The 140,894-nt window shown below is 50.5% G+C and overlaps 3 protein-coding genes, 2 long non-coding RNA genes and 1 pseudogene across 13 annotated transcripts in view; 2 read left to right on the top strand and 4 right to left on the bottom strand.

Moving 5' to 3' along the window:
• The first annotated feature begins 5,726 nt into the window (after positions 1-5,726).
• Positions 5,727-29,533, top strand: TKT (transketolase). The gene is made up of 14 exons (XM_055557567.1): positions 5,727-5,957; positions 15,685-15,802; positions 16,617-16,730; positions 17,388-17,485; positions 21,350-21,541; positions 23,040-23,158; positions 24,500-24,693; positions 24,961-25,125; positions 26,258-26,414; positions 26,533-26,663; positions 27,280-27,363; positions 27,472-27,565; positions 28,151-28,273; positions 29,244-29,533. Exons 1-14 carry the CDS (start codon positions 5,851-5,853, stop codon positions 29,417-29,419), a joined length of 1,872 nt encoding a protein of 623 aa, XP_055413542.1. The 5' UTR covers positions 5,727-5,850; the 3' UTR covers positions 29,420-29,533.
• Positions 29,534-31,640: 2,107 nt separating this feature from the next.
• On the bottom strand, positions 31,641-33,160 carry LOC129634736 (uncharacterized). Its single transcript, XR_008705859.1, has 3 exons — positions 33,057-33,160; positions 32,372-32,602; positions 31,641-31,747 (listed from the first exon to the last, which is right to left on the bottom strand). It is a non-coding gene; the product is annotated as an uncharacterized LOC129634736 (long non-coding RNA).
• Positions 33,161-43,057: 9,897 nt separating this feature from the next.
• Positions 43,058-43,935, bottom strand: LOC129635054 (PRELI domain containing protein 3B-like; annotated as a pseudogene).
• A 449-nt stretch (positions 43,936-44,384) lies between these two features.
• PRKCD (protein kinase C delta) lies at positions 44,385-84,955 on the bottom strand. 4 transcript variants are annotated; one of them, XM_055557904.1, is made up of 19 exons: positions 84,866-84,955; positions 75,516-75,628; positions 61,680-61,813; positions 60,355-60,554; positions 59,027-59,087; positions 58,698-58,860; positions 58,567-58,598; positions 57,339-57,424; positions 56,944-57,073; positions 56,252-56,352; positions 55,472-55,571; positions 55,194-55,291; positions 54,854-55,027; positions 54,465-54,556; positions 53,829-53,891; positions 52,929-53,067; positions 52,590-52,778; positions 51,864-51,992; positions 44,385-49,453 (listed from the first exon to the last, which is right to left on the bottom strand). In XM_055557904.1, exons 3-19 carry the CDS (start codon positions 61,792-61,794, stop codon positions 49,295-49,297), a joined length of 2,031 nt encoding a protein of 676 aa, XP_055413879.1. In that variant the 5' UTR covers positions 61,795-61,813; positions 75,516-75,628; positions 84,866-84,955; the 3' UTR covers positions 44,385-49,294. The 4 variants fall into 4 exon arrangements, with proteins under 4 accessions (XP_055413879.1, XP_055413880.1, XP_055413878.1 ...); XM_055557905.1 differs by lacking the exon at positions 84,866-84,955 and adding an exon at positions 79,107-79,247 and having other exon boundaries at positions 55,478-55,571; XM_055557903.1 differs by lacking the exon at positions 84,866-84,955 and adding an exon at positions 79,107-79,247.
• A 23,114-nt stretch (positions 84,956-108,069) lies between these two features.
• LOC129635385 (uncharacterized) lies at positions 108,070-111,527 on the bottom strand. The gene is made up of 3 exons (XR_008706262.1): positions 111,483-111,527; positions 108,803-108,965; positions 108,070-108,277 (listed from the first exon to the last, which is right to left on the bottom strand). It is a non-coding gene; the product is annotated as an uncharacterized LOC129635385 (long non-coding RNA).
• Positions 111,528-111,606: 79 nt separating this feature from the next.
• Positions 111,607-140,894, top strand: part of RFT1 (RFT1 homolog) — a 48,351-nt gene continuing 19,063 nt past the window's right edge. For 4 of the 6 annotated variants that reach the window (XR_008705918.1, XR_008705919.1, XR_008705920.1 and 1 more), the window contains exons 1-10: positions 111,607-111,740; positions 115,113-115,198; positions 116,908-117,024; positions 118,165-118,354; positions 119,363-119,464; positions 124,191-124,328; positions 131,199-131,277; positions 135,747-135,797; positions 136,684-136,814; positions 137,908-138,052. Coding sequence is in view for 3 of the 6 variants with exons in the window: in XM_055557132.1 (XP_055413107.1) it covers positions 111,678-111,740; positions 115,113-115,198; positions 116,908-117,024; positions 118,165-118,354; positions 119,363-119,464; positions 124,191-124,328; positions 131,199-131,277; positions 135,747-135,797; positions 136,684-136,814; positions 137,908-138,052 (1,102 nt within the window). In the remaining 3 variants the exon portion in view is untranslated. The remainder of the gene's footprint in view (positions 111,741-115,112; positions 115,199-116,907; positions 117,025-118,164; positions 118,355-119,362; positions 119,465-124,190; positions 124,329-131,198; positions 131,278-135,746; positions 135,798-136,683; positions 136,815-137,907; positions 138,053-140,894) is intronic. The other 2 variants (XM_055557133.1, XM_055557134.1) reach the window with 2 other exon arrangements.

The following is a 140,894-nucleotide window of genomic DNA, read 5'->3' on the forward strand; positions in this document are numbered from 1 at the left end:
ATTTCACCAAAAATGCCTCTGGAAGGAAATCTAGGGCACTAAGAGGAGAGATGGGGACTTCCCTGGTGGACCAGTGGCTAAGACTCTTGAGTTCCCAGTGCAGGGGGCCCAGGTTCAATCCCTGGTCAGGGAGCTAGATCCACATGCTACAACTAAGACCCAGAGCAGCCAAATAAATGAATAAAATTTAAAAAAAAAAAAAAGGAGAGATGGATTTATTAAAGCTCAGTTCTTCATCAACCTACACTCCTGTTAGAAAGTGTCCGAGAATGGGCCCTCTGCAGGGCGTTAGGGAACACCAGGCTGGACTCAGAAACACACACTCACACAGGAATCACCTCAGGCCCCCACAGGCCTTCAGTCCTGGATGTGAATCAAAGAAAGTGTCCTGAAGACCCGGACTGGCTTGTTGGCCCCACTGCAAGCTCAGTGCTGGCTTGGGCCCCCACTGCCAGCCCAGGCCTGCCCAGGAGCATATGCACATAGACCAGCGCTGCCAAAGTAATGCCCAGTGCTGTCACTCAGGAGCGCAGCTGCCCAGGGCCCGTTCACGCCTCACTGCTGTCCACTCAGGGGACATGCAGGAGCACATCAGGATAGCTCTGCCCTGCCTTTCATGCAGACAGCTGGGCAAGGGCAGGAGAGGCCCCCACTGGTGAGCACCCCCACCGCCTGGAGGTTTGCTCCCAACTCAGAAACATCTAGGGCAATGGCCTGGCTTATGAAACACAGAAGCAGCTTTACATAATCACAAGAAATGATGAGAAAAAGTACGTTCATAAAAGTGCATCTCCCAATCGACAGTAATTTTTTCAAGACAGAATTTGGTTTTGCTGGCTGTTTTTTTTTTGGGGGGGGGCGGTTTTTTGGGGAGGAGGATTATAAAAGTCAACAGTGTTCTCTAACACTAAGTTCCAAGCAAAGAAAAATTCATAGAAACCAAATACTCTTGTTGAAATGAAGAGAAAAATTAATCAGTGGGCTTTTCTGGCACATTTATGGCTGCAGGATAATTATCCATCTTCCACGGGTGGAAATTATAGCTTTTACCATAAGGTCCCAATTCCTCCAAAGTCCCCTGTGACTTGGAGTGCATCCTTGCAGCCTCTCCTTTGCCCAGGCACACTTATGAACATGCATGTGCATAAGAACAGATGCATGCGTGTGCATGCTTTCATTTATTTTTGACAGAAATAGGATCACACTCTACAGGCTGTTCTGTACCTTGTTTTACTCCGTTTACAACATGGCACAGACATCTCCCCACCAGAGCTGATCTTTCAGTGCTTCACTCAGCCCCATGGGGCAACCAGCAAGGCACTGGACTCAGATCTCCCTGGTGTTTTCCTTTGGAGAGTTCGCAGAACACCAAAACAGAACTGCCTGAGGGTCTTCATAGAAATGCAGAGTCCTAGGCCCTGCCCCATAGGGCTTCCCTGGTGGCTCAGTGGTGTTTCAGTCCCTGGGTTGGGAAGATCCCCTGGAGAAGGAAATGCAACCAACCCCAGTATACTGGCCTGGGAAATCCCATGGACAGAGGAACCTGGTGGGCTGGTCCATGGTGTCGTAAAGAGTCAGACTCGACTTAGTGACTAAATAACAACAGCAAGCACTCCTTCGCCAGAGATTCTGATTCTGAAGGTTAGATGTGACCAGGGATTTATATGTAGAATGACTGCTTCAGGAAGGCACAGAGCGTACAGAGGTTTCAAAGCTATGTCCTTTCTTATCAGACTGAGGGCAGAGCCACATGTCTGGTCTCTGATGTGGCATACCCTTGGGGCTGTGAAGAAGGCTGAGCGCCGAAGAATTGATGCTTTTGAACTGTGGTGTTGGAGAAGACTCTTGAGAGTCCCTTGGACTGCAAGGAGATCCAACCAGTCCATCCTAAAGGAGATCAGCCCTGGGATTTCTTTGGAAGGAATGATGCTAAAGCTGACACTCCAGTACTTTGGCCACCTCATGCGAAGAGTTGATTCATTGGAAAAGACCCTGATGCTGGGAGGGATTGGGGGCAGGAGGAGAAGGGGACAACAGAGGATGAGATGGCTGAATGGCATCACTGACTCGATGGACGTGAGTTTGAGTGAACTCTGGGAGTCGGTGATGGACAGGGAGGCCTGGCGTGCTGCGATTCATGGGGTCGCAAAGAGTCGGACACGACTGAGCGACTGATCTGATCTGATCTGATCTGATCTCACTCTGATCTAGCCTGCAGCCCTTGCCAGCTTTGGGGCCAACCTTGGGTGGGCAGGCCTCCGTGGTTTGGATCAGCAGGAGCCAAGGGCCATGGGATGCACTTGGCTTAGGGTCTGTCTAGGCATCTGGGCACCAGGCCAGCAGAGGAACAGCTGAGGAGCAACTGAGGTGGGGTGCAGGACTCACTCACACTCAGTCCATTGTTCTCATGACCCAGAGCTCTGAGTGTGGGCCATGCAAAAGACAAGAGGGCCCAGGTGAGCAAGGCCTGGCCATTGCCTCCCACAGATCTGATACAGCCTCCTCCTCGGCCACTGATTTAAAGGGATCCCTTTGTCCTCGGTAATGTAAAATGGAGCTTCTTCCTGTACAAGACATAGTAGAGTATCCACCTCCTGGGGCAAGTGAGGTGGGTGGACTCCACCGACAGAATCTGTGATAACTGTACCCTTCCTGCTCCCATTCTGGGGACCCTCATCCCCCTAGGGCTCAGGGGACCTGGTAAGAGCAGAGGTGAGTACTCCTATCCCTACACCCTGTAGGTGCTGGGACCAAACCCAATGATCTCTCTCAGACTCAGACGTGTTATCAGGTCCTAATAACTTGTGAAGGGCTTGCCTCTAGTAATTTCTCAGTTAACACTGCTGCTGCTGCTAAGTCACTTCAGTTGTATCCGACTCTGTGTGACCCAATAGACAGCAGCCCACCAGGCTCCCCCTTCCCTGGGATTCTCCAGGCAAGAACACTGGAGTGGGTTGCCATTTCCTTCTCCAGTGCATGAAAGTGAAAGGGAAGTGTCTCAGTTGTGTCCAATTCTTCATGACCCCATGGACTGCAGCCTACCAGGCTCCTCCGTCCATGGGATTTTCCAGGCAAGAGTACCGGAGTGGGGTGCCATTGCCCTCTCCATTAACACTAGCTGATATTATTATTACTAGTGCTAAGTCACTTCAGTTGTGTCCGACTCTTTGTGACCCAGTGGACAGCAACCCGCCAGGCTCCTCTGTCCATGGGATTCTCCAGGCAAGAATACTGGAGTGGATTGCCATTTCCTACTTCAGGGAATCTGCCTGACCCAGGGATCGAACCAGCGACATTTTTGTCTTCTGATTGTCAGGCGGGTACTTTCAGTTCAGTTCAGTCGCTCAGTCGTGTCCAACTCTTTGCGACCCCATGAATCGCAGCACGCCAGGCCTCCCTGTCCATCACCAACTCCTGGAGTTCACTCAAATTCATGTCCATCGAGTCAGTGATGCCATCCAGCCATCTCATCCTCTGTCGTCCCCTTCTCCTCCTGCCCCCAATCCCTCCCAGCATCAGAGTCTTTTCCAATGAGTCAACTCTTCGCATGAGGTGGCCAAAGTACTGGAGTTTCAGCTTCAGCATCATTCCCTCCAAGGAAATCCCAGGGCTGATCTCCTTCAGAATGGACTGGTTGGATCTCCTTGCAGTCCAAGGGACTCTCAAGAGTCTTCTCCAACACCACAGTTCAAAAGCATCAATTCCTCGGCTCTCAGCCTTCTTCACAGTCCAACTCTCACATCCATACATGACCACAGGAAAAACCATAGCCTTGACTAGACGGACCTTTGTTGGCAAAGTAATGTCTCTGCTTTTGAATATGCTATCTAGGTTGGTCATAACTTTCCTTCCAAGGAGTAAGCATCTTTTAATTTCATGGCTGCAGTCACCATCTGCAGTGATTTTGGAGTCCAAAAAAAGAAAGTCTGACACTGTTTCCACTGTTTCCCCATCTATTTCCCATGAAGTGATGGGACCGGATGCCATGATCTTTGTTTTCTGAATGTTGAGCTTTAAGCCAACTTTTTCACTCTCCACTTTCACTTTCATCAAGAAGCTTTGTAGTTCTTCTTCACTTTCTGCCATCAAGGTGGTGTCATCTGCATATCTGAGGTTATTGATATTTCTCCCGGCAATCTTGATTCCAGCTTGTGCTTCTTCCAGTCCAGCGTTTCTCATGATGTACTCTGCATATAAGTTAAATAAGCAGGGTGACAATATACAACCTTGACGTACTCCTTTTCCTATTTGGAACCAGTCTGTTGTTCCATGGCCAGTTCCAACTGTTGCTTCCTGACCTGCATTCAGATTTTTCAAGAGTCAGGTCAGGTGGTCTGGTATTCCCATCTCTTTCAGAACTTTCCACAGTTTCTGGTGATCCACACAGTCAAAGGCTTTGGCATAGTCAATAAAGCAGAAATAGATGTTTTTCTGGAACTCTCTTGCTTTTTCCATGATCCAGCGGATGTTGGCAATTTGATCTCTGGTTCCTCTGCCTTTTCTAAAACCAGCTTGAACATCAGGAAGTTTACGGTTCACGTATTGCTGAAGCCTGGCTTGGAGAATTTTGAGCATTACTTCACTAGCGTGTGAGATGAGTGCAATTGTGCGGTAGTTTGAGCATTCTTTGGCATTGCCTTTCTTTGGGACTGGAATGAAAACTGACCTTTTCCAGTCCTGTGGCCGCTGCTGAGTTTTCCAAATTTGCTGGCATATTGAGTGCAGCACTTTCACAGCATCATCTTTTAGGATTTGAAAGAGCTCAACTGGAATTCCATCACCTCCACTAGCTTTGTTCCTAGTGATGCTCTCTAAGGCCCACTTGACTTCACATTCCAGGATGTCTGGCTCTAGGTCAGTGATCACACCATCGTGATTATCTGGGTCGTGAAGATCTTTTTTGTACAGTTCTTCTGTGTATTCTTGCCACCTCTTCTTAATATCTTCTGCTTCTGTTAGGTCCATAACATTTCTGTCCTTTATCGAGCCCATCTTTGCATGAAATGTTTCCTTGGTATCTCTAATTTTCCTGGAGAGATCTCTAGTCTTTCCCATTCTGTTGTTTTTCTGTATTTCTTTGCATTGATCTCTGAGGAAGGCGTTCTTATCTCTTCTTGCTATTACCACTATTATGTAATCTCATTTTCATAGTCCTCATCACCCTCGAGGCTCATGCCCTGGGCTCTCTCTCTGGGGCTAGGGCTTGAGGATGAGGCACTTTTGCTAGTACTGAGCCCAGAACCCAACAGCCCTGTGACTTTAATTGACCTTGCCAGTTTCAATTTGCTCATTTTTAAAACGGGATTATCAGTGAAGCCTCCCCTGTCAGTTTCGCTCAGGGCTATTATGGGGAGGGAGGAGATCTGTCTGCAGGGAGGATTCGAATCCACAGGAGAATTCTGGACCGGGCCTAGAACCTGGAGTTTTGATCACATTATTTGTGTGTATGGTTAATCCCGGCAGGGCAGTGCCGCTTGACTCAGGAGCCTGTCAGCTCGAAGCTGCCCCGCAGATTTCGGGGGGAAGGAAAGAGGAACCGAGAGGCGAGGCGGGTGGACAGCATCGGGTCGGACTGCTAGACGCTCAGGCTCCCGGCGGCCTCAGTTTCCCTATCAGCGCTGGAGGGCTGGGGCGGAGCTGCCTGCGCAGGTCCGGGGGCGGGGCAGGGCGCTGGGGCGGGGCAACCTGGGGTGATGCCGGCGCCCCGCCCCGCGGGCGGCTCCGGGGATTCTTAACGCGCCCGCGAGCGGCCTCAGGCCTCGGCCGCTGCTTGCAGCTCAGCAACCCTGCGTCTTAGCTTTCCCGTCTGCGTCCTCTGCCTCGCCACCCGCCCGTTCGCCTGGCTGCGCCATGGAGGCCTACCATAAGCCTGATCAGCAGAAGCTGCAGGCCCTGAAGGACACGGCCAACCGCCTGCGTATCAGCTCTATCCAAGCCACCACGGCGGCCGGATCGGGGTGAGTTGGGACGCTGGGCGGCGGCGCCGGCGTGCGGGCACGTCGGCTCCGTGTGGCGCTGCACAGTGCCACCACGGAAGAGACGCCGGGGCTGGGGGTGGGGGGCGCGGTCTCATGGTGGAGTGCGCGCCTGGGAGGTTCTGACCGGAGTATCCTTCCTCCGCGCCGGTCCTCCGCCTGGCTTCCGTCCGCTGGGGACCGGCTGTCGAGCGCCTTAGGCCGGCTCGGCCCCTCCTTCCCCTCCGCTCTAAGGCGCAAGAGACGCGGCTCGGCACTGCGGAAACCTCTCGGCCGCCGTGCCCAGAGAGCCACCATTAGCGCGCTCTCGCCGAGAGCCAGGCCCTGTGCTTGGTATCTGCACACGCGGCCCCTGGACCCTTTACCCCCTGGTAATTGATAACCTTCCACCCGCACGTGAGGAAACCGAGGCTCCGAGTTTGTCAGTTGGCCGGGATCGGGCGCAGCGAGAGCTGGAATTTGAACCGGCTCTGCCCGAGAGCGCCTGTTTTAACACCTCATCTTGCTGGGAAGCCTGGGGCCCTGCCCTTGTCCCTACCTCAAACTACCCGTCCCTGTCGCCACCTCACATTCCTGTTAAGAATCAAATTCCTGCCACCTTGGGTTTGGAGCGAGAGTGCTGCGACTCCAGGGGAGTAAGGGTGAGGAGGGAGGTGGCCACGTGGATGCAGAACCGTTGCATACCTTGTGAACTGAAGATCTAAGTGAGATCTCCCCTGGGGCGGGGACAGGAGGATGGGATGGGCTGGAGGAAGGGAGGTTTCAAAGGCTTAGAGAACCAAGAACCAAGTCTCAGGGCCTTGCGGTGAACACGCAGGGCCAGCCTCCACATGCATTTTCCCCAAGACAGGCCCATCCCCCAACGCTCCTTCCCGCCAGCCCTTGTGGCTCAGAGGCGGAGAAAGGCTGCTGTCCATCTCAGGGAGCCTTCTCTGAAGGTGGCCAGTTGCAGGGACAGTAATGATAATCGGTCACTGTGTAGCTGGAGGCGTCCGCTGGGGTACTTAATAAAGTCAGCCAGTGAGTCACTTCAGAGCCTGTTTCCTCCTCCGTAAAATGGGAACAATAGTAGCTCCTACACAACTCGGTGGTTTCCAGGATTCCAGCCCTTTTGGGGCTTGGGACCAGGCTGCCCAGACAGCATTTCATGATTGGTTCATGAAATAATTTTGAAGTCTGGGTGGGGGATGGTTTCCAGGGACCTTCCCAGATTAAGTCTGTAGAACAAAGACAAGATTCTACCTTCTGGCTAATTTCATACAGGATATATATATATATATATATATATATATATTTTTTTTTTTTTTTTTTTTTTTTTTAATTGAAGGATAATTGCTTTACAAAATTTTGTTCTCTGTCAAACCTCAACATGAATCAGCCATCAGTTAAGTTGCTCAGTTGTGTCCGACTCTCTGTGACCCCATTACCACGTCACACCAGGCCTCCCTGTCCATCACCAACTCCGGGGGTTTACCCAAACCCATGTCCATTGAGTCGGTGATGCCATCCAGCCATCTCATCCTCTGTCATCCCCTTCTCCTCCTGCCCTCAATCCTTCCCAGCATCAGGGTCTTTTCAAGTGAGTCAGCTCTTTGCATCAGGTGGCCAAAGTATTGGAGTTTCAACTTTAACATCAGTCCTTCCAATGAACACCCAGGACTGATCTCCTTTAGGATGGACTGGTTGGATCTCCTTGCAGTCCAAGGGACTCTCAAGAGTCTTCTCCAACACCACAGTTCAAAAGCATCAATTCTTTGGCCCTCAGCTTTCTTTATAGTCCAACTCTCACATCCATACATGACCACAGGAAAAACCATAGCCTTGACTAGACGGACCTTTGTTGACAAAGCAATGTCTCTGCTTTTTAATATGCTGTCTAGGTTGGTCATAACTTTCCTTCCAAGGAGTAAGCGTCTTTTAATTTCATGGCTGCAGTCACCATCTGCAGTGATTTTGGAGCCCAGAAAAATAAAGTCAGCCACTGTTTCCACTGTTTCCCCATCTATTTGCATTGAAGTGATGGGACCCGATGCCATAGGTATACATATATCCCTTCCCGTTTGAACCTCCCTCCCATCTGCCTCCCCATCCCACCCCTCTAGGTTGATACAGAGCCCCTGTTTGAGTTTCCTGAGCTATACAGAAAATTCCCATTGGCTATCTATTTTACATGTGGTAATGTAAGTTTCCATGTTACTCTTTCCATACATCTCACCCTCTTCTAGGATATGTTTTTAGTGAGTAAATCCTAAGCTCCAGTGAGGGGCTCATGTTACCAGGAAGATTCTTGGACAGGTGGGAAGTACCAGGCCAGAGAATGGAGAGAAACTGGAAAGGGGGGAGACCAGGCTCAGTGATGGGCATCTTAGGCATTTGAAGCCACTTGGAGAGAAATGAAACAAATATTTACAACTTGAGGTGGGGGGCTCCCAAAGGGAGAGGGTGTCTAGTGGGACTCCTGCCTGGGTCTTTGTTAGATAGTTAAACTCTGATTTCTACAAGGAAAAGATACTGGATTTGGCAACTGAGTTACAGGCAGGTTTATATTGTAATGCCTGAAGGAGGAACTCACTGAACTCAAAGTGTCCATTTACAAAGAGAAAAAAAGTGAAAGATACAGTGATTCCTGTGAGTTGTGAGCAAGCCTAAAAGATTCAGGAAAGAAGTACTTAGAGAAACATGCCTCAAGACAAAAAAAAAAAAAAACAACAAAACCTTAGAAAACTGAATTTTCAGAAGGAAGTAACATTACTATGTAACCTCTGTCAAAAGAGATTTTGAAAGTCATGTGCCAAGAGTTGTGTGTGCAAAAAAAACCCCAAAACCCAATAAAGGAAGCCTTGAACAGGCCTCCAAGATGTTTGTTTTGAGGCAGTTCCTCATAAGTGGATGAGCTTTGCAAAGTGAAGGTGCAGCTTTGAGGCCTTGCTGCTGCTGCTGCTGCTAAGTCGCTTCAGTCGTGTCCGACTCTGTGCGACCTCATAGACAGCAGCCCACCAGGCTCCCCCATCCCTGGGCGCTGTGCAATCATGGTCAAGGTGACCATCCTGCCAGGCTGTCTCCTTCCTAGGGAAGCTTACATCCCCGGTGATGCAAACAGCACTCTGACCAAAAGTCTTTTCATGGTCACTGCACATGCTGGATTGATAGTGGGTCAGTGAGGACCATGGGGTCCTGATATCTTGGTAGCTTTCCCCTTTTTCTGCCATCACTGGGCAAGTGACAGTGAACCTCCCCAGGCCTGGTAAGTGAGGACACTGGCCTCTGTGTCGTGGAGCTGAGGGATGGCCTGCACAGAGGACTCATTGTGCAGCAGCCAAGGCTGCTCCAGGTCACCTCGCTTTCCCTCCATGTGCTGCAGGAGCTGTGGCAGCTGTGGCAAAGGTCCAACTCACCCAGTCTTTAAAAGATGGTACTCAGGGACTTCCCTGGTGGCCCAGTGGATAAGACATAGAGCTCCCAATGCAGGGAACCTGGGTTTGATCCCTCATCAGGGAACTAGATCCCACATACTGCAAAAAAGACCTGGTGCAGCGCCCCCCCACCCCCCACCAAAAAACAGATGACACTCAGTGGCCTTGTCAGAGGGGCCCTGACTGCTAAGTCTCTTGGTGGAGATTTCGTAGTTCTCACCAACCACGCTAGACTCACAGTATCCAAACAGTGCTAAGTGTTATCTGAGGACGCCATCAGAGTCAGAGCTGAATCTGAAGGCTCAGGCTGTGCTTAGAGGTCCCCAGGGCTCTGACCTACAGTGTTGGGCTGGGTACTCAGGAACAGAAGGTCTGGCCAGGCCTGGCTGGTGGGCACAGAGAGACAAGAATCTCACTGTAGCTGTGTGCTGAGTGACTGTGCCTTTGTTGAAAAGACCTTGTTCCGTCTGAGGCCTCAGTTTCCCCATCTCTAAAGAAGTTCACAGCTAGGTGGTTTTCAAACTGGGTTTCTTGAGAGCAGGGCCGGGGGACCAGAATGAGTGAGCTCTGGGGTCCTGCCACCACCTGTTGTGGGTTTCATGTCCTGAGGAGTGTCCCTGTGACCTTAAAGTGGCTGAAGGTGCATCCTTGCCACCCAGCTCTGGTGATTAGGGACTTGGAGTGCTCAGAGGGCCCCTGTGGGCCCAGCCTATCTGGGCAGAGAACTGCTGCCCAGGCCTTCTCCATTTGGTCTGTCTTCACCCCAGCTCGGCCCTGACTGAGGCAAGAACAAGCCTGTTGGGATTACCCCAGCAGCAAGCAGCATGTCCCAACTCCCTGTGAGGACACCTGGCTGTCGTGCAGCGACTCTGTTCTCTGCCGCTGAGCTCAGCAGGGCTGGTGGGAAGTGCTTCCTGCAGCTGAGAACCCGGTGCACCTAGTTAGGGTCTCCTGGCTTCCCATGAGCTGATGACACTGTGGCCCCTGGGCCACCTCTCTCTGACCCCTCCCTGGACTTGGCCTCTGTAGGTGGATCTGTTGTCTCTAGAACCCAGTCCCACAGCACCAGCAACTCCCTTATTGTGCACAGGACCCAGCTGCCTGCCCTGGATGCTGGGTCCTTCTGCCGACTCTTCTGCAGTACTTTTTCCCTGAGCAGTGAGGTCAAGTCCACTCCATGAGTTGGGCTTGCAGGAGCTGGTAGCATGTGGATCTGGCTGACGGGAGCCTGCACTGTTTGACCTCCTTGCTCAGAAGTCAGTTGCACCCATGGCCTGGCTGTAATCTCTAAGGACTGCACAATTGGGTAAGGGAGTGTGGCCTCTCCAGAACTTCCTCATCTGGGCCCTGAGCACCTTCTTCCTTTTAAACACCACCCTTTTACAGCTCTAGTGAGGTATAATTTTCATCTCATGGCATTCTTAGTGTACTGTTCAGTGGCTTCTAGTAGATTTAATGTATTGACAGTGAGTTATTAATGCAGTGAGTTTTAGTGAACTTACCACTTCCCATTTTAACTCTTCTGGATATTTCATATAAATGGGGTCCTACAGAATGAGGTCTTTGAGGGTCTGGCTTTTTTCACTTAGCACAATGTTTGGAAGGTCGTTATGTTGTAGCAGGTAGTGAATGTACTTGGTTTTTATTGCTGGATAGTCAGGTGTTTGGATAAACTACATTTTGTTTATCCATTCATTCTTACTCTTAGCATTTTGCTTTTCTCCTGGCTCTTCTGATGGTAGACTGCAACCTTGGGCAAGGCACTTCCTTTCTGTGGACCTCAGTGGTCTTATCCTCAAATGAGGAGGTTAGATTTCATATCTGATATTTTTAGAGCTAGGATTTTACTGAAAAGTTGCCATTTTTTTATGCACTGTGCCAGGCTCTTTACACACAAAAACTATCTCATTCAGATTCTGCTATATCTCCATTTTACACTGAGGAAACTGAGGCTCAGAGAGTTCACATCCCTGGGGTCTTAGAGCCTTGGCACATCATTTATTTGTGCACCATTTGTGCCAGATGCTCTTCAGGCCCGAGGCTTCTACAGTGAAAAGGCTCAATTTGAGGTGTGGAGGCAGGCTTCTCAGGCAGGAGCCACCCCTCATGGTTCCTGGAACAGGAAGAATAAGGATGGCTTCTAAGGTTTGCTTCTGCCTTGGCATCCTAGGATTCTCTCCTGGGTTTTTGGTTTTTTTTTAAAACATATGCCTAAAAAAAGTGTATAACTGATGTACATATTATAAATAATGAACCTGGTAGAATGCCTTCCACCAGGCCTAAGAACGAGGATATTACAGGGCTTTAGAACCTACTGGGTGTCTTTCCCTCCTCATAGAAAGAGGGTTCCCCCAAGAAAGAGCTATACCCTGAGTTTTGCATTTTATTATTTTCCTTTTAGTATAAGTTCATAAACAGTTAGGTCTTCCCTGGTAGAGCTCTGTCTGCAGTGATCTTTGTTCACGTGTCGTATTTGTGAGATTTTATTGAGATTGCTGCATAGTGTTCCAGAAATATGTTGTCATCAAATACCTTCTCGATAGACATGAAGGTAGCTTTCAGATCTGATCATTGCATGTTTCACTGTGGATGTGGTCTTAGAAATGGAGATGCTGGGCCTTAGGGAATGTGCATTTATAGCTGTTGATTTGGTCTTTTTAATAGTTAAAAGATTACTTAGATTTTCTCTCTCTTCCTGAGTCAGTTTTGGTAAATCATTTTTTCCTAGACATTTTCCTGTTTCCAAATGTATTTGTATCAGGTTGTTTGGAGTATTTTATCATCTGTTCTTATGCCCATCCCTCCACTTCTAACAGCACCCTTTCCTTTTTCTGGATCCTGCCTTAACAGAAGTTAGCTAAACCTTTCATCTTTTTTTTCTTTTCCGAAGAGCTGACTGTTGGCTTTGATTTTTAAAAATCGTACATTTGCTTCATATTTCATAAATTTGTTTTTATCTTTCTACTCTCTTTGAGCTCAGTGCATTTTTTAACTTTTTAGGTTGGATCTTCACTGTTGGGTTTTCAACTCACATTTCTTACTTTTTCCTTCAGGAACTTAGTTTTTTGTTCATAACAGATTATTTTTCTTCCTGTTTTGAGGCATGAGAGAGGCTGTGGCTGTGCCCACCGCCCTGGTTTGTTCATTTTTTGAGGTCTTGAGGTATGTGTAGGGCAGGGAGAAGGGCCATCACGGCACCTGGCAGTATTACCTCTTGATAATGGAGCGGAGCCCAGCCAGAGGGCTGAGGGATCTTCTCTGCATTTTTTCTGTAGGAAAACCTGTGAGCAGGCAGAGAGTGCTGAATGGAAGGGGGAAGAGAGAAGGGAACATCTAGAAGGTGTGGCCTCCCCTGGGGTGGGTGGAGAGGGCTTTGGGAGACTTACTTAGGCCCAGCTCCCTCACACCACCTTCATAGACTGAGCTAATTGGGAATAAGTAGACAGGTTTTAGAACAACCTTGTAACTCCCATGCATCACAAAGAGTTGCTTAGCAGATAAAGTTCCCTGCAGCTGCCCACCCTGTCCCTGCCCTTCCCCATCTCTGCTGCTGCTGCTAAGTTGCTTCAGTCATGTCCGACTCTGTGTAACCCCATAGACGGCAGCCCACCAGGCTCCCCTGTCCCTGGGATTCTCCAGGCAAGAACAATGGAGTGGGTTGCCATTTCCTTCTCCAATGCATGAAGGTGAAAAGAGAAAGTGAAGTCGCTCAGTCCTGTCCAACTCTGGGCGACCCCATGGACTGCAGCCTACTGGGCTCCTCCATTCATGGGGTTTTCCAAGCAAGAGTACTGGAGTGGGGTGCCATCGCCTTCTCCATCTCTAGCCGGTTTGTATTCATAGATGTGTCCTGAGCAACATGGGAGGTAGGCCCCCTCAACCACAGTTGTCCCCCCAGGGCAGGCTGGAGTTGCTGGGGAAACACAGGTCTTCGGGCCCCAGAGTCTGTACACTGGAGCTCCTCTAGTAAGTTGAGCCTAAAAGTCTCCCATGAGTTCGGCAGAGCCCCATCTCAGTCCACAGCTTTCTTCCCTCCTGCCTGCCCCGTGGTCAGCAGAGGTCTCAGTCCCAGCCTGCTGATGAGTGGGGGCGCTGTTGAAGACCAGAGCGTGGCATCTGGTCTTCCAGCAGATGCTGATGGTGACCTGGGCACTTTGAGTTCACTGTCTTAGTTCCTTGACTGTGGATGTCCTCACGTAGCATCCCATTTACAAGTGAAGAAGCTGAGCCTCATGGGGCTGAAGCACAAGCTGAAGCCACACAGCCGCAGTGGCCCATATCCCCACCGTGGGACACATCTCGGGGAATTCCCTGAAAGCTCTGGGGTGGGTGTGCAGACGCCTGGACCCTAAGCACCCCTTATTCTGTATGTTTTTATTTGGCAGATATGAAGATAGGGCCAGCAGTGTGTCCATCATGCAGGCTTTCTTCTTTGTGATCCCATGGACTTAACCTGTCAGACTCCTCTGTCCATGGAATTCTCCAGGCAAGAGTACTGGAGTGGGTTGCCATTTCCTTCTCCATTTCCTGATTTGGTGGTGACTATATAGGCACATAGATCTGAACTAAACACTTAGAATGACTGAACTAACACTTAGAATGAATGCACTTTATAGTGTGTAAACTAAACTTCAATAAAATTGATTTTAAAAAAGAAGGGATCTTCCCAACCCAGGGATTGAACCCAGGCCTCCTGCATTGCAGGCAAATTCTTTACCAACTGAGCTACTAGGGAAGCCTGGTTAAAATCAAGTACTTTTCAGTTTCTGGTTTGTCTTCATGGATGACCTCCCTCCCTCCATGTCAGCTTTGCCCAGGCGGGCATGCCTTTGCCATGCGCAGAAGGTGCTTTTGCCAGGCCTTTATCCCTGGAGCCCCTTCCTGGAAACCACTGATGGGCAGGAGAGGCTGAGCCCTGTCCTGTGCCTGCCTTCTGTCTCTTGGAGCAGTTTGGCCTGCTGTCCACCTGCATCCTTCCCCCACTGTTCTCCTCACAGGATCTTGACTTTTGAAAGAGGGTTCCTCAGGGACGAGGCTGCTCTCGGAGGGCGGAGAAGGCAGGAGGTCAGCCTGGCCGGTGTTGACTGGGGTGCCCATCTGTCCCCCCTTGCCCCGCTGAATTCTGTGCTAGGGGCAAGGGAAGCTGGGTTCCTGCCAGGCAGAGAAGAGGTTTCTCGTTCACATTTCCTCACCTCCCTCTTTCAGGTCTAGTGTCTTTCCCCATGACCCAGGAGTTCGTAGAAGTGGTTAAGTATAAGACAACTGTGTGCTGGGGATGTGGCTACTAAACCAGCATGGACACTTCCGGGTTTCTCTACTAATGTGTCTGCTCTGGGAGTGCCTCACCCCTAACCCGTGCGGGGAGCCGGCTGCAGGGCGGAGGGAGGCCCACGTGAACTCCAGATGGTGCATGTGCCCTTGGGTTTGGCAGTGGGCATGTTGCAGTGTGGAGGGGGCAGCTGGGAGACACGTGCCCTGAGGCTGACGTTGTAATCAGACTGTGGACCAGAGGGCTTCAGGAATTATAGCATGTCCTGCCAGGAACCCTGGGGGCTGGGGTTGAATCAACCAAGTGGGTCCTGAGAAACCTGAACAAGTCTCATCTCTAAGATGTACTATCGCTAGCTAAGTCCTCTGCCTGGTTGCCATTCAAGTAAGTATACGGTGAATAGAACGAGAGCCTAATAAAGGCAGCCCCCTTGACCCCACCAGGAAGGACAGGCTCTTGGCTACTGTTGGCCCCACCCCAGGTCTTGTCTCAGGCAGAGGACTTTTTATTTTTATTTTTTTAGGATTGTATACTTTGTAGAAGATAAGAGATTGCTTTTGCCTTTTCAGTTCTGTACAAAAGCATGGTTTCTGGTGCTATACCAGCCCTCAGAATGCCCATTAAAAGGCTGCTGAGTAGCCCAGTGATGCTCTTGGAGAGCCTAAAGCCCCAGTTGCCAGACTACCCACCCTATGGGTGGAGTCTTCTGGAAGTCTCAGTCCATTAACCCCTGACTATGGCCATGGGGGCCCTGGATTGGTGAGGGCCATGGAGGCCAAGTTGCCCTGACAGGTGGGCAGACTCCTGGGCAGTCCCACTGGGATTTAGCTCAATGGTCCTAGAGGGGCTACCGCAGTCTCCTGGGCCCCTCCTCCATGTCTCTGAGGGTGCAACCCCCATGCAGCCCTCCCAGGGCCCAGATCACGTGGCTCCTTGACACCTGCACCCCCAGCGCTCGGGCGTGGTGAGCCCTGAGGCCAGGGGTCTGGGCCGTAACCGTCATGTGCACGTCTCTCCTGGGCCACAGCCACCCCACGTCATGCTGCAGCGCTGCCGAGATCATGGCTGTCCTCTTCTTCCACACCATGCGCTACAAGGCCCTGGATCCCCGGAACCCTCACAACGACCGCTTTGTTCTCTCCAAGGTAGGAGGCCAGCCCCCCACCCTTCATGTGGGCCTGGGTGGGCCCTGCAACGGCGAGAAGGAGACCTGCCCCCCTGATGTAAGCCCAGCTTTTTGCCACCCTTCCTCACCCCAGGCTCCTTCTCCACCTGCCCCACCCGGCCTGGCCCCCTCTTGCTCTGTACTGACCCTGCTGGTAAAGTTTAACTAAGAAATAAATGACTGAATTAGTAAGAGAGAATGGAAATGATCTTGGGAGTTCCACTCCTCTTTGGTGTTGACTGGCAGGACTGGAGTCCAGGTCTGGGGTACAGCTTGGTGGCTTTCTGCACCCGTCTCTGCTGGGCCAATACCCAGGCCATGCTCACTCCCTCAGGAGTGGGGGTGCCCTGCAACAGAGTTTGGGATGGGGAGCCCTGATTGCCCCCCCACCCCACCCACCACCACTTGAGAGCCACAGCCGCAAGCCATGCCACAAACACCCCAAATCCACCAATACCCAGGCCTGGCTCCCTGGTCTCTGGTCTCTCGAGGCAGGCATGAGAGCTTAGAAGTCTGTCCAAGTCGGCTCACATGCCAGAACCCAGGGATTAGGGTGACCGGCTGCCTGCTGGGGTTTTGGCCTCCGCAGCCTCACAGCTGTGTTCCGCCTGCACCTGTCCTGGGCTCCGCTCGGCCTTGACTGTGGGAACTTTGGGCTAGAGAAGGATGAAGGGAGGGGAAGTGGCCTTTGCTTGCTTACTTCTCTGAAAGGGATATCCTGGCCGGCAGGCTCGGCCAGGCCCCGGCGGGAACAGCTCCTCATCTGACCTCTCCCCACGGTCCGTCCCCTGCAGGGCCACGCGGCACCCATCCTGTATGCCGTCTGGGCTGAAGCTGGCTTCCTGCCGGAGTCAGAGCTGCTGAATCTGAGGAAGATCAGCTCCGACTTGGACGGGCACCCTGTCCCGGTAAGTGCACCTCACCAGGAGCCCTGCAGGCCTCTGCCTCCATTTCCTATTTCTCAAGGCTTGTGGGAAGGGGGACTGAGGAACTGAGGATGTTAGAGGGCAGAGGAAGAAGTGGGTGCTTGGGCAACACTGTTTACCCCAAGCTTATGCTGAAGTCTGAGGCCTTTAAAGCCCCAACCTAGGGTGCTCTGGGCTGACTGCCAGGAGGGCCTTTCCCCAGCACCAAATACCAGCTTCCCCTCCCCGCTGGGCCTCCTTGGCCATGTAGACATGGCTTGGGAGATGAGGTGCACTAAGTGGGTGGCAGCTGGATACTGGTGATATCCAAGGAAGGGGCCCAGTGTGTTCCTTAGAGGGTACCATGAAAACTGTCACATCCCATCGGGGCCAGCCACTAAGGCTAAATATTCAGTTTTGTCTTGAGTTCTCCCACCCACTTCACAAGGTGGGCTCTTTTACAGGTGAGGGAACAGATTCAGTCCATGGCCTGAGGTCACACAGCTCCCTGTGGACTGAGCTGGTATTTGAACCACACCCACAATTACTGCTGCAGGGAGAGTGGGAAATCAAGCCCCCTGGGTCTGGGTGGGGCGAGGATCCTGGGAGGCACTTCCAGGAAACATTGCCTGTGGTAACGGAAGCCCTCTGTCATGACAGAAACAAGCTTTCACCGATGTGGCCACTGGCTCCCTGGGCCAGGGCCTTGGAGCTGCTTGCGGGATGGCCTACACAGGCAAATACTTTGACAAAGCCAGGTAATGCGCCCACTCCCCACCCCCACCCACAGTGGTTTGGTGGGTGGTCCTGGGGGCCCTGTTTCACTCTCCGCCCCCAAGCACCTCCTTGCCTGATGGAGACTGAGTAGAAACTATGTAATTAACTGTGCATGCATGGTGTGAGGCTGGTACCAGGGCTAGCCCCCTTTTAAGATGAAGAAATCGGCTCAGAGGAATGAAGGGATGTGCCCACAGTCCCTGGAGAGTGGCCAGCAGGACCCGCTTTGCGTCCAAGGCTGCATGCTCTTTGGCCAGAATGCTTTGACTCATGAGTTTCCTTGCTGCCCTCTTGAGCCCAGCTCCTGGACCCCGGCAGTCTTAGGAGGCCCCATCCCACAATGCCTGACTGGGTGCCAAAAACCTAGGCCTGAGCCACTCGGCCTTACCTCAGGAAAGGAGTAGATGGTGTGCTCTGGGGAATTCTGGGCCTCCCTCAGCCCCACCTGTCAGCCAGGGAAGCAGTGAAGCCTGGAGAGGTTGGTCTGTAGGGAGTGAGCAGCCTGGTCAGAGCTTTGCTGCTCCAGCACCCGGGCAGTTTGGGGGAGATGCCCCTTGAGGCAGGTTTCAGCCACAAGGCTGTCCACCATGGCCTGCAGACAAGTCTCTGCTGTGGAGGGGAGGAATGTTGGCTACAGGCTGTCAAGGTGGTTTCTGCATTCCTTTACCCTTTGGGGCTCTGTACTCTGCTCAGAGCTTTCTAGGGTTTCACCTTGATAAGCCCCATGGGCTGGGTGGTGATATGCGCACAGCTGTATCTCCACACAGATGAGGAAACAGAGGGAAGATGTTTGCCTTGTGGTGGAGGCAGCATTTTGAACCCAGGGTGTGCATCCTGAGTCCGTATTCAGGGTCCCTAAGGCTGCTCTGAGGTGCCCGAGGGAAGCACAGGAGAGTCAGGGGGCCCTGCGAGTGGGAAGCTTCCCAGAGGAGAGGCTGAGGGAGCCTGGGCTGCAGGTGGCAGGTGGCTGCAGGGAGCCTGACTGGATGCTGCACCTCAGTGAGCATCTACTTTTTCAGGGGAAGCTGCTGAGACAGTTTTCTCCAGGAGGTAGACTGGGGCTCTGAGGCCTTCCAGACTCAGGCCGGTGTCAACTGACTGCACAGCCTCCCCGGCTGGGCTCCGGGGCCAGGCTCAGCTACGCCCAGAGGTGATACACCGTGAAGTGAAGAAGGTCACAAAGAATGGGATGTGTGTTTAAGAGTATTTTATTTGGCTCAGAACCAGAGTTGTGAGTTAATTATTCTCTACAGTTGGTTGAAATAATTCCTCGTGAAGGGTCATTTCCTGACCCTTAACATAATGGGAGAAGCCAGTGTAGGGAGAAGGGGTTTAGCGTGGTTCTCGGCGGCCAGGGTTGGCTAAGGCTGAGGGGTCGAGGGAATGATCAGGCTGTGCCAGCTGCCAGGGTTCCTGATAGAGCAGATCCAGCCTCCAGTCCAGTCTGTGCAGCCAGCAGCCGGGGAGCACACATCTAGCTGGCTCTTTTCCATTTCTCCCTCTCTCTTTTTTTGGCTGCACTCTGCAGCTTGTGGGATCTTAGTTCCCCGACCAGGCATCAAACCTGGGGGCCCCGGGCAGTGAGACGGTGGAGTCCTGACTACTGGCTCACCAGGGAATTTCGCCATTTCTCTTTTAAATAATTTTTTGGGGGGATTATAAAATACGTACTAATCTGAAACACAGGAATGCATTAAAAAGAAATGAACATTTTCCTTATTCTTAACCCCTCATCCCCATTTCAACCTTAACAACAATGCATTCTATTCCCTCCATGTTACTGTGAGAAGGAACTTACAGACTCATCATCCTAGCATTTATACACTTTCACCTAATGCTTTCTGGGAAAACCTGAACATTTCCTCACGCATCATGCGCTGTCAAGAGCTAGTTTTAATGCCCATTCTGTTTCATGGGGATGCTATGACGCGTTTAGACAGGCATTTGTTGTTGGATATTTGGGGTGGTTTCCCAACTCCTGCAACAAATATTGGCCCTCTCATTAGGGTTTCTTCATGGTCGTTCAGGACTGTGGGTATTTGCAACTTCCTCCCCAAATCTAACAGCTTCAGGCAATACACAGCCTCAGGGTTAGCCCCAGCTTCTGCAGGGCACCCTTTTCTCCTCTCCAGTCCAGCGTCTCCCCAGGCTGCCCTCCTGACCTGAATCTGAGCTTGTGCTCTGACTCCACTCTTGGCCCCAGTTCAACTTCCTTGGAAGTGGGTGTGGAGTTGGGAGGGTCGCTGAGCGGCTTCCCTGGAATCCCTTTCTGGAGAAATCAAGTTCCCTGCTGGCCTCTCTGCTCAGCCCCATCAGACTGGTCATTTAGGGGAGCGGCTGTGCAGGACCCCCTGTTCCTGGTGGAGGAACCAGTGGCCTGGCCCACTGGAGGCCGCAGAAGGGAAGATACAGGCCTGACAGGGCATGGAGAGGATGAAGGAACTCTCTGTGACCTGGAGGCCTGCAGTGGTGCTGAGTCACGCTGACAGCGCCACGGCTGGCCCCGCCTCTTCTCCAGCTCCTCCTGCCTTGGCCCTGCAACAGGGAGGCATGGAGGCCCGACCCGCTCAGCAGCAGGCCGCTGTGTCCTCTCCGACCCATCCAGGCAGCAGCCTCACTTCCTGGTTTCACACAGTTGACACTGAGCAGGCGAGTGGGGGTCTCCACATCCTGGCGCTCCTTCTGCTACATGCAAATCCTAGTCAGCAAGGACTGGGCAGTCAGGCCCAGGTTTGAATCCCCACTCAGCTGCCCAGCTGATCTTTAGACAAGTCCCTCAGCCTTTGAGCCTGTTTCCTTATCTGTGTGTGTTTTTTTGGAATAACAACTGCACTTACCTTCTTGTGGGGCTTACCTTCACAAGGGGCTTCCCTTGTGGCTCAGCTGGGAAAGAATGCACCTGCAAAGCGGGAGACCTGGGTTCGATCCCTGGGTTGGGAAGACCCCCTGGAGAAGGGAAAGGCTACCCGCTCCAGTATTCTGGCCTGGAGAATTCCATGGATTGTATAGTCCACAGGGTGGCAAAGACTCGGACACAATTGAGTGACTTTCACTTTACCTTCTTGAGAGGGTTACTCAGTGCTAAGCACAGTTAGGGGGTGGGAGGTGGGGTCAAGGTCTCTGAGTTGCTCTCCCTGCCACCAGCCTCACTCTTGGCTCCACCCTCCCCAGGGAAGGTTCTATTTCTGGGTAATTTATCCCAACCTCATTGCCCTTTATACTGTGTCATACTGCCTTTGGAAAAATCATGGCTACCTGGGTTGAGGGCAGGCGATGGCCCCTGGAGGGGCAGAAAGCCTAAGCCCAGCTCTAGTCTTGGGCCCCAGAACCTTGACAGAAGCCCATCCTGGGAGGCAGCTGCCCCCAACAGTGATCTTGGCCTTTAAGCCCCTTGTGAGTGCTCATCTTCACCTGAAGCCTGCCTCTAGAGTGCTGCCTGGTGTGCATCACCAGCCCACCTCCTCTGAGCAGAAAGGTCTCCTGTCCCTCTGGCCTGCCCAGTGAGTCCCAGGGCGCCCCCAGCAGTCCTGGTTCAAGTTGGGGTAGAGAGAAATGGATGCACCCCTGTGGTGGGTGGCTCTCACCCAGCGTGAGTAGTTAGCCCCCATGAATCTCACTGTTTTCTTCATGCCCTAACAACTCCTGATCGTCTGGATCTTATTGGCCAGACAGCTGTCTGGAGCTCTTTTCTTGGCAGCCAGTACTACTTTCTGGAGCTCCTGACAGTTTCCATCGCAGCCCTTTCCTCACTGGGTGTGGGCTTGGGTTTGGCACAGCTGTTGCATGTCCCAGAGGGAGAGGCCAAGGGCACAGGGACAGCCTCTAACCCGCCCCCCCATCCGCAGCTACCGGGTCTATTGCATGCTGGGAGACGGGGAGCTGTCAGAGGGCTCCGTGTGGGAGGCCATGGCCTTCGCCAGCATCTACAAGCTGGACAACCTTGTTGCCATTCTTGACATCAACCGCCTGGGCCAGAGTGACCCTGCCCCGCTGCAGCACCAGATGGACATCTACCAGAAGCGCTGCGAGGCCTTCGGGTACGTATGGGACAGTGACCTGAGGACCCTCATAGCGAAGGAGACCTCTTATGTCAGGAGCTTTGTAGGTGCAGGGGCTGAACTGGAGGTTAAGCTGCATTTTGATGCAGCCTCCCTTCAGGGTTTGACTCACTTGGCGTTTGGGCTTAAAGGGGCCGCCTTGGCCAGTGCCACGGGTTTGTGGGCTGAGACGCAGCTCTGAGTTCCTGTATTTGCACACTGGTGTGATGGCTCTCAGAGCTTCCACGTGATGCAATTTCATACATCCTCACTTTGTTCTTCGGTGAGAAGGCAGGAGGTACACAGTGTAGACCCGGCTCACCCAGTACATCAGTCCACTGGTCACCTATGACCAGCCAGCCTGGGGAGGAGGAGCGGGCCCTTCTCCTAGGGAAATGGGAGATAGGATTTCCAGATCTCTCCCCTGGGCCTCGGATGGTTGTGAGTACAGAGTCACCTATTACAAAGCAAGGAGGTCTGTCTGGGTAGGTGGCATCCAGAGGGGCCCCCACCTTGATGTCCTTCCCCTGCCCCAGGTACCAGCTGCTCTGCAGTTGGGCTCTGAGGGCCCTGGGCCTCCAAGGCCACCCTTCAGAGATGAACTGATTGATGACCAGGGAAGGTGGAGGTGGAGTTGCAATACCCGGTCACATAGATACAGGGCTGTTACCTCTTTTGTGACCTTATAGAGGGAGAAAATGTAGAGAGGAAAGATTTCTCTGGATGAAGGAAGAAACAGCCACAAAATGCCTCAGGGACACACCTCCCCAAAACCACATGGACCTGGGGACTTAGAGAATAACCCTGGCAGTGTCCTTGGGTCTGTGTCTATAATTGTGACTATGAAACCAGATTCCTTAAGTCCTGGCTCCATCACTTAACTTGCTTTTGTGACCTTGGGCAGGTTGTTCCACCTTCAGTATCTCAGTTTACTTGTCTATAAAATGGGGACAACAGGCTTAAGTGGGTTGACAGGTGCTCGGCTCCGTGCTTTACCGAGTGGGTGCTCAGTAAGTGTGAGCTGCCACTTCTATTACTATTAATCCGCCAAAAAGAATTCCAGAAAGGACTGGCTGAAAGAGAAAGTTTCCTTCTGGATGTTTGACAACATAGCTTGTTATATACAAGTTTCTAACACTGCGTTCAGCAGCCATGGAAAGGTCAGCTTAAATAAAAATTCATCAAAAATCTAGTAGTAGATTCCAAACTCAGCGCATTGTCCCAAGAGCAGCTTTCAGTAGGAAATGAATAGCTCAGGAATGAAAGACAATAAGTACACCGGGCTTTGCGTTACTTAGGAGAGAGGAGGAAGGTCTGTCCAAAGGCAAACAAGAGGAAGTAAAACAATGTGAAAAGAGAAAATTAAACCCAAATTGGAAACAGGCAGGTTTGAGCCATCCCAGCTCCTCCAGGTCCTTTCATGCAGTGGAAGGAGGGCAGGCCTTTCCCTGGACCCTTGTCAGGGCCCTTGCCCCTCATACCCTGTCTCTGTTCCCAGTTGGAACGCTGTCATCGTAGATGGGCACAGCGTGGAGGAACTGTGCAAGGCCTTCGGGCAGGTGAAGAACCAGCCAACAGCCATCATTGCCAAGACCTTCAAGGGCCGAGGCATCACAGGTCTGTACGTGAGCCTTCCACCCCCTGCCCTGCCCGGGACTGGGCCCTGCAGCTGACTTTAGAGCTGGAGGTTTCGGGAGGTACCACTGAAGAGCCCGCCCCTTGATTGCTCCGTGGAGTGTACCCAGTCTGGGGAAGGAGGTGCAGGAGACTCGGTGGGCAGGGTGGCCGAGCTGGGATTTAGGACCCTGGCCTATGGGGGTCATGTATAGGCAGGAGGACTTTGAGAGGCCTCTGGGTAAGGAGAAAGGACACTCTGGCTGGCATTTGCAGAGCGAACTTGGCAGCTCCAGCTGTCTGCCCTGAGCTGAAGGGCTGAGGCAGGGAGCCCCAGGAGAGCTTGGGGAGACCTAGATTCTCCCCTCAGAGGTGGGCAGAGTACCCCTCATGCAATGGAAAAGGGATTCCAGAGGCTTGTGCATGTGGGTGGCCCAGGAGGGTCTGGAAGATAGTTCCTGAGCTGAGCCTGAGAGCTCTGCAGGCATTAAGTCCCTCCCTAGCACCCAACCATGGGTTCCAGACCCTTGTTTGGGGCTAGGATGGCCATTGCCGATTGTAAAGAAGGGAAGATGGGGCTAGAAGTGGCCAGGAACTTGACTACGGAGTCTGGCATTAAGAGAGCTAACTGCACACCCTGGGCTGGCTTCACCATGCATTGTGCCCTGATGGCCCCCTGCCCACCAGGGGTCACGTCCCTCTCTGCCTGCGTGGACTTGGGGCAGTTGAGGACATTTCACTGGGATCTGGGGAGAGGTGTGCAGCCCTCTGAGCCTCTGGGAGAGGCCTCTGGGATACTGTCGCAGCCTCAGTGCTGCTGACACTCACCCTTAGGTGTTACCACGACAGCTCCTGGGGGCGGCCTGAGTCCTCGGCTCTCCCTGGGCTGTGGTGACATCTGAGGTGACTCAGAGGAGAGGGGTACTAAGCCTCACTGGCCCTCCCACACAGCAAGGCACCATGGCAGGGGGTGACTTTTGGCAGTGCTGACCCTGCCCTGGTCCTCAGCTTCCCTCCCAACTTCTTCAACAGAGTGTGATTTCTGCAGCAGACCCCACTCTCTGCAAGCTTGGGGTGGAGAGGTGACGCAGAGAACGGGTTGGGCCAGCATGCCAGCAAACATTCGTCCAGCCACACATGCCCCTTCCCACTGGAAGCTCCTGGAGGCCTGGGCTGCCACTCAGGAGGGGCCTGCAGTTGAGCGCTGGTCAACACAGTCCTCTCCTTACCCTCTGTGGTGGTGGCCTGCCCTCACATGGAGGGCCGGGCCCCCCAAGCAGCTTCCTGGTCCCCTGGGAGCTGTCAGCTTACCTGTCCCTCTCTCCTCCAATGTTGTACCTGTAGGGATAGAAGATAAGGAGTCTTGGCATGGGAAGCCACTCCCCAAAAATATGGCCGATCAGATCATCCAGGAAATCTCTGGTCAGATCCAGAGCAAGAAGAAGATCCTGGCGACCCCCCCCGAGGAGGACGCCCCCTCAGTGGACATCACCAACATCCGAATGCCCACCCCGCCCAACTACAAAGTTGGGGACAAGGTACCCAGTTGAGCCTCCAATTTTCTGGACTGACTAGGCTGGAGTGGCAACAGTACTCATTTCCGGAGAGTGGGGCCAGGAGAGAGAAGAGAGATTAGTTCAGGGGGAGGAGGAACCCTGAGATGTTTCTCCTGGAGTTATTTACTTTTCTGTCCCTATATTTTATCCCTTTTCTCCCTGGTGGAAGCTGTGGCCCAGGGGCTGAGCAGGGCTCCAGGCCTCATGCCTCCTAAGGTGCTCAGCCTACCCACTCTTTCCTCCCCACAGATAGCTACCCGCAAGGCCTACGGACAGGCCCTGGCCAAGCTGGGTCATGCCAGCAACCGCATCATTGCCCTGGATGGGGACACCAAGAACTCCACCTTCTCAGAACTCTTCAAAAAGGAGCACCCGGACCGTTTCATTGAGTGTTACATTGCTGAGCAGAACATGGTAGGTAGAGCTGGGGTCTGTGGGGTGTGGGGGCAGGGCTGAAGCTATATCGGCATGCTGGTCCTTGACCCAGCATGGACCCATGACCTCAAGTGACTGGTGGGCGAGGGGTGATATGACACCCAAGGGCTGGGTGAGTGGAAATGGGATGCTGCACACCAGCCAGGCATTCTGCTGGATGGGCTTTCTCTGGGGGTAAAGGGCTCTGCGGATGGAAGGGCAGGCACAGCCAGGAGGCTGGTAGTTTTAGCAAAGGCTACTGAACTCATGCACAAGGCTCTGGCCCTTGCCACCCTGCGGGATACAGAGATGAGAGAGTTTGGTGGACCGCTACCATGTGCGTGGTTGTATTCACAAGTCCATGTCAGGAACTGTGGTTGTTAAATGAGGAACAATGTTTTGTCCAGTTTTTCAAAATATTCGCTCCTTTCTGCAGAGGAGCCCAGCAGGGCCTGCAGTCCCCTAGGAGCTGGGAGCTTCCGCCCCCTGGTGGCCACTTGGCTCTATTGCACCCAACATTCTTCCTCTTAATACCTGAACTGGAAGTTGTCTCTGGCTTCTGGCCTTGGCAGCTGGAAGATCCAGATTAAACTGGTGGAGTGTGGAGAGGGTGGAGGCTGGGGAGGCCCCAGGTGTGCTGGGAAAGGAGGGCTCATGTCAGCTGGTGGATTTCATAACTATGGAGGTGGTGCCAATTTGGAATCGATGCCTGCACTCAGTGCTTCTAGGCCAGGATTTGGGGCCTGGAGCTTCCGGAGCTTAGGGGTGCAAGGGCTTGTCTTTGCAGAGGCCTTGGGGAAACAGGGAGATGGGGGGAGGGGGCTTGCATGGGCCTGGGAGGGATGAACCATCCATGCCCCAGCTGACTAGCTTCTCTGTGAAAGGCTTTGCTTACTGCTAGAAAAGTATTCCCCAGGAGGGTGATTTTTTTTAAGAGAAATGGTTATATCAGTTCAAAGGAGTCTGGAAACAGACTGGAGTTCCTAGGTGTACCGGATCACTTGCATGAGAGGAGGAGAATTAACAGTTACTAGGATGACAAAACACTCACCTCCCAGGAGGTGGCCCTGAGAGGTCCTGGGCTTCCTGGCCACCTCTCCCTCGGCGCTGACTCCATCTGCTGTGTTCCCAGGTGAGCATCGCCGTGGGCTGTGCCACACGCGACAGGACGGTACCCTTCTGCAGCACCTTCGCAGCCTTCTTTACACGGGCCTTCGACCAAATTCGCATGGCAGCCATCTCCGAGAGCAACATCAACCTCTGCGGCTCCCACTGCGGCGTGTCCATCGGTGAGTAGAGCTGGGGTGCTTACGCCTGCGGCGTCCTCAGACTTGTGGAGCAGGGGTAGGGCCGGATTCCATTACATGCATGGGGTCTTACACTGACATGTCCTTTCCCACACCCTAGGAGAAGACGGGCCCTCCCAGATGGCCCTGGAAGATCTGGCCATGTTTCGGTCTATCCCCAAGTCAACTGTCTTTTACCCAAGTGATGGGGTGGCTACGGAAAAGGCAGTAGAATTAGCAGCCAATACAAAGGTGGGTCATGTGACTTCTTTCTTCAGCTGCAGCTAGTCCTTCCCTAGAGAGACAGGAGGGGAGGCCAGCATGCCAGCCCAGAGCTGCTCATTTGCTGCCCCAGAATGGGTATCTCCTGACTTTGCTCTGGTGGTGTAGCTTGGAGGAGTTAGACCAGGAAAAATGAAATACACACCACCCTTCCTGCTATGTGGCAGACATTGCTAATTGATCACTGCGCTCGTTGCCCATTTGGGCATCCCAGCAGCTCCTGGGATACTGTAGTCCAGCTCCCTGCCTCCATTCCGGCAGTTGAGGCTTATCTGCCCTCCATTAGTTGGATTCTCCAAAACAGAACGAACTGAGTCCTGACCAAGAGCCACCTGCTGTTGACCAGACAGCACCCACATGGTTCTCATCCTCTGTCTGAGGACAGGGACCAAGGCACAGCACTTGGGTAGGGGCAGCCCTTCCTGGAAGCTAGTCTACCTGATAGAGACTCTTCTGTCTGGGACTTGGGGCTGGCTCTCACACAAGAGGAGTATTTGGAGAGGTACATGCTTCAGAGGAAAGACTCCTGCCCTTGAGATTAGATGTCCTACATCCTGAAATCCTTCGTTATTCTGTTTCATTCCAGGGTATCTGCTTCATCCGGACCAGCCGCCCAGAAAATGCCATCATCTACAACAACAATGAAGATTTCCAAATCGGACAAGCCAAGGTCAGTTGCAGTTTATGCGCCAGTGAGACCCCATAGAGTGAACCCAAGGTCGGGACCCACCCCAGGCCACCAGTTTCTGAGCCTCACTGGCCCCCATGTTGCCCGCAGGTGGTCCTGAAGAACAAGGACGACCAGGTGACTGTGATTGGTGCTGGGGTGACCCTGCACGAGGCTTTGGCAGCTGCTGACCTGCTGAAGAGAGGTAAGGAAGGTGGGACCCGCAAAGTCTTAGACGGGGCACTGACTGCAGACCAGGTCTTGGGGGTGAGGAAGAATCTCATCTAATTAAATGATGAGAATAAATAAAAGCCAGACTTGGAGCCCTTATTGTGTGCCCAGCATGGTGACTAGATCAGAAGCCCTGGGGCCTGACCATAGGACTTAAATCTACTTAGCTGGCGTCTAAGTATGTTATTCAGCATCACTGTGCCTTACCTTACCTCAGGGCAGACCCTCTGGCTTCCTCTTTAGCTTGAAAAGCATCTTTGATGGAGTTTCCTGACACTCCAAATGCCAACATCCTGCAGCCCAGGGCAGGAGGGGAGAGGAGGGGTACTCCTCATCTTCCTGGAGACCAGTTGCTCCCAAATCAGGCCAGGCAGGCTCCCAGGTGGAGGGCTGGGTGGGCGGAGGACATGGCATCACAGGTCAACAGATGAGGGGGTGAGCTATTAGGGGTGGGTAGCTACGTGACAGGCTCCCTCCCAGGGCGCCCATCCAAGGCCCTAAAGGGCAGACCCACAGCACCCAGCTCCTTTGCCTAACCCCTCTTCTTCTCCCCTCACAGAGAAGATCAACATTCGCGTGTTGGACCCTTTCACCATCAAGCCCCTGGATAAGAAGCTCATTCTTGACAGTGCCCGTGCTACCAAGGGCAGGATCCTCACTGTGGAGGACCACTACTATGAAGGTGAGAGAACTAGGGGCACACAGCTGGACATCCAGCCCCAGGAGGGCAGCTGCAGCCCGGGAAACCAGAGCAGCTGGCACTTGGTTTCTTATTAGACCTCAGGCTGGGGTTGTGGACCAGTGAACTCAATGGCTGGAACGGCTCCTTGGATCCCTGCCCGATCCAGGAAACCTGCAAGGGTTCCAGCCTTGCTGAGAGCACATGGTAGTTATGTCCCTGAAGTTCTTGAAAGTTAAGGCTGTTGGGGAGAATCAAGCTGGGAAAGCGACACAAATATCAGACTTTTGTGTGTGGGTGTATTTGCTTAGTTGCTTCAGTTGTGTCCGACTCTGCGAAACCATGGACTGTAGCCCACCAGACTCCTCTGTTAATAGGGTTCTCCGGGCAGGAATACTGGAGTGGGTTGCCATTTCCTCCTTCAGGGGATCTTCCCATCCTGACCCAGGTATCGAACCTGGGTCTTCTGCATTGTAGGCAGATTCTTTACCACTGAGCCACCTGGAGAAGGGAATGCCAATCCACTCCAGTATTCTTGCCTGAAGAATTCAATGGACAGAGGAGCCTGGCGAGCTGCAGTCCATGGGGTTGCAAAGAGTCGGACATGACTGAGTGACTAACACACATCTGGGAAGCTTTTATCAGTTCTTCACAAGGCCATCCTCTACACGCCACTCCTCCCCTGGGGAAGAGATAGGCTTAGACCCTGAAGTCAAGCGCATACGTTCATTGGTTGATGCCCAGAGAATGGTGTTAAAAGTGATTCAGAGGCCATATTTGGGCTTATGGGGGAAAAAAAGTGCTGTGATTGGTGACGTCTGGTCTGGTTACAGGCGTGGGGCAGGGAGGAGTATATGCCCTTCCCACATCCTTAGGAAAGGGAATAAACTCAGACTGATTCGGGGCTGGGGGGCAACTAGGGGTGATCCCCCTGAGGCTGCATCCCCTTACTCACCTCCTTTCCTCTCTCCAGGTGGCATAGGTGAGGCAGTGGCCTCTGCACTTGTGGGAGAGCCTGGCGTCACTGTCACCCGCCTGGCAGTCAGCCAGGTGCCCAGAAGCGGGAAACCAGCGGAGCTGCTGAAGATGTTTGGCATTGACAGGGACGCCATCGCGCAGGCCGTGCGGGGCCTGGTGACCAGGGCCTAGGGAGGGTGTGGATATGGTGTGGCAGTGAGTTCTACACATTCCTGAGATCCTGGCAAAGGTGCTCAAAAGATGTACTGAGAAGAGTCATAAAATATATGTTTTGAGAAAAATGAATTGGCTCCTGAAATGTTTCTTCTTGGATGTGAATGCAGCCGGTGCTGGTTCAGAGGAAGAAGGCTAGAGGGAAAGGTGGGGAGCTTGGTGCACTTGGTTCTGGACCACGACCTGGGGAGGCCCCTCATCTGCCCCCCACTGTCAGCGCTGTTGCTACCTCTCAGGCACCACCTTCCAGCCCAGAGGCAGAAACCCTCACCCTTGGCTGGCTTTACAATCTAAGCCCTGTCAACCCCAGAGAAGCAGAGGGATATAGGGCAGCTCCTGGGGAAGAAGGTGCTTCTCAGGTTGGCATCAGAACTGCAAGTGGCAGAAAAAAACAAAAAGCTCTCCCCCAGCACCGCAGACCAGCTCTCCTCAATTCCAAGTGTGCAGAACTCCCTTCAACTTGTGAAAATGCCTTGCCTGTGGAGCCAGGGACTCTACTGTCCAGGAGCTTCTGTGCAGGCCTGAGCTCCCAGGACCACCGCTGATTTCTCCCTTGCTCCCTGGGCTCAGCTGGGGTAGTCCTTGTTGTGCTTAGCCACTCTGTCATGCCCAACTCTTTGCGATCTTTTTGGGCTGTAGCTCACTAGGCTACTCTGTCCATGGCGTTTTTCAGGCAAGAATACTGGAGTGGGTTGCCATTTCCTCCTCCAGGGAGTCTTCCCAACCCAGAGATTGAACCCTTGTCTCCTTGTTGCCTTTGCAGGCGGATTCTTTATCTGCTGAGCCATCAGGGAAGTCCTTGCTTATAACCAAATGTATAGAATCTTATTCTGACCTAGAACAAACTGATGCCAGGGAAAGAGGGCTGGGTACTCCTAGCCACTGGCGGGGTTTCCAGGAAATCCGTAGAGTCTTCGGGGAGATGAGACATTCGCAGGCATGTCCATTTGTCCACCTAACAATCTGGACAGTATGAACCAAGTCACCCACATTTAGCAAGCTGCTGCTCACAGGTACTCAGCCAGGTTTGGCTGGGCCAGGGGCTGTGTGCCTACCTTTGATACCAATTCCAGAGGGTGCCAGGAAGAGCAGGGGTAGAGAAGAGCCCTGGGCCAGGGCTTGTCTGCCTGCTGGCATCAACTAGAGGTGACTTAAAACACTAGAAGAAGCCAAAGTCAGGGTGAATACCAGGGAGGCTGGCACCAGGCACCATAGGAAGCCCACATGGGTAGAGGGAGGAGGGGAACAGACAAGCCCTCTCTTCTTGCCTGCGCAATGGGGTGGGGGAAGAAGATAGTTCTCAGCCAGAACTCTGGATCCTGATGTAACCATGGTGCCCCTTTTATTGAATATAAACCATAGAAGAAGAGTAAGGAAATCCATGGTAGTCTGCAAAGCCGAGCTTGGGGACACGGAGCTAGAGGGGTGGGTGCCACCTGGCGGTCATCCCTGGTATTGTGATGCTTGGAATGGCTCCCCAAGGTAGGGCTGAAAATGGGAGTGGGGCAGCGGTTGTCCCAGGACTGGGGCAGCAGCCAGTCAGGAAGGGTGAGGAGTGGGGAGTGAAGGTGATATGGCCTAACACCTGCAAGCCAGCGCTTTATGTGTACATATCTATGTGGCATTTGCAAGGGATTATCCCCATCTTTCAGAAGACAACTGAGACTTGAATGAGACAGCAGTTTCCCCAGCACAGTAAAGGGCAGAGCTGGGATTGGAAGCTACATCTCTCTGACTCCAGAAGCCCCAACATCTGTACCCTACTATCCCTCGGCCCCCTTGGAGAAGGGTCTTGGGTCCTCCTGCAGGACTATGACCATGGGGAATGCAGAGGGAGTAGCCTGAAGCTCAGATTCTGTCATCTGTCAGCAAAGCCACCTGTGGTCCTTGGGGCCTAAGGCCCATGCAGAGAAGTTTCCAGAAGCAAACGATGAGACTTTCCTGGTGGTCCAGTAGTTAAGACAGCCTGCCAATGCAAGGCACACAGGTTCAATCCCTGGCCTGAGAAGATCCCACATGCTTTGGACCCACTAAGCCCATGCACCACGACTACTGAAGCCTGTGTGCCTAGAGTCCATGCTCCGCAACAGGGAAAGACACCACAGCTAGAGAAAGCCCTCTCAGTCAAGAAGACCCACCACAGCCAAAAATAAATAAATAAATATATATTTTTTAAGCAGAAGGAGGAGAACAGAAATTCATCCAGAGGTCACTGACCACCCCCTAACACACACTCAGGCCAAGGGTGGTGGAAACCCAGAGCCCCCATTCTTTATCCAGGTCTCGCTGCAAAAAAAAAGAGCAACAGAGTTTCCAACACTGGCAAATGATTTTCCCCAGAAAACGTCTTTCTGCCTCAGTCCTCAAAATACCAAGGGTGAGTTTATTAGTACATAAGTCATACACAGCCCATTTTTATGTTGCTTTCAGATCTTAACATGCAGTTTTTTTCACATATTTTCACGGGGGTAGGAGGCAGCCAATCAGAGTTTTAACAAAAACGTCCTATCTGTATGCGGCACCTTAAATTCAAGACGTTTGCACCTCTGCTCCCCCATGCCCAAAAGACTGAGAAAACCACCACCCAGTTCAGAACTGGAGGAGTAGTTTTTTGTTGCTATTGTTTTATACCATTGCTCACTCTCTCTTTTTATAAATTTAACTTAATTTATTTATTTGGTTGCACCAGGTCTTAGTTGAGGCATGTGGGATCTAGTTCCCTGATCAGGGATTGAACTCTGGCCCCCTGCATTGGCAGCGTGGATTCTTAGCCACTGGACTGCCAGTGAAGTCCCTGGATGAGCAGGTCTATCCCCACAAGAGATATCTGGAGACAAGCCAGGGCCTCTACACCTGCATGAGCCCAGGTTCACTAGGCCAAGGATGAGGAGGGTTGAAGTTTAGACTCACCAGGAATTCCATTTTAGCTGATCCCGGGAACACAGACGTCAGCAACTAGCCTGTTTCTCCATCACCTCAGAGGTCCAAGTCACATCACTTTGTGGGAAGCAGGGGCCCATGTGGAGGAGGAGCCTGCACCCCCAGTGACAGGGTCAGGGAGGGGCTGACTCATGGGCCAAGACCCTGGGTTGCAGCAATGGTTCCCAGTAGTCACACAGCACTGAGGCTTCAAGATGCATCCTGGGACAAACAGGAAGGTTTTGGGCAATTACTCACCCCCAATCCCTCCCACCCCGCCACCCCTGCCCGTGGGCCTGGACAGAATCCTCTCCCAGTAACTCCAGGCCTCACTGACTTTCCTTACTGTGGCTCAGATGCTCAGTCATGTCCAACTCTGTGTGACCCTGTGGACTGTAGCCCACCAGGCTCCTCTGTCCATGGGATCCTCCCGGCAAGAATACTGGAGTGGGGTATCCTCTGCCAGGGGATCTTCCCGACCCAGGGATTGAACCCAGGTCTCTTATTTCTCCCACACATGCCACCTTCTGTCTTCATCCTGCTCCAGACCTCCGTCATCTCTTCTTTCACAGAGCGCAGTCAGTGAGGACGCCTTCTGACCTCAGCCCCCGCCCCCAGCTCATTCTCTACATAGCAACTCAAGGAAAACTTTCCAGAACCTGACACAAGCACTTACTGGTCAAGCACACTGCCTCCGTCATGACTCCCACTGGGTGAAGACAGCCTCTGGCTGAGCCCCCGAATGACCTCCTCCTGCCCTGCTCCAGCCTCACCTCAACCCATCTCCCCCTGGCTCTCCAGCCCCAGCCCAGCTTCTGCCACTTCCGCCATGGGCTCTGCCACTTCCTCTTGTGCCTCCCCCGCCGCGCACGCGCGCCCCCACCCCAGGCTCGTCAGTGCTGGAACACTTAGTGCTGGGGAAAACACGAGGCAGTTTGACAATAGGAAGAAAAGGGGGACCCAAGAGGAGGAAGAGAAAGCTTTGGGCCGGGGGCGGGAATCAGAAAAGAGTTCTAGGGGGAGATGGCACCTAAGCCAAGCCTTGGGGGGCAGACTGGGTTCTGACCAGAGCGTGAGTTGCGGGAGGGGCGGGGACGGGGGCGAGGGCATCTCAGGAGGATGGCGCAGCCTATTTGGGTGACAGCCCACACCTAGTGTGACTAGAGGGCACACGTTGCGGGGTGGGCATTCGGTAGGGGGTGTGGGTAGGGGAAGAATGCACCCTTGAATTCTAGCTTCACTAATTTATATCTCCACTCTGCCTAAGAAGACTTACAGTTTTACTTTCACAGGAAGAGGAATTTCTTTGTTTCCTTTTCCAACCAATATTTTATTGAATGATTTCCATGGCCCGGGTCCTGTGCAAAGAATCCAAAGCTGGACTGGCCCAAAATTGTGTCCTCCAGACCAGTGATTCCCCAAACTTGGCTAATGAACAGAATGGGAGATTGCCACACAAATCAAGTCCCAGGCCCAGAAAATCACCTCTCTGTGACTTTCCTTAGCAAAGACAAGATGGGCTGAAATTCTCATAAAAGGATCCACTAAACCAAGAGAAAGCAAAAGGGATAAGTGCATAGAGTAGTTGAAATACACTTTTTTTTTCTTTATGGCCATGCCATGTGGCTTGTGGCCTCTTAGCAGTGAAAGCATGGAGTCCTAACCACTGGACTGCCAGGGAATCATTCCCTTAGAGTATAACATTAATTAGACTTTTCCACAGATTCTGAACCTCCCAAACCAAAAAGGTCATCTTTCTGTTCACACCCCAATCCTAAAGAAAATCAACCCTGAATATGCATTGGAAGGACTGATGCTCAAGCTTCAATACTATGGCCACCTGATGTGAAGAGCTGACTCATTTAAAAAGACCCTGATGCTGGGAAAGATTGAAGGCAGGAGAAGGGGACAACAGAGGATGAGGTGGTTGGATGGCATACCGACTCAATGGACATGAATTTGAACAAACTCCAGGAGGTGGTGAAAGACAGGGAAGCCTGGTATATTGTAGTCCACAGGGTTGCAGAGACATGACTGAAGTGACTGAACAACAGCTGAGAAATCTGCTGCTGCTGCTGCTAAGTCACTTCAGTCGTGTCTGACTCTGTGTGACCCCATAGACGGCAGCCCACCAGGCTCCCCCTTCCCTGGGATTCTCCAGGCAAGAACACTGGAGTGGGTTGCCATTTCCTTCTCCAATGCATGAAAGTGAAAAGTGAAGGGAAGTCTCTCAGTCGTGTCCGACTCTTCGCGACCCCATGGACTGCAGCCTTCCAGGCTCCTCCATCCATGGGATTTTCCAGGCAAGAGTACTGGAGTGGGGTGCCATCGCAAGCAAGCCCAAACAACAGTCATAATTTCCAAGTCCACTCACCCTCTTACCCGCCACCTTTGGAGATAATCAAGATATTCTGGTGGTGAAAACTATGTTCCTCCATGTTGTTGCCTCACCATCCATTATCCGTGCATTCTCTCCCCATCTCTCTTCCTTTCCATGCCCCTCCAGTTTCAAACATACTAAAGTAACAGAAGGCTGGAGCATGAAGCAGGGGGAGAAATTTTATATTTTAAGCATTTAATATTTTAATCAGCAGTTGCCAGCAAATGACAGATAAGGTGCAGCTTTTCTTAAGTAAATATTTCTAAATTCTCATGCTTTGGAGTGTTACCTAGGAAATAGCCTTTCTTAGATCTCTGGTTGGGAGAAATCCCTCCTGGCCTTTTCTGTATTTCTTCCTTTCATAAAGCAATTATATTTATTACCTTCTCTCATGGTGATTTAATCTAGATTGTGAAATCCTTAAAACCGGGGTAATTTTCTGGCTCATCTTTTTCTCCACATAGCCAGTAGCATGCTGTGTTGTGTACAGGGCAGATGTCACATGAATGGCTGTCCACCAAAGTGGGTAAGTGAGAAATGAGTAGCTGGGACTTCCCTTGCAGTCCAGTGGTTGATACAGGAGGTCCAACATAGGAGGCGTGGGTTTGATCCGTAGTTGGGGAACTAAGGTCCCACATGCCATGGGATGTGGCTGAATTTTTTTTGTAATAAATAAATAGAAATGAATAGCAAAAGAGTACAAGTAACCTGAGAAAATTTCATTGAGGTGGTTGAGAAGGGTGCATGCAGATGCATTGCTAATTTCCTGTACTTCATTGTCTACAGAAACAGTTTTCCTGCCTTGGATCCACCCTTATAGCAACAGTGACATTTTTATAAAGCAGTGTTAAATCATGTGACCTCTGGAACTAAGATGGCCTCCATTTGCAGTTTAGAAAATAGTTCACCAAAACTTCATTACTATACCAGGTCATCCATACTATTGTGCTTGGGATTCACTGAGCTTCTTGAACCTTGTTTTCATCAAGTTTAGAAATTTTTCTGCCATTATTTCTTCCAATATTATTTCTGTACCATCATCTCCTTATATTTCAGAGATTCCTCTTAGATACACATTGGATTGCTTGAGATTGTACCACGACTTACTGGTGCTATTGATTCTACCACCACCACCCCCATCGCCCAGGTTTCATTTTGGATATTTTCTATTGCTATGTCTTCAGGTTTTTAACTGTGATGTCTAGTCTGCAGTGAATCCCAGCCAGCATATTTTAAAATCTCAGATATCACTGTGTCGTCGGGATCTTTTTAAATATCAAACATATATTCTGCTTATTTTTTTTTTGAACACAGGCTTTATTTTTTAAAGCAGTTTTAGGTTCACAGCAAACCTGAGTGGAAGGGAGAGTTCCTATATACCCTCTGCCCCCACAGGTGCATAGCCTCCTCCGCTATTGACATCCCCGATCAGAGTGGTACATCTGTCACAATTGATGAGCCTATATTGATGCATCATTATCACCCAAAGTCCATGTTTACATTAAAGTTCAGTCTTGGTGTTATATATTCAATGAGTTTGAATAAATGTATAATGAAATATATCAATATATTATTAGTTTTTTACTCATTGCTTAAAAAATCTGCTGTCCTTTGCCTTTTCATCCTCTACTTCTTGAAATATGAAAGAGTTATGATAACTGTTTTAGTGTCCTCGTCTGCAAATTCTAATATTTGTGCTGGTCCTGGGTCCATTTCAATTGACTGATATTTTTCCTGTTTATTTTCACGCCTGGTCATTTTTTATTGGATACCAGACATTGGGGGTTTTACCTGATTGGGTGTTGGATGTTTTTTACATTCCCATAAATATTCATAGGCTTTGTTCTAGGAACCTTCTGGGTACTCCACACAATGACCCTGAGTCATGAGGATTTCCAGTCTGGCTTCTGGGGAACACATACTGCTCCTGACAACAAGTGAGTTCTGAGGATTGCTCCCTCTCACCCATTCAGATGACCCTTGCCTGCCTTGGAGTGTTTCTCACACGCATGTACTGCTGAGTACTCCAGGAGAATTTTCTACAAACCTCTAGCCTTTTCTATCTCATCTCCCAAGGACTACATTGTGAATTCTAGCCACCTTGGCTTCCCTGAACACCCAGTTTCATCTTCCCAGCTTGGGGACCCCACAGGGCACTCCCTGGGTTCCCCTCCTGGAGCCTCAGCCTGAGGACTGTCTTGAGGCAGTAGAGCTGGGCAACCATGGGACTCACATCCCGTGTTTCACGTCTCTCGGGGAACACTGCCCTTTGTAGCCTCATGTCCAGAATCTTGAGAACTGTTGTTTCATTGATCTTATCTTGTTTGTGTTTTTAGGTTTTGGTTTTTTTCTCCCTGCTCAGGCAGGACAGGAAGGTAAACACAGTCCCTTTTACTCTATCTTGGAAGGATAAAAGCAGGGTTCTACATCATTTATTTGTATGAAGTGTGGTCATTGTATAAGATAGAATATCACACAACCCTGAAAGGAATGCCTTAACCAGTCACAAGAGACTACATGTTGCATGATTCCATTTATGTGATGCATCCTGAAATAGGCAAATCTATACAGTCAGCAAGTAGATTAGTGGTTGCCAAGAGCTAGGGAAGTGGGAGGCTGATGGCTAAAGGGTATGGGGTTTCTTTTTTGGGTGCTGAAAGTGTTCTAAAATCGACTGTGGTAATGATTGTATAACACTGTGCGCATACTGAAAACAATTAAATTGTACACTTTGAGTGGAGGAATTGTATGGTATATGAATTATATCTCAAAGCTCTCACAAGAAGGAAGGAAATACACTTGAGCTGTTACAAGGGCTTAATAAAGGTCAATTTTAAAAGCATGCGTGGGTGGGGGGTTAGAGGGGAAATCTGGAGGCAGAAGGATCCTCTGTGCATGGACTCTATTTATAATGACGTTTAAAAATATGCAAAACAATCGCCTAGGCGATGTTCAGGGTCGCCTATGGTACAGTATGGTACTAGTCCACACACCAAAACCAGCTGCTGGTTCCCTCTGGAAGAATGCAGAGGAAATGAGGAAGTTACCAGGGGTGACGTGTTACCCTTTTCTTTAAGAGCTTTCTTAAGAAGAAGCCTTGTCAGATAAATCAGCCCCATTTCCACTGATTGGGCCCCTCCATCTCTGGGCAGGCCCAGCACCCCACTGGGAACACCAGCCCCACAGAGCCTGGTTTCCCATCGCTGAGGCAGAAAGTACACCAGAGTTTTAAAAACAACTCTTGAGCTTGTTTCTGGCTTCCCTTGGGAAAACTCAACTAGCCTCTTGCCTCTTCTGTGTCTTCCTAAACCTTCCCAAAGCCGCAGAAAAGCCTACCGAGCTGGTGCAGGTGGCCGTCAGCAGGACCTCGGGGGCCCAGTGGGGCCGCTGCTACTCTGCGTCCAGGGTCCTCAGCCCTCTTTCTGCAGCCCGTCAAGCCGCCAAACCCTGGCCACGAGTTCTTGCATTAGCTCAGCTACTGCCTCCAGTGAGAAATGCCAGCATCATGATAAGCCCCGCCTGGGGACCTCACACCCACCGCTTCCACACCAGGAGGGGCTTAAACCACTTCATCAAGCCCATTGTCTCACTCCAGCCAGTGCCCCTGCTTGAGCCCTCACTTTCTATTCAGCCTCATGCACGAATCAGCCCGGCTGGTCCCCCAGTGCAGAGAGACAGACCACTGTGGGCCAGGGCCGGGTGCAGGGCTGTGCTCAGGGGACCCCAGTCAGCCTCAGGCCGGGGCTCCCAGGGCCCTGCCTGGCACCCAGGCCTTTGCCCTGCTAGTTTCTCTGCCTTGGATGGCTTCCCCAAACCCAGCCTGTTGCCTACTCATTCTTTTTAACTTTTAAAAAACTGTGAATTGTCACCTCTGTAAAGAAAAGCACAAATCTACAGTGTAAAAAAGTCATGCTAAAGGGACACCTGGGTAACCAGCAGTCAGGTCAAGAAACAGAACGCCTACCTGTTCTCTTAAAAAAGAAAAACTCAAAAAAAAAAAAAATTATGAAACATTTTGAGCGTGAAGCACAGAGAATAAAATAAGCATCTGCAGACCCTCCACTTAGCTCTGTGAACCTCTACTGGGATTTTTGTACATGCTTCAGATGTTTTTTAGTGAGGTAAAGCCTTACAGACAGAAAAGCCCAGCCCTTAGGTAGCCTCTGGAGTCTAGGCCTCCCCCACCTATTTCAGAGGAGCCAGCACCCTGGCCCCTGGGGGTCTGGGTCCTTTACAAAGAAGCTTGTTTTCCTGAGGTCATACAGCGCTGCACTTTTCCGTTTCATCACCCCACACGTATCCTTCCACATTTCCCCTTAACGTGGGCTTGGGGCTCTATCAGCATTGAAGTCGGCAGCTCTGTCCACTGTGAAGGAAGATGAGCCATACCCACTGCGTGAACTCACTTCCATTTCTCCATTTAGTCTTCTGTGTGGACATTCAGTTGTTTCCAACTTTGCACTTTACAATGTGCCCAGAAAAAATCTTGCCTGTGTGGCCATCAATACTGCGACCAAGACTTTCTCTAGCTAGAAGATCTTCAGCAGCCCCCAAGGGTGTCAAGTTGCCTTCTGGAGGAATGAAGCCAATTTCCTTCCTACTCCTTGCTAACAGGGACCCACAGCTTTGCATCTCTGTAATACTTTGTATTAGCAGATTTTAAAAGTGTTGCTGGTCCAACAACTGGACCGACTCTTTCTTTGGACCTCAAGATTAAACGTCTCCTTTTCCAAGAGGTCGTCCCAGTTCCTGCTGCCCTCCCAGGAAGAGTCGGCACCTCCTCTGTACACCCACAGCCCCAGCGGGCACCCTGACCCCCACCTTCCCTAGTATCGTAATTGCTTACAGACCTGCCTCCCCCAGGAAACCACAAATCTGTTCCTCATTTGCACAGTTTCCCACCATCCTGCAGAATCCCTGACATACAGTCAGTGCTTACTAAATGCCCACAGAGTGAACTGATAAGTCCAGCCTTCATTTCGGAGTCCTGACCACAAATGTACTAAAGAAGCATCCGGTGCAGGATCTGACCTTAGTGGCTGTTCAAGAAACATCAACCGAACCTGTATATGTCTGCATCTCGGATGGTATTTGGGGGCCCCCAGGAGACTCTCCAGCTCTGCCTTGGAAACATGCTGGGGAAGGTCATGAGGGTCAAGGGAAAGGTTTTCCTGTGGCCCTGAGATCAAACAAGAGGAGGCGGAGAAGGGTTGCCCTCCAGGCATCGGCCGCTCTTCCTGCCGCTGTGGCAACTTTCAATGGATTTTTGTGACAGTGGGAATTACTACCTTTCATGTCATTTGGTTTTAGTTTGTGCCAAGAACTGGGAGTATTTGACATTCTAATTTTCATAATTTAAAACCACATGAATCCTACTTGCCACTCATGTCAATTTTAGACTCTCATTTTCCTACTGTAGAGCTGGCTGATGGCCCAAAGCCCAAGGCGAGGGAGGAGGGGACGGTCCCCGTTGGAACCCACTCGTGACTCAAAATCCAGGGCTCTTCACTCCACTCCCATCCAGGAAAATTGTGTCCCCTTTCTATAAGATTCCTGAATACTAGCCTGGGCCCAGCCATGCCTTGTACTTAGAACACTGTTGTGAGGTAGACATGCTTGGAAACATGGAAGATGTTCGTGGAGTTAAGAACAATATTCTTAGATTTCCTGAGCACTCACTGGGTGCTGGGCTGCATGAAGAGTTTTCCAAGCTTTGGCCTCCTAACAACCCTATAAAGCAGGTATGATTATGCACAACGACAGGGAGGAAACTGAGGCTCAGAGAGGCCAAGTAAGGATGGATGGATGCTTGGATGGATGGATGGAGCGGAGGATGGGGCAGGCAGGCATAGAACCAGATCGGACTCCAAGTCTGCATTTCACGGTTTCTCATCAGCGCCTCCACTTCCTGTCCCACGCTAGGCTGAGTCTGAGTATGGGTCCAATATAAACAGGGGCATTTGCTATCCAGCTATTACAAACTTAAGCCAGGGTTTAAAGGCAATCTTTTTTTTTTTTTTCCTTTAAAAAAACCATACCTTGTTTCCAGAGTACTCAAGAACAATTAAGCTAACTAGACCCATCTTTAATGGAATGCAAGCATTTTGTGAAGTGAGTTATTTTTTAATTTGTCATTGATGCAAAATGCATCTAATTCGCTTCATTTTTTCTCAGCTCATGATTTAAACCCAGGAAATGGCTCAGAGAGGTTTTGCCAATACTATTGATGGCAAGTTTCTAATGGGCTGTGGCTGGCTACAGCTGTCTTGCTCTTGAGCCAGGTCCCAACCCTCAGCTGGGGCAGTGGGCCAATGCCACCTGCCAGCTGGAGGACATTGATTTCTGAGTTCCTGGGGTTTGGTCACCTGCTGCTGCTAATGCCACAAAGTAGGACTGGCAGCCACCCCTGTTTTTACCTACTCTTTAGTGTGTCCCCAGAGCAGGGCCAAGGGAACTCATATCAGTCATTCGCACCTTAGTAAGGAATAAATTGGGGGAAATGGGATTCTAATTGGGTGATGGATGCTAGGGAATGGGTTTGAGGTTTGGGGCAGTCCAGAGACCCTCTTAATGCCAGGGGAGCTGTCTAGATGTGTAATCTTCACATCTCTGACTCTCTGCAAAATGGTCCTCAGGCACCTTGTTGCTGGAATATTTCCCCAGAGAGTAATGACAGGAGGTGGGTTGTAGCACTGAAAATGTGTCTAGCACAAAATGGTCCTCCCTGGGCCTAAGAGCTTGCCTCCCACCAGGGGGCGCTATAGCCACCCCAGCCGCTGCAGGCTCCCTCCCCTGTGCCTGTTTGATCCACCAATCTTCTGCCTATGGTGGGCGCTCCCACAGGGGTACCAGGGTCCAGCAGTGGAGCCTGCCTCACACAGGGGCTGGATGATACTGGTTGGTGACTTTGCCTGCCAGGGTGTGGCCCGCTCACAGCAGCATCTCCCTGCTCCAACAGGATGACTGGGCAAAATGCAGATTGCTGAATCTCAACCAAGTGACTCTCAGTCCTGGTGCCCATTGGATTGTGGGGCGATTCAGCAATACTGATGTGGGGTCCCCTCCAGAGATCACCTAGAACTAAATCCAGGGCGGCCTGGGCATCATGTTCCAGCGCACAGTCAGGGCTGAGACCTGTTGGTTAGAATCTGGCATAAAGGACGTATCTTATCAGGATGCATTGCATGCTGACTGTGAGAGCCACTGCCATGAAGGGACTGTGGTTTGCGCAGCCCATTCATTCATCCTTCACTTTTGGGTGCCCTCATAAGCTGGCACATGGAACCACAGAGTGGAATCACTCTGAAATTATGGTTCTCTAACTTGCTTGTCTCGATCCCTTTGCCCTGCACCACTTTTCACATCAGGGAAGTATTTAACCACCACCCCACCCCGCTAGCTGTTGAGGGTCCTGCTTGCTTCCGGTTTTCCCCAATTAATCCATGAAGTGGTGGGTATCTTGGTCTGTTTCCTAGGGCCTCTGGGTGAGTCTCCTTTGGGTAACTGCTTGGGAAGGGGACTGCTGACTCATGGGGTGGGTGCATTTTAGGTTTTAACTGAAACTGCCAAGGTGTCCTCCTGCAGTCTGGTCAGAAGACCCAGGGGTTCCAATGTGCAACTGACAGGCTGCTGTCCTAAGCAACTTTCATCCCCTTGAGGGGATGGGGTCACTGAGGCTGCTATTTACTAAGCATCTACTGAGTCTAGAGCCCATGGGATGCACTTGCAGAAATCATCCTAGTCCATAAGCAGCATCATAGTTACAGGCATAACTTGGCAATACTACAAGTTTGGTTCCAGGACACCAAAATAAAGCATGAGTCACACAGAGTTTTTGGCTTCCCAGTGCATATAAAAGTTGTGTTTAGATTATACTGTAGTCTATTAAGTATGTGATAGCATTTGGTCTGAAAAAAGTGTACAGGGACTTCCTTGGTGGTCCAGTGGTTAAGACTCCACACTTCCACTACAGGGGGCATGGGTTCGATCCCTTGTTGTGGAAGTAAGATCCCGCATACTGTACTTCAAGGCCAAAAAGTAAAATAATAACAAAATAATTTAAAAATTAAAAAGTGTACATACCTCACTTATATAGTACTTTATTGCTAAAAAATGCTAGCCGTCATCTGAGCCTTCAGCAACTCATAATCTTTTTGCTGGTGGAGGGTCTTGCCTCCATGTTGATGGTCGCTGATGGCAGCTTGAAGACTGAGGAAACTGTGGTGATTTTTTTTTTAGCTGATCCCTTTTATTTAGAAACCCTGCATCTCTTTGCTTTGATCAAGTCACATAGCTTTTCTTCAACTTATTAAAAAAAAATTCTACCTAAAAGAGTTGTATTTTTTAAATAACAAATATACTGCCAGCTTGTAGAGCTGGGGAACTGGGTGCTGTGTATCAACTTCCATTATCATTTCTCCCCAAATGCTGCTGCTGCTGCCATTGGCGTCCATATGCTTCCTCTTGCCGAAGCTGTCAGTTCCTCACTTTCAGCATTTATGTATTACCCACTCCATTGCTTCTTGGCCTTTGTTAGCATTTGATGATATCATACTTGCCATTAGCCCTTCAAGGTAATGGCTCAGACTGACTCCTTTCACGGTAATTATGGCTTCGTGAGTCAAAAAGTTTTTCTGAGTCTTGAGGATGTGGTTTGTATGTAAGTCTCCCATCTATTGAAACCATATTTATAAGTGAAATATTTGTAGATTTAAATTCCATTGTTTTCTCTACAGGATCCACTACAGAATATTCTTGCACAGATGTTTTGGTTCTTGCTGCACCAATAAGAGATTTCACAATGGAAGGCAGTCCCCACTCTGTGCTGAGAAGTCTACGGCTGTGCAGCTTTCCAGAGGGATGTGTGTGTCTGTCCAGTACATCAACTCCAACCAGCCTCAGGTTCAAAGGGTTTGAACTGCAGCTGTTGTAAGTTTCCCATGGGCGGTCAAAGTCGTGCCCCCAAGTCCAGATCTTCACGGTACCGGCGGCCAGCACAGTGTCAGGGCGGCGCTAGAGGCAATTTCTTACAATAAGACAGCAATGAAGTTTGCTGTATTAAATGACTCTTCCGTTCATGAGCAATTTTTCTGTAGTACACAGTGCTGTTTGATAGCATTTTACTCACAGTAGAACTTCTTGCAAACTTGGAGTCGGTTCTCTCAAGCCCTGCCATTGCTTTATCAACTACGTTCACGTAATAGCATTCTAAATCCTTTCAACAATCTTCACAGCATCCTTCTGTTCCAAGAAACCACTTTCTTTGCTTGTCCATAAGAAGTAATTCCTTGTTCGTTAAAAGTTTTGACATGAGATTGCAGCAATTCAGTTATGTGTTCAGGCTCTACTTCTAGGGCTTCTGTGGTTTCCACATCTGCAATGACTTCCTCCAGTGGAATCCTGAACCACTCAAAGTCATCCATGAGAGTTGGAATCAAATTCTTCCAAACTCCTGTTAATGTTGATGTTCTGACTTCTTCCCATGGATCACATGGCATCTAGAATGGTAAATCTTTTCCAGCAGGTTTTCAATTTTCAGATCCATCAGAGGAATCACTATCTGTGGCAGCTATAGCCTTTATGAAAGGTATTTCTTTTTCCCTTTTAAATTTTATTTTGGTTGTGCTGGGTCCTTGTTGCTTGGCTGCAGTGCGCAGGGGCTGCTCCTTAACTGAGGTGCACAGGCTTCCCACTGCAGTCACTTCTCTTGTTGTGGAGCACCGGCTCCAGGTACACGGGCTTCAGTAGTCGGAGCACACGGACTCAGTAATCGTGGCACATGGGCTTAGTTGCCCCATGGCTTATGGAATCTTCCTGGACTAGGGATTGAACCTGTGTCCCCTGAATTGGCAGGTGGATTCTTATCCTCTGTACCACCAGAGAAGTCCCTGAAAGGTAATTTTTAATAAGATAAGACTTGAAAGTCAAAATTACTCTTTGGTTCATAGGTGGGATGTTGTTTCAGTGGGAACGAAAACAACATCAATCTCATACACATCTATCAAAAGTCTTGAGTGACTAGGTACATTGTCAATAAGCAGTAATATTTTGAAAGCAATCTTTTTTTCTGAGCAGTAGGTTTCAACAATATGCTTAAAGTGTTCAGTAAACCATGTTGTAAACAGATGTGCTATCATCCAAGCTTTATTGTTCCATTTACAAAGCACAGGCAGAGTAGATTCAGCATCATTCTTAAGGGCCCTAGGATTTTTGTAAATGTAAATGAGCACTGGCTTTGGCTTAAGCTCACCAGCTGCAATAGCCCCTAACAAGAGTCAGCTTGTCCTTTGAAGCTTTGAGGCCAGGCAATGACTTTTCTCTAGCTATGAATGTTCTAGATGGCATTTTCTTCCAAGATAAGGCTGTTTTATCTACAATGAAAATCAGTTGTTTAATCACTTTCAGTAATTATCTTGGTTAGCTCTTCTGGATAACTTGCTGCAGCTTCTACAGCAGCACTTGCTATTTCTTGCACTTCTTTGGAGAAAGGTCTTTTCTGAAACCTCGTAAACCATCCTCCGCTAGTTTCAAACTTTTCTTCTGCAGCTCGCTCACCTCTTTCAGCCTTCAGAGATCTGAAGAGAGGACCTTACTCTGGGTTTCCCTGGCGGCTCAGACGGTAAAGAATCTGCCTGCAATGCAGGAGACCCAAGAATTCCATGGGTAGAGGAGCCAGGCAGGCTACAGTCTATGGAGTCCCAAAGAATCGGATGTGAGTGAGCTACCGACTGTGAAAGTCACTGTCATGTCCGACTCTTTGCGACCCCATGGACCATACAATCCATGGCATTCTCCAGGCCAGAATACTGGAGTGGGTAGCCTTTCCCTTCTCCAGGGGATCTTCCCAACCCAGGGATCAAACCCAGGTCTCCCACATTGCAAGAGGATTCTTTACCAGCTGAGCCACAAGAGAAGCAACTAACACTTCCACTTTTTTTCAGGGCCTTTCTCTAGATTAGGCTTTGGCGTAAAGGAATGCTATGGCTAGTTTGATGTTCTTTCCAAACCACTAACACTTTCTCCACATCAGCAGTAAGGCTGTTTCACTTTATCATTCATACAGTCATGGGATTAACACTTTTAATTTCCTTCAAGAACTCCTTTACATTCCCAACTTGGCTAACTGGCCAAAAAGGCCTAACTTTCAGCCTGTCTCAGCTTTCCACACGCCTTCCTCACTGAGCTTAATCACTTCTAGCTTTGGATTTAAAGGAATGTGCGACTCTTTCCTTTCACTTGAACATTTAGAAGCCACTGAAGGGTTGTTAATCGGACTAACTTCAAAACTGTTGTGTCTTGGGACTTTCCTGGTGGTCCAGTAGTTAAGAATCTGCCTTCCGATGCAGAGGACGTGGGTTTGATCCCTGGTCACAGAACTAAGATCCCACGTGCCTTGGAGCAACTAAGCCTGCACGCTACAGCTACTGAGCCCGTGCAATGCAAAAAACTATCCTGAGTGTTGCAACTAAGACCCAACGCAGCCAAAAATAAATAATACATATTTTTTAAAAGAACACATATTTAAAAAAAAAAAAACAAAAAAACACAATACTGTTGTGTCTCAGAGAATAGGGAGGCCAAGGAAAGGAAGAGAGATGGGGGAACAGCCAGTCAGTGAAGCAGTCAGAACACACGTAGCATTTATGGGTTAAGTTCTTATATGGGTGCAGTCTGTGGTACTGCAAAGCACTTACGATAGTAACACCAGAGATCACTGATCACCATGACAGATATAATAATTATCTAAAAATGTGAAACATCCAGAAAATCACCAAAATGTGACACAGAAACACAAAGTGAGCAACTGCCATTGGAGAAACAGCACTGATCAACTTGCTCCATGCACGGTTGCCACAGGCCTTACATTTGTAAAGAGCATGCTGTCTGCAGAGCGCACGAAAGTGAAGTGCAACAGAACACGGTCTGCCTTTATCCCGTTTACAACAAAGGAAACTGGAGCTCCAGGAGGCTGTCACATACTGAGGTCACACAACTAACAACTAGGGACGTGCAGGGTTTGAAACCAGGGGCATGTGACAGCAGAGCCCTGCTCCTGCCCCTGCCCCCAGGACTCCCGCATCTGTGTTAGTCCGCTTGGCAGGAGGGTGAGGCCTGCTACACATTTGAGGTGGGACCGGGGCTTGCTGCTCTGCCGGCAAAACTACTTGGCAAGTGGAGGGCTGTCTGCCTGTTCCCAGACCCCCGATCCCAGTGAAAGTGTGACTCTGGGCCCAGCCACTACAGGCACTTTCTGGGCCACCAGGCAGGCCTACCTAACTCCGGGATCAGGTCTGGAGCTGCACGGCTTTCCAGGCAGTTTTTTAGCATCTCTGGTAGCTTGTTCTTCTGTCTCTTAGGCTTTACCCAGCACCACCGGGTACTTGGCATCAGTCTCCAAGGGGTCCCTCAGAGCCAGGAGCTCCACGAGGCAGCAGAGAGTAATGGTGCCATTTTACAGATGAGGAACTGAGGCCCACCGAAGAAACTCATGGCAGTTACAGTTTGTGGGTGGCGGACTAAACACACACTCCCATTCTTCCTGCCACCCTCCACTGCCTCTGGCTAAAAACTACTTATTCACCCAGCCCACGCTGGAGGAAATGAGGTCTGGGTGCACGGCCCCACCTTGGAGCTGCAGAAAGATGGCAAGAGGCTCTGAATTCACACACCAACTGTATTTCTGTTCTAAACCCACTCTGGACCAACCCAAGGCTTTCTGGGGCCTGGGCAGCAGAGGTGGGGAACAGGGGTCCCCAGGCTCCTTCTCTGGGCTCTCATGGCCCCAGCGTGCCCCAGCACAGCCCATGTCACCCGGTGTCTCCCCGACCTGACTGTGAGCCCAAGGGGACAAAGCCCCACTTCTGGACGCAGAGCAGGGATTCAAGTGTTTCCTGAGAAGATGGCAGGAGAGAGCGGAGAGGGGAAGAGGACACTTGGTCTCTCCAGGGAAGGTTCGACACCCTCCAGCCCCCTCCCCTGGCCAGCACCAGCCCCCCTCCACATCCGACTCCTCTCCAGCTGTGGAAACTTGCACCTCAGCTCAGAAAAATGAACTTGCTGGAAGCCACCTGCTTGGCTGCCAGGGCCAGCCAATCAGGCTCTGGGGGCACCTCACCTACCATCAGGGACGAGGGCTGGGGGGACTGGATCTGAAGGGCTGGAGGGTGGACCTTCCCCAGGGCCTGTGCCCCAAGAGAGACAGACAGGAAGAAACAGGAAGCCGAGAGCAGACCACTGAGGTGGTGGGGACAGAGACCTGCAGGCTCGGGGGGCAGTGGCCACCCCCAGTTTCCTGGCTGCACCAGGGCACACTGGGGCAAGGCTTCGACCCCGACCCAGCCACTCAGCATTTTCTCCCTTTTTCCTCCTACCTTGCTCCCCTCCCTGTCCCCAGGGCTCCTGGGGAATAGATTCTAGAACTCAGACATAGACTCCTCTGTGGCAAGGGCAGGGACAAACTTGAGGAGTTACACTGAATGACTCAGGCCCATTGTACAGATGAGGAAACAGAGATTTCGGATGATTGACATCTGAAAAGCCACATCTTTTGGCTCCTCTGCGATTTGAATCCACATCTGCCTGAAGTCTGAGCTGTATTTCCTTCCTCTCCCCTCCTCTCCTCCCCGGTCCAGGCTGGCCTCACCGCCTTTGCTCACATCTTCTGGCCAGGCCTTGCATTGTCATGCTCTGCCACGCTCACCCCTCATTCTTCTGAGATGGACTTTCTGCAGCTGTCCCATTACCCCAAAGAGACAACTGTGGCTCCCTCAGCCACCCAGAAAAGTTTTCTGCTTTTGGCCCCCAGCTCTGGAGTCAGAGGAAACCCATAAATACAAACACATTTGCATGAAAGCCCAGGGGTTCTGCATCTGCAGCTAACAGCTAGGTTTAGCATCCAAGACAGCTGCCGGAAGCGGGAGCAGCAGCCACCAGCTTCCTGGGACAAATGTGTCCCAACAGCCAGGTCGGTACCACTTGGTGTTTATTTAGACAGACAAATCAAAGCACCTGGTGGTTCAAACAGCTTGTGCTCCTTTTTCTTTTGGAGGCGGGGTAAGAGGTTAGAAGGGTGTGTGCCATATATATATAATATATATATTTTAAAAGATCAACATATCACCAGTCCCCACATTTTTTCTCTACTGAGCAATATATACAGCCTATATATATATATATGTATGTGCATATATATATATAATATATATAATATATATATATTTCAATAGATAACTACATTCAAGTCATGAAACACAGGATTTACAATTTCCCTCTGAGGGAAGAGGAAAAGCAAATTCACACACAATTCACAGAGGAAGTACCATGAAAGCCCAGCTGGACAGGAACTGAGGCCCCTCTGGGGGACATGGGGGGCAGGCAGCAGCAGCAATCACGACAACTGCACGGTTGCTTATCGTGGGGGGCAGGCAGGTGCCGATGAGGTGTGGGCCCCACCTGCGCTGCCGGGTCAGCCGGCGGTGCTGGCTGACCCAGGGTCCCAGGCTGGGATGGGCTTTTGGGGCACACGTTTGGGAACCTCAGTTTTCCAGGAGCCTCTCAAATTTGGGGTTCACGAAGGAGAAGCCAGCAAATGCTGTTTGGTCCATGGACTCGATGAGGTTCTTGTCGCTGTAGGAGAGGCGCGGCTTCTCATTCAGGAACTCCTGGTCGAAGTTGCTGAAGTCTCCGGGCGACTTCTGCAAGCAGAGGGTAGGGGTGTGGAAGCATGACTCAGAGGGAGAAGGTTCCTGAGGTTCCAGGGACCCACCCCTGGGGCCAGAATCCCTTCTGCGGTGGGCCAAGCAGAGCCATCCTTATTGAGAATAGAAAAGGGGGCCTCTCTGCTGGAAGGGGGATGCTGTTACCCAAGGGGCTGAGGGAAACCAGCAGGGGGCCTGGAGGAGGAAAGGTGGGCATTTGCCCAAGCAGGCAATACAGCCCTGGGTCAAACCCCTCCCACTACCTGTTTCTGTAGGTCCCACAAGCTCAGATTGGATTTTGCATTTTTAAATGTTTAGGGAAAAAAAACAAAAGGAGAATAAAATTTCATGACGTGAAAATTAAATGAAATTCAATGGTTCAGCATTCATAAATAAAGTTTTATGAGTACACAACCATGCCTACTAACTGACATGCTGCTATGTCTATGGCTACAGCTATGGCCACTTTGAGACTATCTGGCCTGCAAAGCCTACAATATTTCCTATCAGGCTGTTCACAGGAAGTCTGCCAACTCTGCCTCTCAGGGTCCAGTGAAAGTGTGATAGAAAGAGGTCTCAAGCTGGTGGCCCTCAGGCCAAACTGAACTGCAGGTACAACCATTTTGACTAGCCATGAGTTTTAATGGCATTTGAGCCAATTTTTTTTTGGCCTCACCACGTGGCTTGTGGGATCTTAGCTTCCTAGCCAGGGATTGAACCTGGCCCCTAGGCAGTGAAAGCTCAGAGTCCTAACCATTGGACTGCCAGGAAATTCCTGAGCCAATATTTTTAAATTAGGCAATATGACATCAAAATCAAGTTTTTGGGACTTCCTAAAACCATGGGTTCAATCTCTGGTTGGGGAAGTAAGATCCCATGAGCTGTGCGGTGCAGCCAAAAAATTTTTTTTAAATCCAGGTTCCTGGCTTCTTTGAAAAACTGACAGAGCAGAGCAGTTTGGGCCAGATTCCTGGCAGGTCTGTTAACTCTTGGTGCTGAAACCCCTTGGGGCCAGCTCATCACAGGCCCCTACCTCTTCCTTCCAAGAGGGATTGCTGCTGATTAGCACACATGCCTGGTATTGTTTAAAATCAGTCCATCCCTCTTTCTATCAAAAACATGACTCTAAACACAGGCTGTGGGATATTCCTACAGCCTGCCTTGCCTGGTAGTAATGTGCCCAGTGCAGGAGGCAGCGAGTTTTAGGTCCCTGGAGTCGGGGGAGTTCCCTGCGGTTTTAAGACACAAACAGGCTGCTAGGTGGTAACAGCGTCCTCAAGGAGTGAGGGGAGGCAAAGGAGAGAAAGAGGAAGAAGAGCTGTGATCAGAGAAAGGCCTTGGTGTCTGACTTCTGAGAAGTCCAGCCTGCCTCTGGTCTCCTGCTTGCTCCTGGCAGCTTCTCTAGATTCTAGGCTGTTGTGTACAGCAACCCTGCTTTCCCTGGAAAGCATCTGGCCTCAGCCTGGCCGAGCCTCCTCAGCCCTGCCCGCATCCCATTTCCTCTCAGACCTACTCCAAACTCTGGATCCTGGCTCCTGCCGACAGACCCTCCTCATGGCAACTGATCGTGTGTGGCCTTGTGACATCTCTTATACTGATGTCTTTTATCATAAATGATCATCGGCATGCAAGTTTCTTATCTCTTTGAGGAGCTGGGGCCCTCCAGTTCTGGGACTGGGCCTCCTACTCTGCTGTGCATGCAGCCCGGCTCAGCGCTCTGCACTCAGAAGGCACTCAGCATTTTCGATATTTATTGCAAAATGGATTGAATGGGTGGATGGATAGATGGAGGGAGGGAGGCTTTAACTCTGATTACCAAAGCATACTCCCCTGCACACAGTGGGTGTTAAAGAATGTATGGTTGGACTTCCCTGGTGGCGCAGTGGATAAAAATCCACCTGCCAAGGCAGGGGACATGGGTTCAATCCCTAGTCTGGGAAGATTCCACAATGCCTCAGAGCAACTAAGCCCGTGCACCACAGCTACGAAGTCTGTGTGCCTGGAGCCTGTGCTTCACAGCGAGAAGCCACCGCTCTGAAAAGCCCATGCACCACAACAAAGAGCAGCCCCCGGCTGCTGCAACTAGAGAAAGCCTGCATGACACGATGAAGACTCAGTGTAACCATAAATAAATAAATCAAAGAGAACGTATGGTGAGGGGTGCTGGATCCACTGTTACCAAATGTTTGTCGAATGACTGAGTGACTGAGGAGAGACCATGAGAACACAAGGGTAGAGACTGTGACTCAGCCTGCCAGAAGGGTTGGGAAAGCTCGTCAGAAGAAGGGAGAGAAGGAGAGCATGTAAATGATGCAGGAGGGAAGAAGGGCAAAGCAGGAGAAGCCCACCCGGGAAGGCAGTAGGGGGCAGTGTGGAGTCGCAGCCCCACCGGAGTCGGATTACACACCACTTTGGGCTTGAAGGGCGGCTCGACTGCACGTTTCTCCAGCAGAACCCAGTTGATGGTCTTGAAGAAGGGGTGGATTTTGATGTTCCCTGTCACTCCCAGCCTCTTGCTTACGTCCCGTTCAAGCAGCTGCAACCCAGCAAAGGAACCTGGTTAGCACCCAAGGGCTGCAGGAAATGGGTTCCTCAGAAAACCCCCAAGCAGGCCCAGGGGTACCCAGGCCAGTCTGGCCCAGCCCAGCATCGCACCCCAGAGCCTCTGGGGTGGAGGAGTCCTCTCTTGTCTCTGCTCCCAAGTCTGCATGGATGGGGGCTGCTGGGACTCTCAGCGGGTGGAATTTGTGAGTAAAAGCAGTGGTCATTTACTGGGTGTTTACCGTCTGCCTGGCACAGGCCTGAGCATACACATTTATGTTTCCCCCCACCCAGAAGTCTGAGAAAGGTTCTCTCCTAGCTTCATTTTGTAGATAAGGAGACAGACTCAGAGTTTAACCTAGGGTCTGTCTGTCTCCTGACCCCAAGCCTGTCACTGCCATGCCAGACTGACTCAGTGCAGGGAACCCAGACAGGAGGTCCTGGGATCACAGCAGAAGGGTGACACCCCCGGGTGGGTGAGAACCAGAGCATCAGCAAGCTTGTCATCCTTGAGACAGGGGGCTTCTGGCACTCCCGAGACCTGGTATCTGCCAGCCCTCACCCCGGGCCAGCCCCGCCCAGGGCCTCCCACCTTCTCCAGGATGTCTTTGGACTCCTTGGTGATCCAGCGAGGATAGTACGGTGAGTCTAAACGGATGGACTCGAAGAGTTCGTCCTCATCATCACCATGGAAGGGGGACTGACCAATGAGCATCTCGTAGAGAAGGACTCCGAAGGACCACCAGTCCACGGAGAACGAGTATTTCAGGCCCTGCAGGATCTGGAGCAGACAAAGTGTGGGAGCTGAAGGGGCCCCGGAATACAAGCCCGGCCGGACTTCCTCAGCTTCCCAGTTGCGGCTCAGACATCACAACTCACGCCCGCCCTGTGGAGGCAAGGTGTTGGCCGGGGCCAGGAGGGTGCCGCTCACCTCGGGGGCGATGTAGTCAGGGGTGCCGCAGAAGGTGCTGGCCTGTCTGTCCCCGGACATGTTCTCCTTGCACATGCCAAAGTCGGCAATCTTGATGTGGCCGCTGTGGTCCAGCAACACGTTGTCCAGCTTGAGGTCCCTGCGGGGAAAGGACAAGAGAAGGAGTCATTAGGGCCCACTCCCCTCCTCCAGGCAGCTCCCCCCCGCCATGTCCCCACTGTCAGTCTAGCACTCTCCCACAGGGAGGGGGGAGTGAGGAAGAGGAGGGCAAAGAAGTGCTAAATATATGTGCTTCCTGCAAGCTGGCTACTGCGTGTTCGACACACACCATCCTACTTCCCTAGAGTGAGTCCAGGCATGGACGGCATGTTATAACGTGCATCTCACACCACCTTTTAAAGCCTGGAGCCTAGTACTCAGTACACACTGTCCCATGGATTGGTTTCCCACTTGACAACATCCCCTGGCATCATCCAACAGCACAAAGCCCGGCCTCATCCTTTGGCATGGATACATATTAACGGCAGGATAGGACTGTCATTTGTTGGGTGAGATGAAATCAGTCCCTGTGGGTGGAAGTTCAGAGTGCTCGGATGGGGCTTTAGAGGGAGACATCGTAGGGAGAGAGACACCATACTGGTCAGTGCTGTGCTCCCTGACTGGCATTGAGTATGCTTTGGGAGTTCCCAGTCCCCGGAGCTGTGCTAGCCTCAGCTAAGGGGCCACAAGGAATTCTAGCAATGGAGTAGGTGGTTTAGGCAAATACCCAACTAAAAGACCGACTCCATGCAAAGATGGGGCCACAGCTGGACCGGGCCCCATTCAGAGCACTTCAGAGGATATGATGTGGTTGGGGCCTCCCCTCCTAAACAACACCACCCCATCTCCCGATCCCCGCACCTGTAAATGATCCCTTTCTGGTGCAGAAACTGTAGTCCACAGACTATCTCAGCCGCGTAAAACCTGGATGAGACAACACACACACACACACACATAGTGTCCTGAGATTTCTATGAGCAGACCCTGCTTCTCCCTAGGTCTTCTTCTATTCCCCCAGGGACAGGAAATGCTGTGCATAACTTCACAGACAACCTGGGCCTCATCAAGTACATCTTGTGTCGGGCAAGTAGGGGCTGGTAGCCAAGACAGGAAAGAAAATTAAGAAGGAAAAAGCTCCAAAGGAGACTATTCTCTGTCCTAAGAGTGTATGTGTTTATACAGATATGCCTATATGCACACACACAGTTTAGCGGTGCATGCAGGTTTAAGGGCCACCCACCTGGGTCCTGCATTGAACAAGATCACCCACCTGGCTGAGGCCCAAGGAGGGGACAGGATCTGGCATATGACCAGGCTGGGTTCCCAGCCACAGCTCACCCACCACTCCTGGCTTCCCACACTGGGCGGGGGATGGCCCTGGCCACCCCAAGTCTCTCCAACCCCAGCTCCAGCCCAGGCTAGCTTCTCCAGGGGGCGAGGAGAAGGAATGGAAGGCAGGCGGGCAGAGGGCTCTTCCCCACAAGGGGCCTCGCGTACGTGGCACGGGAGAGCTCGAAGCGGCCTTTGTCCTGGATGTGGTACATCAGGTCGCCCCCATTGAGGAACTCCATCACAAAGAACAGGTGGTCCTGCGGGGGCGGGAGGATGGTGAGCAGAGGGACAGAAAACGAAGGGAGGCACCCTGACAGGATCACCAGGGGCAGGCCCTAACAGGAAGCAGGGAACAACCCTGTCCTGGGGGACCTGCGGGGGGAATAGCCCTGCCCTGAGACATCTGAGGACGGGGGAACTCAGCCCTACCTTCAGGGATCTGAGGAAGAAGAAGGGGCCCTGTTTTGGCAAGTCTCAACGGGAGATACAGCCCTGACCTGAGCAACTGAGGAGGGCAGTGGGCCAGGGGCACTGACAGTGGGTGGGCCAGGCACCTTGGTCTGGAAGGTGCAGAAGAGGTGGGTGAGAAACGGATGATCCCCGGCGAGGGCCAGCACCCGCTTCTCCACCATGGTGCACTCCACGTCGTCATCGATCAAGACCACGTCTTTCTTGAGAGCCTTGATGGCGAAGAATTCCTTTTTGCCCTTCAGCTCTGCGAGCAGCACCTGACGGATGTAACAGGGGTGCTGAGCGGGAGAGGGCCAGAACCAAGCCCAGGGTGCACGGCCCCACCCAACCGGGAAGCAGACAGAGAGGGTGGGAAGCAGGTGTCCCCAGGATTCTGGGCTCAGGTGGCTCAGGCTACCTACCCCAAGGCCATGGGGCCCTCACCTTCCCGAAGCTGCCTTTGCCCAGGACCTTGATGAAGGTGAAGTTGTCAATGTTGCACTTGGTGCTGCTCTCCCAGATCTTGCCGTAGGTCCCAGTTTCTGCCGAGACATAGCTGCTTCCGACTCTGGTCTCTGCCCGGAGGCCCAGAGGGTGGTCCTGCCCTGCTGGATCCCTCCCAGCGGAGGGGCCTCCTCTATAGGTGCGTTCGACTGTGTGGGGAGACAGGGCCCCATGCTGGTGGGGGAGGGGAGGGGCTTTCTTGGAAGGCATGGGCATACCTTTACCTGCGAGATCATCTCCAGAGACTCCTGGCTTCTTCTCAAAATTCTGGTAGATCCCAACAGTGTCTTGGGTCTCTGTTTCCTTCTTTACAGATCTCTGGAGGAGGGGGTGGGGGTGGGGGGGAGCGGCCTAGAGGTCATAGCATGGTCAGAACTCCCAACTCAGAGGGAGGACGCCAGCCATCCATAACTCCACCCTCAATACCAATGGGGGACAGCGAGGGGCAGAGCCCAGGACCCCTAGGTGGTACATGTGCATGTACACATGTGTGACAGAGTACACACAAAGACACACATACACACACTTCTAGCACAGAGATGCCTTGCAGGTCTGAAAGGCACTGGTTACAAACAAAAGTTTTGGAAATTGAATCCTATGCACACAACCACTTAACAGAACCTTGTTTTTGCTGTTGTTGTTGTTTTCCTTCACTTGTGATGGATTCTACAATTTTCAAGTTTTGTGACATCCTTCAAGCTCCACCCACATACCCAAACACACACACACACAAAACACAAACATATAAAGGCTTTAGTTCCAAGAGTTCCAAACTTGCAGTCCTCCAGGTTCACCCTCAGAGCACTGCTTGAATAACTAATATCTTACGAGAACAAGCCCACCACTTTCTAAGGACCAGGCCTTGAAATGGATCTTCCAGAAGTGGGGTCCTAGGTATAAATGCCCCTCACTGCAGTTCATCCCCCAGGAGTGAGCATGAGCCTGGACTGGTCCCCAACCCCAAGACCCGGTCCAGGCTCCCCACAGTGCCTGCCCACCTGGCCAACTTGGTTCAAGGCCTCGGCCAAGAGCTTCTGGTTGATGCCACAGAGGTTGGCCACTTTCATCTGGCACTTGTGATGCACGTTCATGCCACAGTCTGTGGTGGGAAGAGAAGCAGATCATCAGGGCTCTGGCTCAGGCTGGCAGCCAGTAGGGCGGGGAGGGATGGAGGAGAAAGGAGGGCAGGGCTGGGTTTCCTGCCTTTAGAAAAAGATGTGTCTGAAATCATCACCACAAATCTTTTCTTACTTAAAAAATGAAAAACAAATGTCTGGGACAAACTAGAGAAGTCCCTTTTCCTCCAGAGGTCTCTCGCTACAGTGAAGCTGGAGGTGGCGGGGAGGGCCAGTGAGGAGCGTGTTTTAAGCTGCTGAGACAGGCCCCTCCAACTGAGGACCTTCTGCACCATTCTCCTCAGTGACTGGGGCCAACTCGACTCTAAGCCCCGTTTTATAATTGAAGACATGGAGCTTAGAGCGGTGGGGCCACCTTCTGATGGTCTCAGAGCAGTAAAGGGTAGTTGGCTGGGCCAGTGGGGAGGGGCCAGGAGGCCTCACCCACGTGCGATTCCCCAAGTGAGGGAGCAAAGGCAACCTTAGTGGGTCCTGGTTTCCATGGTCTGGGTGAGTTGGGCCCACCCCTCCCACCCCCACCCACCCCTCCTACCCCTGCCCCCACCGGCATGCACCTTCACACTTTAATCCCTGCTTCACCAGCCCCCAGAGCAGGCTGCCACAGTGGTCACAGAAGGTGGGGCTCATGTAGTTATAAACCTTGAACCGGTGCGGCATGTCGATGTTGAAACGTTCTTTCTGGAACTGGGATGCAGGATCACGGGTCAAAGGTCACATGCCAGGTCCAGCCCCTTCCTCACCCCTTAACTTTCCCCAACCCAACCCCACACACGGTAGATTTCCCAAGAGGGCCCCATGGGGAATGGGAAATCCAGGGAATCCCAGGGGTCAACCCAGGAGAAGGAAGGATGAAGGAAAATAGGGAGGAAGGGTGACCCGACAGGGAAGGGGTGGACACAGCCCAGATTCCCCCCCCACCCCCCCACTGCCGCCCTGGGCCCAGCCTCACTATGGTGTCCCGACTGTTGGCCGCAGTGCCTGTACACCGGCCGATGATCTTGTCGATGCATTTCTTGTGGATGGCAGCATTACATTCTTGAGGAGGCACAGGCCCAGGAGGGGGACGAGAAGGCCCAGGAGGGGCAGAGTGTGAGCTGGCGCCCGCCGGCCCAGTCCTGCCCTCTACACAAAGCCAGCGTTCTCCCCGACCACCCACATCCTCACTCCACAGAGGCCTCAGCCCCGGAGCTTGATTTTTCTCTCCTCCCGCCAGTCCCTGTGGGAGGCGCCTGGGAAGGATGGGGCAGGGAGGACAGGCTGATCTGGGGTGGGGAGGCCTCAGAGATTAGGGAAGGCTCAAGGAGTCTCGGTGGGCAGGGGGTGGGGCAGAAGTGAAGGATGGGGTGGGGATGGCACTGAGAGAACTGGAGGCAGAGGGGTCCTTGCTGTGGCCCAGGACAGCATCCAGCTCTGAAGCTCTCTCACCCTCTAACCGCCCCCACACACTGACACACACACACACAGATGCACCCCTACACAGGGACCCTCGGGCACACATACACAGCAGGGTAGTAAGGACAAGACTTACATAGAATGCTTACAGTGCACCACTCACACTTAGAACACAGCTTTACATATTTTACCCCATTTGGTCTTCACCAACACTCTATTATCCCCATTTCACAGATGAGGAAACTGAGACACAGAGAGGTTAAGTAACTGTGCCTAAGGTCTGACAGCAAGGAAGTGGCAGCGCCGGGGTTCAGACCCAGGCAGGCTGGCTCCAGAGCCTCTGCTCACCACCAGTGGCCCACACCACCTTGTGCACGCACCATCATGGTGTGCTGGTTATGTGTGTACCCAGATGCACACAGGTCTAAACAAGAGCACATGTGTAGCCAGGGACGCACTGGCAAAGCTCTGATAGCCTCTGCGGGGAAAGAGCCCTGATGTGCAGTGCTGGCGGGTTCTGTGTGCATACTCCACTGGGACCTTTCAGGCCAGTGTGACATCACTGAACGGGAAACGCTGGGAAGAGACACTCCAGCTCTGGCACTCACTGATGCAGTTATCGTCCACACACGCCCACCCGCCTGGAACACCACACACACAAACACACACACAGGCTTCTTGCAGACACCCCATCCCAACACAGGGACACAGACTTTGCTGTGAATGCACACAGGCACACATGTGCATACACATGCGCATACAGCCCGGGCCGTGGAGACACTTACGCCTGCACTTGTAGCCTTGCTTGTTGAGACCCCTGAAAGGCAAGTGGCCAGCCTGGGTGAGTGTGGGGAAGGCCAGGGATGGCGGCCGTCCTTCCCCGCTGCCCTATCCCGGTGGGCACAACCAGTCTCACCAAACAAACTCTCTGCACACGGAGCAGAATGTGGGCTGCCCAAAGAAGGTGGCGATGAACTCGTGGTGCCTGATGTAGTGAATTTTGGCCTGTTTGATAGCTCCACGGCGGTTCATCGTTGGGAACTTGGCCTCGTCTTCACCCCGCATAGACTGCTTGCAATCTGGGGGCCAGTGAGCAGAGAAGTCAACCCTGGCCCTTGGGTGGGGCCTCACCCTTTCAGTCCCTCCCTGGGCAGTCCCAGCCAGACCGCTGATGGAGGCTGCTTCCCTAAACCTCCATTCTGGCCTCTGAACCTCCACCCCCAGCCCAGGTAGGGAGGGGCTTACCTATGTCTTCCAGGAAATACTGCACTGACATCAGCACCTTGGCCTGGGGTTGCAAGTCCAGCTGCAGGGGTAAGGGTTGGGGGGTCAGTGAGGGCGGGCCTGGGCCAAGCCAGACTCAGAACCCGCCCCCATGGTTGGTCCCTCAAGGCCCAGGGAGTCCTGGCCTCCGGCCGGCCACCTGTCTACCCAGAGTGGGCAGGGCCCCACCCCTGAGCCCCGCCCCCACCCCTCATCCTGGGGTATTATTACATTTGGGGAAGTGAAAGGATCCAGCCCACACCCAGCTTGGCCACATGGCCCTGGGAACAGAGTGGGAAGGGAAACTCCCCACCTCAACCCTGGCCACCCCCTTCACTAGGATCTTAGAATGTAGGTACCTCTCCCTGCCCCCCAGACATACATAGGCACATGCGTACTGAAACGGGGTGCTGGTTCTCTCTCTGTGGCCAGTCTCCTCACACAGACTGGCTGGTCCTCAGGACAGGACCCTCAGCTTCCCCAGACCCGTGGCCTGGAACCCGACTGTGTCCACTGGGGTACTGGACAGACACACGAGCTGTCTCTGCCTGATTACTCAAGACTGCGTGCAGCCCCAGGTCAACCTCGGTCCTGGCCAGTTCCTTCACCCCTCACTGGAGGCTGAGCAGAGTCACAGGGTCTTTCCTGAGGTGGGGGGGGTGTGCATCTTGGTTGCAGGAGCCTGCATGTAACCCCGGGGGGTAGGGATGCTCTGCCAGCATGGGTATCCTGTGGTCACAAGGGACATATGGCCACATGTGGGTGCAAAGTCCAGGTTTGGGCAGGTGAGTAGCGGGCTATGATCCTGCTCCCCACCCCTTTGTTGTGGAAGATCGTAACTGGTATTCCCCAGTGCCTGCCTGGGCCTGGAATATCTGCGAACATTCCAAACAGAACTGGGAACAATGGGGGCCTCTGGGAAGCAGGGCCTGGGGCCTGGTGTTGGGGCCAGGAGCTGCCCTTTTGTATAGCTTGTTAAACTCCGTACATCCTGCCTTTGCAAAATTAAAAGGGAAAAAATCAGCCACTACAATAGGAGGTCTCTCTTGAGAGCTGTCTGAGGGCCAGGTGCTGCAGTAAGCCCTTCACCTTCAGCTTTTCATTCTGTGGAACAATCGACCCCAAGGTAGGTCTCTTTAGCAGCTTCTCCTTTTACAGATTCAGAAATGGACTCAGAGAAGCTAAGGATTTGATGACTCGCAGGACCAGGATTCAAACCCAGGTTGTTGGTGGCCAGAGCCTGGGGTGCCCTTGGCCATCCCCGCTCCCTTTGCCCACCCATGTTGCATGCCCATGGCTGCACCCCTCACCCAGAACTCGGCCTTGCCGTTGTTCTTCTTGCAGCGCTCGGCTAGCACCGACACACCCACCGTCACCTCGGACATTGGCTCTTCGGCGGCTCGCATCAGCACTATCTGGATAACGCGGCCCTCGTAGATGTGAGCATCGAACGTGGACTTCCACTCAGGGTACATGGTGGGCTTCTTCTGCACCAGCGTCTTCCCGCGCTCTGCAATGGGCCAGGCGGGCAAGGTCGGGCTAGGGCCCCTTTGTCCCTCCCTCCCCATGGCCTTCCATCCTGTGGAATCTGCCTGCTCTCTCCCAAGGACCCAGGTCTCCATGCCTCAGCCCTCACGACCGTGCTCTGCACGCCTCCCCATCTCACTCATGATCTGTTCCAGAACACAGAAACACCGGCCGTTCCCTGAGGGCGCCCCCACTAGGTTCCACCCTGAGCCTTTGTTCTTGCTATTTCCTTTTCCTGTGACCCTCTTCCTCCAGCCCCTCTTAGATGTCACATTCCCTTACACATTCACTCAGTGAACACTGCTGCGGGCTCCCACATGCCGGACATGATACTGGAGGCAAAGAACATGGTGCCCGTCCTAGAGCCCCAGTCCTAGGCAGAGACATGAATCAATTCACCCCTCAAGTGAATATTAAATCATAGCTGTGATGAGACTGAAGAGGGCAATATCAGTGGGTCTAGACCTATCCATGGTCAGGTGGCCTGCCCCAGCCTAAAAGTCAGGGAAGGCTTCCTAAAGGAAGGGACAGCTCAGCTGAGACCTAAAGGATGACAAGGGTTCACCAGGCAAGGACAGAAGCAAGCAGGAATGATGTGAGATGTTTGCTTCTTCCAGGAAGCCCTCCCTGACTGCAGCCTGGGATGGTACCTCGTCTGGATTTCCCTATCACAGGATTCACTGTCTGGCTCCCCCACCTGACTGTGAACCCCATGAGGGCAGAGCCTGGTCAGCCTTGGAGCATGGCAGTGTCCTCTGTTCCCAGCACAGGCTGGCACAGATGGACACATGGAGCTCCTGCAAGGAGCCCATTCTTGGGCAAAACAACAAATGGGGAGGAACCAGAAGCCCTGGGCCCCAGGGAAGGTTCCGTATAGCCAGTGCAGGAGGTCCTATAGGCAAGTGGGTAGTCTCTACTGTCCTGCACTGCCAGGTGAGCTAGGCAGGGAGATGAGGACAAGGAAGAGAAGGATCCCTCAAAAGTTCTAGGAGAACAAGACACAGTTCTTTCCACTGCCGTCGCCTCCTGGCTCTGAGTTCCCTGCCCCACTGGCAATTCCCTGTTGCCAGTGGCTGCAGCGTGGGTGGGGTCCAGCCTCCAGCCCTACCTGTGCTGAGAGCCTCCTTCATCTTCACAGCACAGAAGGGCTGGCTTGCCTCATCCGCGGCCTTCAGGGAGCCCAGCTCGTAGGAGTTGAAGGAGATGCGCAGGAACGGTGCCATGTTGGGGCCTGCAGTGGGGCTGCGGAGACAGAAGACCTGAGGCAGGCAGCAGGCACAGCCTGGAGAGGGTGGTCAGGTTCCCACTCCCCTCAGAGCTCACACATGGTGCTTAAAAGGCACTAGTCCTAGTTGCCAACATTAAAATGGAGTTTTACATAAGACGAGATTTGTGACTTCCCGATGAAACTGGAAGGTGTGACATCAGGCCCACTGGGCAATATCTGGGGGCACTGCCCCCTTGGTTGAGCACCCCTGCCAGTTCACTCTAGTTCAAAGCCCTGCTTTCACTTCTCTCCAAATCCTACCTGGGCCCTGGAGACATGTGAGCCTGTGACTTCCATCTCATTTATTTGGAGAGTCAGTCATTCAATGCCTCCTTTAACAGCCAATGGTTGGGCACCTACTATGTGCAGGTACCTAGTATATGCTGGGCTCCAGCACCTCAGTGGCAGCCAAGATGGGAAGGACAATACCCCATCCTCCTTGTCCCTTGCAGCCCTCCTTGGTTTTCATAGTTTGTTTTTTGCCCATAACTACCTAGGCAGACAGGGCTTCCCTGATGGCTCAGTGGTAAAGAATCTACCTATAATGCAGGAAACACAAGTTCAATCCCTGGGTCAGAAAAATCCCCTGGAGAAGGAAACGGCAACCCACTCCAGTATTCTTGCCTGGGAAATCCCATGGACAGAGGAGCCTGGTGAGCTACAGACCATGGAGTCGCAAAGAGTCCAACACGACTTAGCGACTGAGCACGGCACCCAAGTAGACAACCAGGGTCAAGATGATCACCCCCACTTTTCCTACAGGAAACTGAAATCCTGAGGATGAAGCAGAACCTAAAGCTGAGATTCTACTAATTAAGTCCCCATTTCGTCTGGAACCAGGATAGTAAAAAGCCCCACCCAGATCAGTATGCCTGACACTTCTGAACCCGAGCCCCTTGGTGCCTCTTGCCTACCTGGAAAGTTGCCTGCACTCTTAAGTTAACTTTTCCCCAAATATAAAACTATTTTAATATTAAACATAATGCTGAATTTGCTTCTTATACCACACACGTTGGCCCCACACACCCCCATTCCTCACAGTTCCTCAAATCAATGGTCGTGACAGGTGACCCTGAGGGTCTTTTGGCTTGTCATCGTGGAGGATTCTCAGCTGTGCAAGCCACAGGTGCACACTCATATACCTGCCCAGACACTGGCTCTGGGTCCAGGGTCCATAGGGGAGAGCTCCACCACCATGGCTGCAGGAATGCTCTCTCATGTATATCTACATATACACAGCCTTGCTCCATCCTGAACATTAGATGGCACAGAGGCAGACTAAGACACCACCTTGGCCCTGGGGTGTCTCCCCCAGCTCCTCCACATGGTCGCAGAGCAGGAGCCAGGCCTGCTGGGAGTTCCAAGCCCAGATGAGCTCACAGGAAACACTGACCTCAGCCTGCAGCCCAGCCCAATGGTCCAGCCAGTCCTCTGAAGCCAGCCACTAGAATATAGAAGAGGGACCAGGCAGCGCAGACTCCACCATGTCCCTTGCCCGGGCCTGGCTCCTACTTAGAAGGAGTGAGCGTGGGTGTGTGAGCTCACGTCTGAGAGCAGCCGCACTGACCACTCAGCAGGCAGGGAGGGAAAGCCATCTGTGGGCTGCTGCCGCCTCCTCCCTGGGCCCCAAGCAGGCATGAGTATGCAAGCTGGTGTTAGGGGAAGGCGGGGGCGTACATGCGGGTGTGACTCCATGGCCATGGAGATGTGTGTGCCTGTGAGGATATGTGAGTGCGTGGCAGGCGGTGGGTACACAGTGTTGCAGTGGACAGTGAGCTGCACAGGCCTGGCTGGGAGTGCATGTCGGAGCCCGGGTGAGGGTCTCAAATTTCTAAGCAAAAGGCTATTGAGCTCATCCTGTCACCCTGTGTGGTCTGGGGTTCCGGAAGGATCAGCATGACCCCTACATAGCACACACTTGCCTCGTGTCTGCAACCACATTCCAGGGCCTGACCCTCAGCACACATGGCTCAGCCTCAGGCTTCCCAACAGGATAAACCATCCTGGCAGAGGGGCCCAAGTCTCGGTCATCCTCATCCCCCAGATGAGGCACAGTGCCTTGCTGGAGGGCTGCTGCATTGACGAGAACTTGTATAGCCAATAGCAACCCCACAAGACTCAGGGTGGGGGCCTCTTACCACCATCACCCCTTCTTGCTAATAGCATCCCTCCTTCCTCTGTGCACCATCCTTCATAGCTTACAAAATACACTAACATCCTCACCACATCCAGGTCTCCAGGCTCCTAGTAGCCTGGAGATAACTGACCCTACCTCTCAGAGAGGAAAACTCAAGTCTCCAGGAACAGAGCTGCTTATCCTGAAGTGGCCAATGGGCTCAGCACCTGCAGGCTGGCTCCTCATACCCCGCCCCCATCCCCATCTCCCCTCAGGGCCCAGTCCATGTGGCCCATGGGCTCTGGGTCACCTAGCAGGAGCCAGCCGTCCACAGGACCACGGCAGAGACAGAGTCATCAGTCTGCCCTCCAGCTCTGCAGCACTCAGAACAGCTGGTGCTTGTAGTCAGTTAGAAGCCACCGGAGGGAAAACCACAACCACAGTGGGCCATGTCCTGGCCCCAAACCTGCACAGCCCGACCGCAGCGTCATGAAGAAGAGGACCACGGGCTGCCCTGGGGCTACCTGGCAGTAACCTAGGGTGAGGTCACCTAGTCCCAACTACCTAGGACTAAAACTAGAGCACGGGCCCCAGCCAGGTTCCCAACACCATCTCCACCCCAACTGCACCGTGTGGATCCCCAGAGGAAGAGAGACACTGTACGCGCACATCATCTTCCATCGATCTCGCCATGAGACCCTAAGAGAGGTCTTGGGCCCTGGCACACCGGGACACCCTGCACAGCGGAGCCAGAGTCACTCACTTACCTTGCAAAGCCTCTGAACACCGGTGGGAAGGCCAGGGGGTGGAGTGATGGCACAAAAACAAGGTGAGCCAACTATTTATAGCCCTCATGCAAATTGGCTCAGGTCCACAGGCCCCAAAGGAAGGCCGCTGGCTCAACCTCATCCCTGCTCTGCAGGCCCCTGTAGGCAGCAGGGGTTGGACTCCACATAGGCCTCCATGGGGACCAGCTCCTTGGAGCCAGCCGAAGCCAGCCAGGCCCTTCCTGACCACCTGTCTCTACTCTTCTGCTTCTCTAGCCCACAATAGAGGCAGCCCTATGAAGCAGAGAGCACTGGACTTGGAGTCAAAGGGCCTGGGTGTGAATCAGTGCCCTCACTTATAAAAAAAAAGATCATCCTTCTATACAGATGGCTAATAAACACATGAAAAAATGCTCAATATCACATATTATTAGAGAAACGCAAATCAAAACTACAATGAGGTATCACCCCACACTGGTCAGAACAGCCATCATCAAAAAATCTACAAACAATAAATGCTGGGCAGGGTGTGGAGAAAAGGGAACCCTCTTAAACTGTTGGTGGGAATATAAATTGATAAAATCATTATGGAAAACAATATGGAGATTTCTTTAAAAACTAGGAATAAAAGTACCATGTGACCCAACAACCCCACTACTGGGCACGTATCCTGAGAAAACCATCCTAAAAGACACACGTACCACAGTGCTCACTGCAGCACTATTTACAACAGTCAGGACGCGGAAGCAGCCTAGACGTCCATCAGCAGATGAATGGATAAAGAAGTGGTATACATATATACAATGGAATATTACTCAGCCGTAAGAACGAATGAATCGGAGTCAGATCTAGGGAGGTGGATGAACCCAGAGCCTGTTAAACAGAGTGTAATACAGAAAGAGAAAAACAAATATTGTATACTAATGCATATATACGGAATCTAGAAAAATGGTACTGATGAGCCTATTTGCACAGCAGCAATAGAGACACAGACACAGAGAACAGACTTGTGGACACAGTGGGGAAAGGAGAGAGGGACGAATTGAGAGAGTAGCGTTGAAACATACACAGTACCACGTGTAAAGTAGATAGCCAGTGGGAATTTGGTATATAACACAGGGAGCTCAACCTGGTGCTCTGTGACAACCAAGAGGGGTGGCCTGGGATGGGATGGGATGGGATGGGAGGGAGGGTTCAAGAGGGAGGGGACATATGCATGGCTGATAGATGTTGATGTATGGCAGAAACCAATACAACACTGTAAAGCAATTATCCTCCAATTAAGAATTTTTTTTAAAAAGATCTAAAAAAAAGATTAATTAGAATTAAAAAAAAAATTCATCCCTCTCTGAGGCCAACACACAACAGATTAAGCTTCTAATGGAATTAACTCACTTTATCCTTGTATAGATTCCAGAGGTGCGTAATTTACTGATGAAGAAACAGGCTCAGAGAGACTAAGTGATTTGCCCAAGATCACACTGCTAATAAGTGCTAGAAGAAGGATCTGAATCCAGGCCTATCTGATGTTGCAGCCTACGTTCTTCTTGGACTGCCATGTCAGGAAGAGGAGATGAGGGGCAAGAGGGGACAAAGGTAGAGATAGATAAATGTGCTGGGAGCAGTGTACAGAAACACATCCGTGAGGGTAGAGAAAACAAGAAGGGGGTGAGGGGACCAGAAGGTAAGTCTCCTATGCTTGACCACCCAACCCCCTCCAGGCCTTACCTTGGGGAACCCCCTACTACTGTACAAAGAAGGTGGGTACAGACTCCTGAACTGCTACTACTTCTCCCACCCCACACACTTGGGCCAGACTCCAGTTCTCAAAACCTGGGGAAGACCTAACTGGATCCCAGCCTCAGGGGATGAGGGCTTGCTGGCCCTACTCCCCACCCTGCCCTAGACTGCAGCCCACAGGTAAGGAAAGGTGGTACCAGGCCAGGCCAGAGCAGGCAGCCTGCCTCCTCCAGGGAGGTGGAAACCTGCTCCTAGCCTGTCAGGGGCAGTGGGCAAGGCCAACCTCAAGGTGACCAGAGTGACTGCGCCAGCCGAAGTTACTGGTGCACAGAGGACGATCGTGCACATTATACATTTCCTGTGTGTGTGTGTGAGGGTGAGTGTGTTCCCGTAAGTAAAGGGGGAGAATAGGAACACAGCCCGAGGGGCGTTCTCAGGAACAAGGATGAGCTTTCTTTTTCTACAACAATCACGTGTAACCATTTTGTTAGAGGTAAAAAATAAAACCCGTCAAGCCAAAATACCTCCCAAGAGCTGGGCCTTCAGAAAGTGACCTGTCCATCTCCTCTTTATACACAGGGGGAAACTGAGGACGGGGTCCTGTCATTAAGGTTTCTGGTCTCTAGATTCAGCTGGTTCCCTTCCACCCTAGTCCTTCCCCAGCATTTGGTTCTGCTTCACAGGCCACAGGGGGGTGCCTGCTGGACCGAGGGCCAAAGCAGAGCCCGAGAAGAGAGGCCTCGGGCAGACTTTTGGGGGATAGTGTGAAAATATAAAGGGAGAGTCCCTCTACAAGTCAGCCAGGGGAACAAGAGGAGGCAGGCTGAGGTCAAGCAAAGCAAGGGTGAGCAGGATCAGATGAGGCTCTGGTGAGCCTAGGCTCTGGCTCCCTTGAACGGACCCCTGAGGAGTAAGGAATACTCCCTTCCCATGCCACCCTCCCTCCCAACACACACCTGCCCAGCTCAGGGCGGCCCCTGCCACCTACCCACAAAAGGCATCGCTGCTGACAGTCAAGGCGGGTGGTGGCAGCAGCAAAGCGAAGTGGGGCAGTGTCGGCCTAGGACCTCTGGGGGTGCAAACCCTGCCTGGGGGGCGCGCAAAGTCCAGGCCACATCAGGCCCAAGGGGTGACTGGAGGGAGGAGGACCAGGAAGCCCAGGTAATGGAAGGGAAGGAACGAGAGAGACAGTGTGATGGCAGCAGGGAGCAGGGTTGGCCCCAGTAGGGTTACAACAGGGTAAGGGGGCTGGGCGTGGCAGAAGCTGCCAGGCAGGGCAGGCAGGCAGGCAGGCAGGCGGGCGGGCAGGCAGGCAGGCAGGCAGGCGGGCAGGCAGGCAGCAGTTCAGCTGGGAGGCTGGCTTCCCCAGATGGCCTTCCCAGACGGAAGCAAGTTAAAGAGGCCACAGGGGTTTCACAACCCAGGAAATGGGCTCAGCAAGAAAAGGAGGTGGGGGAGGGAAGGGCTAGCAAAGATCTTCCAAGGGCCTTCCCCTTGTGCCTGTGTCCCCAGCCCCCACATCCTGGGAGGAGGACCAGCCACGGTCCCAGGTCGTGGGCAAGGCCCAGAGCAGGAGACATGTTCCTCCCACTCCAGGTCAGGACTAGCACCTTATCCCCCAGCTGAGACTCCAATCACTGTGGACTGTCCTCCTCTTCCCCAGTGACCCTTCCTGACTGTCACCACTCCCGGTCCCTCCCTGTTCCATTCTTCTCACAGCTTGGAACCTCCTGGAGAAGGCCCGCCTCTCAGCCTGGCCCTGGCCTGCTCGCCACCTCAAATCTTACCCACTGGCTACTCTGTGAACACGTGCCTCCATCTGCAGTTCCCCTGTGCTTTTGCACACACTGTTCCCTCAGCCAGAATGTCCCCCTGAATTCCTACATATCCTTAAAGATCGCTCTGAAGTCCAGTCCTTTCTTCCCCGCTTTCCAAGAGGTCAGCAGCTCCTCTACCTCACAGGCCCTGGCAGGTTCCCCAGGCAGGTGTCTGGGATCACACTCAGCGGAGGACCTGGGCGTCTGCCTGGAGCTCAGCCTTCCCAGCTCCGGCCACACATCTGACTGTCCTGGGGACACTAAACGCCTCCACTGCAGGTCAAACTGGCCCGCGGACAAGAATCAGAGGAGAGGCTGGGGCAGCACAACTCAATTTTTTGCCATTGTCATTCCCTCAGAACCAATGAAAGACCTGGCTTTCCCCCGTAGGAACACCCGTGCCTAGGGACACAAGATTCTGCACATGATTGCACGTTGGCTCTAGGGCTCCAACACCCGGCCTGGCCCAGGTCACCCTCAGCCCTCCTCAGACCCAGCCAGTGGGCACCACAGTGACAAGACACACCAGGCCCATGGGGCAGCCTGACAGAGGACATGCAAACAAGCATGTCATTATAGAGAAGGACATGACCACCGCTCAGGCAGTGAGAGGGGCTGGGGTGGAATGGGGGCCAAAGGGGCCTGTTGGTGGGAGGACGTCAGGAAGGGCCTCAACGGGGAAGACGCCCAGTGTGACACAGGGCCACCTAGCCAGAGGGTCTGGAAGGGTTAGAGGGGCAGGTCTTGGGACACTGGCTGGTACTGGCTCATGCTCACCCCTGCCGGCATGTATGGCGCATAGGACCTGGGTGGTACAGGCCTGAGTCACTCAGCTGGCCCTAGGATTGGGGAGGCCCTGGGTTCAGCCAGAGGGAGGGCCCCAGGTACCCCTGAGGGAGGAACAAGAGCCCCTTCACAGCCAGACTGAGAACAAGGGGGCCTCTGTGAGGAGCCGGGCTGGGGGGTATGTCTGGGCCTTTCTCGGAATAACGTCACATGTGCACACATGGGCACACCCACCAAAGCAAACACAGCATTACATGTGGGGAGCCCTGCTTGCAGTGAACACACCCTCACCCTCACACGGGCACAGCTGTAACCATAGGCCCTCACACACTCCTATGACAACTGAGTAGCACAAACACTGAGAAACACACCCCTCTGCAGCGGCTCTCACGTGTTGACAGACACCAGGCCCACACAGATCACATGGGACATTCACACCCTCATTCACCAGCACAGAGAGATCTGCATACACACAAGGTACACACAGGAACGGAGGCGCTCCAGGCAGGCAGAGGTCAACTCACAAGCCGGGAAGGACCCACACGTGCCTGACGAGGGGCGGCCACCAGAAAGTCCCAACGTGGCTTTTTCTGCTGCAGCCGCTGGGGCCCAGTGGCAGGGGACAGGGGAGGGAAGGGCCTGGATGTCAGGCGGGCTGGGTTTCCCCCGCTGAGGGAGGTGGAGAAAGTCCCTCCCGCCCGGGCGAAGTCCAAAGTGCACAGAGGAAGGAGTGGGCCGGTCAGGCTCCTCCCTGGGTAGCCTTCCTCCTTCTAAGAGGGGAGGTCCTTGGAGGCTGGAAACAGGCTGGAGGTCACAGGTGCAGATACAGGCCTGGTGCACAGAAGAAGGGCCGGTGCTCCTGTGTAGGTGGAGCAGCTGTGCAGGCACCCCATTCAGGACCTCTAGACTCACTGGGAAGAAACTGACAAGGAGATAGTGGGTAATTCACCCAAAACCATGAACTCAATGGGGTGGTCCCCAGAGCGACAGAGAGGGGACTCTGTTTCCAGCCCCAGAACTGCGTGTCTGGCTTTGAGGGAGACAAGGGCCAGTGCTAGATGGAGGGAATGGCTCCTCTGCCAGCCCCCAGAGACCACTCCCCAGCCCTCTCTCAGTGCACCTCTTCCTAGAGTCCCTGTGGTTTTCCTGGTTGTCGACAGTAGCCTTTGTGTTCAGAAGGAGAGATGGCCATCTAAGGCTTTTGCCTTCATCTCTTCCCTGGTGGCTCAGATGGTAAAGAATCCGCCTGAAATGTGGGAGACCTGAGTCCCAACCCTGGGTTTGGAAGATCCCCTGGAGAAGGGCATGGCAACCCACTCCAGTATTCTTGCCTGGAGAATTCCACACATAGAGGAGCCTGGTGGGCTGCAGTCCATGGGATCCTAAAGAGTTGGACACAACTGAGCGACTAAGCACAGCAGAGCACCAGGAGGCGAGCAGGGCCCCGAGGATGCCTCCCCACTTTAGTGATGGGGAGCAAGCTGGAGCGAGGCAGGACTGTGGTGTGCCATCCCATGGCGGGCACTGAACAGAGGAAGTGGAGAGCAGAGGCTGGGTGTGGGCTGGGTTAGGCTGGGCAAGTTTAGTTCAGGTCATGTCTGCCCTGGGCGCCCTGTGACCTTGGTCCAGGCGCTCTGGCACTGTCTGTGAAGGGCATGATCGTGGCCTGCCCGGGAGGTGGTGCTGAGTGTGAGAGCTGCAGCGGCATCCTTGTCAGCCCTGTCATCCTCGCACCAGGTCCTTGCCCCACCTGCCCCACCTGCCCCACCGCCCCTTTCCAGCTGTCCTATAGTCACAGGGGCCTCCAAACTTCCTTGGATCAGTGGGGAAAGGGGTTCTCTAGAGCCACACAGCCCCGTGATCCCCTGCTCTGCTGCTCTGAGAAGAGACCAGGCTGGGCAAAGGTAGCTGAGTCCACTAGCAGACCCCAGGCTAACTACTGTCTCTCAGGACCCCAGTCTCCCTGTCTTGACAATGGACACCTCTCAGCTTTCTCCGGCTCTGACACTGAACGACCCTGCAATTCTCCTCCTGTCTCCCCGACCCCCGCATCCCAGCCCCCCTAGTGGACACGGGCCTTGGCCTGTCCTGTTCCAGCCCCGGGCCTCGGCGACTGGCTACTCCAGTGCGCCTGTTTACCCAACACAGCCACAGACATGATCCAAAGCTTCCGGGGCTGTTGTGAAAACAGCGGCTCAGCCACCACAAGCCTGCCCTCACGGGCACCTTGGCAGGGACCTTCGAGGGACAGGCATCCCAGTCCTATAACCAGGGCCTCTTGGACTTGCCCACCAAAGGCCTGCTGAACTCTCTCCTCCCCTCAGTCCCGGCTTTACGTGCTACGTCTCAAGGCTCTGCTTTCAGCCCAGACCCTCCTGAACTGTAATATCCCCAACTCCACCATGCTCTGGAGGTGCTCAAATACGTCCAAACACCTTCCCCATACAAGTGCCCTGGTCTCCTAGCAGCAAGAGCACTCAGGTCAGACACCTGGGGGTCGTTTCCACCCTCCCCTTCCTCCCCCTACAGCAAGGCTATCACTTTTGCCTCCTATCTGTCCTGAAGTCCTCTCTTCTCTCCATCACCACCCCATCCCAGCACCATCACCTTCCCCAGGCCTGCACCAGCCTGCTCACTACCCTCCAGCCTCTGCTCTAACCTCCAAGGTCCCTCTGCCCCAGTGACTAGAGAGATCGCCTAAGATAGTACAGCAGATCTTGTCACCCCTTGTTCAAGGCCCCGGTTTTTCCCAGACCCCTTTCCCTGACCTCCTGGCCATACCCCACCCTGCTCCTCAGCCCCAACCCCGGCAAACCACTTTTGGTCCCCTAAACATCCACATTCCTTTCTGCTCAGGAGCCTCCGAACTCACTGTTTCGTCTTCCTGCTCCTCTCCCAAAACACATACTGGCTCTTTCTCATCATTCAGGTCTCTGATGCACACTCCTGGATCTGCCCATTTCACAGATGGGATGACTGAGCCTTCAAGCAGCCTAGTCCCTGGCTTCAGTACACAGCCAGTAAATATCAAGCAAGGATTTGAAGTCAGATCTGTCAACGCCTGCAGAAGTCTTGCTCCTAAACCTTCAGGAGACCCTTACTTACACTCCCAGCCCAGGCCCCTGCCCCTCTCCACCCTCCAGGCTTCTGGCCTCTGCCTACTGCAATGTCATCATTACCACTCAACACCTGAGGCCCCCAGCCCCTTACCACTCGCTAGCAAAAGCGGAACCTCAGCAACCCCCTCACAGGGCTGACCTTCTGCGTGTCCCTGGGACAGGCAGGGTCCTGCCACCAGCTGCCACCTGGTGAGGATGTGTGCATGAATGTGTGTGAGGGGATCTCCAGCTCTCCCCACCCCTCCAGGCTCCATCAGCCCCCATGTTCGCCTCCTTCCCCAGCCCAAAGACCGACTTCAAGAGTCCCAAGTGGAGATAGGCTGGCAGCAGGGCTCAGAAGCAACTCCCACACCAGCAGCCTCAGCTTTTCCAAACCCCATGTCCCGCAGGGGGCCAGAGCAGGGGAGAGGTCTGGGGGAGGCCTGTGGGGGCAGCAGGCAGCTGTGCCTGCCTTTCCCTTCCCTGCATCCATTTGTCAGGAGATCTGTTTTTCTCCTTTTGAAAGGGAGTGAGGGGGAGAAGAGCAGGAGAGGGCTCGGCCGTTGAGTGGGCACAGCTGCTCCACCCTGGAGTTCTTCTCCTTGGAGGACCCAGAACAGATTGAAACAACAGAACCCTCCCCATCCTGCAGCGTTACCACTGGAGGCAGAATCGGTGGCTTCTCAGTCAGGCTCCACAGCCACTTGGCCCTGTGATACTGGGCCTGTGCCCAGGCCATCAGCCGATAATAATCCCATCATCAGTACCACTTGCTGTTCTTCAAACAGTTATCACGAACCGGGAGCTGCGTGCTTTATATAACTACAGTTTCCACTTCTTCATGGAGAAGGAAATGACAACCCACCCCAGTATTCTTGCCTGGGAAATCCCATGGACAGAGGAGCCTGGCAGGCTACCATCCGTGGGGTTGCAAAGAACCGGACACAACTTGGCGACTAAACCACTGCTACTCCTTAAACATGAACAGCGTGCCAGGCACAGTGCTGGCTACTTTGCATACATCATCTGTTGTTTCCAGCACAACCCAGTAAAGGTGGATGCTGTTGTGGTCTGAGGTGTCAGAGGGGGACACTGAGTCACTGGGAGTCAAAGCCACTTGCCCAGGTCCATTCATACAGCTGCTTAGAGCTGCCTAATCCCACAGATGCAGCCCAGAATCTCTCACACACAAGGTGCCCTTCCTGCCAGAGCCTGTGCTCTGAGCCTCGGCTTACAGCTTGGAGGAAAGGAGGAGCTGGGGTCATGGTGGCTGCGGGGGACTCCGTGGCCTCAGCACCCCCATTCCCCTCCTTGACTCTCCATCCTGGGCTGGCCAGCAGTGGCCGTGGAAAGCCTGATCGGTCGACCTAACCCACTGTCCAGACACTGTTCCCCTTGGGGGCCAGGCTGGGGCGGAGCGAGCCGCAGATGGAGAGCTGGTCAGTCCCACTTTAAAACCACTTCCTGGGCAGCCCAGAGGAAGTGGGCCTCCGGAAACACCTCAGATGGTTTCTCCTTGGGCCCGGGCCTTGGAAAGTGCACAGACTGCCCCGGGAGAAGTCCCCTGCCTGCCTCCCAGTCCCCGGGGCCCAGCAACTCTGCCTGTACCAGGCGTGGACACTGCAGGGCACGGACAAGCTGATAGAATCGCCCACCCGCCTGTGAGCACCTTGGGCCCATGACCACAGACAGCCCACTTCCTCCTCTGTGGCAGCAGCCACAAACGGCACAGCTGACATGGCTCCTCCCCCGCACTCATCCCCCCTCCCCCCGCAACATCAAGCCCGGTCAGCCTGGGGGCCTGGCCCAGGCGGCATAACTGGTAAATGTCTGGGCAAAGCTCACCTCCAAGGGTGGCGCTGTCCCCTGGAGTGCCTGTGGTCACAGTTACACCTCAAACCTCACCTTCAGTGCCAGATTCAGGCTGAGCTGTGACGCTGACCAAGGACCGCCGCCCCCACCCCTTCCTGACCCAGAATGGGCACAGTGTGGTATGTGTGGGCAGGCGTCTGAGTGCACGGATGACTGGGTGAGCGGGTGAGCGTCTGTGTGCGTGTTTGAGCGTGCCTGCCAGTGAGTGCATGTGAACACCTGTGTACGTGTGTGCGCATGTGTGGTGCGTGTGCAGGCACTCGTGGGTTTGCAGGTATGGGGGCAGAGTGCAGCTCAGCTTCTGTATCCCTGTGTGTGTTTATATGCCTATGCTGGTGAGGTAGGTGACCTCTGAGAGCAGAAAGTAGGCTGGCTTCAAGGTTAATTAATTGGACTTCTTAGGGAATGAGGCTCAGTGGTGGGCGGGAATGGCCCCCAGACCTCACACAGCCGAGTTCCCCAGCCAACCAAGGACACATCACTCCCTTCCCACCAAGTTTGAGGAAAGGTTGAATAAACAGAAGACCCAGCATAGACCCTACCCTTGTTTAGCCCCTACTCCCACTCCAGGAGCCAGGGCCCTGATGTCCTGCCCTCCCTCCAAGGGGGACCCCAGCCCCCACCGTCTTTTCACCCTCAAGATCTGTAGGTGCCAGAGCCAAGGGGGTGGGACTGAGGGGTTGATCTGGGAGGACTCTGAAGGAAAGAACATCTTTGCCACCCTCAGAAGCCCCCAGTGCCCCCAAGGATCCTGTTCACTGGACTCTGGACACCCAAAGGGTAACTTTCACTTCTGTACTGTAATGCAGGTGGAAGGGGGCAAGTGTGACCCAAAGGAGGGAACTTTGAGCTTTATAAGGCACCTGATAGAGTACAGCCTTCCCCAGCATTCCACAGAGACTTCCAGCACATCCTGAATCTGGGGGCTTCAGAGACTTCAGGTCTCTCCTCTGGCCCCAGAAAGGCCAGGGAAACAGGGTGAACTGGGGATGTGGAAGAGAGTTTGGTTGTGCCAGGAGCTGGGAGACCTTGTGTCCAACCCCTAGAAGGCCCAGGGCAAACTTCAGTTTCCCTGTGTGATGATGAGGACAGCCTGAGGCAGAGAAAGGGGCCATGGAAAAGCAGATACATCCGCTCTCACTCCGGCTCAAACAACACCTCCTCTCTGACCGACCAGCACAGTGTCACCACTCTTGGCACCCAATCACCGGTGGCCCCAGGTCTCTGAGCTTCAAGGCCAAAGCCTTCCCTGGGCCAGAAGCCACTTCCCGGCAGGGAGCTTTCGGGGCCAGAGTGAACTGCTACCCTCCCTGGGCACCCAGACCCCACACACAGACTAAGGACTCTGTGTGCGTGCCACCCCCCACTTCCACAACCCCATACCGACTCCAGGCCCAGGGCAGAAGGGGAGAAGCCCAAAGTGGAAGGCCATCCCTGTACACTGTCCATCTGTCCACCTGCCTAAAAGGACCCAGTCTTACCTGAGGCTCCCAGATCCCCGTAGCCTCTAGTCCTGGCTGCCGCGGCCACCACCGCCACACAAGCACCACCAGAAGTAGGCCTGTGCCCTCACCTGGGCCAGTCCCCGGCAGATCTGCAAGAGCAAGAGAAAACAGCTGAGCCGGCAGGCACCACCGAACAGGCTTTCCCCATCTGTCAGCCCCAGCATGGCCGACACAAGCCTGGGTCAGCCTCGTCTGGTTCTGAGACCTTGGCCTCTTTGGGCCTGGCTGTCTATTCTGTGAAGTGGGGTATTGGGGCCATCTTTTCCAGGGCACCGGCTATGTGTCTACTCCATGCTAGGGGTCGGAAGACTATGTCTTAGCCCTTGGAGCATTTCCGGGTTACAGACACAGCAAAAAAGCTGTCCCCAATCCTCTCATCTTCAAGAGCCTGCCCTGTGGGCTTGGAGGCCTACGGTTCAATCAGGGACCACTGCTTTATGGCCTGGGGCAATTCCTCTGAGCCTCAGTTTGTCTCATCTCTGAAGTGGGGCAATGTCTTAAGTGGTTGTGAGGTTCCAATGATGTGGTGTGCCAGCTGCTGTACTGAACTCACTGGAGTGCCAAACGAACAATGACACTTTTTCATTCTTTGTTTTGTACCTTCTAGTTCAGATGATCTCTCATTACTGTTGTGCCCATTATACAGCTTTAAAAACAGAGGCCCAGAGAGATCCTAGAAGGAAGTAACAGCAAAGGCAGCAGGATACCCCAGGTCTCCTGGCTGAAAGGTCTAAGCACTTTCTCTGCAGGCCAGGCCAGGTCTCCACCAAAGATTCTCTTTCCCAGATGCGAGCCCCTCCTCCCACTGAAGACCCCCATCACCACTCCCTTGGGACCGAGGCACCCTCGAGTTTTATCATTTTGTCTGCACTTCAAGTTATTTCTAATTTTAAACTCCAATTAGCTGTGCCAGCTAAACGGTGTCAGTGCCCTGCGGTCACAACTCCAAATCACCTCCACCAGCACCATTTCTGCTGCTGAGACTGGTGGAGGGTATCATGTGGGCTGGCCTCAACAGGGCTGGATGCAGGTAGGGTCTCTGTCAGCCATCTTCCCTCCAAGCGGATGGAAGGGGGCAAGAGCTACATCACAGGCAGGAAGTTGGGTTGGGGCTATCTGGGCTTTTAGCAGCTCCAGCTCCCAGGAGAATGGGGACCATACAGTTCGGAGGGGCTTCCCTGGTGGCTCAGTTTTAAAGAATCAACCTGCTAATGCAGGAGACACAGGTTCAATCCCCGGGTGGGGGGAGATTCCCCTGGAGAAGGAAATGGCAACGCACTCCAGTTTTCTTGATTGGGAAATCCCATGGACAGAGGCGACTGGAGGGCTACAGTCTATGGGGTCGCAAGAGTCGGACATGACTTAGTGACTAAACAACAATGATGATGATGACAACACTTGAGGGCAGGTAAGTGTTCACCAAACAAGATTTAGCATCTGCTGAGCTTTCACTATGGACCAAGGCTGGAGGACCTCTGGTCCTCACAACTTTGTCCACTCTGCAGATAAATAAGAAAACCGCCTTAGAGAGGCCTAGTTCCCGGCTCTTGTTCTTAAAAGGCACAGTGAGTATTTAAGCTTAAATCTTTCTTGGGTAAAGCCCAAGGTCTTGCTCACAACACTGTGACTTAGGGTGTCTGTGAACTTGAGAGAGTGGAGGAAGGTGAGAAATGGAGGGTTTTCCCCATCTTCCCAGGAGCCAGCGCTGGGCTTGAGTGTGTCACACGCACATCCACAACCTCATGACCTCCCACATGTACATACACACATGCGTGCACGCACACACACAAGGGCTCTTACCTTCCCTCTCAGCACTGCCGCCCCAGGGCACAGGCAACATACACCTTGTTGCACCTCCTTCTGCTACTGACACCCACGCCCAAGCACTCTCGGTTCCCCACAATCACAGTGACTCCCCAAGCACACATCCGCACAATTTCATATAGTCACAGTGTGAGTCTCCCACCAGTCATTCGCTTAGCCTCGCCCCCAGCCAAACTCCTGTCACATGCCAGATCCCTTATACCACCCTACAGCCAAATACAACTGTCCAAACACCTCCACATCTCTCTCTCTCTCTCTCTCTCTCACACACACACACACACACACAAGCACAACTGCCCTCTATTGGCTTGTCCACCACACCCCAGCTCAGGCCACAGCAGGAACGAGGAAACCCAAGGGACCAGTCACCTCCCTCAGTGACCAGGTCAGCCTGGTCACAGCAGCTCAGTGCAGAGAACATGTAAGTGCGTGCGCGTGCACACACACACACGAGCCTGGGGGGCTGACACTAACACTGATGGCTGTATGTGGGTCACTATGACATACCCAGCGTGCAACACAGGACCCTCCAGGCACATGGGCACACATCCCAACACATAGAGGGGAGTCTGGTGACAAAAAACAGTCCATACATAGCTGCAAAGAGCACGAAGAGCTTCAGGACACCCAAACAAACATACACACATACACACAGGCAAGTCACACATGTTTAAAAGGACACATGGGGCAAGTCCCAGACCTGGGGGCAAAGAACACACAAGGAGACACAGATATACAACATACCTACGTGATAGGTACAGGCAACTGAGCACAAGAAGACAAGGTCCAGGCGCATAGTGTAGGGGCCAGAAGAGAAAGGAATGTCACTACTCCAAATCTACTCACACCAAATCCTTCTCACCGGGTTCAAGTGGGGGGCTCAGTGGGCTCTCCCCTCCCTGACAAGGACAAACAGGGGAGTTGGGGAAGTGGGGCAATTCTATCGCCTGACTCTTCACCTCTCTTCTCCTCCACCCCTTCCTCTCTCCTGGCTGGGCCCCTACAGGGGAAGCATCTGGATTGGGAAGGGACCACCAGAGGAGGGGGCGCAGGGAACGGCAGCGGGGGGATGGTGGAGACTGGAGCCACGCCCAGCCCGGAGACAGATGGGGAGAAACACACAGAGAAGGAAAGAAGAGAGCAAGCGAAGAGGAGGCGCCGCGGCGGCTGGGCCGGGCAGGGTCCCAGGGGCGGGAGGCGAGGCCCAGTGGATAGCCTGGTCTCAGCCCCGTGGTAAAAAAAAGAGAGGCGGCCGACAGGCAGGGGGCGGCGAGCGTGGGCCGGGGGCGCAGCTCCCAGAGGACAGGATCTAGAGGGTGACCGGAGGCAGGGTCGGATGGGGTGATGGGGAGCCAGGAGGGCAAAGGGCAGACAGATGGGGACCAGGGAGAGGCGGGCGGGGAACACTGAGGGAGTGGGGACGGATGGACGGATGGACGGACAGAGAGCTCGAGAAATTTGGAACAGACGAGAGGACCCTCAGAGGCGCTGGAGACACGAGTAGAGAGGGGCCGAGAGCAGACGGATGAGAGCCCCTCGGCCTCCACCGCTGGACAAAGGGCCAGACTGACCGACAGGGTTACGGAGGCACCGACGGGTCTCGGAGCTCGGCGGGACTTTCGCCGGCCGCAGCTCAGTTTCTTAGTTTCGGAAACGGGAACCGGAGCGGGGAGGGGGAGGAGCGGCGCGCCCTCGGGGCCGCCCGATCCTACGGCCCGATCTTACGGCCCGGCACGCACTCACCTCCGGGCGCAGGGCCAGGCGCCAGGGGTCGCGGTGGCTGGGGTCCGGCTCGCGGCGCGGCTCCCGGGAGCGCTCGCGGAGAGGGGTCGGTGCGCGCCAGACCTGGACGGGCCCGGCGGCCGGTGAGTTACCACCCGGGCCTCGGCGCGGCGGGCGAACGCCGGGGGTCGCTCAAGAGATCCCAGGTCCGCCGCCTCCCGCTCCCGCGCAGCGGCACACGGAAGTGCAAGGGGGCGGGGCGGCGCGACCTCACCCAGGTGCCTGCCCCAGTCTCGGCCCGCCCCCGCCCTGGGCCCGCCCCTCCGAGGCCCCGCCTCCGCCGGCCACCCCCGGGGGTCCAGCAGCTCGGCTTCCCCAGGCCCGCCACTCAGTGTCTGGGCCTCTCCGCCGGCCCGAGCACCCCTCGCCCCACTTAGGGCACGAACGGGCCCTCAGAAGGGGCCTCATTTTACTGAGGGCGCGGAGGCCCCGGGGGCCCTTTCCCCACCCTACGCCCCGCACTCGGAGCCCGGGAGGCGACGGCGGGGGTTCCCCAGTTCCCAGCGCTGGCGCCCGGGACTCCCTGCCCGCCAGCTGGCCCTCCTCGCCGGGCCTTCGCTCTTTCTCTTCCTGTTGGCTGGAGTGCGGACGCAGCCGGGCTCGGTGCCCGCCGCCAGGCCGGCTAGTCCCGACTCTGTGCCCGGAGACGAATGGGAAGACTCCAGGGCAGGAGGCTCTAGTCGGTCCACCGGTGCTGGTCAAGCGATTCTGAGAGCGACTCCTACCCTGATCCATGAATATTCCTCCCCCCTGCCCCTGCTTTTCAGAGTTCCCCATAGCCTCTGGGAGGCTCCTGAGCTTCCTTTCTAGACTTAGAACTTGATTATCTGGCATAACTCATTCATTCATTCACTGAGTACCCTCTGGGCTTCAAGTCTGGAGAGAGAGAAAGGCCCAGGGAATCCATTCCTTTGCCCCAAGTATCAGAAAACCATTCCATAACGATTCCATACTCCAAAGAAATGTCAGTTTCCAGAGGAAAAGAAGAGGGTTCCAGTTCCAGACCTATCCTCCTGGGGGACCACCTAGAGGTCATGCGGACAGTCTGGACAGCTCTTTCCAGCTGAGGCATAAGGGATGAAAATGGGAGACAATCCCCGAGGAGGCCTGAGCTGATCAAGGGGCCCATGGCCAAAACAGGCCATGGCCAGGACATTAGTCTTCTCAAGGAGCGAGTGCTGGCAGCTATTAGAATGGAATGGGCTTGTGGAGGAAATGGATGGGATATAGTGGCTGAGGAGAAGAGAAGGGCTGGATAGGGCCAGAAGAGCTGCCTAGGTTGGGGAAGATGGGTGGGAAGAAGGGTCCAGACCTTCTGGGTTACAGGGCTGTGGGGATGGCGGGGGAGGGGTTGTCTAATGACACCTCCAGGGATGCAGAGCCCTGGCCAAGATGGGAATCTGAAAGTGTGTGTGTGTGTGTGTGTGTGTGTGGCAGGGGTGTGTCTGAGCTGGAAAGAAGAATACTATTGATACAATGATTTTTCCCACACATGGTGGGATGGGGATGCATGCTACCCCTACATTCCACAAAGAAGACCTAGTTTGAAAACTGCTTAATGTCTAAGTTCCCAACTCTGATGCCTGTCCCTTACCCCACTGGGGTTGGCTCTGTCCACCAAGATGGACCCTTCAGGTCACACTGGACCATCATTTAGGAAAGAAATCTTATGCCTTACTGCCTACAACCAATTTTTTGTACACACTGTTCCCTGGGCCTAAATGTCATTTCCTACCCACTCCCAAATCTCTACCTGTCTTGGTTGTGTCCATTCAAATGCTACTCCTCCCTGATGTCCAGCTGTGAATCCATGGGACTTCTTGAGCTAAAGGACTCTATTCATTAGTGTGTTCTGTGTCCTAGTCCCCACCCCCACCCCATGGCTTAGTTGGGCTTGAGCTGAAGAAAGGGTGAGCAAGATGAGTTTCAGGTGACTTTTGCTCACCTGGAATCAAGTTTCCTCTCTGGCTCCTCCCTCCAGGTCCACAGTGGCCAGCTGAGCCTCTCCCTCATTGTCAACAATAGGCCCAGCTGGTGCCAGGGACCACTGGAAGGAGGGCAATGAGGGCCACCACTTGGAGATTTCTAGGTCCAGCCACCAGACCTTTGCTCCCACACCCTGAGGTTCACCTTGGAAAATGGGAAAGAAGAATAATGGCCATCACTGATGGAGCTGCCCCAGTGACAGGTCCTGTGCTGGGTACTGGATCTGGGCAACCTGATCAGACCTTAAGACCCTTTACAGTGAAGGCCACTATTAGTGCCACTTTTGGTGATGAGTAAACTGAGTCTCAAATCCACTTGCCCAAGGAGACATAGCTAGTAAATGGCAGAAATGAGATTCAAACCAAGGTCTGCCAGGCTCCAAAGTCCATGTTTTACATCAGGGGTTCTCAGTCTCAGTGATGCTAACCTTTGGGTCAGATCATTCTTTGCTGCAGGAGCTGTTCTCTGCACTGGAGGATGTTTAGCAGCATCCCTGGCCTCTACCCACTAAAAATGTCTCCAAAAAAGGGAACCCTCCTACACTGTTGGTGGAAATGTAAATTGGTGCGGCCACTATGGAAAACAGTATGGAGGTTCCTCAAAAAAAAAAAAAAAAAAGCTAAACTAAAAATGAAATAAAGCTGCTATATGACCAAGCAATCCCACTCCTGGGCATATACCCAGATAAAACTATAATGTGAAAAGACACACGCATCCCTATGTTCAGATCAGTACTATTCAAAATAGCCAAGACATGGAAACAACCTGTCTGTCAACAGATGAAGGGACAAAAAAGATGTGGTACTTATGGAATATCATTGCTGCTTAGTTGCTAAGTCATGTCCAACTCTTTTGCGACCCCAAGGACTGTAGCCAGCCCAGCTCTTCTGTCCATGGGATTTCCCAGGCAAGAATACTGGAGTGGGTTACCATTTCCTTCTCCAGGGAAACTTCCCAACCCAGGGATCGAACCCACGTGTCTTGCACTGGCAGGCAGGTTCTTTACCACTGAGCCACCAGGAAAACCCACATATAGAGTACTACTCAGCCATAAAAAAGAATGAAATAATACCACTGCAGCAACATGGAGATGGACCTAGAGATTATCACACTAAGTGAAGTGAGTCAGAAAGAGAAAAATAAATACCATATGATACCACTTACACAAGGAAATCTAAAATATGGCAAAAATGAAGCTATCTACAAAAGAGAAACAGATTCACAGACATAGAGAACAGATTTGTGATTGCTGAGGGGGAAGGGAGATGAGGGAAGGATGGACTGGGAGTTTGGGATTAGCAGGTGCAAAGTATTATATACAGGATGGATAAACAACAAGGTATATAGCACAGGGAACTATATTCAATGTCCTGTGATAAACCATGATGGAAAAGAATATGAAAAAGAATATACATACATACATGTATATATATATGTAGTTTATATATATGTAAACTGAATCACTTCGCTGTACAGCAGAAATTAACACAACATTGTAAATCAACTATCCTTCAATAAAATAACATAAAAAAAATGTCTCCAGATACAGTCAAATGACCCCTAGGGGGCAAAACCACCCTTTGTTGAGAACCACTACTTTAGAGCAGGGTTAGCGTTGTAGGAACAAGGATTTATAAAGTAGACATCAGGAAGCACTTTCCTTGCCCTCAGGATTATGCAGACTCGAGAACTCCGGGGCTGCAAGCATACACTGGCCTCAGCCAACCTTTCTCCCCTGGAGATGCCAAGAGAAGGCAAGATGTCCTCAGAGAAGGTGGAGGGGCTAAGGCTATGCAGGTCACACTGTGGTCAAAGCAGAGACGGGATGCAGGTGGGCTCCCATCTAGAGACAGGCGCTGGGATCTAGGACACAGGGAATCCAGGCCAAGCTGGGCTGGAGTGGCTCTGCACGTTGGAGTTTCCCTTTGGTGCCACACTGGATGTGCAAGGGCACGGTCCAGATAAGCTTGCTTTTATGCCCCTACAAACTGAATGGTACTGACCTTAGTAGGGCCTGCTGAGGCTTGGGAGCAAGCCTGGGCTGTGTCACATGTTAACTGTATGACTCTGAGCAGGTGACCACACCTCTCTGATCCTAGGTTCTCACCTGTGAAATGGGCTGATGACAAACCACCACTTTGGGGGCTAAGTGTTGTGTGAGATGATGTGCGTGGAGCCTCAGCCAGGGTGGACACCTGGTGAGGCTCAGCTCACCTTGGCCATGGCACAGGTAAGGTCAATTTGCCAAGTCACAGGCTGTCAGCCTTGGAAGAGTCCTCGATAGCCTGTCATGACATGGGGCATAAATCCCCAAGCATAGCTGGGTCCACAGCAGCCACCCAGAAGTGGTACTTTCCCTTCTTCCCTCTCTAGGTTTGCAGCCAAGGAAACGGGCCCATCAGAGGCAGCACTGAGCAGCCAGCCACTAGACTCCCACCCCCAGCATCCACCCTGTCCCCATGAAGGCTCCCGGAGGGTTAGACCAGAGGAGGGGCAGCCTGACCTCTGCAACCACTACGCCACAGAGGCCACGAACCCTGGAGGCCCTCAGACCCCTCCACAGGAAGTCCAGGACTCAGCCAAGCAACGTGGAAAGGACCTGGACATCCCTCAATCTCTGGGGGCGGACTGTCCACCTGAGCCGGCAGGAAGGAGTCCCTCACTTGAGCCCTGCCAAGAGTTGGTCCTTGATTTAGCCTCTCTGCCTCTGATCCCTCTCTGTTTCTGCTTCTCTGTATCACCATCCCTCTCCCTGAGGCTTTGGCTGCCAGCACCACCCCCATCACACCCAGAGCACTAGGCTGGCCAAGGGAGAGTGGGGCTCATGTTTCAGGGTTAAGAAGGCCAGGCTAGCAGAGATGGTGCTCCTGAGCAACTCCTAGGGATGGCAGAACCTGGATGGATCCTGCTGGGTCTAGTGCAAGTGAGAAGGGCACTTGGAACATAGTCCAACATGTAGCAGTGCCTCAGGTCACTGAAATGATCGTGGGCTTGGATTTCTGCCTCAGACACTGGGTAGTAAGGGCAGAGGCCTTGAGGGTAGTACCAAATGGCAGGAAGTGCCAGATTAGGGACCTGGAGAGGCCAAGTTTACATCCTATGTCTTAACTGTGCCTCAGCTTTCTCAACTGTGGAATGGGCACAATAACAGTAATACTGGCCTGGTGGGTGGCTGAGAAGTTGGACAAGATCAAGCTTGTGGGGTACTCTGGGAGCAGAGCTCAATCCATACTGGTGTTAACTGGGAAAGAGTTAGTGAGGCCAGCTAATGGTTCACAACTCCTGTCCTCAATACATCTGTGTTTGGGTGGAACTTCAGAAATACTTGGAAGAGACAAGGGGAAGGTGCTTTCTGGGAGTTCAGGGCACAGAGCTTTCCTAGGGTTCTTACAGGGTAAGCAGCCCCTGGACTACCCCGGTCCTGCTCTGACCACCGCACAACCCCTGCTCTTCCGCCTCCTCTACCCCTCGGCCCACCAAAGGGGCGTGGGTGGGTGGTGTTGTCAGGGGCAGTCACAAAGTAATAGATATTCCCTGGCAAGGAGACCCAGAGGAACTCCCAGTTTCCAGCACCACCCCTACCTCTCACCCGCACACAGCAGTACCCCGGGCTGCTAAGATCTGCCAGGTCTCACTGTAGGCTCTGACACTTGAGGAGTCGGGGGTGGTAGGGTGTTCCGTCACCCACAGGGCGTGAAGGGCCGCGGGCTCCATCAGCTCCCTGGCTTGCTCACCTGCCTCAGTCTCCCTCCGCAGCGGGCAGCTCACCAAGCCCGGTTTGGCTGTTGGGAAACAGGGACCGCGGGTAGGAGCGGCCCTAAGCTGACAGGGTGCAGATCGACCGCCAGGCACACCCCTACCCCACCCCAACAGTTTCGCCCCCAGCAGCGGCCGCCGCGCACACGCCCCCGCAGGCGCGTCTACCGCGCACCGGGCCCCGCCCCGCCGGGCCCCCCGGAGGCCTTTCTCAGCCGCGGGCAGAGGCGTCCGCCCCGTCACGTGACTCAGGCCCGGCTATAAGAGACCCGGCTCTATTCCCGGATCGGGCCGGCGCCTGGAGGCTGGAGTGGCGCCGCCTTCTGGGCCGCGGCGGCGCCCTCTCGCCCTTAGCTGCTGGCGCGGTCCCGGAGTCAGAGACTCGGGCACGCCCATTTTATGGATGGCGTAACCGAGAGCCTGGGCGAGAGTGTTGTCCAAGGCACCTCAACCAGCGCCCTGGCTGGGAGGACAGGGGGCTGGATGGGGGATGCCAAACAGGGACGGAGACTCACAGAAACCTAGAAGAGAAATGAATGACACACATTGGCTGTTCTGATGAAAAATAGAGCAAGTTAAGGAAAACAAAGACAAGTTTACAGAGATAAGTAGAAATTTGTCGTTATTGCACTGATAATTTCATCTCCTCAGACCTACAGTCCACACTGTCATTGCATCTTAAAAATTGTCTTACTGGAAAGCACAATCAGGGCAGGCTTCCTGGAGAAGGTGGCTGTGTGGAGGTGGCAGAGCAGTCTGGGGCTCAAGACCCCTCGTTCATTTTACCTTGGTACCAGGATGAGGGATCCCAGGCTCCTGACCAAGCTTCACACAGGGATTGCCAGCAACGCTTGGCAGGGCTGTAAGCAGGGGCAATGAGCAGTGCCTGGAGAGAAGTGGTTAGGCCAGTTGGACCAGCAGAGCCTGAGCAAGGTGCCTGCACAGCCAGCACCTTCCATTCTGACTCCTCCAGGAATCTGAGAGGCACTGGGGCGCCAGGACAGCCCTGCCAACTCACCGCCCTGACCCCCCCCCCCCCCACTCCTCCTCAAGGCCACTGCTCAGGTTGTGCTTTGCTTTTAAAATGCCATTCCATTAAGCTCTTAACCATCTAACAAGACCCCATGCAAGAGGTCCTCCTCTAGATTCCTGTCTCTAACTGAGGAGGGCCTCTGCTTCCTATGAGCTTTGCCCTCACCTCCATCCCACTACTGGCACGGTCCAGGGTCTTTCCTGGGGCACTGACCACATGTACAGAGGCTCCACAGTAGGAAGAACTCACATGCTGCTTCCACACTAACTGGCTGTATGACCTTGAGCAAGTGTCAGCCATCTCTGAGCCTCAGTTTCCTCATTTGTAAAATCCGGAGCCCATGAGGCTGCTCTGAGGTTGGATTGAAATGTTGGTTGCAGAGGGTCCAGACCTGTGCCCAGCACTGGACACAGGCAGCTGAGCTGTTCACATCTGTCTCCCCAAGCTCTGAGCTCCCTAGGCACACATATGCATCCTTGTCAATGTCCAGCAGCCTGCAGTGGAAAGAGACAGGTTGGCAAAGAGGAGCTTCCCCAGGGAGCTAAGTCTCACCTTTAGGCTACTTGCCCACCCTACCACTTTCACATGCCTTGGCCTTGCCTCTGCCTGTAGCCTTCTGCAGGCACAGGCTGAGGCCATCTTGGCCACAGTGGCTAGGCAGGTGGCCAGGCTATTGGGCAGGCCTTGGACAGCAGGATGGTGAGCCGTTGGGGCTAGAAACGCAGTCTGTTCCCAGGCCAGCCCTTCAGGGTCTGTGGGCACCTGGCGGTCATCCCGTGGCAATAGAAGGAGGAGTTCCAGAAGAAGGCTGAAATTTCCGGATGGGGGTGACATTTGGGTCAAAGGCTGGGATATATAATTTAAACCCTCAGGTTCAGACCATGTGGGACCCTTTACACCCTCACTCTAGACAGGAAGACGGGGACATGAAGACTCAGGCTAGCTGTATGCAGGTGCACCAAGTTGCCCCAGGTGGGCACTGGAACGGGGGCCTCGGATCACAGGGAGATCTGAGGACCCTGCTTGGGAGCCTTGCAAAGAAGATGAACTAGACTTTCAACTTCAGGAGGAAGATCTGGTGGCTTCAGACGCAGGGGCACCTGGTAGTTAAACCTGGGCCACAGGCTTCTGGGTTCCCCTCTGAGCTCAGCCTTCTCTGCTTGTGTGACAGCTGGACAGGTGGCCCGGCGTCTCTGAAACATGATGAAGGATGTTAAGAGCTCCAGCTCTCAGTGGCCGTGAGGGTTAACTGACCCAGTGAGGGTAAGGAGAAGGCCACAGGCTTCCCTGTCCCATCTCTCCCCACTCCTCAGGTCCACAGGAGGACCTGCTGGGAGTGTGAACAGGTTCCCACAGTCCTACAGTTCTGCCCTGATACTTTCCTCTCTTTATCCCTTGGCCAGGAGCCTCACTCAGGCACCATGGCGAGTCCCCTGATTGCTGTCTAATTGCCTCCACCTAGATAGACTAACCCACTCCAGTACTCTTGCCTGGAAAATCCCATAGACGGAGGAGCCTGGTAGGCTGCAGTCCATGGGGTCGCTAAGAGTCGGACACGACTGAGCGACTTCCCTTTCACTTTTCACTTTCATGCATCGGAGAAGGAAATGGCAACCCACTCCAGTGTTCTTGCCTGGAGAATCCCAGGGATGGGGGAGCCTGGTGGGCTGCTATCTATGGGGTCGCACAGAGTCGGACACAACTGAAGCGACTTAGCAGTAGCAGCAGCAGATAGACTAAGCATTCTGAGCCCATCCCACAGATGAGAAAACTGAGGCTCTGGGGCATCCCTGGCCAAGGCCACACAAGGCCAGGGTTGTTGGAAGAGACGGACGCAGCAGTCCAAGGCCTTGCCTGTCCATATGTCCTATGAAAAGATTCCTGCCCCTTCCCTAGACAAAGGCTGGATGCTGTGGTGGAAGACAGCTCTGCTGCCCTCCAGTTGGTTCTGAGAGGGGCAGATTCAGGACAATTTCTCACGAAGCTGGAACAAGAGCAGCTGTTTTGTCTGGCCTGGCTGAGCCCAGATGGCAACCTGGGACTTTGGCCAGTATTCCTACCAGAGGAAGGGATGGAGTCCAGCATGATTTGGGGGGCTGGGCACCTGTTTTTTTCTGCCTGGCCCGGATGCCAGATGTGAGAGGCCACATTCTTGGGTGACTGCCCTTCAGGGTTCCCTCTTCCCTTCCATGTGCCTGTGGGGTTCCAGTCCATAGTGCAGCCCAGGCCCCTGAGCCTGAGCCTCCTGAAAAGGGCCTATCCTTATAGGTGGTTTTAGAAGGCAGTGGCTGAGCTCAGGAGGCCTAAGTCTGAGACCAGGAGTCTCCTGGCCACTGGGGGCTGGTTTCTTGCAGTGTGACCTTGGGCAAGTCATCTCCCCTCTCTGGTTTCATCTTCCTTATCTCTCACTGGGGTTGTTAATACCCCTCAGAGGCTCAGGGAATGTAGACAGAGGAGGTCTAGCACAGGGCTTAGGTCAGAGTGAGCTCTCAATAGATTACTACTATTTTTGTTATATGATTTAATATTAACAGGATGTGTTTAGGGATGGGAGGGGAAGTTTACACGGCCTGAAGTCCTCTGCATAAAACCTAAGGCTCTGGGACGTCCCTGGTGGACCAGTGGCTAAGAGTCTGCACTTCCAATGCAGGGGGCCCAGGTTCAATCCCTGGTCAGGGAACTAGATCCCATATGCCACAACTAAAAGTTCCCACATGCCACAACTAAGACCCAGTGCAGCCAAATAAATAAATTAAAATGAAAGTGTTAGTCACTGAATCATGTCCGACTCTCTGTGACCCCATGGACTGTAGCCTGCCAGGCTTCTCTGTCCACAGAATTCTCTAGGCAAGTATGCTGGAGTGGGTTTCCATTTCCTACTCCAGGGGATCTTCCCAACCCAGGGATCGAGCCTGAGTCTCCCACACTGTGGGCAGATTCTTTACCATCTTAAACAAGTAAATATATATATAATATATACGTAAAACCTAAGGCTCTTAGAAGCTTAATACAACCATCTCATCTAACTCCCCTTTAACTTCCCATCATATAGATGGGAGACTAAGGTCCCAAGAGGCCAAGTAACTTGCCTAGGTAACCAGTACAGACTCCAACAGAGCCCAGAATAGAACCTAATTCATTCATTCCCTCCAGCAATCGTTTAGCAAGCACCTACTGTGTGGATGTGAGAATTGGACTGTGAAGAAGGCTGAGCGCCGAAGAATTGATGTTTTTGAACTGTGGTGTTGGAGAAGACCCTTGAGAGTCCCTTGGACTGCAAGGAGATCCCACCAGTCCATTCTGAAGGAGATCAGCCCTGGGATTTTTTTGGAAGGAATGATGCTAAAGCTGAAACTCCAGTACTTTGGCCACCTCATGCGAAGAGTTGACTCATTGGAAAAGACTCTGATGCTGGGAGGGATTGGGAGCAGGAGGAGAAGGGACGACAGAGGATGAGATGGCTGGATGGCATCACTGACTCGATGGATGTGAGTCTGAGTGAACTCCGGGAGTTGGCGATGGACAGGGAGGCCTGGCGTGCAGTGATTCATGGGGTCGCAAAGAGTTGGACATGACTGAGCGACTGATCTGATCTGATCTGTGTGCCTGAGCCTGTACTAGAGCTGAGGAAGCGAGGATGGCTCCACCGGAGAGTGCCCCTGGTCTGGGCTAGAAAGGACAAGGAGGAATTCCTTCTCAGACAGTGGTGAGGAAGCAGAGAGGCACTCACAGCTGGAGCAAAGACAATGTCCAAGACCAATCCTAGGAGCATCGAGGTGAGCCTGGAAGGCTGGAGCATGGGGTGCACAGGGGACCCTAGGGGTCAGTGGGGGATTCACATTCTCAGGGGTCTTGGATGCCATGCAAGGGCTGGACCTGCATTTGGGCCTTGTGCTGAAGATAATGGGAAATGAAGATTTGGGAAAGGCACTTTCCGGACAGAAACTGGAGGTAAGAAGATTGGGAAGACAGACATTCTAGGTAGAGAAAAGGGCAGGGATCTGGAGGCAGGCCCGGCTCCAGTAAGCACCTTTAAATGAGTGAGTAAGTGCAGCATGGCGTTTATCACTCATGCTGCCCTGTGGGTCCAAAACGGTGAGGATCAGAGTACCCTGCCACGTCCTGCTGATTGCACCTGTAGGGCAGGGGTGGAGACACAGAGCTGATACAGAGCCCTCTGCCCACCCCACACGCCCCTCCCCCACTGCTGCCAGGCTGATGACAGCCTACTCCCTGAGCACAAGGTTTGCCCACATGAAAGGGCACACAGATGTGGGTCCAGGGAGACTTCTGTGATCTTTGCCCTTCTGACCTTTGCTGTGTGAGCTTGGAGGTGCAGCCCTGAGCGATGAGTTTCTGGGACTCTGAGCAACAGACTCAGGGGTGAGAGTGTGGGTGTGTGTATGGGATTCCTGCACCACCTCAAACACCCTTTCTTTCTTTCACTATTTGTTTTGGAACCTTTGCCTATGGGTCTCTGGGATCCCTGGTGTCATGGTTCTGGCATGTGACCTTCTTGGTGCCTCTAGGGTTGGGCTTGTATGTCTTTGTTCTTTCCCTAGCTGTAGGGCCACATTCCCTTGAGCCCATGTCCTCTCCTCCTGACCGCTCCTCATGCCTCCACACACATGACTGCCACCCCATGAGGGTCAGGCACACTGTAGGTGCTTAGTGAAGACTGGCTTTCCCGGGGTGGCACCCCAAGCCCAAGCAGTGCTCAGCAGCATCTGTTCACCGCATCTGTTGGCTTCCTTTGGGTCTCCACAGGGCAATGGGGCTGGGGCGGGAGCCCCTTCCCCAAGGAAGTCAGGGTGGCTGGGGTTGGCCTGAACCTCTGGGGGTCCCTGTCCTGTACCCCAGCCTTGGAAGCCCCTCTGTGGATCCAGGGACACCCCAGCCCTGTCCTGGGGAGAAAGATACACTAGGTGGGGATGTGCCCAGAAGAATCAGGAGTAGCAACACATGATGCAGCAGCTCAGGGTAGACCCACCTCTGCGGATGCCCGAGAGTGCCTGTAGCATTCAGATGCAGGATCCTCTCTGCAACCCCAAGCTTGACTCCTGGAGTCTCTACCTCTTGCTGCTGTAAGATGAGGAAGTTTGGGGTGGGAAGTCACCATTACTTCCTCCCTCATCACCCTGCAATTGCTGACATGGTTGATTGGACAAGGAGGTGTGAGAGGCCTGGAGCGTGGGAGAGCAAGAGGGTGCAAGTGCACACGGTGGTGAGTGGAAGGTCAGGCTCCAGCCAAGCAAGGGTGCGCGACCTCCAGAGACGGCTCAGGCTCAGGCTCCAGATTTGCCCTTGAGGCACCATCATTCCCAGCCACTGCTGCAACGGCCAGCAACTGTCCTCGTAAAACCAAGGCCTGGGTGTCTGAGGGGAGGAGGGAAAGGGGATAGTGGCTAGGAGGACAAGGATGGAGAATGTACTTTGGGTCCTTAGCATCCTTCACATTCTGGCTTCACACTGTGTCCAGGAGGCCCTGGAGAACTCCCCATCAATTCTCCTGGCTCCCCAGAGTAGTCTTTGCCTCCGGGGCTGGGCAGAGGTGGATCTCTAGAGACTGTGGGGATCCTGAACTTTTGGAGCCTGCACTCAGAGGTCAGCCTCCTTGGAAGGGTCTCCTCCCCCAAGGACTCAATCTTCATCTGTGTCTAATAGTGGCCAGCAGGTGTGGGGCTGCCCAAGGTCACTGAATGGGCAGCAACATAAAACTTGACAATGGTTTCCCCTGCCCAGTGCCACAGAGCTCCGCTGGAAGGTAATTATAGATGGGATTATAGCCTGGGATGGCTGACTCTGCCCACAGCCCAGAGCTCAGCGGACCCAGAGGCCTCGGGGCTGCATAGAACCTCTGCCTGGCCCATCGGACTCTGCCCCAGGCCTTCAGGTTCAGGGCATCCCAAGTCCCCAGCCCTCCACCAGCCTTGATGCCTACCAATCTTAGAAGAGGTCCCCCAGGAGTCCAGGTAGAATCAGGACTCTGCAGAGGATATGGTAAACATCAACTTGGTCTCCGATTAGAATCATAACAGGAACAATAACTCCAACCCTCACATATCAAGTATTCACTACCTACCAGGCCCTAAACTAACCCTTGATGTTTATTAACTCACAGTCTTTTCACAAAGCCTTTACAATGTGGGGACCATCATTAGCCCCATTTTACAGGAGAGGAAACTGAGGCCCACAGAGGCAAAATGACATGCCGATTCTCACACAGTTAGGATGCGGCCAGACTGAGCCTCACATTCCAGAGTACTCTGAATTCCAGGCCAGAGCTCATAGCCACTAGGCCAGGCTACCCCTAAAGTCACAGGAGCGGTTGGGGCCAGGGGAACAGTTGGTAACTGGTCTGGGTGAAGTCAGATGAGTAATGGGTGTGGAGGTGTTGGCTGCTAACAGGGCGAGGACACAACACCCCTTCTGGAGGCTTGTTCCCCAGCAGTAAAGGCTTGTGCAGACCTTCCTGTGTGGCCTCACAGGGTGGATGTCCAAGGGGTGATGAGAGGCTGAGGGAACCAGGGTAGGCACACACAGGCTGCCCCACCATTGGCTCTCTGGGCCTTGTCCCTTCCCCAGAAACCTGCCCAGGTTCTCCCATCCCACAGGGAGCATCCTGCCTGGCCCCACCTGCTCTGGCTCTACCAACATTCTTTCCCCACAACCTGGGAAGCTATGTGAGGGAGGGGCTCATGCAGGAGTTGCATCCGGTACCCTTCTGTGCCCCTTGCATTGCCCCAGGCCCAGTGGGGATGCCTGAGTCTGCTGGACTTCATAGAAGGCTTGGGCCCCACCTCCTGCAGCACAAAGAGCCACCCCCTGGGTCCTTGCCAAGATTTATCTCTGGAATTTGTCTCTGAAAACTCTTGGTTCTTGCTGACTGGTGAGGGCAGAGCTGTGCCTGGGTTCAGGATCTCAGTCCATACTGCCCAGAAGTTCTCCTGCACATCTAACTTCTCACTTCCTGTCTGTCATTCTTTTCTATCCTCTTCTCCTTGTTCCCTTCCTGGTTCTTGCAAATGCAGTAGTAAAGAGTCCCTGGGTTCATATCTCCATCTCCACAAATAACTAAAGCAGAAATGACTTCTGTCCTGACCTTAGTAGTCAACAGTGAACCACGGGACTTCCCTGGTGATCCAGTGGTTAAGACTGCCTTTCAAGGCAGGAGGTGTGGGTTCGATCCCTGGTCAGAGACCTAAGATCCCACATGCCTTGGGGCCAAAAAAAAAATTTTGAAACAACAAAGGCTTTAAAAATGGTCCACATTAAAAAAAAAATTAAAAAAAACAATGGAACTTCAGAACTTTATCGGGTTCCTACTCTGTGCTGAGAGTGGAGGAGAGGTGAAAGGAGGGGCTGACAAATTGTGACATGGGCTGCTGTGTCCCCCTCTGTACTGGTGGCCGATATTACTAATTGATCACAGCATTTCTGAGCCTGGAGGGATACAGCTCAGAATCCTCAACACAGCTGTAGGGAGCCCTTGGCAGCCAGCTGGAATCGACACATCAGTTGAAACCCATTTACCCTCCCTCCTTTCTGCAGCCCACCTCCTGCCAAGGATTGAGGCCAGGGTCAGGCCAGGGCTTCTTGTGCAAAGCTGTCCTTGTCCTGTCCCACCTCTCACAGTCTGTGCCCTGATTTCCTTGTCCTCGTTCTCAGCACCTGACATGGGCTGGGGAGAGGGCAGACAGGATCATCTGTCTTTGCAGCTCAGCTTCCTCTGAGGCTGTGATGGCCTGGTTAGGGACTTGGCCCCCAATTGGTGCAGTTCCTTTGGATGGAAGGCATGTGGGCCACTGAGTGTAAGTACCTTCCAAAGCCACCTCCATCAGGGGCCCAAGACCCTCCCCAGAAACACATCTTTTCAGAGATGCTCTGGAGTCCAGAGAGTCCCCTGGCCTGGTCTCCTGCTTCCGAGGTGCTCACTGTGCATTCCTTCCCAGGTTGAGGGCAAGATCCTGACTGCTGCCTTGCCTTTTGTAGCCCTTCACACACATGGATTAACATCTACTGGATGCCAGAGCCTATGGCAGGGGTCAAGGCCCTCCCAGCAGAAATATGTCCCAGATTCAAGGAGCTTGAGGTCTGCACAAGAAAGAGATGTGTTCCCAGGTAGATAGTTGAGAAAGCCTTAGCCTCAGGGCCAGACAGGTGGGAAGTCAATCCCAGCACTGCCACTGGTCCTCGGTTTTCTCCCATGTAAAATAAGGATGATTGTAATAAGAAACTCAATAACCCCAATAAGACTTCACACACTTATTTAAAGATTAAACAAGATAATTTATGCTATTCTTCAATGCTGTTTGCTGAGCACCTACTATATGCCAAGCTTTGCCTTTAGCTCCAGGGAAACGATTGCTCTCTTGGAGCTGAGAATCAGAAGGAGAGCAGGCAAGTCACTAGGAAATGACCACCTCCAGGAAGCAGAGCTCACATGGGGGAAGCTTAAGTACTATGAGAGCCAGGAGAATGCCTGACTCCATCTAGGAAATCAAAGAAGGCTTCCTGGAGGAGGTGACTCTTGAAGGAGGAGAATGAATTAGTCAGACTTAAGGAGAAAGGTGTTCCAGGCAGAGGGAGCAGCCTGAGCAAAAGTTTAGCAGTGAAGATGGTGCATATGAAAGGGCTCAGCACTGGGCCTCAGCATTTGTTTAAAAAGTGCAAGGCAAGAGAGGGGGCCCAGACAGACTGACCTGGGTGCTGGATGTGGGGCAGATGAACTAGGTCGGGTGCATCCAGGGAGCTGCATTATTTACCGTCCCATCTATAAAATATTTACACGGGCTTCCTGATGATTTATGGTGTTTGTTTTCCTGCCTCTGGGCTCCTGGCAGGTAAACCACGTGCCCTGCAGCTCACCCTTGGGAGGAGTTCCAGGGCACCTGCGTCAAGCATCTAACTGGGCCAGGAGGAGGGCTCTGTCCAGCAGGCCAGGCCATTCAGCAGCTCCGAGCTCTTCTAATGAGGTGTGAACCCCACAGGCCTCAAGTCCACGCCCCAGAATCCCCGCAGCAGAGCCGGGAATCCAGGGTAGCAAAAGTCTGGGCTGTGGGGAGGGGCAGACCCAGACAGACGGTGGCCCAGAGCTCCCTGGCTATGTGCCAGACCAGTCTCACCTTGTCTTCTCCCCTGTAAGAGGGGGTTCATGGTGGTGCCGTGTTTGGAGGAGTAGATTGAGGTCACACAGCACAGGGTGTTAGCTCAGGGACAGGAAGCTTGCAACTCTTACATGTTTCTTTAAATGTCTGCGAAGTGTAATATTAGGACAACCTGTCACCTGGAGCACACGTAAGAGAAGAGCACAGCTTTTATAAAGTGATTCAAACGTGTTTTACGTGGGAAGCAGGCACCTTTTAACTTGTTGGGGTTGAGAGCCAAGAGCCTGCGGAAACCTTAGACGGGCTTGACCTCAGCCTCCAACGGAAGGTGACTTGCTGTCCTCTTGGCTCTGCACCTCTCTCAGAATCCTTCTAAAAATCTTATCATATCTCTTGAACTGGCCCACTTTCCTGTCCATTTCTGAAAAGGAAAAAAGGAGAAGCTCCAGATAGAGGGAGGGAGGTGGGGCAGAAGGCTCGAGGGGAATCCGGCCCAGGCTGGGTCGTGCCTCCTCCTGCTCTGAGAGGGAACAGCCCTCAGCCAGCGAAGGTGGAGCTGGGGTGGGAGGTCTGGCCCCATTGCTGATGGGCTGGCAGGCTTATGAAGATTGGACCACAAGGAGAAGAGGGCACTGGGCTGGGTGCCTCCAACCTGAGACAGCAGGATGGACAAGACATCAGATGGGCAGGTACTGTGAGGTCAGCAGATTCCTGAAAGCAGCTTCTGGAGAACTGTGGTGTGGACGTGGATGAGAAATCAGCCCACACACGCAGGGTCTTCCAGGGCCTGCCTGGACCAACTTGACCAACCTCACCATTGAGCAGATGCCAAGCTAAGGCCAGAGAGAGTAGGGATCAGCAGGCCATACAAGATCAGAATGGGAGCAGAACCCGGGGGAATCCATGCCCTTGCTCTAAGAGTCACAGATCCGTGGACTTTCAGAGAGCAAGTGTCCTCAGGAACTGTCAAATCTGACCCCTTGCTGCAGTAGATAGCAGAATGTGCCCATCCTGAGCCTGCGTGGGTGCTGAGTCGCTTCAGTTGTGTCCAACTCTGTGCGACCCCATCGACTGTAGCCCACCAGGCTCCTCTGTCCATGGGGTTCTCCAGGCAAGAACACTGGAGTGGGTTTTCATGTCTTCCTCTAGGGGATCTTCCCCATCCAGGGATCAAACTCGTGTCTCCTACGTCTCCTGCATTGGGAGGCGGGTTCTTTACCACTAGTTCCACCTGGGAAGCCCATCCCAAACCTACTTACCTCAGATCATTCCTCACCCTTACCCTGCTCTGATGCTTGTCTATGGCAAAGGGGTCAACCTCTTCTGGCTGCACTCCTTAAACTTCCGTGGCTTAGTTTACTCATGGAGGGCACAGGGAGAAAGGTGGAGGGAGAAAGGAAAAGAAATGCCTTAGGCAATGTTTCCAGCAGTGGCAGCCTCTCCACTGTGACTCCGATCCGTCTGGACAGGCTCTATGTGATTCTAGCTTCTTCTGGATACCCAAGTATCAGTCAGTCACACTTTAGTGAGAATCAGCTGATGAAGTTCCTTAAGTTCACTGCATTCCCAGATAGCCCTCCACAAAGCAGGGAGAGGCTGGCACAAAATGAGGGTGAAGAATGTAGATTCCCCCAAGGGAGAAGGGGCTGAGGACACACAGGATGGGTGTCCCAGGCAAGCCCTCTGATCCCAGACAAGTGGCCTTACCTCTCTGGACTCCAGGGTCCAATAGGAAAAGAGAAGCCACTTTAGGTATTTCAAATAGAAGGAGTTGAATGTAGGGAATCCATTACACAGGTGATGGAAAAGTGGAGGAGCTATCAGGGAAAGGAATGGCAGCCCAGAGAGTAGCACTAGCAGGAAGCCACCATGCTTACAGGCTAAAGGGACAAAGGAGGATCGAGTGGTGTGCACACACCACCCCCGGAGATCCCCCACCTCCCAGAGCCAGCAGCCTGGTGGATTTTCCCCTCCTTGTTTCTCAACTCGGTGGTTCCAGCAGCAACTTCCCCACTGAGCACATACTTCTGTCCTTTGGCTGCAGCTCTGGGGCACAGCTGTCTGGAAAAACCTGCAGTTTCCTTTACCCAGCTGGTCTGTGAATGCGAGAGGCTAGGCCTGTGCATTGCCCCAGAGTTCCCAGAGAGAGAGTCAGGGGCTGCTGCCCAAACCAGGGACTTGGGCAGAGAGAGCTGAGGACTGAGCCCCTCTGAGCAAGGCCCCAGAAACCGAGGAAGTTGAAATCTCTGCCCTAACTTCTTAACTCCAAACAGTACCACTCCCTCAGGGTCTCGAAGCCAGTGCCAACCAAGTTGCCCACAGATCTTTACTGAGCACTTCCTGTGTGCCAGGTACCATTAAGTCACTTTGGTTTTACCTGACTCCAAACCTGTGAGGTGGGTATTATCACATAATCCCATTTTGCAGATGGGGAAATCAAGATTCTAAAGAGCTAAGTCACTTTCCCAGGCTCCCTACACTAAGATAGGGATGTATTATTTTACATCTCTTCCCTCAGAGCCTTGAGGGATAGACATGGAGGACCCTTGGCATTCACCATTTCAACATGGTGGCTTCAAGTGCTTGAGAGTGACCCCAGAGGTTGGGGATTTTCTGTAGCATTGCTGAGGCATGAATTTGAACCCTGCATAGGTAAGGCTGGTGGTGGGAGGGAGTTACTGGCATTGAAGCAGGCTAAGCATTTCACCAGCACCCTGTGTGAAAGCATGAGGGACTATTAGGCTCTGGAGTCACGTTACCCACCCCACTCCACAGTTGCTTGACCATCAGCCAGTCCCTTTACCTCCTCAGCTATAAGAGGAGATACATAATCCTGACCTAGAAGGGTTCTTTTGAAGACTACAATCACGTATGTAAAAGTTCCAGTGCTCTGGTGCCTCGTAGGGGCTCTTAGGACAGTGATGTTATCTTGGCTTTTGCAAATGGTAGCATAATTCAGGGTTCTGTGGTAAGTTGTGAGGTCCAAATTAGTAGGAGCTCCAAGGGCAGGCAGTGTGATCCTGGTGGGCAGGATGTTCAGAAAGGTCCACGTCAGTGAGATTCGTAGGGCAGGCGGACAGAAGGCACTGGGTTGTGTGTTCAGAGTCTCTAGTCTTTGGGGTCACAGAGGCCTGGTTGCAAATGGCAGCTCTGCCCCTTCCTTGTGCGTGTTACTTCAACGGGGCCTCACTTTCCTTGTCTATAAACTAAATGAGACATTAATGCCCATTTCCTAAGGTGTGTTGAAGAGGTTAACTGCAGTAAGACACCTGGTATGTGCCTGGCATGGGCGAAGTGCTTAGCAATCATCAGTAGTTAATATTATTTATAACATCACGGGTTATTATGACTTTCATGAAGGTTGGAACAACATTTCAGGACATGAGTGGAGGTTCCTCCACAGCCCCAGCAGTGATTCCTGGGTCCCAGCCACCTTGGGCCCACTTGCTTACCAGCTCTGATCTTCTCTGAGGGAGATTTCTCTAGTCCCCACGGGGAGGAGGTTTTTCTCCATTAATTCTCATCAGAATTGGACTAGGGGAGTGGTGGAAGCCTTCTGGCCTATGGTACTTGTGACAGTTCCACCTGTCCCTAGAAGGTCACCAAGAAAAGAGGTCTGGAGGGACTTCACTAGTGGTCCAGGGACTAAATGCCACACTCCCCGTGCAGGGGGCCCAGGTTTGATCCCTGGTCAGGGAAATAGATACCGCGTGCTGCAATTAAGACCCAGCACAGGCAAATACATTGTATATATATATATATATTTTAAAAACTAAAGAAAATGGGTCTGGAGACCCAGCTGAGTTCTATTTATTTTCCCGTACCCTGGCATCAGCTCGAATGTCACTCTGTAGAGCCCCTTCCTGTCACTCTGTTGAAGGAGGCCTCAGGATCGCATCACCCTGCCTTCCTGACTTCAAGGCTCTGATCAGAATCTGGAATTATCTTATCAGCTGGGCTATAGGTTTACAGTCTACATTTCCACACTAGGAGGAAAGCTTCTTGAGGCAGAGTCCTGGTCTGTATCTTAGAGCCCAGTTTGGTGTGTAGCTCTCGACACGTGCTCAGGAAACATTTGCTGGATGAATGAATGGATGATGGCCGGGGAGGTAGAAGGCATGTCTTGGTGGGAAGTACAACAAGACCACCGGACAGAGGGGTGAAGGCTGAGTCCATAAGCCCAGCTCTGCCCCAACCAGCTGTGTGACCCTGGGCCTCAGTCTCCCCATATGGACCAGGAAGTCTTTGTGGGGAGGAGCTACAAGTCCCTTCAGTTTCCAACTTCCTGTGCTTCCATGAGGTCCCAGGAGCAGCGACTCTAGGAAGCCTCGTGGGCCCTCTGAGAAGCACGAAATCTCCATGATAAGTGCAGCTGGTGTATTTTGAAATACATTCTTGATTTGATTGTGTCTGGGCTTTGAGTGACTAAGCGCAGAGATTCTCCCTTCCCTCAGGGCCACCACCATTAGTGAGTGACTCGGAGCACCTCCCCCATGACCACAGGCACACATGCACTCACTATCAAACCTTCTGTACACACTCACATACACTTGCTCATGTGTGCACATCATACGACACAAGTGAACACACACACGTACTCATACACACATTCTCACTCAGACACACACACATGTACACAGATCCTTACTCACATATGCACACATATGCACTGGCATAAACACATGCATGCAGTCACACACTTTCACACTCCTATATGCTCACACTCATTTGCACACTCTCACATGCACTCACACTCACACGTAAACTCACAATGCTTATGTATTCAGTCACATGCTTGCACGTGCTCAGACTTCACCTTATATACAAAAGAACTCACAGACTCAGCCTGCATATACTCACACATACACTCACACACATTCATGCATATCCACTCTCACACTCACACATACTCACAATTACTATCACACATGCTCATACACACATGCACACACTCACACACATGTACACACATCATTCAGTTGCACAAACCCAACCTCCACCCATCTGCAGCTTGCCTCTCCAGACCCGCCCAGGCCTGGCCCCATCTGATGGCTGCTAGCCGCTCTCTCTTTTCCTTCTTGGTTCTATTTATTTTTCTTAGCCACAATGAGCATATTTGGAGAAGGATCTATTTTCACTGTATCTGGAAACATACTTCCCCTCGGCCATGAGCTTGTCAGATCAGTGAGAAGGTGCCTGGCCGCCATGGCACAGGCTGAGGAGAAACCGGGATGGAGACCAAGAGCCCCAGAGGCCAGACAGCTTCCTAGGATAGTCTGGCTTTCCCTGCGGCTGAGGCCGCTGCCTCTGAAATTCTTTTTGCATAACCCTGAGCTCAGGATGGCTCCTCCCCATAGCGGCAGCTGTGGCTGGGAGTCTAGCCCACCTCTTTGCTCATTTCATATGACATGAGGGTGGCCCTGACTCCTTATGACCTCTCTTTTCTAGGAAGGAGTCAAGCATTTGTAAATCATCTTGTCCCTCTCAGTTTTCAGATGACATGAGTTATATCTAGTGAACATTTCCTTTTTCCCAACCTGTGTAAACCCCTTTGCATACTTCATTTCATTTCAGCTTCATAAAGGACTCAAGAGACTGTGCTGTTAGTCTCCCATTTCACAGATGAGAAAACTGAGGCTCAGTTTTCTGTCATGTGCTTTAGGCTTGTCAAGAGACATGCCTAAAGCACACAGCAGTCTGAGCTAGAGCAGGGTCCATTTATCTTCCTATTGTTTAGACTCCAGAAGCCTTGCTGTCCCCAGCACTCTCCCTGCAGAGCTGCTTGGAGATGATCAGGGACTGTGTGGGAGCTCTGGCTGGGTGGTCATGGGTTTAAATTGGGACTCCCTGTGGGTACTTACCCAGAGGGTGCCTCCTCTGTTGGTGACCTGGGTGGCTGCCATGCCCAGTCAGCTTCTGACTGCCAGGTATCAATCACACTGGTGTTGAGTGTAGCAGGGCAGCCAATGGGCAAGGCAGGCTCCTGGAAGGATGCATGGCACAGACAGAGCCTCCGAAACCCAAGGCCCTTCTCCAGCTTGTGCTTCCTTCCCTTCTGGATCAGAGTGCCTTCTATCACACACATGCTCCAGTGTGACAATCCTGGGAGGGGAGCAGGGTAAGCCTTCATGCCCCAAGCAGAGTCCATGGCTCTGTGTGCCCCTGCCCCATCCCAGTAAGTCAGTACACAGTAGGTGCTCAGTAAATGTTAGCTAAAATAAAAAGAAGTTTTAAATGGCAAAGGATTTCAAGAGACATGTCTCTAAAAAAAATATATAGATGGTCAACAAGCACATGGAAAGTTGCTCAACATCATAAGCCATTAGGGAAATGCAAGTCAAAGCCACAATGACATATCACTTTACAACCCAAGAGGATGGCTGTGATCAAAAACATGGACAATCAAATGTATCGGTGAGGATGTGGAGAAATTAGAACCCTCATACACCGCCACTGGAAATGTAAAACGCTGCAGCCACCGTGAGAAACAAGTTCACCACAAGACCTCAGGTAACATGTGGTCACCACAAGACCACAGCAGTTCTGTCCCTAGGTACATAACCAACAGAACTGAAAGCATACGTCCACACAACTTTCTGGATACCGACGTTTATAGCAGCATTACTCATAATAACCAAAGTGTGGAAACAACTCAAATGTCCATCAACTAATGAATAAACAAAATATAGCATACCCGTAAAAGGGAGTATTATTCAACCATAAAAAGGAATGAAAAATGATATCTGCCACAGCAGGGATGATTCTACAAAACATTATTGCTAAGTGAAAGATTCTAGGTGCAAAATATCTCATTCTATATGGTTCCATTTACAGGAAATGTCCAGAACAGGCAAATCCAAGGAGACACAAAGTAGATTGGTGGTTGCCAGGAGCTGAGGAAAAGAGGTAAAGAGGAAAGTCTGCTAATGAATACAGGGTTTCGGCGTTTCTTTTGGGAGTGAAGAGAATGTTCTGGAATGAGATAGTGGTGAAGGTTGGACAATGCCATCCAACCATGAAAATGCTAACACCCACTGAATTGTAAACCTTATTTTTTATTTTTTAATATTATGATGTTTTACTTTATTTCATTATTTTCTTATTTTTTATTGAAATATAGTTCATTTACAATTGTACACTTTAAAAGGGGTGAATTTTATGGTATAGAATTATGAAAATAAGTTATATTTTAAAATACTCAAAGAGCCTAACCAAAAAAACCTCAAGATAATCTCTATGGTGGGGAGGATGGAGGTCCAAATGCTCTTCCAAGGTCACAGGGAGAAATGATGTCAGTGCTGTTGATGCAAATGCAATGAAAATGACACTCCTAGCTATTTGTTGAGCGTTCTCAGGCTATGTGCCTGGCAGTTTGGAAACCCCTGCATTCATTCTCTCACGTAACTCTCATCATAATTCATGGGGAAGTATTATTATCATCCCCATTTTACAGATGGGAAAACAGAGGCTCAGAGAAATGAACTGTCTTGCCTAAAAGACATGTGAATTTAGATCAGTCATCTCCAAATGGTTGAGAAAAATGATTCTATGTGACTTATTTTTTAAAACATTATTATTGTCTGTTTTGGTTTTTACATGGCACTTGCACCCTCAATGCAAGAAAAAAAGACAAGAATGCAAGTTGTTGCTACTGCCACCAACAGGCTGTCAGGGCCAAGAAGGGCTTGCCCTGGCTTCCAAGTCCATTCTGGTCCCCAGGCTCAATCCTTGCCTTTTTCAGGGACAGGTGCTGACAAGCAGCCTTCAAGAAACCGGGCTGGAAAAGCCTGGGGGTAACTCTCCATGCTGGGCTGTTGTTCCAGAGGGCAAGAAACACATCACGTGCTCAGGATAAGGGCCTCCACTGGCTCTGGTCCAAATTCTTTGGGGTTTTGGATAAACAAAGACTGCCCCATTTCACCTCTGTGTGATCTTTCTACATGTGTAGCCCTGAGTCAGAAAACCCAGGTCCCAGGAATAGCCCCTTCCTACCTAGCCTGTGAGAAGCCCTGAGTGTCTGTGCCGGGTCCAGGCCAGAGGCAGGAGGGTGCCCGAGGCATTTCCTCCCTGGAGCTTTGTGAATCGCTAAGAAGCAGCTCGCATAAAATGATACAGCGGAGGCCTTTGAGGTCTGATAGTCTGAGCTCAATCGCAGCTCTCCTGCCTTTTGGCTGGGTAGCTATGAGAATATCACTTTACTTTTGTAAGCCTCAGTTTCTTCCTCCATGTGTTGTTTGTTGCTGTTATATCTGGCTTTTTTGCGACTCCAAGAACTGTAGTCCCCCAGGCTCCTTTGTCCATGGGATTCTCCAGGCAGAAATACTGGAGTTGGTTGTCATTCGCTTCTCCAGGGGATCTTCCCAATCCAAGAAAGAACCCACATCTCCTGCGTTGCAGGCAGATTCCTTACTCTCTGAGCCACCAGAGCAAGTCACTTTACTTTTCTAAGCCTCAGTTTCTTCATCTGTAAAATGGGGTAATAACTCAGAAGATTACTAAATAACTGTTATAAACCCACCATGTAAGATTGTTGAGAAAATTAATTGAGGCGATGCACAAAAAGTGGAGTCCTGACTAAACAATATTAACCATTAATACACTTAAGGGGACCGTAGACCCAGAATCAGAAAGTCCAAAGGCTGACTCCCTGAGGTGGCACGCGTCCATGTATACCTGCGTGCACGCACACATTTGTTTCCCCATATGTTCACTGGTTGTGTACAATACACGTGATCTAACACTCAAGCTTTCATATTTGTGCTCACACATAAACCCACAAGCACATGCGTATGCATGTGTGTGCACACAGACTTTGTCTGAGGGCAGACCCTGGCAAATACATCTGCACACATGTACAGATACACACTCACCTCCTGTCATGCATGTGAACGCATGTGCCTGAATTTGTTTCATTCACAAATGCACGTTCACACCCATGAACTTGCTATTCTCAGTGCCACCAACTGTGCACTGGTCACAGACCAGTGAGGAAGGACCTCACTGGGTCCCCCAGTGGGCTTGGCAATCTCCACCTCTGCATTCTCTGCCTGCTTGTCCCGCTGTCTGACCATGCCTTCTTGCCCTTCAAGGTGCAGCTCAAAACAGGTTCCAGCAGGAAATCTTCCCTTATACCTTATACCTCAGCACAGAGTGGTGGCACAGGAATAGACACTGAGTTGAAATGAAGCAGGCTGATGAGCAGACATTGCAATTTATTCTCTTATCTCTGCACAAATCAAAGCTCACAGGAGCCAACAAAGCCAGGGTCCTGTGGCTGCTCACCCCCAGGCCCTGGGCAGACCCGGGGACCCAGGGGGTGCACTGTGCACCCTTCCTGGTACAAATCTTTCCCAAGCGGGGATGTCCCCAGTGGTCCAGTTGGGGGGGTGCAGGTTTGATCCCCGGTCAGGGAAATAAAAAGATCTTGTGGACATTCAAGGTGGTCAAGAGATTTTAAAATTTAAATAAATAAAAAAAAGGCAAAAAAATATTTCCCCAAGGCCCTCACACAGGCCCTACCTCCAGTCCCTGCTGCCTTGACCAGTGAACTGCACCCCAATCCTGAGAGCAAGCTCCTTGTGGGCTGGACAGGCCTGGGAGCAGATCTCAGGACTCAGTTTGCTTGCTTTCAGCAGACAGAATTTTCCAGCCCACCAAAGGAGGTAGATTTTCCAAGGTGCCTGGAGATCTGCCCTCAGGCTGTGCTTCCCAGAGCTTGGTCCATGTATCAGAACCATCCAGGTTAATGCATATTCCTAGGCCCACCCTAGTCTTTTTGACTCAGAACTGCTGAAGTGAAGCCCCAAAACTCAGTACTCACAATAAACACTCTGGTTCAGCCCTGGTTAAGGGTCTGAGAGTCACACATCCCAGTGCAAATTCTGGCACCGCCATTTACTAGCCCTTAGGCAGGTCCTTAACCCTACTGAGCCTCAGTCTCCTGGTCTGTAAAATGGGGATAATAACAGTGTGTACCCTGTGGGGCTGCTGTGGGAGTAAAATGAGATCATGAAAGAGAAATGTGCAGCACAGTGCCTACCTGGGCTCAGCAAACGTGGATTATTAGTAATACAGCTGAATCCTCACGCCCAGGGACTTCTGAGAGAGGGACTGATTCTTGAGTTTCTCTTGCAGGGAGGGCCCTGGTGGAGATCCTCTGGGCAGCAGAACCCCTTGGCAGGGCAGGGCTAGTGGCTGATATATGGGACCATGCCCTGCTGTCCTGCCTTCACCCAGCTGAGGTCCAGGGCTCCACTTGCTGTATCTTCTGTTCTGCTTCCCCACCCACCAGCCACCTCCCTCTCTGTTCTGATGCCCCAGGAGTCTAACTGGCTTGGCAACAGCCCTGGCACTCCCTCCAGCTTTGTAATAAAACAGCCAGCTCAGGTCAACTTTCCCTGGCAGGGAGGCTACCTGGCACAAAGAGCAAAAGGGAGGGGGGAAACCTGGGGAAAGCTCCTTCAATGACAACTAATTACAGCCTAGTGTTCTTCCAGGGGTCAGTTGTCCCCCAAACCAAGGGACCCCCAGGAAAGGACTCTTCTTATCACCATTATCATTAATCATTTTGGACCTTGCCATGAGCTAATAAATCTCATCTACCCTTAAACATTTTTTTAACTGAATTAAAAAATTATTTTATGTATGCATTCATTCAATCGGTATTGAAATGTCCACTGCATGCTGGGCACCAGAGCTCAATGTTGATCACCAAGAGTTGCGAACGTTTTCTTTAAAAGGCCATATAGTAAATATTTTCAGTTTTTCAAGCCAAACTACTCTGCTACCATAGTAGGACAGTAACTATAGACAACAAGCAAACAAATGGGTGGATGTGGTTGTGTTTCTATAAAACTTTATTTGTGGGGAAGGGCAAGATAAGGGTAGAGATTAAGAGGTACAAACTACTATGTATAAAATAAATGAGCTAGGACTTCACTGGTGATCCAGTGGGTAAGAATCTGCCTTGCAATGTTGGGGACATGAGTTCGATCCCTTGTTGGGGAACTGAGGTCCTACATCCTTTGGAGCAACTAAGCCTATGGGCTTGGGAGCCCATGTGCCACATGATGCAATGAAGGCCCTTCATGCTGCAACTAAGACCTGAAACAGCCAAATAAATAAATAAATATTATAAAAATTAATGAGTTATAAGGATATATGAGAAGACAGGGAATATAGACAATATTTTATAATAATTATCAGTGAAATATAACCTTTAAAAATGTGAATCACTATATTATTCACCTGAAACTTATATAATATTATATGTCAACTATACCTCAATTAAAAAAATAATAATTTGAAAACACAGTAGAAATGTACAACATGATACCAATTTTCTAATTAAAAAAGAACCTTTATATGAGACACTGAAATCTGAATTTCATGAAATTTTCATGTGTCATGAAATAGTCTTCTTTTGATTTTTCCTAAACGTTTACAATTCTAAAAATTATTCTTAGCTTGCAGGTGGTATAAAATAGGCAATAGCCAACAGGTCTCAGCTCACCAGCCCTGAGCTTAGCCCTCTGCACAAGAACTATGGAGTGTGCCAGGCCCCGTTGGTGCCAATACCTTTAACAGAGGGGAGGCCTTTGGAGCAGCTCAGTGCTGAGGCGGGGGAGAACTTCAAGCGCACTGCATCTCAGCCTCTGCAGCTCTCCCAGAGTCCTAATCTGTAACACCTACCTGATGAGTTGTTGAGAGAATGAAGGGGTTAGTGCATGCGTGTACGGTGCTCCCATGAGCACCTGACATGGAGTTCGTGCTCAGCACTCACTGACTCTCATCACAGTTCTTTCTCTCCCACACACCCTTGTACCAAACATGACTCTGGGCACCAAGCATCTGCTCAGTGCCTCCTTGCTAAATCCTATCCTCTGGAATGAGAGAAAAGGGCCTTTGACTCCCTGCCCAGAAGTGCCTTGGAGTCTGTACCTTGGACTCCTGGGAGTCTTTGCACTTTGGACTTACCTTGGAGAATTTCCTCCTTGGCTTCTTTGCCCCCAGTGAAACGATTCCCTAGTCACTCAGCCCACCCAGATGACCAGGGTTAGAGTATGTTGACATGAAGAGCTCTTGGTTTGTTGTGCTCCAAGGAGGAGCTGTGGAGAAGGCAGCTGCTTCGCTGAGGATAAAGGGAGCCAGGGCCTACCTCACCTACCAGCCTAAGGTCTGAGGGGGTGGGCAGGAAGCCCAGGTCAAGGCCTTGGACATCTCAGCCCACAGGCCGAGTAGCTCAACCCTTCAGCATTTTGCTCTCCTCTCCAAGTGGATGTCTAAATTGCTCTGCCTTCCAGAGCAGCACTCCTCCCTTCCCTTCTAAGAGCCTCTATTACCTTATTTCATTTTTTCATAGCACTTATTCCGTTGTGAAATTGTATTATTTGTTTACTAGGTTTTTTTTCCCCCCAGTCTTCCTTCCACTAGAATTTAAGCTGCTGAAGGGCCAGACTTTTGTCTACTTTAATCCTTACAATTCCCATCACAAGACAGATAATATCCCCTATTTAATAGCTGAACATATTGAGGTTACCTGGTTCATGAGTGGCAGAATGAGGATTCAGGGCCAGCTCTGTCTAATAGTCAAAAGCTTACATTCTGAGTCTCTGCCATAAGACAGAGCTTGATTAACCTGGCAAGATGGGAGTTGAGGGGAGTGCACAGTCCTTGAGCTCCATAGTCTGTTTCCAGCAGCAGTAATAGGTCAGGAAGCATTCATGGGTGTACTAGGAACTTTCTCTGCCACTGCTTCAGGAGGCAAAGTCAAGTGGCCTTCATTCCTGCCTTCTTGGAGCCCATGGGATGTCTAGACATAGTCTAGTCTCTTCACTGCAAACCAGACTGTGCCAAGCTGCTAAGGCAGCAGCTTTACTGGAGATAAAGGGAGCCAGGGCCTATCTCACCTGCCAGCCTAAGGTCTGAGGGGATGGGCAGGCAGCCTAGGTCAAGGCCTAGGTTACAAAGTGCTTTACAGGTGCTATCTTAATCTGCTTAGGCTGCTGTCATAGAATAACACAGACTGGGTGGTTTAAACAATAGGAATTTATTTCTTGCAGTTCTGAAGGCTGGGAAGTCTAAGATAAAGTGCTGGCTGGTTCAGTTCTTGGTAAGAGCCCTCTTCCTGGTTTGTAGCCAGCCTCCTTCTTGCTGTATCCTCACAGGGCAGGGAGAGAGTTCCTCTCTCTTCTCTTCTTGGAAGGTCACTAACCCCATTCATGAGGGCTCCACTCTCTTGACCTAAAAGCCTACGAAAGGCCACAGCTCCAATTACAACCACATTGGAAATTAGGGCTTCAACATATGAATTTGGGGATGACACATTCAACCCACAGGAGGTGCTATTGTACTCACAAACAGTGGAGTCTGGGAGGGTAGGTAGTGCCTCAAAGAGGGCATTTTGGGCAGAGATAGCAGCAGAGCAAAGGCCAATTAGGAACCTGTAAGGGATCTGAAAGGATAGAGTCTAGAAAGTTTCAGGCAAAGGGCAGTGATAGTGTGAAAGGTGGTTGAAAGGTAAGTTGGGGTCAAATCATCTAGGGCCTAAAAGAGAGAGATAGGACTTTCCATGGCCTGCATAGCAGATGATAGCATGGACAGAACCACTAATGACTGTGTTAGGCACTTTACGTTTTATGAAGCACTTCTCTGTTCTCACAACTGGTAGTATGTAGATAAGAGAGGCACGTTTAGGATCAGGACTCTGGGGTCTGCTCCACCCAGGTAGAAATTGTATATACATGAACAAGTCACTTCACATCTCCAGGTCTCACCTTATTCCTCTCTGACAAGAGGGTCCAGTATTCAGCACTTGAGAAAGGATTACACAAAATCACAGATGTGAAGATGTTGAATTTAACTTCTGGTCCTCAGTGTTTTTGCTGTAAAACTGGGACAGTCTTGTCCAATCTGATTCAGGGGACCATGGCCGTGATGCTGTAAGCGAAGGCCAAATTATCAGACTCTTTTTATGCAGGTCCTTGAATAGTTTGTTCATTTTGGCACATGAAACCAGGGAAGGTAGGGTTTCTTAGTGGATGGGCTGGGAGCTTTAGAGAAGGGGCTTTGGCTACTTTAACAGCGTCTCTTAGTATGGTCACAATATTTAATTTATTTCAGATGCATAGGGATAGCAAACACCCTCTTCCAACAACACAAGAGAAGACTCTACACATGGACATCACCAGATGGTCAACACCGAAATCAGATTGATTATATTCTTTGCAGCCAAAGATGGAGAAGCTCTATACAGTCAGCAAATACAAGACCGGGAGCTGACTGTGGCTAGATCATGAACTCCTTATTGCCAAATTCAGACTTAAATTGAAGAAAGTAGGGAAAACCACTAGACCATTCAGGTATGACCTAAATCAAATCCCTTATGATTATACAGTGGAAGTGAGAAATAGATTTAAGGAACTAGATCTGATAGATAGAGTGCCTGATGAACTATGGATGGAGGTTCGCGACATTGTACAGGAGACAGGGATCAAGACCATCCCCATGGAAAAGAAATGCAAAAAAGCAAAAAGGCTGTCTGGGGAGGCCTTACAAATAGCTGTGAAAAGAAGAGGAGCGAAAAGCAAAGGAGAAAAGGAAAGATATAAGCATATGAATGCAGAGTTCCAAAGAATAGCAAGAAGAGATAAGAAAGCCTTCCTCAGCGATCAATGCAAAGAAATAGAGGAAAACAACAGAATGGGAAAGACTAGAGATCTCTTCAAGAAAATTAGAGATACCAAGGGAACATTTGATGCAAAGATGGGCTCGATAAAGGACAGAAATGGTATGGACCTAACAGAAGCAGAAGATATTAAGAAGAGATGGCAAGAATACACAGAAGAACTGTACAAAAAAGATCTTTACGACCAAGATAATCACGATGGTGTGATCACTGACCTAGAGCCAGACATCCTGGAATGTGAAGTCAAGTGGGCCTTAGGAAGCATCACTACAAACAAAGCTAGTGGAGGTGATGGAATTCCAGTTGAGCTATTTCAAATCCTGAAAGATGATGCTGTGAAAGTGCTGCACTCAATATGCCAGCAAATTTGGAAAACTCAGCAATGGCCACAGGACTGGAAAAGGTCAGTTTTCATTCCAATCCCAAAGAAAGGCAATGCCAAAGAATGCTCAAACTACTGCACAATTGCACTCATCTCACACACTAGTAAAGTAATGCTCAAAATTCTCCAAGCCAGGCTTCAGCAGTATGTGAACTGTGAACTTCCAGATGTCCAAGCTGCTTTTAGAAAAGGCAGAGGAACCAGAGATCAAATGGACAACATCTGCTGGATCATGGAAAAAGCAAGAGAGTTCCAGAAAAACATCTATTTCTGCTTTATTGACTATGCCAAAGCCTTTGACTGTGTGGATCACCAGAAACTGTGGAAAATTCTGAAAGAGATGGGAATACCAGACCACCTGACCTGCCTTTTGAGAAACCTATATGCAGGTCAGGAAGCAACAGTTAGAACTGGACATGAAACAACAGACTGGTTCCAAATAGGAAAAGGAGTACGTCAAGGCTGTATATTGTCACCCTGCTTATTTAACTTATATGCAGAGTACATCATGAGAAACGCTGGGCTAGAAGAAACACAAGCTGGAATCAAGACTGTCGGGAGAAATATCAATAACCTCAGATATGCAGATGACACCACCCTTATGGCAGAAGGTGAAAAGAAACTAAAAAGCCTCTTGATGAAAGTGAAAGAGAAGACTGAAAAAGTTGGCTTAAAGCTCAACATTCAGAAAACGAAGATCATGGCATCTGGTCCCCTCACTTCATGGGAAATAGATGGGGAAACAGTGTCAGACTTTATTTTTGGGGGCTCCAAAATCACTGCAGATGGTGATTGCAGCCATGAAATTAAAAGACGCTTACTCCTTGGAAGGAAAGTTATGACCAACCTAGATAGCATGTTAAAAAGCAGAGACATTACTTTGCCAACAAAGGTCCGTCTAGTCAAGGCTATGGTTTTTCCAGTAGTCATGTATGGATGTGAGAGTTGGACTGTGAAGAAAGCTGAGCGCCGAAGAATTGATGCTTTTGAACTGTGGTGTTGGAGAAGACTCTTGAGAGTCCCTTGGACTGCAAAGGAGATCCAACCAGTCCATTCTAAAGGAGATCGGTCGTGGGTGTTCTTTGGAAGGAATGATGCTAAAGCTGAAACTCCAGTACTTTGGCCACCTCATGCGAAGAGTTGACTCATTGGAAAAGACTGATGCTGGGAGGGATTGGGGGCAGGAGAAGGGGACGAGAGAAGATGAGATGGCTGGATGGCATCACTGACTCGATGGATGTGAGTCTGAGTGAACTCCGGGAGTTGGTGATGGGCAGGGAGGCCTGGCGTGCTGCGATTCATGGGGTCGCAAAGAGTCGGACACGACTGAGCGACTGAACTGAACTGAACTGAGGGATAGACACACAAACCACCCATTAACACAAACCTGAGCGGCGAGGCGGCGCAACTACACTGACGCAGCCCAACTCCCGCCCCCTTAAAGGGCCAGATATTCCAGTGCCCCGCCTCCGCCGTACGAAAGCTGCCAATCAGCGAGCGAGTCACTCGGTGACGCCATCTTCTCGCGACGAAGTGGGCTGTCGGCGGCGTTTCCTGATGACAGAGCCCGTGCGCCGAGGCTATGGGCAGCCGGGAGGTGCTGGGCCAGGCGGCTCGGTTGGCCTCCTCGGGTCTGCTCCTTCAGGTACTCTGGGGGACCGGCCCCTGCCCGTCTTGCAGCCGGGGTTCACGGGGAGGCCCTCGGGCCTTTGAGAGCCCATTCCGGCTTGGACACAGCTAATACGGAGGGGTTTGGCGAGAGGCGGTGGCGCCTGAGAGGGGACACCTGGGCCCAGAGCTGGGAGACTGCAGACAAATCACTTTCCCCTTTGAGCATTCTCTTTCCCATATGGCAATAGGGGAGGGATGCCTTGGGTGCTCTAGAATATTTTTTTTAAGGCAGGGTTTTGTTTGTTTGTTTGTTTATGTTTTTATCCATGTCCCACTCCTTATCTCAAACAATTTTTTTCAAACTTTGACCCCCACTGAGTTCAGAGAGACAGTATGGCATAGCTAAGAACAGGGACCTGGGTTTACACAGGCCTGATTTGGAATCTTGGTTCTATCATGTGCTTGCTGCATGACCCAAGACTCCTCCTCATAAAATGGGAGTAATAACAGTACCTAGGTCATAAGATTGCTGTGAGACTGGGTTGGGCTTATATGGATAATTGTTACTTAACACAGTAGTATGTTGACTACATCTTCCTTCCGGCAGCGTGACCATGGACAGATCACTTACTCTTCTTGGCCCTAATCTTTATCATCTGTCAGATGTGATACATGCCAGTTGATCCAAATGTTATCATAAAGATTCTTTTAACCCTAGAACCAGGTCATTCTAAGTCATTTAGCCATGAAGTCAGGTCATTCATGTGTTTCATTTTTTCTCTGTCTTGCCCTTGAGCCTTTCAACCCTTACTCACAAAAGCCCTGAATCTACTCTCCGCCTTATTTTAGTGAGGCAGCTTTTCACGTGGAGGTTGAGAGAAAGAATCAGGCAGACCAGGGCTCACGTTAGGGCCTTGCCACTTGGCTAAGTGCCTGCCTTTGGTGAAAATCTCTTGACTTCTACAGTCATCAGTTTCTCATCTTAAGTGAGAATGATAATGCAACCTCATAATGTCATTAGGCATATTGTAAATACTTACTAAATGTTAGCTGTTTTTATTATGGTAATACGAACTTTTAAAATGGTCATTGTAGGAGTGAAATGAGACGAGCTACGTAAGGCACATAGAATTCCTTGCACAAATGTGCACTTAGTTAGCTATTCATGTAACCCTAAATTAGGTGAATCCCAAGTTACTTAGTTGTATTTCTTTTCTATTTCAGCACATTGATAGCTGTTTGAATTCAGTACTTTATCCATAATGTTGATTCTTCAACCTTTGACGATATCTTACTACTTAGATTGGCTTCATAAAAAGAAAACAATCATAGCAGAAAAGCCCCTAGCCTAGGAGTCTGATAGCCTTAGCCATAAGGTCAGGCTGGGTCATTTGCTTTTCGTGTGGCAAATCCCTTTGCTCTGAGACTTACTTGCTTCCTGTGCATTTACCTGGTTGCTTTTAGGGATCAGCTAATTAACAGGTGTGAAAGGGCTTTTTAGAAAAAACTATCAAGTCCTTTACAAAGTTAAATGAAGACTGTGTTGCTAAGAAGGGCCACAATATGGAGCAAATATGGGGAATGTGAACAACCTTATATTCATTAGCTCAAACCTGAACTTAAGCCAATTAAGTATGGATATGGCCTGAGACATTAAGTTTATTAGCAACAATAACTTTGAAGTTAACATAAATGTGTTTATGTGGTTATTTATTTTTTTGGTCACAGCATGTGGGATCTTAGTTCTCCAACCAAGGATGGAAGCCACATGCCTTGCACTGGTAGCGTTGAGTCTTAACCACTGGACCACCAAGAAGTCTGTGTGTGTGTGTGTGTGTGTGTAATAGCCATAATGTTTAGGTTTCTTGGAGTGTTTTAATTCAATCTTGTGTGCTTTTTCAAATTACAGTGAGGCACTTGAGGCACAGTAGTTTTGCAATTACACTCTGTTCTGCAAGAATTTGAGTTTATTGCCTGTCTTCACTCTGAGCCAGCCATAGTGAAATTATTAATTCCTTTTATTGTATGCATTTTTCAAAAATGCTTTCACTTCTGTGGTGTTGTTTGGTCCTTGTTATCAACTCTGTGAGACAGATAGCCTCATTTGACGGGGATGAAAATTGAGGCTTACAAAAATTTGAAGACAAGTTTAGCTAAATGGTGAGTTGAGATGCTGAGCTGAGAAAACTTTTTCTGTTAAGAGCTACATGAATTTGTTCCAAATCTCTAAAACTGAATACAGAATTTGGTGTCTTATGTATGTACCTGCATCTTTCTCAGGAGAGGCTACTGAGCTTTCCTGAGATTTTCAAAAGGTCATCTTGGACTCCATAAAGATTAACATTGTGATGTCTTGGCTTTGGAGACCTTGCTGCTTTGTGACACTTTGGGGACCATGTTAGACTGCAGTGTCCCTTTTGGTCATACCTTTTCCCAGAGATATACTGTGGGAAATATCACTGCGGTCCATTGGCATACTTCAGTTGAATCTTCCAGATAATAACTGTTCACGTGTAACTCAGAGTGCTTGACACAGAAGTGATCTGTCATTCGCATCATTTGCTGGAGTGCCCTTGAGTTACACCCGTGGGGCTGCGAGGCTGCAGGGGGGCGTCACTTAGTGAGGCTTGCACCCCAGCCAGTATCCTCATTTGGCAACCTCATTTAATCACAGCCTGTTTTTGTCTGTCTCATGGGAAGAATTCTTTGTTCAGGTGTTTTTTTTGAATTGAGAGGCTTGAAAATCTTGGGGCATTTCCTTTTCCAATGGCATTAGCTAGACTGTTTTCCTTTTCCCTCTGTTTTATATTATTGCAGTTGTTGAAAAGATATTTCGTCTCCTCTTTGGAAAGTGGCGAATATTCAGTAAATGCATATAGCCTTTTCTGCTTCCTAATTGACAAAACGAAAGTTCAAAGAGACTCAACGTCAGTATCAGATCCTTAGGTATTACTAAGCAGAAAAGAAGGAGACATTAGACTCCATGATTCCTGCTAAGTCTGCTGTATCATGCAGGCTTCCACTTGCTAAGTGCATGCTCTTTCTAAATAGGTTGGAGTGGGGGCCATTGTGAAGCACTAACTAGAATTCCCTTTTTGCCCACTGGAGTGCCTGACTTTGAACCTGAAGAAATTCAGTGAATCTGTCACAGCTTCCCTCTTATCAGTAAACTAGGGAGACTTCCAAGCACCTTGGGTTCTTTGACCATTGCACACGAGTGCCAAGAGACCCCAAGGAATGAGATTTCAGAAGCAGTACAGACCGCTTGAACGTTTTAGAAAGAATCTCTCTGACAAGGCTTCTTATGTCATTACATTAAGAAGAACAGCCATCTTGTGTTCATTTCAGCAAAGTAAACCTTCCCAATATAGTTTATTCTTATGTATTTGTCTTCTTTTTTTGGTAGGTGTTGTTTCGATTAATCACCTTTGTCTTGAATGCATTTATTCTTCGCTTCCTATCGAAGGAAATCGTTGGCATAGTGAATGTCAGGTAAGAAGGAGTGAACCCTGGCGTTGTCCACAGCTCACATCCCAAGTTGGGTTTTCTTCAAACTTTGTACCTGTGTGTCACCCTCAGATTCTAGAAGCCTGGACCTTTACCAGAAGCAGAGTGTTTTAGCAGTGGGCAGAAGAGAAGCGTGTGGGGTTTGGGGGATGAGCGGGCGATGTTGCTTTTAATGGACCCATGGTGTGTTTTCCATTAGCTGCCTCCAAATGCACATTTCTCTGCCAGCTCTTCCACTGTGCCTGCTCTTAGAACCCAGGAGAGGAGTGGGAGTAATTCCCTGCAAACTCCAACTCAGGTATAATCCTGTGTTCTTGTCCTGCTGACAGCAAAGGAAGCAGGAGTTCTGCAGATCGTGAAGATGTGCTTTGTAATTGCAGGGCCAGAGCAGCCACCTTCCCTCCCTCCTTAGTGAATTTTATAATTGGAAAGTGTCAGTGGGATGAGAACTGAGTCCTTGTCATCAATTCCTCGGAGGCTCTTAGAAAGCCAGCTTGCTTTGTCTTTTAGACTCTGTTTCTTCTACTCTCCTCCTGTCTGTTCATGGACACCCACACATATTCTGTCTTCACAAATGACACAAAAGTATATGAAGCGATGTGCGTGCTCAGTATAGCTCACGTTCTCAGGTGTGTCTTCACATTCTGGTAAACAAGACAGTATGTTCCAGACAGCATTTTGCATCTATAATAATACTTCCTGAACATATGCTCTTGGTGCTGTTCTCGGAGCTTTAATGAAGGCTCTCAAACTTTGGTGGGCAAAGGAATCCTCTGGTGAGCTTTGCACTAGGTGGGGCTGAGGAGGTGCCTGGGAACTGCACTTTGACAGTTTTTTCAGGTGATTTTGAAGTAGGGGCCATACTTTGAGAAATGCTGAGGTAAAAACAGGAAGGAAGAGGGCCAAGGTCTCTTATGTGCTCAGACTTTAAAGCAGTTTGGGCCTCTGCCCAGCTGGCCTTCCCGATTGCCAGATCCCTGCACCCGACAGCCCTTGTCTGGCCTGTCCACCTGCTTAAGTTACGGTTCACTCTCATCTGGGCTGGCGCACTGAGTTGCAGGATGGTCCTTGGGCAACCTCAGGTACCTTTGCCCTGGGCCATCCCCACTCTGGCTTCATCCAGGTCACTGCCTGCTGAGGAAAGGGCACCATAGCTACTCTTTGCTAAGGTGCAGGAGGATCCACCTAGGTGCTGCCCTCCAGGAAGGATGCAGACAGGCCTTGGTCCTCTGGGTTACAGCAGCCCCAGTCATGGCTGCCAGCCTCGTTGCCTGCATTGAGATTGTCCACCCAGGAGAGCCTCAACTTCTTTCACAGGGGCCATTAGGTCACCAGTGTCAGGGTGGCCAGGAGGCCCTCTGTGTGGGGTCATATCTTGTCTTTTTTTCCTCCTTATGGTCAGAGCCACACCTCTGCATAGGCACAGGCTGCAGCCTGTGGGGGCCGCTGTGGCAGTTTCTCTCCTGGGCATAACTCTCTGTGGGCACACACTCATATGTCCCTTATTGGGTTCCTAACTCTGTTACTGTGTGGGTCCAATTAGTTGGGGAAGAGGCTTCTGTAAGAAACCATTGCTCCTCCACATCACCACCAAGATAACTGAGACCTTTCCTCCTCCCGGTTGCTGGAAAATCCCCAAAGTTGTCTCTATGAAAAAACTACACATCCTATTGATTTCTGCTTTTCCTTGATAGGCTAACACTGCTTTACTCGACCACCATCTTCCTGGCCAGAGAGGCCTTCCGTAGAGCGTGTCTGAGTGGGGCCGCCCAGCGAGACTGGAGCCAGACTCTCAACCTCCTGTGGCTCACGTGAGTTGTGCTTTGGCCGCAGACAGTTTCACGGAGGCAAGTGTAGTAAGTGTGAGAAGTTAAATAGATTTCTTGCCTAAAGCTGAATAGTCTCCAGCTTGGGTTTTGCAATGGACTTCTGGGCCATTGGCATGGGGCAGGAAGTGCAGGACGTCTGTGTGAAGGAGCTTCCCTGGATGTTTTCTCTCAGGACAGTCAGGAGCCAGGAGAAGGCTTTGGGTGGGGGTTTCTATGCCACGTTTCTAGCCCCATTTCTACCCGTTTCAGCCTCAGAAACAACAGAGGTTGTTTCTGCTTTTTTGATTCCCACTGAGCCTGTGCTATCTTTTTTATTCCTAACCATTTCTCTTTACAGTGTTTTCTGATCTTTTAACAGCCACTTAATATTTTTTGAAAGCCTTTGAATTGTTTCTTTGTATCTTTCCTCCATTTTGTTTTGTTGATTTCACTTCTGAGCCTTTTAGACTATTCTTGAGGACCAAGTATATCAGCTAAAAATTGTAATTGCTCTTCTGCAGTTTAGATCCTGCCTGGAGGGCTGGTGGTTCAAATGGTTTCCCAGTCCTTCCCTTGCATAACTCTTTATTACCTCATGGAGGTGACTGTTGTAAGGGCTGGTAGGTGATTATTTTATTAGAGGAATGACTGTTAGCCACCCAGTCATGCTGAAGAGCCTTCTGGTCACACCTGAAGGGATACTGTGCACTGGACTACCAGTTATTTGAAGTGTAAGACCAGCTCTATACCATCCTTTAGTCGTTCTAAGTGAAAACAGCAGGCGCTTCTGGGAGTTGTAAGTCAGTGTAACACAGTGGGTAGGAGCAGGCTTTGGAGTTAGGTCAGGATTGAGTCCTGCTTCTGCCCGTGACTAGCCGTTTAAGACCTTGGCCGAACTACCCAGTGCCTGTCAGCCTTAGTTTCTTCATCTGTGAGTGGGGGTAATGACAGAGTAGTATGGTGAGGACTCAGTGAGATGCACGGGCTGAATCATAGTGCCTGGCATGTGGTAAGTGCTGGAATAAGTGGTAGCTGTTTTTATCATGACTATATTTCTTTTCTGTTCAGTGTTACTATTTTAATATATATTTATTTTTATTGTTATATTTAGCATATTAAAAGACATTTTTTTCCCTTTTCTAGAGTCCCTTTGGGTGTGTTTTGGTCCTTGTTCCTGGGCTGGGTCTGGCTACAGTTGCTCGAAGTGCCTGATCCTCACATCGTCCCCAACTATGGAACTGGAGTGGTGGTGTTTGGCTTCTCAGCAGTGGTGGAACTTCTGGGAGAGCCCTTCTGGGTCTTGGCACAAGCACATATGTTTGTCAAGCTCAAGGTCAGTGTGCTTTCTGCTGTGAATGAGAAATGAGAAGAATAAACGAAAGAGTGGTTTTTTAAAAATGCTTTTATAAGAGAGAATGCTCTTCAAATTTCCATGTAAAATATATTTGAAAAAAGGTAACATAATCAGTTTAGTTCATTCACTTGAGATTTGTCAGATGGGCTTGGTTGAAATTTACCTCTGCTGCACTATTAATGAAGAACAGGTTTGCTAACAGAGAAGTTACTAGTTTAAATAAGAATTTAAGAGGGCCATAGAGGTTTTTCAGGTTTTCCTAGTGATTCTATTTAATTGTATAATAATATTAACTTTTCATCTTTTAAAGTGTATTATTTGATACATACAAAACAATTTAGTATATAGTATATAAATCTTAAAGATCCTTGAACCTACTACCCAACCCAAGGAATAGAGCAGTATTTTTTTTTTTTTTTAATTAAAAAAATTTTTAATGTGGACCGTTTTTAGTTTTGGGTAGCCATTCCCTTCTATAGGGTGTCTTCCCAAACCACTGATCGAACACAGGTCTCCTGCACTGCAGGCAGATTCTTTACTGTCTGAACCACCACCAGGGAAGTGATACATACAAAACAACATAGTATATAGCATATATATAAATCTTAAAGATCCATGAACCTACTACTCAACCCAAGAAATAGTATTTTTTTTTAATTACAAAAATTTTTAATGTGGACCATTTTTAAAGTCTTTATTGAATTTGTTAAAGTTTTGCTTCTGTTTTATGTTTGGTGTTTTGGCCAAAAGGCATATGGGATCTTAGCTCCCCTACTAGGGATCAAACCCACTGCATTAGAAGGTGAATCCTTAATCACTGAACTGCCAGGGAAGTCCCAAAGTAGAACATTATAAATACTGTGTCCAACCATATTACCCACCCACCCCTACCACCAGGGTAAACATTATCCAAGATTGTCTGGGATTCCTTTGCCTCTTTAGTTTTAATAATGTCTCTAAAGTATACCCTTCACTATGGGTTTGCAGGTGATTGCTGAGAGCCTGTCAGTAATCCTCAAGAGTGTCCTGACAGCCCTTCTTGTGCTGTGGTTGCCTCACTGGGGGCTGTACATTTTCTCTTTGGCCCAGGTAAGAGTTACGACTTTTAAATTAACTTCTGTATAATCTCTGTTTCTCCATCTGTTTTTTACTTCTTGTTCTTGTTACTGTGTGGTTTACATTTGCAGTATTCATGCATGTGGAGAAAGCTGTAAGTTCTAGAAAGATGGTCTTGGCACTGCTTCTCCTCTGGCTGCCACGTCTGTCCAAGGCCGGATGTCCCCACTGTGAGGAGAACATGAAAGCTTGTTCTCATACATGAAAGCTTCTTTAGATGTTCTGTGGGCAAGCCTGTATCAAACTGGTCTTTGATTGTCTGACAGTCTTCTGGAGGAGAAAAAAAAGCAGCAAGGGGCTGGGGTAGGAATCAAATTGTCTGTTATTTTCCCTGAATTTCAATCAATTGTTTTCAGAATAGCAGGAATCTCTGCCACGCCTCTTTTAAACTTAGATTGAAATCTCTCCTAATTCAGAGGGCGTGAATCAAGTCATAGGAGGTATGTTTTCAGTTTTAGCAGTTTTGGCTTCAATTCTATTCCATTCTCTAGTTCTAATTCATCTTTCTAGTTCTATTAAATATATAACTTATTTTTTTTTGTTGTTGTTGAGTTGTTTTTGTTGTTTAGTCACTAAGTCATGTCCCTGACTCTTTGTGACCCCATGGACTGTAGTCTGCCAGGCTCCTCTGTCCATGGAATTTTCCAGGCAAGAATACTGGAGTGGGTTGCTATTTCCTTCTCCGGGGGATCTTCAGGACCCAGAGATCGAACCCATATCTCCTGCTTGGCAGGTGGATTCTTTACCACTGAGACACCTGGGAAGCCCCCCATAGCTAGACTATAGGTGCTAATTTAAAAAATGAAACCTAAGATCAAATAGTTATCAGACCATCTCATAGTTGAAATTAATTTGTAATTTTTCTTAATATATTGGAAAGCAAGTTAAAATTCTTAGTAATGATTTATGTGAAAATGTTTTCCTGTGTCCTAGGCAAAAATTGCAGATATTTCTGTGGAGCATAGAAGAGCTAGATTTAAAATTGTAGATTAAGAATGAGAATTGCTTCCTAAAAGCAGCTTGCAACAATTGCGTGTTTTAGAAATGTTACTTCTGATTATTTTTGCCACCGTTTATTAGATCTAGAACTGCCATTCTCAATGTTCATCATTGTTTGTGATGTACTCTCCCTAATAGGATTGGAGGGTCATAGAGATGCCCAGTTATTGGTTGACTCTTCTTGGGAAAGGTTCTTGCATTATGATTTTCTGATTGTTGTAGCTCCCACCCAGGGTACGTCATAGATCATAGGTCAGCTAGGCCAGTTCTGAGTTTGAGTTTTATTGGCATCCTTATCATAAGACTTGTGGAAGTTCTTCTCTGGGACATTGTCTGTCAGTCTCTGTGGGAGAGGTTGAAGAGCTAACAGCATCTCATATCAGCAGGGGAGCCCCACCTATGGCGCTGGGATTCCCCTTTCTCCAGCTTGCCTCCCGGTTCCTCCTGAAGCAGGTCCCTCAACCCTTGGCATCATGACTCAAATAAAAAGAGTCAGTCTAGAATGATAAAGCGGAGAAGGCAATGGCACCCCACTCCAGTACTCTTGCCTGGAAAATCCCATGGATGGAGGAGCCTGGAAGGCTGCAGTCCATGGGGTCGCTGAGAGTCGGACACGACTGAGCGACTTCACTTTCACTTTTCACTTTCATGCATTGGAGAAGGAAATGGCAACCCACTCCAGTGTTCTTGCCTGGAGAATCCCAGGGATGCGGGAGCCTGGTGGGCTGCTGTCTATGGGGTCGCACAGAGTCGGACACGACTGAAGTGACTTAGCCTAGCCAGCCAGAATGATAAAGAACTCTCACAATTCAATAACAAAAGACAAACCACCCCAGAAGTGGCTCAAGGACTTGAATAGATATTTCTCCAAAGAAGATATATAAATAAGCCCATGAAAAGATGCTCAGCATCATTAGTCATTGCTGCTGCTGCTGCTAAGTCGCTTCAGTCGTGTCCAACTCTCTGCGACCCCAGCGACGGCAGCCCACCAGGCTCCCCTGTCCCTGGGATTCTCCAGGCAAGAACACTGGAGTGGGTTGCCATTTCCTTCTCCAATGCATGAAAGTGAAAAGTGAAAGTGAAGTCGCTCAGTCGTGTCCGACTCCTAGCGACCCCGTGGACTGCAGCCCACCAGGCCCCTCCGTCCATGGGATTTTCCAGGCAAGAGTACTGGAGTGGGTTGCCATTGCCGTCTCCATCATTCGTCATTAGGCAGATGTAAATCAAAACCATGATGAGATACTGTTTTGCACCCTCTAGGATGGCAGTTATCAAAAAGCTAGGAAATAGCAGATGTTGTTGAAGATATGGAGAAATTGGAATACTCATACGTTGCTGGTAGAAATGTAACATGGTGCAGCTGCTTTAGAAAACAATTTAGCAGTTCCCCAAAATGTTTAACATAGAACTGCCACATAATCCGGCAGTTCTACTCCTAGATATATAATCCAAAAGAATTGAAGACAGGTGATCAAACAAAAGTTTATATACAGATGTTTGTAGTAATACTATTCACAATAGTCAAAAGATGGAAGCAACCAAATGGTCATCAGTTGATAAATGGATAAACAAAATATGGTATATCTATAGAGTATTATTCAGCTGTAAAAATGAAATACTGATATGTGCTACGATGTAAATGAACCTTGAAAGCATTATGCTACGCATATATATGGGATTTAGAAAGATGGTAACAATAACCCTGTATGCTGCTGCTAAGTCGCTTCAGTCGTGTCTGACTCTGTGCGACCCCATAGACGGCAGTCCACCAGGCTCCTCCGTCCCTGGGATTCTCCAGGCAAGAATACTGGACTGTATATGAGGCAGCAAAACAGACACTGACGTATAGAACAGTCTTTTGGACTCTGGGAGAGGGAGAGAGTGGGAATTGGGATTTGGGAGAATGGCACTGAAACATGTATAATATCATATATGAAACGAGTCACCAGTCCAGGTTTGATGCACGATACTGGATGCTTGGAGCTGGTGCACTGGGATGACCAAGAGGGATGGTACGGGGAGGGAGGAGGGTTCAGGATGGGGAACACGTGTATACCTGTGGTGGATTCATGTTGATATATGGCAAAACCAATACAATATTGTAAAGTTAAAAAAGCATTATGCTAAGTGAAAGAAACCAGGCAGTAAAGGCCACCCATTATATAATTCCATTAATATATAATGTCCAGAGTAAGTCCATAGAGACGGAAAGCAGATTAGTGGTTATCAGGGGATGGAAGAATGGAGAGTGACTGCTTAATGGGCCAAGAATTTCCTTTTAGAGTGATGAAAAATGTTCTGGAATTAGATAGTGGTGGTGGTTATACAACACTGTGAATGTACTAAAAACCACTGCATTGTATGCTGTAAAATGATTAAAATGGTCAACGTTATGTGAATTTTTCCTCAATTAAAAGGAGGGGCAGGGATCCTGTAGTTAGGATACTCTGTGAAGAGACTGTTGCTCCTCCCCAGGCTCTGGTCAGCGGGAAGGTGACAGAGGCAGAAAAGGGGGCTGGAAAAGGTGCTTGTTACAGAGGACGTTGGCATTAGATGGCGTGGCTCCCACAGCACTGCTTGTGTCTTAAAGGGTTTGAGGCATGAAAGAAGGAGGGCGGGTGGAAGGTCTGTCCTCAGGCGTGGATGGGTTTGGAAAGCAGAGGGCCTACACCTGCTAAATCCAGACTCCTCTTAGTCCTTGATGTGTGCCTTTTTTACACGATAAGCCTTGGTATTTCCAGATTGAAAGTGGTGCCTGGAGATCCCAGTCCTTCTTGAGCTACTGTGCAATGCTGTTCTCAGGCTGAGAGTGGAGAAGGGAACTTGTAAAAAGGGGTTCTTGGGATACTTCTCCCCAACCTGCAGACAAAACCCCAGGCTGCTGCTTCTTACCAGAAGCCATCTTTCTGTCTCAGATGGAAAGAGGGAGGGGTTGTGGGGCCTTTTATCTCCTCTTCCCTCCCAGTCCTGTGGTAGCTCTTGCCCTGCCCATGCACTGGACAGAGAGGAGAGCCAGCAGCTCAATTCTGCTTTTTAATCATAATGTCACAGGTTTCCAGGGTTCGTGGAAAATCCCCAGCCCTGGATGATGGCACATCCCTGGATATTAGCACAGCCAGGACACGTGGATCCTCACGGTGTGCTGTCTAGGTGGGAAAGCTGTCCCTTTGGCCAGATACAAATCTCTGAGAACTCTGACGTTGCTGCGTGGTTGCCCTAGTGGGTGTCTGTCATGGAAGTTATGTTCTGCCTGCCTGGAAGAACTATTCTCCCAGTCAGGTGGAGTGTTGTGATGCCTTCCCCAGAGATGCTGCAGTGGAGCTGAGTGTTAGTGACTAGTACTGTTTTCCAGAAGGTGAGTCATTGCTCAATAGAAAGTACAGTTAATTAAGACAGTTCTATTTCTTGACTGGCCTTTAAGGTCAAATCTAGAGGCACATCTTAGTTATGGTGGTCGTGGTGGTGGTTTAGTTGCTAAGTTCGTAGCCCGCCAGATTCCTCTGTCCATGGGATTTCCCAGGCAAGAATCCTGGAGTAGGTTGCCATTTCCTTCTCCAGCAGATTTTTAGGACCCAGAGATTGAACCCTCATCTCCTGCATTGGCAGGTGGATTCTTTACCAGTGAGCCACCCGGAAAACCCCTTCTTAATTATGCTTACATTAAAAGTGTAATTAAAACCCACTGTTTTCTTTTTTTCAGCTTTTCTATACTGCACTTCTGGTGCTCTGCTATGTTACTTACTTTGCAAAGGTGTTGGGCTCCCCAGAATCAGCCAGGCAACAAGCTCTTCCTGTCTCCAGCATGACAGATCTGTTACCCAGTATGACAAGAAGCAGAGTAAGTAATGTATTTTGTCTCTTATCATTTTAATCACAGATGCTGTTTATCCTTGAGGGAAAGAAATGACAATTTATTGTTTATAGTTACAATAACAAAGATAATTTGATAACTCACGTTTATGAAGTGCCTGTTATGTGCTCAGCCAAGGTTTCTAAATCTTGGCACTAATGACAATTTGTGTTGCATGTTTTTTTTTTTTAATTGAAAAAAATTTTTATTGAAATGTAGATAATTTATAATGTTGTGTTAGTTTCAGGTGTACGGTACAGTGATTCAGTTGTAGATAGATAACGTATATATGCACATATATATATATTTGTTGTTTAGTTGCTAAGTCGTGTCCAACTCTTTTGTGGCCCCATGGCCTTTAACCTGCCAGGCCCCTCTGTCTCTGGGATTTGGAGTGGGTTGCCATTTCATTCTCCAGGGTGGGCCACATAATTTTTGTTGTGGGGGCTGTCCTTTGCATTGTAGGATGTATAGCGGCGTTCTGGATCTTTACCCACTAGATGCCAGTAACTACCACCCCTCAGTTGTAACAACCAAAAATATCTCTAGATGCTCCCCTGGGGGGCAAAATTGCCCCCAGATGAGAAACCCTCTGCCACTCCCTGTGCCAGATGATTTACATACTGTATTTAATGGTTACAGCGACTCTTTGGGGCTGACATTATTAGAGCTGAGGCTTAGCAACTAAATACCTGCCCGGGCTGGGGGTCAGAGTGAGGCCAGGAGCCGGATAGGCGTGACTCGCAGCAGAGCGCAGGCTCTCACCCCACGCTCGCGCTCTCTGTTCTGCTGCTGTCTCTTGGTTTTTCCGGGCCTGACCTCCAGCACGGGCAGTCTGGAGGTGCTGACGTAACCGAAGGCCCCTGCAGGGTTCTTTTGTCTAGTGTCAGGCCACTCTCTCAGATGATCTGCTTCCCCAGGTAGACAGTTGAGGCTTCCAGAGGCTGATGGGTGGGAGGGAGGCATAATCTCTTTCTACTCAACACTTCAACTCTCGGTCCATTTGACTTTTATCTCCCGACTCTTGTGGGGTCAGAACTAGAGTCTCCAGCCCAGGAGTCGCGCCTGTGGTGTTTTACCACACTGCATCTGTGTGGTGGCCCTGTGACCTGCTCCGTCTGGGCTGATCCACTTTCTCTTTTTCTCGTACTTGTTTGTTCGCTGGAGGTGGTTCACTGAGTTGAGGTAAGGCTTCAGCTGGGCTTCTCCTTAAAGCTCTTCCATGATTACTTGAAAAATGTAATCAAGTATTTGGAATTCAAGTCTTAGAATGTTAGGAATCTTGTTGTACAACTTTTCAAGAAAAACCAGATATGATGTAACAAAGCCATGTATGTTCTTGTTAGAAGAGAGCTCTCCATTCTGATCTTACCTTTCACCTAAATCAGCATCACAGTTTTTGGATGCCATGGTGCCTTATCTGTAGGCTTAGTGGATCAGGACTCCAGATCTCTTCTCTTACCTGGAGCTCCCTGCCCACAGAGTGCATCTGAGAGTACAGAAAAGTTCTTCTCCTCGAGTATTCCCCAGGGCCCACCTGTACCAGGCCTGGCCAGCTTGTCGTATTGGGCCAGTGCCTATGCCCAGCAGTATTTTCAAGTGCAGCTTTTGCACTGTTAATACAGGCAGAGAGAAAAGAGGAAGAGTTGGACAAGTGTGTACTTAACCCTGTAATGGGCTCAGAACTCTGACCTTCAGTTTCCTTATATATCAAATGGGCATAATGAGTTGTTCAGTCGCTAAGGCGTGTCCAACTCAGCGACCCCATGGACTGCAGCACACTAGGCTCCCCTGTCCTTCACTAAGTAAGAGTACCTCCCTCCTAAGGTGGTTGTGAGAGCCAGATGAGACGGGGCACGTAAGGTGCTTAATGCTGTGGCCTGGCACGAGTGCTCATCCATAAATGACAGCCCACGCCGTCACCAGCACCTCACTGCTGCGCTCAGAGCTGGAGTAGCTCCACTGGAGCATCCTAGCCAGGCGGACACTGCTGACTGCTGAGAGTTCAGCGGCTTCATCTGTCCACCTGTTACGAAAGTACCCGTGCTCATACTGTTAGAGGCCTGAGCATGAGAAGGTCGAGTGTACCTTCAGTCTGTGGCAGCACTCCTCCTGACAGAGGAGCCCCTGCTTGGGTGCTCTCTGGGATACAAACACGTAGGACGGTGACTGCTTAGCCTCAGGGAGCTTCCTGTGCATTTGGGAGGCAGTAGGTCTCCAGATCTCTGAGTTCTCACTTAAAAAAAAAAATTATTTATTTGACTGTCTCAGGTCTTAGTTACAGCATGCAAATTAGTTCCCTGACCAGAGATGGAACCCAGGGCCCCTGCATTGGGAGCATGATGTCTTAGCCACTGGACCTCCAGGACAGTCCCAGGGGTCCTCACTTTTAAGGTGAGATTACTGGTCTACACGACCCCTGATGCCCCTGTTAAAGACTTACAGAGTTCTGTGGAAGTATTTGAACTTTGTCAAAGAATTGTTTGTAATAACTGCCATTGACTGCATACTTACTCTGTGCCTGGCCCTAGGCTAAGCACTTGGACTTCTGTCCTTAAACCTCATAGTAACCCTATGAGGTAAATACTGCTGTCTCCCAATTCACAGATGAGAAAACAGGTTCAGAGGAGTTAGGTGATCCACCCCAAATCACACAGCTGGCTTTGGGCCCACTTCTTTCTAACTTCTGTTTGGGAAAAAACCTTAGTCTGTGTGTTTAATCTCTATGCTCTGAATTCGTCCAAAAGGTAGCTTATTGCCCAAAGTAATTATTTGTTTTACTTAAAGATTGGGAGGCTCCAGGTAGAGCAATTCATTATTTAAGTGTTTTTTTTTTTTTTTTTTTAAGAAAAGAAGTGAGCTGAATCTGAATGCAGTGGGTGCCTACACCAGCCTAACTTGACTCTCTGGAGCAGCTTTCTGTCCTGGGGGCTCCTTTGTACAAAACTGGTCAAACAAATTACATTTACTGTCAACTTGACCAAATTAGGAGATTTCTTTCCTCCTCTTATAGAATTTCATCTTCTTTAAAGATACTTATTTAGCCTTAAAATAATGACACTTCAAATAATGGCTGCCGTTTACATCTTTTGTACTCTTTGATACTTCTGAGTGGTTTAATATGCAAGATCAGCTAGTATGCAGGTAAAGCTGAGGAGTTTAACACAGCTGTCATGTACTGAGCAGTGTCTGTGTTAAGCACTGTACCAGGTGCCCTGGGTGGGGTCCCTGCGCTCAGAATTTGCACTGAAGTCCTGAGATAGGACTTCCTATCCCATTTTGTAGGTGAGAAAACTGAGGCTTAGCAAAGTTAAATATCTTGCCCATGGCCTTCATACTCCGTAAGTCAGGAGCTGTAGGGAATTCCCTGGCAGTCTGGTAGGTAGGACTCAGCTTCCACTGCAGGGGGCATGGGTTCGATCCTTGGTTGGGGAACTAAGGTCCTGCAAGCCACTTGGTGAAGTAAAAAAAACAAAGTGTCAGGAGCTGTAATTTGAGTTCTAGTCTCTGAGCTCAACTCTAAAACCTGAACCCTGCCACGAGGAGAGAAAAAGGTTTAAGATCAGGAGAAGGCAGTGGCAATCATCTGTCATTTTTCAAGTGATGAGGACAGTGGAGGGTGTGTGGAAATGGGAGTGTGGACAAAGGGCAGTCAACAGCCCTGCAGCAAGAGGGAGAGAGAGGAGTGCCATGTAGAGTGTGGAGGTGATGGAGGGCAGGGGACGGGACCATGGCCCCTGTGACTCTTGACTGTGTGGTAAAGATGCAGCTGGTTGGACCATTGTAAGTCAAAGGGGTTTGGGAAGTGGAAGAGTAACTTAGGGTAAAATACAGTGAGCCCTGAGTTGTGATTCCAGACCTTCTCCAGAGGTACTACCCATCACTTTTCACCATCTGTACCTCAGTTTCTCCATCAGTACAGGGAGGCAGTGGAATGGTTTGTTGGTCAGGGGATTCTAGAGAAATTCACAGCTGGATAGACCGGCTCAGCTAGATTTCGTGAAAGGGGCCTCTTTTGACCTTTCCAAGTGACAAATCCATTCAGAACAGTAAAATCCCTAAGAATGCACTTCTTTTTCTACCACTTAGCAGATGCCTCTGAGTAGAAACCTAATCTCTGCTCAAACTTCCTGCCTCTCTATCATTAATGAGCATTTTGGAATTAGTAAGCAGTGTGGCCATTCCTTCTAAACCATGGGTCCATTTAAGCTGAAGGCATTAGGAGGAAGGAATGCTCAAGTATGAGCTTGCAGATCAGATACACTCTCATGATAGCACTCTCCTAAAGAAATTTTTTTTTTTTAAGGGCTTGGAGAAGGAATTGGCAACCCACTCCAGTGTTCTTGCTTGGAGAATCCCAGGGACGGGGGAGCCTGGTGGGCTGCCCTCTATGGGGTTGCACAGAGTCGGACACGACTGAAGCAATTTAGCAGCAGCAGCAGCAGCAGCCACCCTCCCAAACCAAATCACAGCCTGACCGGCAAGTAGGCTTCATAGAAGCCTGGTGGACACACTGTAACTGTTCATTTCCTTTGAAAAGAGCACAGTTACTACTTTGTAGACCACACACCTCGCCCCTCCAGAGAGCCACCCGGCATGGAGAGGGCAGAGTGTGAGAGAGAGAAGGTGCTGTGCTCTGGCTCCCAGGAAGCCAGCTATGGGCAGGATCAGTGTACGTCATCAGAGAATGATGTGGTCCACAGTGCCCCCTAGTGGCTTAGGGAGGTCTGGCACTCTGTTCTGGGAAAAGTAAATGTTCAATTTCCTTCTCAGTTCATTCAGTTCAGTCGTTCAGTCGCTTAGTCGTGTCCAGCTCTTTGCTACCCCATGGACTGCAGCACGCCAGGTTTCCCTGTCCATCACCAGCTCCGGGAGCTTGCTTAAACTCATGCCCATCGAGTCGGTGATGCCATCCAACCATCTCATCCTCTGTCATCCCCTTCTCTTGCCTTTAATCTTTCCCAGCACCAGGGTCTTTTCCAGTGAGTTAGTTCTTTGCATCAGGTGGCCAAAGTATTGGAGTTTCAGCTTTAGCATCAGTGCTTCCAATGAATATTCAGGACTGATTTCCTTCTCATGACGAAAATTTACCCCTGGACTATAGCTACCCTGGCATTGGCTCCTGGTCCAGTGATGCACTGAAGTCAGTGTGGTTTGGAAAGATTCAAAACTACCTTCCAAATAGGAAAGAAAGGTTCTGAAACAAAGGGGTGATAAGATTTGAGGACTGGAAATGACCCTTGTTTTAAAGGGTGCTCTAAACTTGCTCTGTCGTAAATGGTAAGCAACAGCCACATGTGGCTGCAGAGCATTTGGAATTGAGCTGTCAGTGCCCTCAATGCACATTGGATTTCAGAGAACTAATATAAAAAATAATATGAAATGCTTCTAGTATTTCTTTTCATGTTGCCATGATAATATTTAAGGTTTAATCAAAGATTTTAAAGTGACTTTTACCAGTTTCTTTACTCATCACTGTAGGATGCTAGAAAACGTAAAACTATATTGTGGCATGCATTATATTTCTACAGAAATACAATGTCCACTACATAGATGGACTTTGGGCCAAGATCAGGGGCCCATGTGACTGGGACAGGTTCCATAGCTAAAGTCGACATTTTGGAGAGATGCGATGGGCTTGCCCTTATGAATCACCTGTTTCCTCCTAAAGAGCCCCCTGAAATCCCACCTTTGAAAAGTCATCAGTTTAAGTTAATGAGAACTTTTCAAAATGCAGGTACCTTGAGATTAAGAACCTAACACCTAAACCGAGTATTCTGGAATCCTTGGTTGCCTTCATGATCAAGGGGCCCCAGAAAGAATTAGGAGGAAGTAGAAACAAAGAAGTCCTGTCCAGCTAGCTGCCCTTCTTCAGATTTTGCAATCAGCTCTCCGGCTTCAAGGCTGCCTGTCTGTCTCTTACAGGTTGACCTCTGCCCTTCCTAAGCATTTGCTTCTTTCTTATCCTCCTTGTCCTTAGGAAATGGGCTGTTTGGGTGCTTCCCCTGAGAGTTTTAGAAGAGCCATATCAGAAGTTTTGTTTTCTCTGTCATACCAATTCTTTGTGGCTTTACTGATCTGGAAGGCCTTACTTTCTTTTGAAATATATGAGCCAAATTCGTATGCTCTGTGTGAAGGGACCCTGAATGGCTAAGTTGGCTAAGTAGAGCACTAAGATGAGGAGTACACTGAGCAGAGTTTGTCTTGCAGCTCGGCATGCTTCAGACGTCTTTTAAGGGAAGAGCTGACTGTGATTGTGTATCTTCCATTGGTCAGCTTACTCCCAGGGCAGCAGCAAGGGGACAGCACAATTCTTTAGGGGTCTCAGTGAATGAATCTTGGGCAGGCCCCACAGGTAGGCTTTTCCACCTAGAGCCTTTGTCTTCACATTTAGAAATATAAATTCTTTGTCAGTATTTGTTGGATGTTTTCTATGTGCTTAGCAGAAAATGACGGAGAAGGCGATGGCACTGCACTCCAGTACTCCTGCCTGGAAAACCCCATGGATGGAGGAGCCTGGAAGGCTACAGTCCATGGGGTCGCTGAGAGTCAGACACGACTGAGCGACTTCACTTTCACTTTTCACTTTCATGCATTGGAGAAGGAAATGGCAACCCACTCCAGTGTTCTTGCCTGGAGAATCCCAGGGACGGGGGAGTCTGGTGGGCTGCTGTCTATGGGGTCGCACAGAGTCAGACACGACTGAAGCAGCTTAGCAGCAGCAGCAGCAGTAAATGAAAAATTAGTGGGGACTATCCAAGTTGGGATTTAGAGACCAAACTGAGTTTGCCTCCCATGTAGCATTTATTGTATTCTTAGACTTGCAATACCTAGAGTTTTTTTGTTTGTTTTTTCTAGGCTTTTGTAAATTGGGAAGAGGCTAAATTGACTTGGAGTTTTTTCAAACAGTCTTTCCTGAAACAGATTTTGACAGAAGGTAAGTAAAAGGTTGCTCTGAGCAGTCAGGAAACTGAAGTATCAGTGACGGGGAACTTCCTGGCTGTCCAGTGGTTAAGACTTCAAGCTTCCATGCAGGGAGCATGTGTTTGATCCCTGGTCAGGAAACTAAGATCCCACATGCCACGTGGCATGGCCAAAAAACAAAAACACACAAAACCAAAACCAAAAACACACAAAGTATCAGCGAGGGGATTCTACAGAACTGCTGGTTGCGTAGATGCAGACCACCTGCTTCCTAGAGGCCTTGGGTCAGAGGAGCCTCAGAGCTGGGAGGGTTTTAAATAAGGAGAGGAAAACTAGCATTTATTAAGTGTGATGCTTCAGTTGTCTAATTTAAATCTCCCCACAGCCTTGTAAGAAAGATATTGTTCTTTTTATTATGGATGAGGAAACTGAGCATCAGTGAAGTTACATTACTTCTGCAGGGTCCTACAAGAGTTAGGAGCAACTTACTTTGAATCTGAGTCTCATTCCAGAATCCCACTGAATAATAATGTAATATTATTACATGTATTATTATATGTAATAATAACTGTATTATAGAAATATTCTATCAATTACAGAAAGTTTAGAAAATATAGAAAGCTATCTATAATCTTTCTTGCCTGGAAAATTCCATGGATGGAGGAGACTGGTGAGCTACAGTCCATGGGGTCCCAAAGAGTCGGACACAACTGAGCAACTTCACTTCTATCTATAATCTTATTTTCTGAACATTTTATACACTTTTTCTGAGCTTTTTTAAAAGAATAGCTTTTAAAATTCGTTTACTTTTGGCCGTGCTGGGCCTTGGCTGCCGCTCAGGGTTTTCTGTGGTTGCAGTGCACGGACTTCTTGTGGCGGCTCCTCCTGCTGCGGATCACAGGCTCTAGCGCGCGGGCTCGGGAGTTGCGGCGCGCGGACTTAGTTGCCCCACAGTACGTGGGGTCTTCACGGATCAGGGATCGAAGCCGTGTCTCCCACATTGGCAGACAGATTCTTTACCATTGAGCCACCAGGAAAGCCCCTTGTGACCTTTTTAAGAATCCAGTTTTTCTCATTTTGAATTGAGATGAGCTGTAAGTGCACTCAATACATATTGGATTTCAAAGAATTAGTATTAAAAAACAACATGAAATGCTTCTAGTATTTCTTTTCATGTTGCCATGATAATATTTCGGGTTAAGTCAAATATATTTTCTTTAACAATAAGATTCACCGGTGGGATAGTTTGGTCAACCTTCCAACTTCTTAGGACTTCCCACTTTAACAGTGACAGAACTCTAATGCAGAGGACAAACCAGAAGCTGAAAGTACATCTTATTTTATATATATATATATGTGTGTATTTATACCTAGCTTTATTTCAAAGAATGAGATTGGAGGCAGCTATAAGCTGCTGAAGGTAGTAGTTTCTCTCTATAAATTTCATGTGTCTGTACATGTATGTATCTATTACTGAACATGTTTTTAAATGTCTTCAGAAACTATCTTTTAATTATAAAAATAATATAATCCCATTACAAGAATTTTGGAAAATAGGAAAAAGTTTCCTAAAACTCTAGCATTCTAATACAAACATCACTGTTCCTATCTTGTTGTTTTTCTTTGTCCACCTTCTTTACTTTTCTTCATTATACTTCCAAAGAGAAGTCCTAAGCCTCACTTCCCTCATTTGTGGTTTAAAAGATAGAACTAGGAGGTACCTGAGGGCTCCCCGAGCTTTGAGAACACCTGTTTCTAGCCTGAGGCCATAACATTTCCATCACAAAAGTGAAACTGTTCACAGGACTTCTGGAGGAAGTAAAGGTCAGAAACCTTCAGAGAGCTGAGTGAAGGTGCCTTAACCCTTGAGAGCAAGGGAGCATGCTGTTCACCACTGTCTCCCTGACACCCTGCTAGGCCTGGAACGTTGCTACGTATTCAGCAAGGTTTGGGTTTTTATAAATATTTATTTATTTGTCTGCACCGGGTCTTAGCTGTGGCTTGTGGGATCTAGTTCCCTGACCAAGGATCAAACCCAAACTCCCTGCCTTGGGAGGACAGAGCCTTAGCCAGTGGACCACCAGGGAAGTCCACAGCAATTATTTTTTGGTAAAGAAAGGTAGCTATAGTGAAATTGTATATTGTGATAGGTCACATTATTGTTAGAACAGGCAAAACAATGGAGGGAGTTTGAGGACGGGTAGTTACTTAAATGCACTTTTTTTTTTTCTTTCAAAAGTTTAAAGGGCAGTTTGAATGAGTTTAGGAATGGCCCTAACTTGGTTGTCTGTACTGCTGTGGCTAGTCATGTGAACGGTGGCAGGTTGTCAGCCACATGTTCGAGCCTCCCTAGGGGGGCCTGCTTCATCTTTGGTCCATCCTGGCCTGGCTGGCAAAGGGCCTTAGGAACTTCCTACAGCCTCCCTCTCCATGGCTGTGAAATAAGGAAGGGGCCTGACAAGGACACCTAGATTCTTTTTCTCTGAAAGCTACAGCTCTAAAAAATTTAAAATCATTTGTTGTTATAGCAAAAATGTGTGTGTGTGTATACACATGTATATATACACACTCTCACACACATATATGCTGTTACCTTCTACCCCCGCATTTCCTGAACACTGTGTGTCATGTGCTGAGAATATACAGATGACTGAGGAACAGGACGTGGCTTCAAGGAGCTCATTCCCTCCGCAGAGACTAAAGCATTTGTGTGGTTAACTCTGATACGGGCTGTACTTGGAAACGTCAGCTCATCCAGACATCTCTTGAGTGCTCTCATTTCCAGGAGCTCTGCTAGGCAGCCAGGGGCATGGAGATGACCGAGACATGGTTCCTCAGGGAGCTGACAGAATGTGGGAGGGAGATGCCTTTTGTGCCAGAACCCAGGGAGGTCCCTGCAGAAAAGCCATTGCAGGTGGTGAGGATACCAACAGCTGAGCCTGGGAGCACCAGCCCAGCCTGACTCAGAAGAGCTGGAGGGGTGAAAACCTCCATGTAGGGTGTAGCAGAGGATGATAGTGTGATGGTGGGAGGTTGGGGTGAGGCTGGTGAAGGGAGGCTGAAAAGATAGCTTTCAGTTCAGTTCAGTCGCCCAGTTGTGTCCAACTCTTTGCAACCCCATGAATCACAGCACGCCAGGCCTCCCTGTCTATCACCAACTCCCAGAGTTCACTCAAACTCATTTCCATCGAGTCGGTGATGCCATCCAGCCATCTCATCCTCTGTCGTCCCCTTCTTCTCCTGCCCCTCCCAGCATCAGAGTCTTTTCCAATGAGTCAACTCTTCACATGAGGTGACCAAAGTATTGGAGTTTCAGCTTTAGCATCAGTCCTTCCAATGAACACCCAGGACTGATTTCCTTTAGAATAGACTGGTTGGATCTCCTTGCAGTCCAAGGGACTCTTTTAAGAGTCTTCTCCAACACCACAGTTCAAAAGCATCAATTCTTCGGCGCTCAGCTTTCTTCACAGCCCAACTCTCACATCCATACACGACCACTGGAAAAACCATAGCCTTAACTAGACGGACCTTTGTTGGCAAAGGTCAGCCTGTAAAAGGTCCCAAATGCAAAACCAAGGCACTTGGACTTTTTGCAAACACAATAGAGCCATTTAAAGGAGTGAAAGAAGAGATGACTTAAGATCTGTATTTGCAAAAGCTGGAACTGTTAGCCATGAGGATGGATTAGAGAAGAGCAGAGATACTGGAGGGCCCATGCCTGGAAGGATCTGCAGAGGTCCCTGCCACCACCCTGCCTAAAATGGGACATTGTAGGGAGGAAAGGATCGGGAGAGGGACTTGAGAGAATATCACATTCTCATCTCTTAATGCTGCTTTCTTCTTTGAGAAAGTGTTTAGGAGGAGAGAGTTGGCCCTTCAGGGCTGTGGCCTCCTCAGTGCTCCTTCTCCATAGCGGTCAGTGTTTCCCATTCAGGGATAATAAGAATATTCATGGAAGTGGGGAATAGGGCTCAGGGCTAATGTCTGTACCTTGAAGGTGTTAGACTGTCTTAGATTTGAACTGTGAACTAGGACTGCTGAGAATTGCTGGCCTCCACAGAGTTTTCTCCACTCAGAGAGGAAACTTCTGATGAGTCTGTGCAGTTTATCATGGACCTTTCATTTCACAGAATTTACACTCAGATTATCTGACCTCCCTGAAAACCTGAGATTATCATTTTTATTATTAACATTTCTGTAACTCTTCACACTTTTAAGAAAACATATCAGGTTTTATTGATTTTTGTTGTTTTTAATTGGTTTGTAACTTTGCTATCAATAAAGCCACCAGCACTTTCCAAATTGTTATTAGAGATTATTTTAAATCAACATTAGGACAAGGACCATGTCATTAACCAAGTGTCTAATTTTTCTGCTTTGACAGTATTTACCAACTGGAAGAGACAATAGACAATAAGAGAAAAGGAAGCAAGAAAATACTGTGTATTTGAAATGCTAATTATTTTGCTTTTCCATTTACAGGCGAGCGATATGTGATGACATTCTTGAACGTGTTAAATTTTGGGGATCAGGGTAAGGTGAAATTCTGTAGTGTTTTAATTAAAGATGAGCTATCTTCACGACACTTTCTAATGTTTGCCTCTGTAGTTTGATTCTTTTTAAAATATCTATCTATTTATTTATTTTTGGCTGCACTGGATCTGTTGCTGCGTGCAGGAACTGGTTGTGGCGTGCGGGCTTCTCAGTTCGGTGGCTTCTCTTTTTGCAGAGCGCAGGCTCTTGTATTACAAGGCAGATTCTTAACCACTGGACCACCAGGGAAGCCCCTGTAATTGGATACATTTCATGAAAAAATAAATCTGAAGATTATAAAAAGTGAATCCTGAAGATTGAAAATTGTAGGTCTTTATAAATGTATATTTGACTATTCCCTCCTATGTATCTTGGGCAGCAAGTTCTCTGTTGGGATTCCCTGTCCTTACCCAGCTTTCTGCAGAGCTCTGGGGCTCATTTTGGGGGTCACAGGGTGCCAGAGTTACAGGGAGGTCATCACAGTCATGAAGATTTGGCCCATGTGTGTGGCTAAATAGGTCTTAATATTTTTTCACATTTATTTTTGAATACTGTCCCTAAGTAGTAGAAATAAAAAAAAAAAAAAAATCAACTTGGCATTATGACTTTTATAAAAAAGTACTAGTGATGCAAATGTTCTGTGTCCTGACTGAATTTATATCAATGATCTTTTGCTGTAACTTTTCAAGAATTTACTATTTGGGGGGAACTGGGTAAAGGGTACATGGTTCTCCCTTTTATTTCTTACAACTCCATGTGGATCTATAATTATCTCAAAAAGTTTAATCTAAAAAATTATATGAGAAAAAATGTTAATCGTGCTATAAAAATTCAAATAGAAAAACCAATAAGACTGTTATTTCTTTTTTTTTCTTTTGTTTTGTAGGTGTGTATGATATAGTGAATAATCTTGGCTCCCTTGTGGCCAGATTACTTTTCCAGCCAATAGAGGAGAGTTTTTATATATTCTTTGCTAAGGTGCTAGAAAGAGAAAAGGACGCCACACTTCAGAAGCAGGTAGTCTTGGTTTTCATGTCCCCATCTTCCAAGTGTACAGGATCAACAAGACAGAAATGAGGAGCTGTCTGTTTCCCTCTGTTTGATCTGAAATTTTCTTCTAGTTTTCATTCTCCTCTCACATTCTGAATGATGGCAAGATCCTGAGCTCACTTCTTCTTTCCAGCTTCTCCTTTTCCTCCTGATCAGCCCTTTCTTTTCACCCTTTGTCCTCTGTGACCTTTTCTTTGTCCCAGCCCTCTCAGAACTCTATAGCTGTCCCCAGTGCAGCACAGACCCCTTCCTATGGTCTAAGGTTTAAGAATGAGGCTGCCTCCCCCCTCCTCAGACTCTCAAGAACCAAAGATGAGCCGAAGGATGCAGAGACTGGGGCAAGGCTAATTGAGGGCATGGAGAGGAAAACACGGGGCATCTGGTCTCGCTCATCACAACAGTTGTTTAGCTTCTTAAGGACTGTGATGTGCCCAGAGCTCCATTCTGACCCTGAGAATCTACGTAGTCTGGCCAGTAAAAATAGAAGAGATTTAATCCAGGAGTATTTGGGTGTAGAAACTTCCCTTTTCCTAGAATCATTGAAAATGTCTGACTTAGAATTAAAAGCAAACTAGTTAGCCTCTTATGTGTCTTAGAATATATTTTGCAGACAACAGTTCATGCATAATATCTTTTCAAAATGAACCAATCTGGTTCTTAGTCTGATTTAGGAATGTTTTCTCAGTGTCAATTACAGAAACACCAGAAACTGGACTTGTTTTGTCAGAAGCACACTGACAAAGCTAGCTAGTGCTGTAAAAACGTGTCCCTTTAAGAGTAAATGTCAGAGGGAAAGTGAGTGTTTCCTAGGCAACATTTGAGACAAGTTATCCTAAATGAGTTAAAAACTAACCCTCCCCTGCTTTCTTAAGGAGGCACACTTTGTCTTTTTTCCTCTTTTTGTTAATTGAGTAGAAACAAACCCAGGCTGTAGAAAAGCAGCAATGGTTCTCAGCAGTTGAAAGAGTGATACATGAAATAGCGAAGGGAGAAAGCCAGATGGGAGGTTTCTCTCCAGCTCATGATTCATCCCACTTCCTTCCTTCTCCCCCGGCCCCAGGAGGATGTTGCTGTGGCCGCTGCGGTTTTGGAGTCCCTGCTAAAGCTGGCCCTGCTGACCGGCCTGACCATCACTGTTTTTGGCTTTGCCTATTCTCAGCTGGTTTTGGACATCTATGGTGGGGCCATGCTTAGCTCAGGATCAGGTATGCACAGAGTTTTTTTCCAGATCTGTTCTAATTTCCCAACTGAAGGAGAGGAGTCTTATGAAATTTAGATACGGTTGACATGTGTGTCTGTATAAGGAAGATTGCCGATGGCTGGGGCACCTGAGGTCACACCAGCTCAGGGTGCAGTTGGGGCTTTGGCACCAGGTTGATCAGTCCCCACAACTTCACTTGGAGAAGTTGTTAGGAATCCTTAGCTTTCCTTTCAGGCCTCAAATGTGTTTTGCCAAGTGCTTCCCTGTGCTCCCTGTAGGGTAAGTGAGGAAGGCAGAGAGCAGGCTCTAATGAGTCTCCGCTTGGTACTAAACACTCTGAAGACAGTAAGTGCCACATAAATCTCACGGCCTGATGCATAAAAGCCTCTGAAGGATAACCCAGAGCCATTTGCAGAGAATGAAATTGATCTCAGCAAATAAAATGGTATATTTAATCCAGTGACTCTTGGGTTTTGAAAGAGAAAAGTATCGAGTGTGTCTAACTTGGAAACACCTGGTGCCCAGGCCACTGAGTGTCTCACAGCATCGCTGGGCCCTGGGGACTTTACCAGTTTCAAGATGCACTGGGTCACGGACTAGCAATCCATTTACAGTGTTTCCTCTTGGGTTGAGCAAAGATGTTTTTAATTCCTCACATCACTAGACAAGATCCTTGAAGACTTTTTTCTAATGCCCTGTCTCAAATGTAAACGGCCCTTTCAGATGCCATTCTGCAAGATCACTGGCATGTTTTTGTCTCCACTATAATGGGCCCAAACATTTAGTATTAGGAAAAGAAGGGCTGAGTTTCTACACAAGAACAAAGGTCATTAGGTTTGGACAAACAGCTGCTGTGAAACCAATGATGTGGTTTGTAGTGCCCTGGGTCAGGCAACTATAGGAAGCCATTAGCAAGTCAGTGCACAGAGAGCAGGACAGGCTATTTCACAGCAGCTCTGCCCCTCTAGAAAGGTAATCACCAAGGAGCAGCCTTTGTAATGCAGCCACAGGACAGTGCCACAGGGGAAGGGCTGTCCCATCAACGTAGTATTCACTTGCCTAAGTCATTAATCACTGAAGATATATCAACAAACCATTGTCATTGTGTGGTCCTTTTACTCAAGTGAGATGCTGGTGCCAGTCTTGAGCACCGATGATAGATTTGTCAGCTAAAAGGGTCAGTGTTACTTGATAAATGAAGGTAATGAATTATGTCTCTGATGTTTTATGTCAAAGTCATTAATCATTTTAGACTCAATAAGATATTCTCTTGGTCTCATCTTCAGAGACAGAAGAATCTTGAGAATGGTCTGGTTCCTTAGTCTCTGAAAAGGATGTATGGTTTGCTCTAGTCACTGCAGCATCTTTAGGACCCTTGTCTCTTGCCTGACCCAGGCCTCCATCAACATCCCTGCCGCAGCAAGGTCTTCCAGCATCTGTCTCCTCATCACTGCTCCCTCTCATTTTGACCAAATTTCCAGCTGTGTGTGCCTTCTGGGAGGGTGAGTGTGTCTCCCCAGGGTGCCTGCTGGCTTTCCTTCCCTGTCTCCACACCACCCCTCTTCTTGTTGCCCTCTTCTCGACTCTCCGGACTAGTGCTGCAAATCCAAATGCCTTTCCTGTGCCAAAGATATTAACACTGCTGCTCTCCGCCCCAGTACTCCTCGCCACAGCCTTTTTTTTGTTCCCTTAAATACTCACAAAACATTGACTTTCTCCAGAAAGTCTTACTGAATCAGAAAAGAATGAGGAACTTTCCATGGCTCAGCCCAGCCACTTAGTTTGGAAAGTGGAACTTGCAGCGCTGCTGTCCTCAGTTGCCCCAGTTGCATGTTGCCTTTGTCCTTGACCGTGAAGTGGACTCCCCTGTGACCAGACCTGCAGTGGCTCCTTGAGAGACCTCTGTGCTGCTTTCCTGGAGAAGGCAATGGCACCCCACTCCAGTACTCTTGCCTGGAAAACCCTATGGACGGAGGAGCCTGGTAAGCTACAGTCCATGAGGTCGCTAAGAGTCGGACACAACTGAGCGACTTCACTTTCACTTTTCACTTTCATGCATTGGAGAAGGAAATGGCAGCCCACTCCAGTGTTCTTGCCTGGAGAATCCCAGGGACGGGGGAGCCTGGTGGGCTGCCGTCGGTGGGGTCGCACAGGGTTGGACACGACTGAAGCGACTTAGCAGCAGCAGCAGCAGTGCTGCTTTCCTAAAGTGGGACTTGGCTGCAGCGCAGGCAGACTTTGGTGGAGCACTGAGGGTTTGCTTTGCAGTACTTGGGCTCAGCCTTGTGTGTAATTAGGGGCTGTGGAAGTGGTCTGAGACTTTGATCAGACGTTTTCCTCATATCTAGCTTTTCCATCCTAAAGGAAAATACAAACATTCGATGAATCTCCCTGAGACTTCTCACATTCATCTCTTAGGTGCTTCTCTCTTGCCCTTTCTTTTACTTTTTCTTTTTTGGAGAAGGAAGAGCTTGTTATTTGCAGCCAGTAAGGAGAACACTTGCTTTCCCAAAGCAGTGTCTCCTTTTTCACTTTTTAAAAATCTTTTTTTCTTCTCAGGCCCCTAATATTAGTTTCCTAGAGCTGGGATCACAGGTTGTCATGAACCAAGTGGCTTGTAAGAACAGAAATTGATTGTCTCACAGTTCTGCAGAAGTCTGAAATCCAGGAGCCAGCAGAGCTCTGCTCTCTGTGGCAGCTCTAGAGGAGGCCTCCTTCCTCACCTCTCCCAGCTTCTGGTGTTGGCTGGCAGTCTTTGGCTGGGAAATGCATTACCCCCATCACGTGGCTGTCCTCTCCCTGTGTATACTCACATCATCTTCCCTCTGTGACTATCCCTGTGCCCA

This window comes from Bubalus kerabau, chromosome 20 (assembly GCF_029407905.1).
Source record: "Bubalus kerabau isolate K-KA32 ecotype Philippines breed swamp buffalo chromosome 20, PCC_UOA_SB_1v2, whole genome shotgun sequence".
Taxonomy (NCBI): Eukaryota; Metazoa; Chordata; class Mammalia; order Artiodactyla; family Bovidae; genus Bubalus; species Bubalus kerabau.

Excerpts from the sequence above, each read along its gene's own strand:
- TKT (XM_055557567.1), top strand. The coding sequence starts at position 5,851 with ATGGAGGCCTACCATAAGCCTGATCAGCAGAAGCTGCAGGCCCTGAAG. Across the intron at positions 23,159-24,499 it reads CAAGGGCCGAGGCATCACAG|GGATAGAAGATAAGGAGTCT; the intron begins GTCTGTACGTGA and ends TTGTACCTGTAG. Across the intron at positions 27,364-27,471 it reads TCCAAATCGGACAAGCCAAG|GTGGTCCTGAAGAACAAGGA; the intron begins GTCAGTTGCAGT and ends TGTTGCCCGCAG.
- PRKCD (XM_055557904.1), bottom strand. The coding sequence starts at position 61,794 with ATGGCACCGTTCCTGCGCATCTCCTTCAACTCCTACGAGCTGGGCTCC. Across the intron at positions 60,555-61,679 it reads GAAGGAGGCTCTCAGCACAG|AGCGCGGGAAGACGCTGGTG; the intron begins GTAGGGCTGGAG and ends GGCCCATTGCAG. Across the intron at positions 55,028-55,193 it reads GCAAAGGCAGCTTCGGGAAG|GTGCTGCTCGCAGAGCTGAA; the intron begins GTGAGGGCCCCA and ends TACATCCGTCAG.